Consider the following 137,075-nt stretch of genomic DNA (forward strand, 5'->3'; position numbering starts at 1 on the left):
TTACATGTTTGCAGAGAAAGGTATTCTACTGGCCTATGAGTATATATTTTGAGAAAATGAGTCTGCCCTCTTGTGTGCATGGTGTGATAGGTGTGTTTTTCTGTGTGTAGGGGAGGGGGTGGGGGTGTGCCCTTGTGTGGGGATGAGGGAGGGAAGAGCCTGTGGTGGGGATGGCTTTATCTATTACATCTGCCCCTTTAAAGATAGTAAATCAATGTAAAGTCTCAAAGGAAACAAAGCTTCCTTGCTTTGTCTGTATGCTTTAGCGACTGCAAAAAATACTGTACATCTTTTTTTGGTGGACCTTTCAGGAATGCTTTTTGGAGGAAAGATATTTAGATTTCTAACAGTTTAGAGTTATAACTGATTAAAAATTTATGTAATTCTCCAAATATACAGCAAATCAAAATGCATCTAACAGTTTAAAAACCCCTCAAATCCCAGCAAAAAAAAAAAAAAAAGGTCAAAAGTTAGTTATGTTCTAATCTGCTGTTTATTCAGAATCCAATCAAGGCTGAGTATCTTAAAAACTTTCTTGCCTTCAAGGAATACTAGGGTTTTCATTATACTGTGATCAGCATTTTGCTCTTGTGTAGGAGATAAACCTTTGCAGCATCCAGGAAGTTAGTATTTTTGTGTTTTATAAATCTAGTCACAGTTTTTAAATGTTCAAAGTTTTTAAAGGAACTCTTACAGGACATTTTCCTGAAATCATAACCTTTTGCATCCTGATTTATCAATTTTGACATATATGACATCCACATGCTTCTCAGCTTACTGTAGAGTCAAGTCCTGATACCCCATCTAATTCAAAATAATGCAACTCAGAATGCACTTAATATACCTCACTTACTATGTATCACGTTCCTGTGATACATTAGAGGTATCAGCTGTGTACCCTCATGGTTGCATCGCTATATGTTTAATATGTAACCATCTAGATTCCATCATGTTTCTAACTGAAATGTCAAGATTAGTCAGTTTTTATCATGTTATGCTAGAGTGAGCTCAACACTCTATGTAAGCTGCTTTGATGTAGATAAAACTATATGACAATGGTTCTAAATGCTTGTATTTAGTAAATCAGCAACAGTCAAAAATACCTATTTCCAGTCATCTACTTGGATAACCTGAAAGTGATCTGCTTTATTTTATATCTCAAAAAAAAAAAAAAGACTAGGGCAGAATTAGAATAGTTTTTCTTGATCAAAAATCAAGGAAGAAAGAATATTGGTTTTATGAATGAAGGGCTCTAATTTTTCTACTTGAAAACTTAACACATTTCTTATGATGTCAACTTTTTCTTCTGTGACAAAAAAATGTACCCAGCTCTTACTATTTTACAATTTATTTATGAATATTAAAACTTCAATAAAACATTGGTTATTGTGCTTTGGTTTCAGTATTTCTAATGGTATGGATAATTTTGGTAGGAAAGAGGGATTTGATGGTACTTGTACAAGAAATAATTTTTAGAGACCTATTGAGGACTCTAAAACAATTACTTTTAAAATAACCTCATTTTGCCAGGTGCTCAAGCCCTAATCTTAGCTACTCAGGAAACAAGGTCTGAAGATCATGGTTCGAAGCCAGCCCAAGCAGGAAAGTCCTTGAAACTCTTTATCTCCAATTAACCACCAAAATTCCACAAGTGGTAAAGTGCTAGTCCTGAGTGCAAAAGCTATGGTCAGTGCCCTGAGTTCAAGCCCCAGGACCTGAACAAAAACAATGGTGGGACAAAGGGTGAACCAATTAACAGTGATTCTCACTAGACACTATGTTGGAGATGAACTATACAACTTGGGGGGACAGGGTCAGGAGGGGAAAAGCTGGGGGGAAAAAAAAATGAGGGAGGCCTGGAAGCTTAGGTGCATAAGGTGTTCATTTACAGTGATTGGTTATTCCATTTCCACCCCTCCACGCAGTCTTTTGCTTTAAAAAGGGCATACTCTGTGTTAATAAACGAGTTCCTGCTTGACATAAAATAAAAATAAAAATTAATTAATTTTAAAAAATGAGGGAGGGTGACACTGTTTAAAAAGGAATGTACTGCCGGGCACCAGTGGCTCTCGCCTGTAGGAAAGAGGGATTTGATGGTACTTGTACAAGAAATAATTTTTAGAGACCTATTGAGACTCTAAAACAATTACTTTTAAAATAACCTCATTTTGCCTGGTGCTCAAGCCGTAATCTTAGCTACTCAGGAAGCTGAGGTCTGAAGATCATGGTTCGAAGCCAGCCCAAGCAGGAAAGTCCTTTAGACTCTTTATCTCCAATTAACCACCAAAATTCCAACTACTCAGGAGGCTGAGATCTGAGGATCTCGGTTCAAAGCCAGCCCGGGCAAGAAAGTCCGTGAAACTCTTATCTCCAATAAACCACTAGAAAACTGGAAGTGGCGCTGTGGCTCAAGTGGTAGAGAGCTTGCCTTGAGCTGAAGAGCTGAGGGACAAAGCTCAGGCCCAGAGTTCAAGCCCCACGACTGACAAAAAAAAAAAAAAAAAAAGGAATGTACTCATTACCTGACTTATGTAACTGTAACCCCTCTGTACATCACTTTACAATAAAGTTTTTAAAAAAAACAAAGAAATAACATAGTCAAGAAGTCTAACTGAAGCTTACCAAAATTCTAAAACCCAATTTTTAAAATGAAAACAGTAACTTTCTCTATAAAGCCAATTCTGGACTTTCTAAATTATGGGTACATTTTTCTGTTTTACTGGCTGCTATTTTTCACTATATATTAAAATCACCAATTCTTACCTTGAAATCAGCCCAATGGCAAAGCAAAATATAGCAAATGGGTTTTTTGTTTTTTATTGTAAAAACACTGTACAGAGAGGTTACAATTACATGAGTAAGGTAATGAGTACATTTCACATCAAACACTGTTACCCCCTCCTTTGTTTTCCCCTACTATCCCTTACCTCCCCACCTCCCCAACGCCCCCCTCCCTACAAGTTGTAAAGTTCGTCTTCAACATGGTGTCTTGTACATCTGATTGTTACAATGGGTCAACCTGTATCCTTGTTTCAGCATTGTTATTTCCCTTCCCCGCCCCAAATTAGAAAAATGTATATACAAAATGCAGGGCACATGAATCAAATACAGTGAAAACAGGGGTTATACCATGGGGGAAGAACATACAAAGAAACAAAAAAAAATCACATAGTACATTATAAATGCATTAAAAACAACAGCAAGAAAGATAAAACCTCTTGTGTCCCCATCTTGGGGTTCATTTCACTTAGCATCATCTTATATGGTCATATGTACATTGCCAAATGTTTCTTTTGTAATAACCCGTGGGGCCCCGATAATCATCAGGGCCCAATAGTCACAGCTTGGCCCCGTGGTCCAGCCTGCTGGAGGGGGTGGGGCATCAAGCAGCGAGCCTCACAGCTCCACAGCTCCACAGCCCAGGCCACCAGACACCAGACAGAGCAGGGCACTGACAGGTCGACCTCACTGCCCCAGGCGGTGTGCCACCGGCGCTGAGCGGGAGGGGGTGGGGCATCAAGCCCCACAGGGCAAGCTGCCTATTGGGATTGGACAGGGGCAGCTTGCGGGAGGGGCATGAATGGCAGTTGAAACCATTAGTGGGGGAGGGGTGCAGCTTATCTGGGTGTATATAGAGTTCCGAGGGTGGGGGGGAGATTAGGGGAAACATTGTCGGGTTGGGGAGAGGGGAGTCCAGAGAGGAGGAGAGTAAGGGAAAAACCGGGAGTCTTGAGGAAGGGAGAGCAACAAGGAAAGTGGTCGGAGTGGAGGGAAGGATTGCAAGAGGGGAAAGCCTGCAGGTGCAGAGCAGAGCAGGTCTGTGGAGGGCAGGGCAAGCCTCAAGAGGCCATTCCCCCAAATGGCCTCCTCTGGAGAGGCCTGTGGAGAGGAGTCTCCCGAGCAGAGCAGGCAGGCCTGTGGAGAGTGGAGGCCTGCAGAGAAGGAGGAAGGGAAGAAAGAGAAAAACCTTCCCCTTTGGAGCTCTGGAGCTTTGGAGGTCTGAGGTTTGGAGTTTTGCGACCGACTTATTTGGTGGTTTGCAGGGCAACTTATAAAGGTCAGGGGGGTCAGGGCTGCCTATTGGAGGCTTGGAGGCTGCTCTTGGTTCTGGATATCTGGCCCAGGACATGGTAGTCTCAGGACCCCTTTCTGGTGTAAATAATGTAAATAAACTTTTGTTCACCTTCCACTGCGCCTCGATGGATTGTCTCGCTCTTTGAAGGTCATAAGTCTTTGACTTTAAAAAGGCTTATTATACCTCGAAGTAAAAGCAGATACCCTGAAAACATTACAGGAAGGAATAGGAGAAACTTTAGGGCTCCTTGGCACAAGCTGAAATTTTCTTAATAAAGACCCAGAAACACAACAAATCAAAGAAAGGTTGGACAAATGGTATTACATGAAACTGCAGAGAGTCTGTACCGCAAAGGACATTGCAAGACCAATAGAAAGCCCACAGATTGAGAGATCTTCACTAGCCATACAACAAACAAGGGCCTCATATCTAAAATATACTTAGAACTCAAAAAATTAAATCCCTCAACAAATCCTCAAATAACAGCCCCATTAAAGACTTAAAGAGAGACTTTCTCTGAAGAGGAAATAAGAATGGCCAATAAACACATAAAAGAAATGCAAATCAAAACAGTGAGATTCTCACCACAGTTAGAATGGCTATAATCAAGAACTCTAATAAGAGATGCTGGAGGTATGGGCTGGGAAGGTGGCTCAGTGGTAAAGCGCTTGCCTTGCATGCATGAGGCCCTGGGTTCGATTCCTCAGCACCACATAAGCAAAAAGAAAAAAGCCGGAAGTGGTGCTGTGGCTCAAGTGGTAGAGTGTTAGCCTTGAGCTGAAGAGCTGAGGGACAGCACCCAAGCCCAGAGTTCAGGCCCCACAACCAGACCCAAAAAAAAAAAAAAAAAGAGAGATGCTGGAGGAGATGTGGCCAAAAGGGAACCCTATTGCAGTTGGTGAGAGTGTAAACTTGTTCAACCACTTTAGAAAGCAGTATGGAGGTTCCTCAAGAGACTACACATAGTCCCCTATGACCCAGCAATCCCACTTCTGGGCATTTACCCAAATATCACAAGCAAGGCCATACTAAAGCTACCAGCACAACTATGTTTATCACAGCAATATTCACCATAGCTAAGATGGAACCAACCCAGATGCCCCTCAGTAGTGAACAGATCAAGAAAATGTGGTGTGTGTGTGTCACACACACACACACACACACACACACACACACACACACAAATGGAACTCTATGCCTCCATCAGAAAAAATGACATTGCCCCATTTGTTAGGAAATGGAAAGATTTAGAAAAAAAATTATATTAAGTGAAGTAAGCCAGACCCAAAGAAACACAGGTCCCATGGTTTCCCTTATGTGCAATAACTAGAATACGTCTAGGATACTCTTACCTGACAAGAAGAAAACGTCAAAAGCTATGTCCATATAAGATGATGCTACACAAAATGAACCCCAAGATAGGGACACGAGGTTTTTTGTCGCTGTTGTTTTTAATGTACTATGGATTTTTTGGTTTCTTTTGTATGATCTTTCCCCATGGTATAACCCATTTTCACTGTATTTGATGTTGGTGTCCTGCACCTTGTATACGCATTTTTCTAATTTAGGGAGGGGAAGGGAAATATCAAAATGCTGAAACAAGGATACAGCTTGACCCATTGTAACAATGAGACATCCAAGACACTATGATGAAAATGAACTTTACAATTTGGGAGGGGAAGGGAGTAGTTGGGGAGATGAGGAGGGAAGGGATAGTAGGGGAAAAACAAAGGAGGAGGTAACAATGCTCAATAGGAAATAAACTCATTACCTTACTCATGTAATGTAACCCCTCTGTACAGTATCTTTACAATAAAAAATGTTTTTTAAAAAAGGTTTATTATTCAACATGACAAGGGGAACTACTGGAATAAATTATTTTAACCTCACAAGTAAATTAGGAAGCAAAGTTTTTGTATACAATTAAGTCAAGAATTATTTGATCTTCTTCCCTAGGCAGATGAAAGGATAAAATGAGATGTAGATGCTCACCCAGCGAGCACAGACCTAAAATATACAGTCCAAGCAAGCACTTACTATATAAAACCTTTAAATAGAAATTGACTAAACCTTTAAATAGGAATAGAGTAAAAGCCACTTAACATACATTATAACAAATTTTTTCTGCCTAATCTATTAAATACCACCTCTTACAGTAAAGAGAAAAGAGATCTGAAAGAAAGTATACATTTTGAAATTATTTATTTTGTTGCAAGGTGGTTAATATCAAATTTATACAAACAGGATTTCAACTAAAGGAAGTGTTTTCATTTGCAAGCCTATGGTGCTTAATTGTATGTCATGTAGCGTGGAGTGGCGCTGAATTTCGCATACGACTTAATGACCTTATTTACAGCTTCCAAGAAATCCTTCTCAGTTGCAATTTTTCTCCGTGCTCGGATTGCAAACATACCAGCTTCTGTGCAGACACTTCTAATCTCAGCTCCTATCAAACAGATACCAAATAGCCTTAGGTAAAGCAACCCAAATAGAGAGACCAGCAAAATAAGAAGTACCTCTTCACTTACCAGTGCTATTTGGACACAGTCGTGCTAACAATTCAAATCTGATATCTCTCTCAACACTCATTGAACGAGCATGAATCTTAAAGATGTGAGTCCGACCCTAAAAATATAGGAATCAACAAGTATTAAAATAAATCAGAGGAAAAAATACTTCATTCTTTTTCTAAAATGAAATTCTTTTTCACCTCTAAATCAGGTAGGCTAAATTCAATCTTTCTATCCAGTCTCCCTGGCCTCATCAGTGCTGGATCCAAAGTATCAGGTCTGTTAGTGGCCATCAGCACTTTAATGTTGCCTCGAGGATCAAAACCATCCAGCTGATTGATCAGCTCCAACATTGTCCTCTGTACTTCATTGTCTCCTCCAGCACCATCATCAAATCGAGCCCCTAAGAATACAAAAAAGATGTGCATGTACACTCTCACTAGTGCTGCTCCTGGCTGGAAATAGAGACTCTGGTAAAGTGCACATCCTACTTTGAAGCAAATCCTGTAATACCCTATTCTACATAAAACTAGAGGAGGAATCTTTGCTTTAGGAATTCCCTATAGATTTATTTAACATAATTCCTTTAAAGTATAAATTTTACTCTTTAAATCACTTAGGACTCCTACTATTTACTATAATATACACCTGGGCAAGGCAACATAGTCACACACACATTAGCACTGTAATGATGCTAGATCATATGTGGGAAAATGACATACTATCTTAAAGTTCTTAAAAAAAAAATTGAATATGAAGCTGGGCACCAGTGGCTGACGTCTGTAATCCTAGCTACTCAGGAAGCTGAGATCTAAGGATCACAGTTCAAAGCCAGCCTGGGCAGGAAAGTCTGTGAAACTCTTATCTCCAATAAACCGCAAGAAAACTGGAAGTGGCGCTGTAGCTCAAGTGGCAGAGTGCTAGCCTTGAGCTAAAGAGTTGAGGGACAGCACCCAGGCCCAGAGTTCAAGTCCCATGACCAACCAAAAAAAAAAAATTTTTTTTTAATATGGCTAAATCCACAAGATAGTAGAATCACAGCAGCTTATTATCTAGTTGCCTTGAATTTACTAAAGGCTCATGTCAGTCTGTTTCATTCAAACCAATGAAATGTATGTATGTATGTATGTGATGGCTGGATTGATGTATATACACGTATGTGTATATATGTATATAAATACACTAAGTATATAAATTCATACTGTTTCATTAATGATTATGTATAATATAAACATACAAAAAATAGTGGCTGTAATTACAGCATTTAGAAGACTGAGGAAGATCAAAAGTTCTAGAACTTTCGATTAAAAAGAGAGATTAAAATGAAAAAATACGGGAAAATGCTAGAAGAGTAACATTGATAAAGATGCATTTCTGAGTGCCAGTGCCTCCTATCTCTGTAATCCAAGTTACCTAGATAGCTGAGATCTGAGAATTGCAATCATCAATTCAAAGCTAGTATGAGCAGAAAAATCCATGAGATTCTTATCTAATTAACCACCAAAAAGCCAGAAGTAGAGCTGTGGCTCAAGTGGCAGAGCACTAGGCTTGAGCAAAAAAATTGCTTAAGGACAGCATCCATGCCCTGAGTTCAAACTCCACAACTAGCACACACAAAGAAAGGAAGTTACAATATTACCTTCTTATACTCTAAAAAGCTACCTTATACATAATTCACTTTGTGAAACACAATAATTACTTCAGAGTCACAACACTAAGTCATATTGTGACCAAAGATGGTCTCTGAAAATAACAGTATTAAACAATGCCCAAATAGTCTAAAATCAAGACTCCAGATACCTAGCCATGTTACCCAAGGCGTGCCAAGGGGCTATTACGTGTTCAAGTCATTTCTACAATTTCTAACTGGAGATACAACACTTCTACAGATACTATATACTAAGGATCACTACTCTGTAACAAAAACATTATTTTTAAGACTTTAATCTTTACAAAAAAAAAAGAAAAAAAGCTAAAGCTTTGGAGGAACGGGAAACAAAGGGTTGAATTTGTAAGTGTATTATAAGCATGTATAAAAATACCACAATGAAACTTGTTTGTACAATATATGCTAATTAAAAAAAACTCAGATTCACTACCTTTATCTCAAGTTGATTTTCCAATTATTTCTACTAATTAGCATTAATTTTAAGACCCAAAGAGTTATTAAATAAGTATTGTTAAATAAAATAAACCCATCATTCTATTCAGCAAATTTTAAGAAAAAATATCTGATATATCAGTATTTTTTAATTATCTTTATGTATTTTTACAAAGGCGTTTGAATTCAACATGTCTGTTTACAAGTACAATGCATTTATCAGACTGTTAAAAGTGTTGCTGGAATGAAATTTGTACACAAAGGCTTTGAAACATCAATTCTGTATAGTAATTCTTTTTCCTTTCTAGTGTAGCCCTACTGTTTATAAAATCTGTGGTTTTCAATATGCCAAAGTTGGTAAGAATTGGAAGTAAAATTGTATATAAGATTAACATATTAGGAAGTGGAGGAATGGATTAGTAGCAGCATGCCAGCCTTGAATGAAAAAGAGGCTACTCGAGAGCTTGAGGCCCTGAGTTTAAGACCTAGAATCAGCCAAAAAAAAAAAAAGGCATATTAAAAGTCTAACACATCACTTCATAGCTTTCATGAAACCTAATCCTGAACTAATTCATTAAAATATCATTCATACCTCCAATGGCATCAATTTCATCAAAGAAGATAAGACAGGCTTTTTTTGTTCTGGCCATTTCAAAGAGCTCACGAACCATTCGAGCCCCCTAATGAGAAAAATTGACGTATTATTCAGAGTTTGTTATAAATTACAATAAACAGTATTTTTCACATTTTTTTATTATTTAATCCTACAGGATGCTCAAGCATTATTATCTAAAATTTTAAATACTAAGGGAAAAAGAGAAATAAAAAGTTTAAAAAATTGTAAATTTGATTGAAGTATATTGTAGCTGAGTGCCAGTGGCTCATGCATATAATCTTAGCTACTATGGAAGATGAGATCTGAGGATTATGGTTCAAAGCCAGTCTGGACAGGAAAGAGTTTCCCTGAGACTCTTATCTCCAATTAGCCACCAAAAACGGATCAGAAGCCTGGCGCTGGTGGCTCACACCTGTAATCTTAGCTACTCAAAGCCAGTTTGGGCAGGAAAGTCTGTAAGACTTTTATCTCCAATCAACCACCAGAAAACCAGAAGTGGAGCTGTGGCTCAAGTGGTAAAGCACTAGCCTTGAGCTGAATTGCTGAGGGACAGTGCTCAGGCCCAGAGTTCAAGTCCCATGACAGACAAAAAAAAGGATCAGAAGTGGAGCTGGGGCTCAAGTGGTAAGCACCAATCTTGAGCAAAAAAGCTTAAGAGACAGCACCCAGGCCCCAAGTTTAAGTCTCAGTACTGGCACAAAAGAATGTATATAATATATACATGAAAATATCACAATGAAACTCCTTTGTACAATTAATATATGTTAATTTAAAAGACTGATGGTTTGCTACCTATACCATTAAATTGGTCTTATTAACCTCAGTATTAAATCTTTCCATAATTATCTATTAAAGGGCACTGATTTAAAGACCTGAAGAATTCTTAAGTTAGACAAACAATAGCATCATTCTAGTCAGAAAAACTTGAATAACAGCATCTGATCTGTCATGTGGAATTGTTCATCATTAAATCTGATTTCTAAGTTTTTATGAGAAAATCAAAGTTCATCTAACCAACTCATACAGCTCCCTTTCTAATGTTTATTTAAGTATGCTAATCATTAAGATTTCAGATACACTATATATAGCCCTAGACTTACTCCCTAAAAGATAACCATCAACATTCACACAGACAACCTGTTCTGTATTTCTCAGCAAACCATAAAAAAAACTGTCCCCAAAATGAGATTTCACTATAAGGTATTTCTGTGGTCTAACTTCACAAACCAAATATGAAGTTTCATCCTTATTTCCAAATGATCACTGGCAGAGGGTGCTGACTTCCTGGCTTCTAAACTAATTTCACTCCACATATTTCAAGACTTACTTCCTCAATACGAAATGAACATTTAAATTTTATTTATACCTTATAAACCTTCTACAGAGCTACACATTCTTTTATTTTGGTAAATGTACTTTACCTCACCAACGTATTTCTGTACAAGTTCGGATCCAATCACTCGAATGAAGCAAGCATCAGTCCTATTAGCCACTGCCCTAGCACACAGTGTCTTGCCTGTGCCTGGGGGGCCAAACAGCAGCACACCCTTCGGAGGCTCAATACCAAGGTTAACAAACCTCTCTGGCTGTGATAAAGACACAATATTTACACTTACCATTTCTGTATCATAAAAATAAGAGATCAAAAAACTATTAGGCCTAAACTTATAAGCATGACCTAAATAAGAAAATCACCTTATTCTAAGATATAAAAGCTAAACAGGAAAGAAATAACCAGATCACAAAAACTAAACTCTATTCATATCAACATCTAAGGCTATCTTTTACTATTAAGTCTTTTTTTTGGGGGGGGGGACCAGTTGTGGGGCCTGAACTCTGGGCCTGGGCGCTGTCCCTCAGCTCTTCAGCTCAAGGCTAGCGCTCTACCACTTGAGCCACAGCACCACTTCCAGCTTTTTTCTTTTTGCTTATGTTGTGCTAAGGAATTGAACCCAGGGCATCATGCATGCAAGGCAAGCGCTCTACCACTGAGCCACCTTCCCAGCCCTACTATCAAGTCCTAACAAAATATTTTCCTCATTTTCAAAAGCAAAGGAAGGGGTGACACTGCACTTATTAGCTGATGTGTATAACACCTTGATAATAATAAAATTATATTTAAAAAAAATTAATTTTACCAGGTGCCAGTGGCTCACGCCTACAATCCTAGCTACTCAGGTGGCTGAGATCCAAAGATCACAGTTCAAAGCCAGCTCAGGCAGGAAAGTCCGTGCGACTCTTATCTCAAATTAACCACCAGAAAACCAGAAATGGCGCTATGGCTCAAGTGGTAGAATACCTACCTTCGTCTATACCTGTAACATATCTAACATATTGCTAGAGGTTCTCTCAATTTCCTTTGATAATGTAATCAGATCTTTTCTTTGTAAAAATACACTCAACCACTTAATTTGTTTTTGTTTTTCTCTTCTGAAACTTTCCACCTTTCCATACCTCTATCTCTCAAAAAATTTTCATTATGGAAACTATTAAATCCAAAAACTAATATATAATTAATTGTAGTGATTTATACACAATTAACTATTATGTGTTTACACAAAGAAATTTAAATGCAACACTTACATGAAGCAGTGGGGTTTCAACTACTTCACGCAATTTCTCAATCTGCTCCTTACAGCCACCAACATCACTGTATGTAACATCAGGTTTTTCCTCCACCTGAGAGGGATAAAATTACAGCAGTAACAGGCTTCTGACTCATTAAGAAAATTCAGACCATAACAAGAATTTTAATAATAACCAACTTACATACACTGCCCTATGTTCTAGAAGGAAGCTCAACAAAATACTACTAAAGACTTTTATATTTGAGGAATTTTTTTTTTAATTTTGGTAACTCTTTAGCACATACCCATGTACTAACAGTTTATACTAACAGTTTGAGTTAAAATTTTTATTAACTTTTTTGGGCATAGAAATAACTATATTACAAATCAAGACAACTGTTCGCCCACTTAAGTCTTACCTGCATCATGGTCACTGTTGGGTCAATCTTAGGAGGCAGTGGAATATGAATTTGATACTTATTTCTGTCCACACTAAGGAAGTAAAAAAATACAATGATGTTCTTTACATTTTTCACAAGGTTTTTATATTTAGTTGTTTATCCTCAAAACCTTATTTTAAACAAGCAACAGAGACAGACCTCCACAAGTTATATAAAGAGAAACAGTGTGAAAACTCAGGACACTAAAGCCACCCTAAAATGGCAAATGATTCATAGGACAGCAATGAATCCGACAAAAAGTGAAAAAGATTTTTTAAAATTACTGAATGATTATGGCCATTAAATCATGTAATCCTTAATCATCATAAATGTCCTCAAAGCAAGTATTTCCTCTATTTGTACCATCCTAAATGGACTGGTAAACTCATCTCTAAAACTCTGCCCTTAATTATGGCATTTGAAGCCATTCATAAGCAGTAGTAGTGAGGATGAGAAGGGGAAGCCAGTGGAAATTGTAATTGCATTACATTACTCCATTGCACATTAGTATTCTCTGGTAGTCCATTAATGGATTCATAATGAAATCAAGGACATGAATGTCTCATGTTATCTTTAATGAAAGAAGCACACTACAAATAGAAATCTTACCCAACTCTCATCCCTTCTTCAATGTCAGTAGGTGCCACCTGATCACTGAGGTCCACCACAAACTTGGCAAACTGCTTCACATTGATAATGTATTTTGGGTCCTCCGAATCAGCATTGATTATCTTTGTACACCTACCATAGCAAAAAGCTTGATTAGAGTAAGGAATCTAAACTACCAATAACAAATTCAAGTAACCAGACTCTCCCCAGGGAAGGTGGTGTACTACTGAGCCAGTGTAATCTAGAACTGTAGAAACTGGGTCACTTTTCTACTACATTCCTTTGCTATCACAGATTGTTATCTTTTTAAAATTTTCCCTGTAAGATGACAACCAAGTTGTTTTTATCATCAAATTCAGTAATATATATGCTTTTTTTTTTGAGTTTATACTTTAGGTTCACTTTTATTATTAGTACTTTTGACTTACATTCTGCATGACTTGGCAAATATAAATTTGTAATACCATGTGTATTATAGTATCTATGTACTGAAGATAAAAAACAGAACATAGAAGTGGTACATAACCTTATCAACAAATGCAGAGATGCTCCCTTGTCACAGCTTGTGTTTATGTGACCTGACTCCGAGATCTTTCTGTATGAACTGCTTTACCAGAAGGGAAACTGTTGAAATTAACTAGCCAAATTACTTAAAATTGAAAAATATCACTGACAATAACAAACATTAGGAAAAATCTGTTCTTCAGTTAATACCACACCAGTTTCAGCTGAATGCTGGTGGCTCATGCCTATAATCCTAGCTACTCAGGAGGCTATCTGAGGACTGTGGTTTGAAGCGAAGAAAAGTATATGAGACTCTTATCTCCAATCAACTAGCAAAACCTGGATGTGAAGCTGGGTGTGATTCAAGTGGTAGAGTGCCAACCTTGAATGAGACCCTGAGTTCAAGCCTCAGCACCAGAACCAAAAAGTAAAAATAATTAATTAGCTAATTAATTTAAAAGAAATAAATTACTAGTTTCAGTTTTTGAAGAATTGTCATATATCTAAAGAAACAGGAGGGATAACTCAAGCAGAAGCAGTACAGTGCCTATCAAGTGTGAAGCCCTGTGTTGAAATACCAGTAATGCCAAGAAAAAAAAGAACAAACATGAAATAATACATAAGCCATAAGACAGCCAACTGGAACTTGCCCTGGGGAAGTTCTGCTGTTAGTCTTAACAAAAATTTAACATCAGTATCAAAGAACTAAAGAAAGGTGTGTCTATACAATTAATACAAAGTATAGGAACAATGTTATACCAAATGCAGAATATCAATTAAGAAAAAGAAGAGACTGAATTATTATTTGGCCATAAAAATAAATGAAGCTTTGATACATGCTACAATATAGAAACTGCTTGTTTTCACAGATTTCAAAATTATATTTTTTATTTCATAATCACTTTAGTAAGCTACTATACAGAAGTGTATACACAGAGAAACATTTAAATTGAATGTTTACTATAGCTTTGTGTATGATAGATTGCAAGCACCTTCAATCTATGGATTTTATATATATATATTTTTTTGTTTTGTTTTGTTTTGTTTTTGCCGGTCGGTCATGGGGCCTGAACTCTGGGCCTGGGCACTGTCCCTCAGCTCTTCAGCTCAAGGCTAGCACTCTACCACTGGAGCCACAGTGCCACTTCCGGCTTTTTCTGTTTATGTGGTGCTGAGGAATTGAACCCAGGGCCTCATGCTTGCAAGGCATGCACTCTACCGCTAAGCTACCTTCCCAGCCCCTGGATTATATATTTTTTTAAAAAGAGAAAATAAAGCAGAGATACAACAAATTACATCTGAAAAATAACTTCAAGATCTGCTTCTTTATATGTAGACATGTACTTGAAGATATCCAGAAAGAAGACTGCAGGACCAACCATTTTCTGTAATTATGTTTGAGGAAGAGGTCATGGGAGAATAAGGGTAAGAAGAGAGGTATTCATACTTAGTTCTGTATCTTTCTTATCCTACGAACCATCTACATGATTATGTATTTCTTGAAAAAACATAAATTTTTAAATGTAGATACTCATATAGAGGTCTCTATTTACGTGGAATTTGAAGTAAAAACAAATTTCCAGAGCCCTGTGCTGCATACCTTGCAACCTGCAAAGGTTGTTCACTCTGTAGAGTTTGCTTATCAGCAGCCAAATCCCAGAGTGCTGGTGGTGCCAGGCCAGTGTCAGACTCTTTAATACCTACAAGAGAAAAATCACTAAGTTCACTGAAATGCAGTGTTTTTCCTAAAACAAGCATTCTCTCCAGCACCACTGACCCTTTGGATGGAGTAACTTGTAGGGAGGACCCTGTGCATTTGTAGGAAGCTTAGCAGCCTCTGGCCTCTAGCCACTAGATGTCACTAATTCCATGTTCCATCCAGTCATGAGAATCAAGATCCTTCCAAACTTTGCCAATTAGGGGTTGAGAGGGTAAGGTAACCTCAATCCAGGTGAAAACTACTGACCCTAAAGTAATTATCAAACAGAAAAATTAAAAATAAATCAATACTGCAGGAGTTGGTGGCTCAGGGGCTGAATCTTAGCTACTGAGAAGGCTCAGGTCAAAGCCAGTCCAAAGAGTAAAATCTATAAGACTTTTATCTCCAATTAACCACCAAAAAAGCTGAAAGTGGTAGAGTGCTGGCCTTGAGAAAAAAGGTCAGGGACAGTGCTCTGGCCTTGAGGTCAAACCGCAGGACTGACACACACAATCAATGCCATATTTGATAGTTTTCATGTAGGTCAGAAACTTCTCCATTTTAGTTCCCAAAATGAAAATTTCTATCAAGCAGTAATGGCCCACTCACTTTAGCAATACTTCTCTGTGAAATCACATCATCATATCTTTATTAAAAAAAAAAAAGATTGTGGCTTATTGGAGTTGACTGAACTAGTCTTTGACTAATAGAAACATTGCTTGTTTAGAGAATGTTTCTCAATTCCATTAGCACTAAACCTGTCTGTAAATAACCCCTGCTTTCACTGTATTTGATGGTATAATTTGTGGAGGGAAGGGAAAAAAACAAATCGTTTAAATAGTGATACAGGTGAACCCATTGCAACAATGAGATGAACAAGTTGTTATGCCCAAAAACGAACTTTACAACTTTTTTTTTTTTTTTGGGGGGGGGAAGGGGATGGGAAGGGATGGGAAGAGGAAACAAAGGAGGAGGCAACAATGCTTGATAATAACTCATTATCTTGTCCATGTAATTGTAATCCCTCTATTCGGTATTTTCACAATAAAATAAATAAATAAAAATTTAAAAAATCAATGAAAAAGATTTGTTAGAAGCTGGGAATGTGGCTTAGTGGTAGACTGTTTGTCTAGCATGCATAAAGCCCTGTGTTTAGATTCCTCAGTAATATATAAACAGAAAATGCTGAAAGTGGTGCTGTGGCTCAAGTGATAGAGTGCTAACCTTGAGCAAAAGATGCTCAGGGCCAGAGGCCAGGACCTGAGTTCAGTTCTCAGGACTAACAAAAAAAAAGATTTTCAGGACTGACGAAAAAAAAGATTTGTTAAAATGATCTCAACGGATACAAAAGGTGATGTTTATTTAAATATTCATGGGGAAATATAATAACAAAATGCTGAAACAAGGACAGAGGAAGACCCATTACAACAATGACACCCACAGATAGCATATTGGAAATTAACTTTACAACTTCAGGCTGAGGGAGGGGGTAGGGTAAAGGAGGGAAGGGAAGGGATAGTGGGAGAACAACAAGGGAAGGGGTAACAATGCTGGACAAGAAATGTCCACTGCCTTACTCATGTAACTGTAACTCCTCTGTACAGCATCTTTATAATAAAATAAAACTTGAAAGAAAAAGCTATGGGACAGTGCCTAAGCCCTAACTTCAAGTCTTAGTTCCATCACTATAAATAAATAAATAACAAAAAAATTTGTTTTCAAGCTTTTAATTAGCATATTCTTTAAAGAGAGGAAACAGGAAAGAAGTACATACCAGTGAGCTCATTAATTTTCTTAAGGAGTTGTTGGATATCATCCTCAACTTGCTTTATCTGCCTAGAGTAAGTGCTCTGCCCCTGAGTGATGAAGATCAATTTAGTTAGAACATCAACAAACCAACAACTAAACAAGATTAAAAAGATTTTTAAGGGGCTGGGAAGGTGGCTCAGTGGTAGAGTGCTTGCCTTGCATGCCTGAGGCCCTGGGTTCGATTCCTCAGCACCACATAAGCAAAAAGAAAAAAGCCAGAAGTGGCGCTGTGGCTCAAGTGGTAGAGCGCTAGCCTTGAGCTGAAGAGCTGAGGGACAGTGCCCAGGCCCAGAGTTCAGGCCCCACGACTGGACCAAAAAAAAAAAAAAGATTTTTAAGTTGCAATCTTAACAGATTTTGTTTTGTTTGTTTTTATTGGTGGTCATGGAGCTTGAACTCAGGCACTTAGCATTGACCCTGAGCTTTCTTCCTCAAGGCTAGAGCTCTATGACTTGAGCCACCGCCACTTGTGGCTTTTTCTGAGTAGTTTTTCCTTGGAGATGAGTCTCACTGACTTTGCTGCCTGAGCTGGCTTTGAATTGCAATACTCAGAGCTTAACCTCCTAAGTAGCTAGGATTATAGTCACTTAGCTTAATGCGTTTAATTAAATGATAAAAAAAAATTAGTTACAATCTTTACAGTTTTTTATTGTCACAAAGCTTGTGAAGCAAAAACAAAATTTCCTAAACCCAAAATTTCCCCCTAATACACGAGTAAACAAGGTACCAAATGAAAATACACCATTTGCATGCATTTAAACTTCCCAATTCAGAGCTAACTCAGTAACATATATTGTGAAGTCAACATCTGTGTGATTATTTCAAATGTTTTCCATATAGTACCAGACTTACATTAGAAACAGTACAAATGTATAAAACTATATCTACATTTTGTAGACATTTAAAGGACTTACGTAAGTTTTCAACAAGGCGATATCTCCCTCATCCAGTGCTTAAAAAAAAAGAAGAGGTAAGACATGAGATTCAACAATAGGAGCTGATAACTTTTCTGTTCAATTCAAATTGTTTTTAGATCCAAATATTCAATAAGATAATCATATAATCATGTTTATATGATTACTATATGATAAGCAGTGCTTATAAACCTAATATTTATAAACATAAGTAATCAAGGATGCATAGATTTAAGGAGCTTTTACCTAATTGGGGAAAGGAAGATTTACATCGGGCAGATAACCACATACTTTATATAGTGCATATACAAAACACATCTATTAGGGATCATGGCCAAATCCACTATATTACATTCAGACAATTAAATACAATGCAGTCACTAAAAATGATAACACAGAACACCACTTATAAATACAGGATACTACCCCAAAAATATAATTAAGTAAAACTGATGGGTTAAAAATGAAAACCAGAGGGGCTGGGAAGGTGGCTCAGTGGTAGAGTGCTTGCCTTGCATGCTCGAGGCCCTGGGTTCGATTCCTCAGCACCACATAAGCAAAAAGAAAAAAGCCGGAAGTGGCGCTGTGGCTCAAGTGGTAGAGCGCTAGCCTTGAGCTGAAGAGCTGAGGGACAGTGCCCAGGCCCAGAGTTCAGGCCCCACGACCGGACCCAAAAAAATAAATAAATAAATAAAATAAAATAAAAACCAGAATGTAGGGGTGGGAATGTGGCTCAGTGGTAGAGTACTAGCCTTGAGCAAAAAATCAGCTCAGGGACAGTGCCCAGGCAGGCCCTGAGTTCAAGCCCCAGGACTGACAAAACAAAACAAAACAAACAAACAAAAACCCAGGATGTACTTACTTTTATCCCAAAAAAATTTAACATAAATGTGTAAAGTTGCCTTAATATTCACCTAAATGTGAACAATTGGTATCTTGTACTTCAAGTGACTTTTGTCAATTCTTGTGAATCTGCCTCATAACTGAAAGTTAATTGTAATCTCCAAACCATGCACTTGTGTAGTCATCTGTGAACACCCAGAGTGCGCTGTTTCACCTTTTATACAAAGATGACTAGAGGAAGGATATGTTGGGAAGCAATGTAGCATAGTCCATGAAGCTCAGCCACCAGTTAGAAAGGCTTGAATACCAACTCCAGAATTTGTTAGTCATTCAGTACTTCTAAACTGTTTCATTCATTCATTCATTAAAAAAAAAAACCTGGGGCTGGGAAGGTGGCTCAGTGGTAGAGCACTTGCCTTGTATGCATGAGGCTCTGGGTTCGATTCCTCAGCACCACATAAGCAAAAAAGAAAAAGGCTGGAAGTGGCGCTGTGACTCAAGTGGTAGAGTGCTAGTCTTGAGCTGGAGAACTGAGGGACAGCGCCCAGGCCCAGAGTTCAGGCCCCATGACCAGACCAAAAAAAATAAAACAAAACAAAAAAAAACCTATCTAACTAGAATGAGTTGTTTCTGGAATCTACAATTAGGATCTATGTTTGAGATTTGTATATGTATACATATATACATATTAGCATGTATTTTCTCCCACTTAGAATCAACCATTCCATTCAATGAGTAAAAGAATCAGTTAATAAGAGTCATACCACATCTTGACATTAAAGGAAGTGTGCTTTAGGAAGAAAAGGTAAGGGTTAAGAAAAAGTTCTTCATAAAAACCTTACTGAAAAAAAAAAAAAGAAGAAGTTCTTCAAGGAATAATCTGCAGCACATGGCAATTGACTGTAAGGAGCCACAGAAGAAAAGAATGAAACATGATGCCCAGGCTCTGTGCCAAAGAACCTCTATGGAAAGTAGCATCTTTTACAGAAGTCACAAGAGAAATGTGTTGACAGAGGAAGATAGCCAATTCCATCTCAACTTTCTGAACTCCATGATATTACTACCAGTTTGGAAGAATTAACTTAACATGCCTGAGCCTACTAACCCTTGAAAGACCTGCTTTCAAGGCTGGACCTTGGCTGGTGTCTGAAAACATGAATTTAGGGAAGGCTCCTACCATTCCTACAATGAATAAAAAGCAGTTCCTTGTGTTGTACAAACAATGTGGTTTGTGCAAAATAGCTACTTTCCTTCTAAGAGTCTAGAATTTTGGTACATACCAGGCAGTCCCTAATAAATACATTGAGCACTGAGTAACAACGTTGCTAGTATAGGTAATATTATACACTGTTGTTACAACTTGTTGCTGCATCCTGTGTCATCAGCTAGGAGGATGAGGACTAAACTAAGGACTTGAGAAAAACAAGGTAAAAAGCTTCAAACAATATCCTGGCACAAAAAGTGAAGTTAACAGAGATTCACAAAACAGAATTAGAAGTGGTGCCTTAGCTCAAGTGGTAGAGCACTAGCCTTGAGCACAAAGAGGCTCAGGGACAGAACCTAGGCCCTGAGTTCAAGCCCCACAACTGGAAAAAAAAAAATCCATAACAAAACAGAATTAGAAGCGAAATCCAGTTGAAATCTGAAAGCCTGAACTTGAAGGAATTGAATCAACACGGTCTGTGTGATAATACTGGCAGCCTTAAGCAGAAAAAAACAAGATGCTTAGAATTTGAAGATAGTATTATGAGTATGCTGTAACGGTGTGATTTGGTATATTGGAAATAAAGCTTCCTTCAACAAAAATTCTAATAATGATCATCTTCTAAGGCACAGTGAAGATGAGAAGCGCCAGAATTGATAAAGAAACTCAACTGATAAAGACTCAAAACGATGGGCTTAATAATTAAACAAGTTGTGCAATGGGGAGGGGGAAGGAGATGGTCATGTATTTACTAGGTAGTATCAGAAGAAAAGAAAAACATTTAATCTCCCTGAGCATTAATTTCATCATCTGAAAACTAGCTTAATCTTCAATATTTCTGAAAAGATCAAAAGAAAATCAGATGAAGAAATATATAAAATTCTCCATGCATAGGAAGTGGCGCTATAGCTCAAGTGGTAGAGCGCTCGCCTTGAGCTGAAGAGCTGAGGGACAGCGCCCAGGCCCAGAGTTCAAGCCCCACGACCAACAAAAAAAAAAAATTCTCCATGCATAGTAGCCATAAATGTGTCTGAGAAATAAGTCTGAGAAATAAATTAAGCCTTTTACAGAATAACAACCCAGAAAACACAGATATTGATATAAACAGAAAAAATTTTAAATTTCTGTAACTCAGCTGTGACGCAGGTACTGGAATAGGTAGACCAACAGTGTCATAAAATACAGAGATGGGCTGGGAATGTGGCTTAGTGGTATAGTGCTTGCCTAGCATGCATGAAGCCCTGGGTTCAATTCCTCAGTATCACATAAACAGCAAGAGCCAGAAATGGCGCTGTGGCACAAGTGGTAGAGTGCTAGCCTTGAGTGAAAGAAGCTTAGGAACAGTGCCCAGGTAGGCCCTGAGTTCAAGCCCCAGGACTGGCCAAAAAAAAAAAAAAAAAAAGCCCCCCAAAATAGAAAGCTGGGCTCCAGTGGCTCAAACATGTAATGCTAGCTACTCAGAAAGCTGAGATTTGAGGAATGTAGTTCAAGCCAGAGAAGGCAAGAAAGTCTGTGAGATTCTAATTCACACACACACACACATACACACACACACACACAAAATGTTAAAGAGAAATGTAGAATGGAAGAAAGAAAACACTCTTTCATTGGAATGAAGTCAGGATAATGAAGAAAGTATGCTAGAAGAGATTGAAGATGTTAAGAAAGGGAAGAGTTAAACCACACACACAAAACCCATAACATTTTTAATAGCTTATAAGAAAAAAAAAGAGAAGAAAATGGCACAAAGATGAAACTACAAAAACAGCTACTGGGGAAAAGAAAATTTCCAAAATGGTGGGTATATCTCATCCTCAGAGTGAAAACATGTCAACTGGCACAGTCTCTGTAGAGGGCGAGTTGGTACTATCAAAATTATAGCTCTACTTTTAAAATCCCCCTTGTAACAGGTATGTCATCATTTATATGAACAAGATACAACTGTAACAGATTAGAAAAGTCTAAATGTCCATTATTATTTCATTGTACACCCATATAACGGGGCACCATGCACATACAAAGAAACACTGAATGGTCTAAGATTCAGAATTTAAAAGCACGATGTGGAGGAGAAAGATGGAAGGGGTAACACTGATCAAAATGCATCGTACTTTCAAACTGGTTTGTTGAATTGAAACCCCTTTGTACAACTACCTAAAAATAATAAATAAGGGCTGGGAAGGTGGCTCAGTGGTAGAGCGCTTGCCTTGCATGCATGAGGCCCTGGGTTCCATTCCTCAGCACCACATAAACAAAAAGAAAAAAAGCCGGAAGTGGCGCTGTGGCTCAAGTGGTAGAGCGCCTAGCCTTGAGCTGAAGAGCTGAGGGACAGTGCCCAGGCCCAGAGTTCAGGCCCCATGACCAGACCCCTTCCCCCCCCCCCCAAAAAAAATAAAAATAAGCATGATGTTCAATATTTCAGTATGCTACATTTATATACAAGCAGACAAAACGCAGACGCAGCCTTGTCTTGTGAAGATACAGAAATTGTCTAGAAAGATAGGCGAAATGGTATATAGCCAGGAAGTTGAGGCTGGGGCCACGGCTTTTCAAGCATGACTTCTAGCTCTTGAATTTTGAACCTTGTGAAGACATTATTATCTAGTCAAATACATGATGATGCCTTCGGGAAAATTGTGTCTGAGGATTCTGGCACCTCGTAGTCACGAAACCAACACCACCAGGAAGGGGAAACTTTGGTGTGGGTCCTAGGGCCTGAACTCAGGACCTGGGCGCTGTCCCTCGCGTTTTTGCCCCGGGCTAGTGCTCTAGCACGTGAGCCGCAGCTGCGCTCTGGCTCTGGGTGCTCATCGCAGCTGAGTCTCACGGATTTACCAGCCTGTGAAGTCAGATCTCAGCCTCCTGCGAGGCTGGGGTCACAGGCGTGAGCCACCGGCTCCCGTCAGGGGAACTCTGGAAGGCCCAACCAAGAGCGTAGCTTCTGCCACAAATGCCCCGGAGCGGAGAACGAACACAAAGTTCGACCTCGGGGGTTCACTACAAAGCTTGGGGTGAGAGCGAAGGCGACTGGGCCACCATGGTCAAGCAGGGACGCAGCCGCTCCGCCCGCAGCAGGGCCCCGCGCCCGCGCCCGCGCCCGCCCCCCGCTGCCGCGAGCTCAGCTACGTCCGCTAACCTCGGATGGGCTTGTCGTCCTTTTCGTCCTCCTTGGTTTTCCGCTGGTCGGCACCCAGATAATCTGGCATTTTGGGAAATGCAAGAGCCTCGGTGACTTAGTTATTACACAGCACCTTCACCACTTCCGGCGGTGTCCTCCTTTCACCTTCCCCACCGGAAGTAGAGCCGGGCTCCGGAACTCATCTACACCGCGTCTGACGGGCGGAAGGACATCCGGAAGGAGATGGGTGCGCGCACGCACAGACTGGAATGTTGGAAGAAATACATCCCTCGCCAGCTCGAGATTCTTTTTTCTTCTTCTTCCTCTTTTTAAGATTCCTGAGTAATGAACTCCAAGACCAACTCTGGCTCAGTCTGTGACTCTGTGTGTGCCTGTACTGGGGCTTGAACTCAGGTCCGAAGGGTTATTTGATGTCATAATGAATCTACAGTTGGTAGTGATTTAATTCCTAGTTGGTAGTTGCCTTCCTCCTCCCCTAGCTAATTATTTACCCCTGTTCTCATGTGTAGAGAAGCCCTCACTAAGTGAGACTTTCTCACCGTGTCACTGCATTCACTCTGGAAGAAGATTATCGGGCTTCTTCAAGTCTATAGGACAGAAGTAAACACACCCCAGATGGTGTGGAGCAAGAGGATTTTGTACACAGCTATTTCAAACCTCCATTGGTTAAAAGTTGGAGGAAAGCTCTCTCCGTTTTTCAAGGACATAGCTTGGAGATGCACGGAGAAGGGTGATGGGTGCACTGTGGGGTAATGGGAAAGCCACGGTCTGCTCTGAGCACAGTGAGTTAAGCTAGGTGGGCTGTGAGCTGCCTGGTTGTGCTGAAAGGAATTTGTTCAGTACTGTGACCCGTGCAGTAACGATGTGGCTGTGCCTGGTGTGCTGAAACCCGTACCCTACACACATAGCTGAGCACCTCATTAGAAATGCTTCTGCTGCCTGAAAACTATATTCCTTTTAGCACTTGTTCATAGAAATGCATCCTGTGAAGACATCAGATCATAAAGTTATTGCCATTAGAGTCTCCTTAACTACTGAGTATGATGATTTGACCTATTACACCTACAGATCATCTTTCCCAGATTCAGACCCCTTTTCTTTAAGAGAATTACAATAACAAAATGCTTAAATAAGGATACACATTGACCCATTGTAACAATGAGATGTACAAGACACTATGTTGAAAAGGAACTTTACAATTTCCGGGGGCGGGAGTTGTTGGGAAGGTGGGGAGGGAAGGGATAGTAGGGGAAAAACAAAGGAGGAGGTAACAATGTTTAATAGGAAATGTACCCATTACCATATTCATGTAACTGTAACCCCATCTACAGTATTTTTACAATAAAAAATATATATGGGAAAAAAGAATTTTGATATTTTCATTACTTTTATTGTTTTAATTATTTAGTAAAATGACTGAATCTGGTATAGACTTTCTCGGGGTATATGCGTGACATTTTTTTTTTAAAGAAAAACCTTAATATTTGAAAATGGAATGTCTTGTAATAAGAATGTTAATATGATGTGTAAAGGAGGATCAAAAGTTTGAATAAGTATCCCCCCCAAAAAAAGATTCCTGAGAAATGACTTTCTGGACCAACTCTGGCTCAATCTATAACTCTGGAGAGGGGTGGGAGGGGGAGGGGGTGTCATGTGCTGGGGCTTGAACTGAGGTCCTGACACTGACCCTGAGCTGCTTTTGCTAAGGTTATTGACACACTACCACTTGAGCCACAGCTCCACTTCTGGTGGTTAATTGGAGAAAAAAGTCTCATGGAATTTCCTGCTCTGACAGGCTTTAAACTGATCCTCTGATGTCAGTGTCTGAGTAGCTAGGATTACAGGGATGAGCCACCAGAGTTGGCAGTCCATAACTTTTTAGATCCTGATATAATCATTTCCTATGCAGGCTACTGTAACATATTTAATCTCTTGAATTTTCTTTTTTACCTCACCAGATTGGAAGGCATTGAATAAAATGCCAGGAATTTTGGACAAAATATGCATAGAACAAAGAACATAATAATCTGATGTTTAAAGTGGGCAAGGGAGAAAATAGGTTTTTTCCCCCACTCCATGGGTAAGGGAGAAAATAGGTTCCCCCCCTCCCCATGGGCAAGGGAGAAAGTAGTTTTTTTCCTCAAAGAAAATAGGCCCAAGCCCAGTGCTGGTAGCTCAGGCTTGTAATCCTTGCTACTCAGGAGGCTGAGATTTGAGGATCACAGTTCAAAGCCAGTCTGGGCAGGAAAGTCCGTAAAACTCTTATCGCCAAAAACTGGAAGTGGTGCTGTAGCTCAAGTGGTAGAGCACTAGCCTTGAGCTGAAGAGCAGAGTTCAAGCCCCACAACTGACCAAAAAAAAAGAAAAAGAAAAGAAAATAGGCCCCCCAAAATCAAGTATTTTATCACAGTAGCCAACCAACACATGAAACATTCAACATTATTACTAGGGAAATGCAAATTAAAAGCATCTTTTTTTGTTTGTTTTTTTTTTGGGGGGGGGTCCGGTCATGGGGCCTGAACTCTGGGCCTGGGCGCTGTCCCTCAGCTCTTCAGCTCAAGGCTAGCGCTCTACCACTTGAGCCACAGTGCCACATCCGGCTTTTTTCTTTTTGCTTATGTGGTGCTGAGGAATGGAACCCAGGGCCTCTGGCATGCAAGGCATGCGCTCTACCACTGAGCCACCTTCCCAGCCCCCTCAAAAGCATCTTATACTGATTGAGGTTATAAAAAGAAAGATATATGAGTTTGGTGAAGATGTAGGGGGATGGAACTTTCGTGCCCCTGTGATTCCCACCAAAGAGTGAGAAAATGTCTGTGAGGAAAAAATGTGGTGTTTCCTTAAAAATATAAAAAATGAAGTCACTGTATGATATAGCAATTGCACTTCTGGGTATATGATAGGTAGCAGCCATGAGTGATGGGAATTTACAAAGAAAACTTACAATGGAGGATGAGAAAAAAAAAAGTACAATTATAAAAAGTTGTCTGAGCCGGGTGCCGGTGGCTCACGCCTGTAATCCTAGCTACTCAGGAGGCTGAGATCTGAGGATCATGGTTCAAAGCCAGCTGGGCAGGAAAGTCCATGAGACTCTTATCTCCAATAAACCACTAAAAAACTGGAGGTGGCCCTGTGGCTCAAGCAATAGAGTGATCGCCTTGCGCTGAAGAGCTGAGGGACAGCACCCAAGCCCAGAGTTCAAGGCCCATGACCAACCAAAAAAAAAAAAAAAAGTTGCTTGGTGCTGGTGGCTCAAGCTTGTAATCCCAGCTACTCAGGAGACTGAGATCTGAGGATAGTGGTTCAAAGCCAGCCTGGACAGGAGAGTCCATGAGACTCTTATTTCCAGTAAACCACTAGAAAGCCAGAAGTGGAGCTGTGGCTCAAGCTCAAGCAGTAGAGCCCTTGCCTTGAGCTGAAGGATACAGGGACAGTGCCCAAGCCCAGAGTACAAGCCCCACTACCACCACCACCAACAAAACAAAAATAATTAAAAGTTTCTGATTCATAGTTGACTAGAGCCCTGTAGTCTGGACGTAGAGACAGGGATTTCTTACAGACAATCTCAATAATTGCTCAGCCCCCAAGGCTAATGCTGTTCTTCACAGACAATCTGCTTTTGGTCTCATGAAAATGTAGCAGATGCTTAAACTATTTTTGCTCCATGAATTAACTGAAAGCTAGAAACAAGCTTGATATATTTGTTTTTGCTCTCCAAGCCATTCACCCCACAATCACTTTGCAATCACCTTGGGTCTTAGGAATGACAAGAATTATTGATATCTTTATATGAATAACAAGACACTGAAACTACCCATAGGAATATCAGAGGCCTAAACACAAATTATCGTGTTCCCCCCCTCCCCTTCCCCCCCCCTCCCCCCGCCCCAAGCACAATTACCTCTCATAATCAAGCTGGGAATCATCCTTGGTGAATAAGATTGCTTTCCTAAGGTGATGATAGCAATAATGTCTGTGAAAAACACTGGGGGGCAGAAGAACTGAGATAATGAACCAGCCAGGCCTGTAACTGGAAGTCTTAAACTGCATTGTCCCTAATTCTTTCTGTATTTAAACTTAGTGTTACTGTGCCTTCTTTTTGTGCCACATAAAAATCTCTTCTCTGCCACATTTCTCTCCTAACAAAACTTTCTTGTCACTTTCACTATGGCATGTTTCTTGAAATCTCTTGCTTTAAGAAAGAACCAATATGGATAAATGCACTGACGTTCCAATAACAATTTATACTCTATAGGTGAGAACAAACTCCCAGAGAGATACTTGTATACCCATGCCCAGAGCAGCCAAAGATGGCAAAGAATGTTCCTCTACAGGTAAATACTTGGACAAAATATAACTATGATAAAAGTGACAAGTACCTTTGGCATGAGGTACTATAGGGATAGACCTTGAGGATATTATACTAGTGAATAAACCAGACACAAATGCTATATGCTTCCCTTTATCTCATATACCTACAATAGTCAAATTTATAGAGACAAGAAAGTAGAATGGTGTGACTGGGAGAAGGGAATTTCAGGGTTGTTACTCAAATGAAACAGACTTTCCATTTTGCAAGAATAATTCTGGAGACTGGTTGCATGGAAATATGAATATATACCACCACTGAACTATACTCTGAAAATGAATTCTTTTTTAAAAAATGTTAAGTAGTTATACAAAGAGGTTACAGTTTTATAGATTATGGAAGTTAGGTTAATGCATGTTGATCAGTGTTACCCCTTCCATTATTCTTTCCTCCTTAGTCCCCCTCCCTGAAGGAAATTTCTTGATGAGTTATCACAAAACAAAAAGTCTTAGGACTTTTAGCCATGGCAGTAGGAATGGATGTGAGAAAGTGAGAGGAAAAAGTACATTAATATTAAGAAAATTGAGTCAAGTTTTCACCTTGGGGCATGTTTTAATAGTGGCTATAATTAATAAAGGGTCAAGAGAGGTTTGGGAAGTGATCAAGTCATTTTTTTATAATGTCAAATTTGAAGCAACAGCTGGCTGCCGGTGGCTCAAGCCTGTAATCCTAGCTACTCAGGAGGCTGAGATCTGAGGATCACAGCTCAAAGCCAGCCGGGGCAGAAAAGTCTGTGAGACTCTTATGCCAATTAACCATCAGAAAACCAGGAGTGGCTCTGTGGTTCAAGTGGTGGAGTGCTAGTCTTGAGCTGAAGAGCTCAGGGACAGCACCAGGCCCAAAGTTCAAGGCCCATGACTGACAAAAATAAATAAATAAAAATTTAAAAAAATTGAAGTGACAGTTTTGATATGCAGTAGACATAGACAAATTAAATGTATTTAACAGTGGATGTGTAACTCCTAGAAAATGATTATCTAATTTCCAGTGTTCCTTGCTAAACAGTGACACATCAAGTCCATTTTGCCCAGACTGATCAAGATAGGAGAGAGCCTTTACACACTGATTTTCTTTGGCTAGATGTTCCTTTTTACTTCAGTTCTAGAGTGAAGCTTAATAGTAGGAATACAGTTAAATTTGCTATATAATAAACAAGTCTAGAGTGTTGTTACTGGAAATATCTTGAAAGAAAACATGCTGGGGCATAACATAACACAAGTATTTCTGGTTTATAATAGAGAATGTTTTCTTATCCAACTGAACATTAAAAGAGATCATGCATGTAATGCCCAACAAATGTTAGCTATCATTAGTATTAGAACAATCAAAAATGCAACAAAGTTACACAAAAATAATTATAGGTGCATATGCTATAGTATTATTAATACTAGTCCCTACAGAACTATTAAAAATATTATACTAGTAGAAGTACCAGAAGTACCAGTGTTTTAAACTGTTACCTTGGCTATTCTGACATCAGGAGGATTTATGAGGGGAGGGAGGGAGATGTAGGATTTGGCTCATGTTTTCCTTAAAATTACACAACATTAAACCAAAAATTAAGCAAAAATGTAAAAGGAGCTGACTTCCTGTGTGTGCAAACGCACTGACTATGGAAGACCTCCCAAGCTAGCCGCGACCTGAGGTTAGAGAGGAACCGGCGAGCCTAGGTACCGTTCCTTCAAATGCCCTGGCGACGCAGCCGGTCAGTCCGGGGTGAAACCAGTGCCTCTCACGTCGGCGGGCGGGTAGGGGTGGGATTAGTGCGCGCACCGGAAAGACCCAACCCGGAAGTGCTTAGCGGTCGTCTCCACGCGCCGGTTCCTCGGCGTCGCGGAGCCTGGGCGCGAGGCTCCGCCGGAGCGCTGGGGCACGGAGGCCGCCGCTGGGGGCTTCGCTCGGTCCGTGAGCCGCGATCTCCACGGGGCCAGCGCCGTCATGCTGCTCCTGCCGGGCGCCGAGGGCGGCCAGTGCACCGCCGTCGCTCACGCCTTGACCTCCGGTAAGTGCCACCGACCCCGGCTTTGAGCCCCGGTCGCGTCCCCCGCCCCGGGCCTCGCTCGCCACCTCAGGACCCTTCCACCCCGGGCTGCAGCCTCCGGCGCCGGGGCCTGCGAGGCCGTGGCGTGGGCCGTCCGCCGCGTACCGTGGCTGGGGAGAGGGGCGGGCCGCCGACAGCCGTGCCTTCTGTCCGGGCTGCTGACTCACGGTCGGGCCGAGCGGTGTGGGACAGACCCCCCTCCCGAGTCCCCCACCCGGAGCCCCAGAAAGTCCCCGTTCGTCCCGCGTCCGTCCCCTCCCGCGGCCCGGAGACGAGCAGCTGCCGGGTGCACGTGCCGGGGTCGCACAAAGCCGCGGCGTGTACTCGCGCTCCACACACTTGCTTGGCCGCAGTGCCTGCTCTTCCTCGTGTCAGAGTCCAGACCTTGGCCGTCACAGCCAAGCCGTAAAAGGTCCTTGTCCTGTGCTACTGGAAGGGATGGCAGGTTACTTCCAAAGGCTGGACCCTGCGAGGGAAACTCTCCTTTCCGCTGTTCTTAGATGGATGCTTAGATTGAGTCTTCCGGACAGCCGTGGGTATTTCGAATTTAGAGCCTCCCGTTTGGGAAATCTGCTGTAATTCCCATAATCCTAATCATATAGGCGCTTCGTTGAATGTCAGTTTAAATGTGTACCGTGGCCTGCATGGCGATTGTTTGTTTCTGTGGAATCTTACCAAAAAAGTGTTGTTTTTTTTTAAAAGCCACACCCAAACCACAAAGGTGGTACTTCTCCGTGTTTTGAATCCTTTCCTGTGTAAAGTTGTAGAAATCGTAATCTCTCCAAACAAAACATGAGGAGTCTTTTTTTTTTTTTTTGTAGAAACTGTAACCCTGAAGTATAAAAGTATAAGAAAGCTTTACTTTGAGTTTCTCATTACTGGATTTTCAAAGATGTTTCTCTCTCTCTCCCTCCGTGTGTGTGTGTGTGTGTGTGTATGTGTGTGTGTGTGTGTGTGTGTGTGTAGGTATAGGTATGTAATGGGACTTGAACTCAGGGCCTAGGCACTGCCCCTGAGCTCTATTTGCTCAAGGCTAGTGCTCTACCACTTTGAGCCACAGTGCCACTTCCAGTTTCCTAGTGGTTAATTGGAGGTGAAAGTCTCACAGACTCCTATGGGGGCTGACTTTGAACAGCCATCCTCACATCTCAGCCTCCTGAGTACCTAGGAGGTTTGTGCCACCAGCGTCTTGCCAATGCCCAGCAAAAATATTTCCCCCTCTTTAGTGAGGCTGTAGGGTTTGAACTCAGGGCCTGGGCGCTGTCCCTGAGCTCTTTTCTCAAGGCTAGCAGTCTATCACTGAGCCACAGCTCTTTCTTTGCTTTTTTATGGAATATGACATATCACATTTCCCCCCCCCCCCCCCCATCCTAGTGACTGTTTTTGAATTGCTGATATGTTTAGCTCTACAGTAATTGGTAATTGACCCTCACCTCCCAGAAACAGGTAAAGAGGTAAAGCCTTTCCTTTCTACAACAGTTTGTAGTTTTCAAAGTGATTTTATGCTTTTTTTTTTTTTGCCAGTCCTGGAGTTTGAACTCAGGGTCTGGGCAGTGTCCCTCACACTCTAACACTTGAACCATAGTACCACTTCCAGAGTTTTCTGTTCATGTGGTACTGAGGAATAGAACCCAGGGCTTCATGTACTCTGCCACTAAGCCACATTCCCACCCCAGCTTTTATGCTTTCTTGCTTACTCTTAGAACTGAAAGAGATAGATATTATTCACATTTTGCCCAACTTTCTGGTGATTAATTGGAGAAGAGTCTCATGGACTTTCTTGCCTAAGAAATAGTTGTTCAGATCTCAGCCTTCTGAATAACTAGGATTACAGGCATGAGCCACTGGTGCCTGTCTGATTTTTTTTTTAATTATTTTGAAGCTGCTCTTAGTGACACTGTTACTGCTTTATTACCATTATTAGTTTAAAAGGAAAGCAGTTTGCAACATTTCTTCCTATTCCTTAACTTCTTCACATGTGACTTTTTTTTTTTTTTGGTTGGTCTCAGGGCCTGAACTCTGGGCCTAGGCGCTGTCCCTGAGCTCTTCAGCTCAAGGCTAGCACTCTACACTTGAACCACAGCACCACTTTTGGCCTTTTCTGCTTATGTGGTACTGAGGAATCGAACCTAGGGCCTCAAGGCAAGGCAAGTACTGCATGCAAGGCAAGTACTTTACCATTGAGCTACTTTCCCAGCCCACATGTGATTTTTGAATGTTTTACTTTGTCTGTTAACTGGAAGAGGTTGAAGTAATCTGTAAATCTTAGAAATTATAATTTCTTGCTAATATTCATGTAAACTGGGTGACCACAATTGTTTTTATAGTTGAAGGTTTTAAAATTTTATTCTGATGATATCATTGCCTTGATCTTACATTCTTAGGAAGCTTTTCATTTTGAAATAAATGTGTTCCACACAATATATTGAAGTTTCTCTTTAATATTTTCAATCGCAGCCTCTGCCCTCTGTCGAGTTGAACCTGTGGGAAGATGGTTTGAAGCTTTTGTTAAGAGGAGAAACAGAAATGCTTCTGCCTCTTTTCAGGAACTAGAGGATAAGAAAGAGTTGTCAGAGGAATCAGAAGATGAAGAATTGCAGCTAGAAGAGTTTCCTATGCTGAAAACACTTGATCCCAAAGACTGGAAGGTATTTGCTATCCAAATGCTTTGCTGAGTCAAAACATTTAGACAGAAAACAGTATTCACATTGATATACGATTAATAAATCTTGTCTTATGGTGGCTCCTAGCCACCCAGATAGTACTTTAGCTGGTCTTAAAAGGGTGACTGGCAATTAGTTTAGCAGAGAAGGGAGACCAGGCATTCTGGGCAGAAGGATTAGATAGAAGTGACACAAAGAAGTAAGAATACTGACTCTTGGAGGATTAAAGGTGAATAGAGTATATTAGAGATAGTTGTGAGAAATTAGACCTGAAATAGACTCTAGATGGAACTGTTACATCTTTTTTTTTTTTTTGGTCAGTCGTGGGGCTTGAACTCTGGGCCTGGGCGCTGTCCCTCAGCTCTTCAGCTCAAGGCGAGCGCTCTACCACTTGAGCTACAGCGCCACTTCCGGTTTTCTGGTGGTTTATTGGAGATAGGAGTCTCACAGTCTTTCCTGCCCGAGCTGGCTTTGAACCGCGATCCTCAGATCTCAGCCTCCTGAGTAGCTAGGATTACAGGCGTGAACCACCAGCGCCCGGCTTGTTACATCTTTTTTTATGGTTTAAGGAATTAAGTTTTACTTTAAGGACAATAGGAAGTCAATCAAATGTTTCTAAGCTAATTTTAGAAAAATAATTCTCTTGGCAGTACAAAAAATTGCTTAAAAGTGGGAGGCACAGTTAGAGGGGAAATAGTTTTCTATTTATAGGTCACACCTATAAATCCAGGACTTTGGAGACTTGAATCAAATTGGTAGTTGGTTTTTGAGGGAAAGGGGACAGATGTTGGGTTGGAAAGGGTAGACCAGCAGAATCAACAGGCAGTATTCTGGTTTTAGTGACCTGTGGATGATATGTACTGTCAGTAACCAGCACTGAGATGCAGGATAAGGAATTTTGCCGGGAGTGTTGTTTGTGTCCAAGTTTGACTATGTCAAAATTGTTCTAATACTGTACTGGTAACACTGTCTAATAGATAGTTAGAAAGAAGTCTGTGACTTCATAAAGAGATTAAAGCCAAAGACATTTTGAAGTCATTGGCATATAGGTCGTAGTAGTTGAGGTTGGGAGAAATGAATGAGATAAGCCACTGAGAATAGTGTAGACAAACAGATACTTTGTGTGGGGGTTCTGGAATTAAGAGTGCATTACATCAAATCTACCTCTATAGTTTAGTACAGTGTAACTTCGGGAAAGTTATTGGACATCTTAGTATCATGTTTTTCTTGTAAATTCAGTGAGATTGTCAACAATTCAAAGAGTTTTGGTGAGGCTAACAAAAAGATACATAGATCTGGGGACAGGTATGTCACACCTGTAATCAGCCACTCAGGAGGCTGGATCTGAGGATCACAGTTCAAAGCCAACCCTAGCAGGAATGTCCATAAGACTCTTTATCTCTTTCAAGCCCTAGTACTGGCACATACAAAAAAGAAAAAATTTACAAAGCACTTTAGTGGGCTAATTGTGGCAGTGCATGACTGTAATCCCAGATGCTATGTAGGTGTAAGTTGGATCACAATCCAAAACTGCATCAAGGCATAAAATCTTGTCAAAAAAGAACTCATGTATAAAAGGGCTGGGGACATGGGTCAAATGATAGGATGTGCCTAGCCAGCTGGGAGCTCTGAATCAAAGCCCAGTGACAACTAAAAAAGCTTGAAAAGCATTTTAGTGCTTGGTGCTTGGTAAATGCTAAACAAATAGTGAGTAAGAAGAATTCCTGGGGCAGGCATAGTAGTGTTAGTGGTAGTAGTAATTGTCATCGTCATTGTCCTTGTTGTCCCAGCACTCAGTAGTAGTGTCAGCACTTGGAGGCTGAAGCAGTTGGATCATGAGTTCAAGGCCAGCCTGGGCTGTATAGTGAAACCTTGTTAAAAAACAGAAATGAGAAGCTGGGTGCTGGGTACTGCCTGTAATCCTAGCTACTCAGGAGGCTGAGATCTGAGGATCACGGTTCAAAGCCAGCCCAGACAGGAAAGTCTGTGAGACTCATCTCCAATTAACCACCAGAAAATTAGAAGTGGCTCTGTGGCTCAAGTGGTAAAGCACTCACCTTGAGCTGAAGAGCTCAGGGACAGCACCCAGGCCCAGAGTTCAAGCCCCACGACTGACAAACCCCCAAAACCAGAAATGAAGTTTTTTTTTCTTTGTTAAAAATTTTTTAAATTGGTGTTATCATAAACATTTTACCTGGTTTCATTTGGGAAAGTAAGAAAAAAAAGCCCCTTATTTTGAATATTTAATGAAGTAGGGCATCTGAGTAGAAAAACAAATAAGTACTTGAAATGTTTGCTGATTATCTGATTTGAAAGAAAAGAATTCATACTTTGAGGATAAAGAAAGAGCAGAGGATAGCACGGTTTAAAGAAATGAAAGTAAAATGAATTTGTTAGTTTGACAGTAGTTTACTTCGGCACTTTCCTGTTCCAGCAGCTGAGGAGGAGGAAGTCTCAAGGAAGCAGCTGCTTTAAAGAGGTGTGAGTATGGTGTGAGAATGAAAAATGATAAAGCCAGTGAATTTGGCAAGCCAGAAAATTTTTTTTTTTTTGGTCGGTCGTGGGGCTTGAACTCTGGCCCTGGGTGCTGTCCCTGAGCTCTTCAGCTCAAGGCAAGCGTTCTACCACTTGAGCACCACTTCCGGTTTTCTGGTGGTTTATTGGCGATAAGAGTTTCACGGACTTTCCTGCCCCGTCTGGCTTTGAACGGAGATCCTCAGATCTCAGCCTCCTATGTAGCTAGGATTACAGGCGTGAGCCACTGGTGCCCAGCTGGCAAGTCAGAAATTTTAGTTACCTTATTGAACACTTTCAGTAAAACTATCAGTGGTTTGAGAAGTAATTAGGATATTATGAAGTAGAGACATAAATGTAAAATATTCTTTCATAACTGGATTGTAAATAAAATGATAGAAGGTAGTAACTAATATAAAAGTAGAAGATGGAATTGGAGACTTTAGAGATTTATGAGTGAGAAGAAAGTGTGGGACAGTAGGTACAGGAAGGAGTACATGACATCACAGCAAGGTAACAGGATTCACTCACTTGAGGAGCTCATAAGTGGATCAAGCACCTGCTATGGGCCAAATACTATTCTAGGTGTTAAAAATACTGTGCTGAACAAGTCAGTATTTCTGCTTCTATATAGCTTGTATTCCAGTGAACAGATGGCCAATAAATGCTGAGCAAAGTTTTAGAATAAGAGGAGATGTGATCAGGTGTCTAGGTGACTACTTTAGATTAGATATGAAAATAAGAAGTTTAACATTAAAAGATAAAAGCTGATAGGCAGTGATCAAGAAGAAAAGCCTTTTTTGGGAATTTGTTATTAGGGATTTAAGTTTTTGAGCTCTAGGTATATTTTTGATATGAGACCCTTGTTTGTTGTAGAGCTAGAGAAGATCTTTTCCCAATCTGTGGGCTTTCATTTGATCTTGCTAGCTATGTCCTTTGCTATTTAGAAGCTCTGCAGTTTAATTCAGTCTCATTTATCCAGCCTTTCTTGATTTGTCGTGTTTCTGGATCTTTATTAGGAAGTTTTGACCTGTGCCAAGGAGAGCCCTAGTATATCCCTTATCCCTTCCTGTAATATTTTCAGGGTTTCTGCTTTTACTTTGAGGTCTTTGATACATTTGTAGTTGATTCTGGTGCAGGGTGATATATAAGGATCTAACTTTAATTTTCTACATGTGTATAGCCAATTCTGTCAGCACCATTTGCTGAAGAGGCTGTCTTCCATCTCATAATTTTGGCTCTCTTATCGAAGATACAGGTCTGTGGGAACATGTCTGGGTCTTCAGTTCTATTCCATTGATCCTCAGCCCTATTCCTGTGCCAGTACCAAGCTGTTTTTATAACTACAGCTTTATAATAGAGTTTGAAGTTTGATATTGATATTCCTCTAGCACTGTTCTTCTGCTAAGGATTGTTTTTGCTATTCAGGGTCTTCTATTGTTCCATATGAATGTTTGCTTCTTCTATTTCATAAAAGATTGTTGTTGGGATATTGATAGGTATTGAGTTTGTAGATAGCTTTGGGCAGTATTGTCATTTTCACGATGTTAATTCTCCCAATCTAGGAGCATGGGAGGTTTTTCTACCTCCTTAAATCTGCTTTAATTTCCAGCAGATCTTTTTTTTTGGTTGTTGACCTTGTTGTCATCGATGTACTGTATCTTGTTCTTTCTTACTTCATTTTTCTTTTTCCATTGGTTTATCCCTGGCAGTCTCTGTCTTTTATTCTGGTACCTGAATCTTGTATATACGTTTATCTGATTTGCGGAAGGGAAGGGGAATAACAAAATGCTGAACAAGGACAAAGGATGAGCCATTGCAACAAAGATACTCACAAGACACTTTGTCGGAAATAAACTTTCCAACTTAGAGGGGGTGAGTTGGGGAGGAGAGGGATATTGGGAGAAAAAAGGAGTGAACAACAATGTTCAACAAGAAATGTGCTCTTTGTCTTATGTAACTATAACCCCTCTGTACAGCATCTTTACAATAAAATTAAAAAAAAATAGCCTTCTAGATAGAGAGCTTATGCAGAGGCAGAGAAAAAAAGAAGGCAAGTAGGAGAGTAAATGAGAAAATCAAAGAGCAGTAGTCAGTGGTAAGCATTAGAGTTTTAAGCATTTTGGATTTTTCAGTTTAATTTTTGGCAATACTGGGATTTTAATTCAGGGCCTGTGTTTGGTAAGCAGGTACTCTATCACTGAACCATGGCTCCTGCCCATAGTAAAGTAGAGACACAGAAGTATCATCACCTTATTTAAGATGGCCTTGAAGGATAAGAGGGTTACTACATAAAGGGGATAAAAAGCAGAGGAGGCCCCAAAATGGGAGAGTACAGTGTTGTGTGTAGAAGTAGGAAAGCAAGAGAGAAGATGATAATCTGGGAAGTTAGACAAAGGGTGATGCTGTGTCTCTGCCTGGAGAAGAGAGGCTAGAGTTAGTTGCTTGGGTTCTGGAGTTGGTTAGGTGAAAACTTCTCAGCATGTACAGAGTACTATATATTCGATCCTCCTTGGATGAGTTATGATCCCCTAGGATCAAAGCATAGAGTGAGAGAAAAAGAACCCCAAAGCTGGCCATCAAGGAGCTGGTCATCAAGAAGGCCATTAAGAAGCCAGTAAAGATGACTGAAAATGACCATATGAAGTTGGGAATGGATTCAGAGAAACTTCAGGAAACCAGGCACTAGTGGCTCACAACTATATATCCTACCTACTAAAGAGACAGATCAAAGGATCAGATTTGAATATAGCTCAGTCAGAAAAGTTTGTAAGAATTTTCTTTAATTAGCCAACAAAAAAGCTTAATTGGTGGTATGGCTCAAATAATAACTTGCCTACCTATAGCATGAAGTACTGAATTGAAGCCTTTGCACTGGCAAAACAAGCAAAAAATTCTTTTTCAAGAAGATAATGTTTCAAAGATGGAGTGTGCTGTTTTGAGTCAAGTAAAAGCCACAATTGATAATGATTAAAAAAAAAAAAAGGCTCAGGACTAGGAATGTAGTTCATTGGCAAATCACTTGCCTACCATGTGTAAGATTCTGGGTGCGATCCGACACAACACCAGGAAAAAAAAAAGAAAAGAAATTGAACATGGATATGGTGGTGTATATTCTAATCACAGCACTCAGAGGTTGAAGCAAGAGAATTGAAATTCAAGGTTAGCTAGTGTACATAATACATTTGAGTCCAGCCAAGCATTACACTTCAGGTAGGAATGGACAGAAGAGTGATTGAGAATAGATGTCAGGTATGGACAGGCAAAGCTGTGAGGCAGTGACCAGAAGAGTAGTCTTGGGATGGTTTTCTTGAGTCATGACAGCATCTTTTATCAAGTTGAAAGGTAGAATCCAAAAGATGCTAATCTTTGAGAAGACTGCAGGTAGGTTTTCAATGTAGAAGAAGGACTGTAGTAATTAGTAATTCCTTGTAATGGTGCAGACTCACTTGTAAAAGGAGGAAGAGATTATGTACTGGTACCGTGAGGCAGGTAGAAAGAGTCTAGGATAGATGATTTTGGCTGTTTTCACAATGCCATTGATATGCAAAAATGCTACATGTGTTTAATGCTTCTTTTTTTTTTTAAACAAGAAGTTTATTTAAACAACAAGACGCTTGACTTGAAGGGAAAACTGTCTAGGATTCTTTTTTTTTTTTTAAGAGTAATTTACCCCTACTTAAAGACAGATTGCCCTACATGTAACAGCTACGTACAAAAAAGTTATAAAATTGTCCTTGGTTTTACAATGATAAATGAAAACATTAAAATTCTCCAATCAAACAAGGTATGCAAGGATTTTTGTTGTTTTTTTTCTTTTTTTTTGTTAAAACAGTGAGAGCAAAATAACTTACTGAAATATAAAGATAAAAGCTGAATGAGCATGCCACGAATGGAGAAGGGGGATATTTTCACAGGACAGTATTTTTCCCCATCCCATCTCCATTTGATGTCAATCAAAATATACCATTGGCCATTTAGTTTAAAAGAAAAAAAAGAAAAGCAATATGCTTGTGCACATACACCAGTTACTTTATGTACAATAAAGGAATGGGGAAGGGGAAAATGAAAGAATAGAGAAAACTATACTGTAGTAGTCAGGATGTGGTGGAACCAAATTGCAGTTTTCTAATTAAGAATGTATTCTTGGTCTATAAGAACAAAGTTCTGGAGCAAAGTAGCAGGTTCCCTTTTTTAGCAGACACCTGTCTGCTGCTGGAACACATCAATTGTATCTCCATCCTCCATTTCCAACTGTGCAGGTGTGTCTGTGTCATTGATTGGCTGCCCATCAAATCGGAATCTGACCTGCCTCATTGACAAACCCTGTCGTTCACAATAGGCTTTCATTAGTTTACTAAGTGTTGTATGCCTCTTCATCTTAAACTGCCCCACAGAACCATCCTGCCCCGCCACCTTCAAATTAATATGATCGTTGTTCTCAGTCTTGACTCCTTCCTTGGGCTTTTCGTCGGCCATCGTGAGCGCCGCAGTCTCCTCAGATGCCGCTTCACAAAAGAGGTCCCCGGTCCGCACCGAACGAGCACACAGGCAGCACCACAGCCTGTTTAATGCTTCTAACTTGATGAAACCACTGTAGTTTTAACTGGTGAAGCTGGAGGCAGGGCTGAAAGCTATTGGGTGGGGAAGGGTGTAGGAGGTATGAGGAAGCTTTGGAGAGATTAGGGAGTGGAAAAGCAAACAGTGGAACAAACAGTGATTGCCTTACTTATAAAGAAAGCCCTTCCGTTTGATGCTTGTAATCTTTTTTTTTTAATTTTAATTTTTATTTTTTGTGAACATACTGTACAGAGGGGTTACAATTACATGGGCAAGATAATGATGCTTGTAATCTTGAACTTAATGAAAACCTATGATGGCTGGCTTCCTTCTCTAAAATAAAGTGCCCAGTTTGCCACCTTTATGGAGCTCAGCCTTACTTGGTACCTCCACTTATAAATCCACTAGGATGTTAAAGCAGAAACGAAAGCAGTACTTCTTTTTTTTGTCTTTTCTTTTTTTTGGTACTGGGGATCGATGAAAGCAGTACTTCTATCCAGAGAAGCCTCCTCCCTCACATTTTAAAGTTTCTTCCCAATCTACCTCCTTTTGACTCCACATGGTTAGTTCTACACTCATTGTTAGTGGCTTATTCTGCTGGGGCTATTGTAATGTACATCTCTCAGTTTTGGGATGTTCCAGGATTTACATTGATTGAAGGTAAGTACTGTCTGTTTTTAGAGAGACTCCTTTAGTCAGGTAAATATAGACAATGCTGGGTTTTTACAAATTTCTGTTAGCTTGGGTTTTTTGTTTTGTCCTCCCTGGAATTACAAGTCTTTTCAGAGTCTTTATTAGGCTTATGTGTATACAAATCATCAGAATGTATTTTATATAAAATTTCTCACTGGACTCTTATGGAAGTGTCACTTGAGTAAACAGGGAGGAGATACATTGCTTCAATAATCTTTTGTTTGTTTATCAGAACCAAGATCATTATGCAGTTCTTGGACTTGGCCATGTCCGATACAAAGCTACACAGAGACAGATCAAAGCAGCTCGTAAGTACTTATTATTTTGGAATAATTTGAGTAGTATAGGAAATTTATTCTTTTGAATATCGTAGTCTGTAGCCATAATTTTCCTCTTAGTAGCATCTTCTACAGTGCCAACATTATAAGCCAGATTCCTTTGCCTTCAGAAACAGAAAGCAATGTGTGAAATTTCTTATGAGAAGGAATCTTTGAATGTGTGTGTGCATTGGGGAGGGAGCAGGGGGGAGAGAGAGAAAGAGAGAGAGAGAGCAGATAGAATAAAGAAGACTTTACCAATGACAAACTACCTTTAGTAGAAGATGGACAGTTCTCCTTAGTAGAAGCCCTACTTTGTTACTTTAGTGTTTTGATACTAATTTATGGTCTAAGGTAACATCTTCGTTGATGACACCATTTCTTTAAAGCTTCCTTGTTTTCATTAACAAGGTTAAAAATTGGGAGAGAAAAATGTTGGGAATCTAGTCTTCATATGCCTTTTAAAGCATAAGCCTTAATATGCCTTAATGTCCTGTTTGTATTCTTATGGACGTACTTCTGTACACATTCAGATCACCTACTTAGTGAAGTTTAATGAAAAAGGTGAAGGTGATTAGTTTTCTGTGTTTTATCTTAGGAGAATGTTCTGCCTTCCACTGTAGAGAATGGATATTGAGGTCAGAGGAGGTAAGATTGTGGCCATCTGGAAAAGGAATTAGGGAGTCCCCAGGCCAGTCAAGAAGAGAAAGTGTTACACCTGAATGAACATGGCTAAATAAGAAATGGTGTTGAAAACTACTAGTGGAGACTTCTAGGCTGCATGGTTTTAGTAAAACATGTTAATGTATCAGTAATCATTGTGATACATGTAAATGCCAGAAAAATTCAATTTCATTAAAAAAGTATATGCTGTTGTACTATAAGGAAGAATAGCAAATAAATATCAAACATGTCATGAGGCATATAGATTTTTGAAAGAAACAGACCCATGCTTACTGAAATTCAATTTTGAGTATTCTATGCAAACAGCTTTGCAGCATCTGTGCAGACTGTTAACTGTCAGGAGTTACTCCTTATTGTTTACTACCCTTGTTAAGTATTTTGTCAGTATTAACTGAAGGAAATTGTCATTCTTTTACCTTTGACTCTAAAAACTGGGTAGTTGCTACTTACAGCTTTTTGAAAGTCTAATCCAAACTAGAGATGTAAAATTAGTGTTTTTAACACAAATATAATAAAAATAAGTCTCACAAGCCACAACAACATAGATACTTGCACATCCATGTTCATTATTACATTATTTGCATAGCCAACCTATGATGCTTTACAATAGTTGGATGAATTCTAAAAATGTACCTATATGTTAGAATGAATATTATGTCATTTGCAGGGAAATGGATGAACCTAGAACAAATCATGTTAAATGAGGTAAGCCAGGTTTATAGAGACAGATAGGACATGTTTTCTTTCATATGTGAAAGTTAGATCTAAAATACACTGAGATGTCATAAATTATACAAGTCTCTAAGCATTTACACCAACTAAGACCAAAGGAAGATACTGTTAGGAGGGAAAAGAAAGGTACAATGCCTATTTATGTCTGACCAGATAAAATGATATTGCTGGAAATGAACACCAAGAAATGGAAAAAAGAAAAGTAAAAAATAAATCTGATAGCAGATGAGGTCCCTTGAGTTTTTACATCCTATTAAAAGGTTTTATTAATATACTTGAGCAAGTTTATAGAAAATTATGAAATCAATTAAAGATTAAGTTTTTTTCTTATTATCTAAGGGAAATTACCAGAAGTTATATAATGAATTCAGAGAAAGTACTTGAACACTATAATGATATTTAAATTTATATGGTTTTGGTATTGAAATATACTTGGTCAGAGAAGATATAGTGTGATAATTTGAAATTTCTAGATAATTTTAGCCTATATATTTTAACTGAAAACTTCCATATCAAGATTTTAAAAGTTCAAAAGAGATTTATGTGTGTGTTCATGGTCTGGGGGATTGGACAATGGGCATTGAATATGCTAGCCAAGTGCTCAAACAGTGGTCTACTTCCCTAGACCTTTATTTTTCATATTTGAGACAGAGGCTTATACTAAGTTGTCCAGGTTGGCCTTGAACTTGGGATCCTCTTGCCTCACCTCCCAAAGTAATTGGGATTACAGGTGTAATGTACAGGTGAATGTACAATGTAATGTACAATAAAAGCCCCTTTTGCATTGGGGTAGAAGGAAAAGCCTGAAGTTTTAATAAACAGCTATTCCTACATTGCCTTTGCTTTATTATTTGAATTTACATTGTTCATTGGCCCTTTTTTCCATATTAGTTAAAAAAGATAACATTGTTTCCTTTGCCCCACCTCTAACATATAAATTAAGACAGTACAATCCTATAATATGATATGAAGGGATTAGTATATAAGGTCCCAATAACAGTGATTAGGAAGAAATATAAATGTAGGACAAAAATAGTAGTACAGCGTCAGAGGAAAGTGAAACAGAGCTTCTTTTCAGCAAAAGATTAAGAAGTCCCTTGTCGACTTTAAGATTCCAAAAACAGGAAGTGGCGCTGTAGCTCAAGTGGTAGAGCACTAGCCTTGAGCTGAAGAGCTGAGGGACAGCGTTTAGGCCCAGAGTTCAAGCCCCACGACCAACAAAAAAAAAAAAAAAAAAAAAGATTCCAAAAACAGTGTATCTACTACATGTTGTCAGTGAGATTTTTTTTTTTTTTTTTTGCGTCCGGTCGTGGGGCCTGAACTCTGGGCCTGGGCACTGTCCCTCAGCTCTTCAGCTCCAGGCTAGCACTCTACCACTTGAGCCACAGCGCCACTTCTGGCTTTTTTCTTTTTGCTTATGTGGTGCTGAGGAAGCGAACCAGGGCCTCATGCATTCAAGGCAAGCGCTCTACCACTGAGCCACCTTCTCAGCCTGTCAGTGAGATATTAAGAAGCTGTTAGAGTGAGATAGGCATTGTGGAAGAATTAAGTAGAGATTGTATGAAATAAAAACATGGGAACAATTTAAAATAACAAAGGCTGATGTACAAATAGAAAATACACTAAAGAATGCTTTTAAGGTTTAGATAGAATGAATAGGGAGACACTAAAATTTCCTTAAGCAATTAGCATAATTTTAACAGAAACAAGAATTGAAAATAGAAAACTTGATTTTTAAAAATTTTTTATTGTTATTATAAAATGTAAAGCCGGGCGCCAGTGGCTCATGTTTATAATCCTAGCTACTCAGGAGGCTGACATCTGAGGATCGTGGTTCAAAGCCAGCCAGAAAAGTCCCATGAGACTCTTATTGTCAATAAACCACCAGAAAACCAGAAGTGGCACTGTGGCTCAAGTGGTAAAGCACTCACCTTGAGCTGAAGAGCTCAGTGACAGCCCCCAGGCCCAGAGTTCAAGCCCCACGACCGACAAAAATAAAATACAAATAAAAAATGATGTACAAAGGGATTATAGTTACATAAACACCACCTGTTTTAAAAAAAATACTTCTGTCTTGATGAGCTTCTCTGTAGGCATGTGACTTGGGTATCACAAATAAGCTCATACTTCACATTCAGGAGAACAATGTGAGTTATGCTGTGCTACAGCATAACTTGCTGGCAAATGGGAAGAGCGCTTTGGAGAGAAATGAGCCATTCACTAGCTACACAGCATAGGTCCTAGGTGGTGCTCAGTATTAGCAGTAGGGTACAGTGGTTGGGCCCAACGTGGTAGGATCCTCTTGCTACTAAACTAATATAATTTGATTCTTGACCTTTCAAAGCTGATAATTTGACTCACAGAAATCCCAAATTCCTTTTCTACTTGAACTAGTTAGAATTTGAGAATGCCTCTTTAGTACAGGTAGAGAATGGCTCCCATACCTAATTCTTAGGTCTTGGAAACAAATTTTATTTGCAGAATTTGTAGAAATGATGAGGTATAATGTACCCATAAAAAGATTTATACATAGAAACCTTGTTCAATATATGCATAAACAGAAACTACCCAAAAGTTCACTAACAGAAGAGTGTATATACAAACTATTGTATTTTATTTTTTATTTTATTTTATTTTATTTTGGTCCAATCGTGGGGCCTGAACTCTGGGCCTGGGCGCTGTCCCTCAGCTCTTCAGCTCAAGGCTAGCGCTCTACCACTTGAGCCACAGCGCCACTTCCGGCTTTTTTCTTTTTGCTTATGTGGTACTGAGGAATCGAACCTAGGGCCTCGAGCATGCAAGGCAAGTGCTCTACCACTGAGCCACCTTCCCAGCCGAAACTATTGTATTTTAGTGGAATCTTATTCAGCAATAGAAAAAAATAAATTGCCTGTGTACCCAGAAATGTGGATGAACCTCAAAATATGTTGATCAAAAGAAGGCAGACACAAAGACATACTTTAGGTGTTATCTATATAAATTTTGAAAATATGCAAAGGCAACCTATGATGACTTAAAGTGGTTGGTTAGGTTCAAGTGATAGAGCACTTGCCAAGTACAAGACTTGTTCAAGCATTAGTACCATATTAATGATTTGTTTTTCAAAAATAGGATCATTGCCTATCCAAACTTAAATGGGTGGTAACTAGAGTTGTAGCATAAGCAAGTTAATTTCCTTAATCAATTTATTTAATTTTATTTTTGTCCGTTGTGGGGCTTGAACTTTGGGCCTGGGCGCTGTCCCTCAGCTCTTCAGCTCAAGGCGAGCACTCTACTGCTTGAGCCACAGCACCACTTCTGGCTTTCTAAAGTGGTTTATTGGAGATAGGAGTCTCATGGTCTTACCTGCCTGGGCTGGCTTTGAACTGCAATCCTCAGATCTCAGCCTCCTGAATAGCTAGGATTATAGGCATGAGCCACTGGCACTTGGCCTTAATGTATATTTTTTAAAATGAAAAAAATATAGTCATTTCAAATGTTTCAAATAATAACACTAATGAAGATGGAAAATGGAAGAGACAAGATGGTATCCTGAAATAAATTTCATAACAAATAGTGAAATACATAAAGGTCAGAAACTATTGGAGAAGATGTTTTTAATTGAAACTATTATATATAGTGAGAAGGAAATTTTAGTCAGTAAAGAATTACTTCATAAAAACATTTAGGCCCAGGTAATTTTTCAGGTGAATTATTTCAAATGTTAAAGGAATTTAAAATGTTCATGCTAATCATAAACTTTTGGAAAATTCATTTTATAAAGTTATTATAATTAGTTTCATTAAGAAATAATTATTGGCAAGATGGGAAGATATATGCTATTTGTAGTTAATGTAAATCTACCTATAAAACCAAAAGTGCCTATATGCCGGGAAAAAATGCAAAAATGATTACCATTTTTACAAGTTAGCAACAAGTACATTAGAAAATAAAGTCATTGTAAATGTAACCCTTGGAATACCCAGAAAGAATAACCATTGAATAAAACATTATAAAACTTACTGTGATAAAGGAGCCATTTATCAGTGGAAAAGGGAAAGAAGATAATAGATAATAGTAGGATTTTGAGAAATAATAAGTTTGAAAACATCCTTGTCTATATTTCAGAAAATATTTAAAGAAAAAATTTAAACAAAATATTTATTAATTTATTTTTGGGTCTGGTCGTGGGGCCTGAGCTCTGGGCCTGGGCGCTGTCCCTCAGCTCTTCAGCTCAAGGCTAGTGATCTACCACTCTTGAGCCACACCACCACTTCTGGCTTTTTACTTTTTGCTTATGTGTTGCTGAGGAATCGAACCCAGGGCCTCATGCATGCAAGGCAAGTACTCTACCACTGAGCCATCTTCCCAGCCCTTAAAATATTTATGAAACTAAAAATATTGTAAGTACTAGAAGAAACCATAAAGGAAACAAATCAGTAAATGCAAATAAACATTTAAAAAAATGTAGACCTAGCTGGGCACTAGTGGCTCATACCTGTAATACTAGATACTCAGAAGGCTGAGAGCTGAGAATTGAGGTTCAAAGCCATTCTGGGCAGCAAAATCTGTGAGACTCATCCCCAATTAACCACCAAAAAACTGGAAGTGTTGCTGTGGCTCAAAGTGACACTAGCCTAGAGTAGAAAAAGCTCAGGGACAGACAACACCTAGGCCTTAAGTTCAAGCCTCACAATCACAATCTAGGAGTGAGGGAGATAAAGTATAAACCTAACCTTTGGAAAGGAAAGATTAGCAATGGACATCACATGTAATGAGAGGCAGAGGAGTGAGACTGCCTGGACCAGAGCTCAACTTGGTCAGAAATGAAACAGGTTGCTATGCCTCCTTTTCCTTTTCTGTGAAATAAAGAAAATAATAGTGCTTTCTTCATAGGGTTATTGAGGTAAGAGGCCTGCCACGTATTAATGCTTAGTATATTAATAGCCAGTTACTTTATTTAAAGTTATTCACACAGAAAGAAAATCAAGACAATCACTCTTCTTCTATTGATAAAGGATGAAAGATAGATACAAAAAATGGTAATCCTAGCTACTGAGGAGGCTGAGATTTGAGAATCAAGGTTCGAAGCCAGTCTGGGCAGGAAAGTCAGGCTCCATCTCCACCAAACCAACAAAGAGGCTGGAAGTGGAGCTATTGCTCAAGTGGTAGAGCAAAAGAACTCAGGCACAGTGGAAAAGCCCTGAGATCAAGCCCCAGGACCTGCATAAAAATAAAAAAATTGTTGAGTACCATTAATAATTGCTAGTGAAGCTGGGATGAAAGGGATGTTTACTTAGGAGAATGAAGTAGTGTAATGTTTGAAATGGAAGCTGTTCCTGTATTTATTCATTGCAACTCTATGCTTTATCCTGAGAAGAAAGTACTTCTATTCAAAATAATTCAGTATTATTTCTAATACAATCCAATTGTATAATAGAAATGTTTATAATCAAATATATTTGAGATCCTCTACTAAGTACTCACATTTTTTTAATGTTTACTCAGAAAAATAAAACATGATATAATGTTTTAAAAAAAGCAGACTATAAGCCAGGACCAGTGGCTTACACCTGTAATCCTATCTACGCAGAAGCCTGAGATTTGAGGATCCCAGTTTGAAGAAATGGAGGTGTGGCTTAAGTGATAGAGTACCAGCCTTAACCAAAAATCTAAGAAATAGCATCCAGGCTCTGAGTCCACGCCCTAGTATTTATATTTATAATATAAATAACATACATTTTACATAGGAAATTATTGCACATTTTGTGGTCTGAAGGTCAGTCCTACAACTTCAAGCCTGTTAGGCAAGTACTCTGCCACTGAACTCTGCCAGAAACACAACTGAATGTTTAATTTGTATATTTAAGGAAGAAAATGCCTACATCAAAATAGGTCAGAATATCAAGTAATTGTCTTTGGAAACTCACTTTTGGCTAATTCTTAAGATAATTATTTTATTTTGCAATTTCCACAATAAATATGCATAGCCTTTACCTCAGAGAAAGATGTTAAAATTAGCATTATAGGGGCTGGGAATGTGGCTTCGTGGTACAGTGGTAGATTCTCAAATCTCAGCCTCCTGCATAGCTAGGACTCTTTACCCTCAATAACCCTGTGAAGCATGTATGAAGCCCTGGGTTCAATTCCTCACAGTGCCAGAAGTGGCACTGTGGCTCAAGTGATAGAGTGATAGCCTTGAGCTGAAGAAGCTCAGGGACCATGCCAGACCCTGAGTTCAAGCCCCAGGACTGGCAAAAAAAATCAGCATTATGGCACTCATAGGAATAGGCAGAAAGTTTTTGAAGAGACCCAGGGACACAGCACAAAGGAGAATGACTTGACAAATGGGATTACATCAAACTAAAAAGTTTGTGCACAGCAGTGGACATAGTTACTAAACTAGAAAGTCAGCCAACAGAGTAGAAGATTGCCAGCAATACGACAGAGGCCTAATATCCAAAATAAGCATAAGAATGGCAAAGAAAATGCTCATCATCCCTAGCCATAAAGGAAATGTAAATTAAAACAGCTCTGAGATTCCATCTCACCCAGTTAGATTGGCTAATATTGTAAATTCAAACAACAAATTTTGGTGGGGACTTGGGGAAAACGGAACTCTATTGCACTGTTGGTGGGAATATAAACAGGTACAACCACTCTGAACAGCAGTCTGGAAGTTCCTCAGAAACCTAAACATAGATCTTCCTTCTGACCCAGCCATACCATTCCTAGGCATCTACCTAGAGCATCACAAACAAGGATACCATAAAGATACTTGCATATCCCCGTTCATTGTTGGCACTATTTTTTGTTGTTGTTGTTTGTGGGGCTTGAACTCTGGGCCTGGGTGCTGTCCCTGCTCTCTTCAGCTCAAGGTGAACACTACAGCTGGAGCCATAGCGCTACTTAACGGTTTTCTGCCCAGGCTGGCTTTGAACTGCGATCCTCAGATCTCAGCCTCCTGAGTAGCTAGGATTACAGGCGCGAGTTACCAGCGCCCAGCTTGTTGCACTATTTATATTAGCCAAGTTGTAGAAACAGTCCAGATACCCTAGGATAGATGAGTAGATTAAAAAAAAGTATTTATACATAGTAGAATTAGAGAGACTAATAGGTCATTTGCAGGGAAATGGATGGACCTAGAACAAGTTATCTTAAATGAGATAAGCCAAGCTCAGAGAGACAAACAGCACATGTTTTCTCTTAGAAGTGGCTTCATATGTATTTTTTAAATGTATCTATTTTTAAATATATATTTTTTTATTGTAAAGATACTGTACAGAGGGGGTTACAGTTACATGAGCAAGGTAATGCGTCCATTTCCTATCAAGCATTATCTCCTTTGTTTTTCCCTTTCCTTCCCATCTCCCTTCATTTGTATTTTTTTTTTTTTTTTTGGTCCGGTCGTGGGGCCTGAACTCTGGGCCTGGGCGCTGTCCCTCAGCAGCTCTTCAGCTCAAGGCTAGCGCCCTACCACTTGAGCCACAGCGCCACTTCCGGCTTTTTTTTTCTTATGTGGTGCTGAGGAATAGAACCCAGGGCCTCAGGCATGCAAGGCAAGCACTCTACCACTGAGCCACCTTCCCAGCCCCTTCATTTGTATTTTTAACTTACATTGTTATTGTAGATATAAAAAGTATCAAAACTGTCCAAAAATACTTTGAAACTGTGGCTACATAGACTGTTCTTTTAAAGGATCTGCATTTTGATTTACATTGCCTGATTAAATACTACCAAATGTTAGCTATTTCATTAAAAAACTCTCAAAATGTGAATCTTGAACTTCAACAGTAACTAATATGATCATTATAATTATATATAATAACTATAATGATTATCTATTTTGTGTGTGTCTGTCAGTTCTGGGACTTGAACTCAGGGCCTGTGTATTGTCCATGAGCTTATTTTTTTTGCTCAAAGCTGGCACTTTACCATTTGATCCACAGCTCCACTTCTGGCTTTTTGGTGATTAATTGGAAGATAAGAGTCTCTCTTTCATGCCTTTGAACCTTGATTCTCAGATCTCAGCCTCCTGATGAGTAGGTAGGACTATAGGCATGAGTAACCAGTGCCCTGCTCCTTTTGCTTATTTTAATATCCAGGTTTGAATATAAAAATGTTTGCTAAGATGACTAATGTTCTTTATTATTTAAGAAATAAGATATCTTAAACTTTTAGTTTGTAGTATAATAGTACGAATTTAGAGGTAGTCTATATTTAGCTCATCCTTATTTTTAATTTTGATGCCTAAAGTGACAAATCTGATTCATTTTGTAGATAAAGCAATGGTTTTAAAACATCATCCAGACAAAAGGAAAGCAGCTGGGGAACCAATAAAAGAAGGAGATAATGACTACTTCACTTGTATAACTAAAGGTAAGAAAATATAGTCAGGAATTTCTCATGCCTAAATTGGGTTTCCTATATGTAGATGTAGTTCAGTTCATTTACCTATCCCATGACTTTGTAGGTGTGTGTGTGAGTGTGTGAGTGTGTTAATGAGTTTGAACTCAGGGCCTCAACCAGCAGCATCAACACTTAGAGTTTGTTAGAAGTGTAGAATCTTGGATTTTGTTCCAGAACTATTTATTATTGGGAATTGAATCCAGGGCTTTGGGCCCTTGCTAAATAAGCAAGTAGCGTTCCTTCAATCCTTTCCTTTGTGTTTTGTTTTTGAGATAAAATCCTTTTGACTAAATAGGCTAGCCAGACATCTTCCTGTCTGTGCTGCCCAAGTAGTTGGCATTACAAGCATTTACTATCACACCCAGGTCCTAGATGGTCCTTTTTTTTTTTTACGTTGTGTCTTACTGTGTTATTCAGTTTGGTAACCTGCTTCAGGCTCCCAAGTGCACTGGTATTCTTAGAAGTGATATATTACTATAGATAACTCATTAAGTGTCTTTATTGATTGAACTACTATATATAGACTACCATATAGACTACCAAGAACTTTTGCCACTTCAGATTCTTTATGGAATTAACTATTCCTCAGCTGTGCTAGTTTAAGGTGGTTGAGTTTGGGGGTGTAGTTTAGTGTCTGAGACCCTGGGTTCACTCCCCAGCATTGTAAAGACAATATGATTATGTCATAGTATAGGCTCCACAATTTATTGGTACTTACATTGTCGTAACATCATTAAGTAGATTAATACAGTCAATCACCACTTCTGAGTATTTCCATAAGTGTGATCTTACATTTTATACTATTTTTGTGTGTAGTGAAGGGTGAGGATGGGGATTGGGGATTCATGACTTGTAATAGTGTCTTGTTATGTAGACCAGGCTGGCCTAAAACTTGGAGTCCTTCCTGCCTCAGGCATCTAAGTGCTAGGATTATACATGTGTGATACCATGCTTGGCTTGATGTTGTTTCTTAAACCTTATATATACACCCTTCAAGTGTAGTCTTCAGCCCACTGTTATACAATGCTTAAGGAGTGTAAGGTTTTTACATCTTTTACAGTATTGAGATCTTGGAATTTTTTAGGTTCTTCCTTCCCAGAGTCTGCTTTCTTGAGTAGTTAATATTTAAAACTTATCACTTATGTACCAGTAGTACTTAAAGGAGCTAAATACACACAGTTATATCCAGAAGTACCAGCAGAACTGTTGTTACTAAATTTAATTCTCCCTCAAAACACAAAAATAATTTCAACTGTAAAAATTAGTAAATTTTTTAAGTTTAGTGGTGTTTGACTCGTGGTGGTGTAATCTGACCTTTTTTTTCTCAGCTTATGAAATGTTATCTGATCCAGTGAAAAGACGAGCATTTAACAGTGTAGATCCTACTTTTGATAACTCAGTTCCCTCTAAAAGTGAAGCAAAGGACAATTTCTTTGAAGTGTTTTCCCCAGTGTTTGAAAGGAATTCCAGGTGAGTTAAAGCACCCTTTCTGATCATAATGCTGTATTGGCTTACTTTTTATATTGAGATTTCTATTATTTTCCACTGACAATAGTTTTGTTTCTAATATGTTAGCATAAGCTCTCATTTAAACAAAAGTTCTGCATTTCCATAACGAAATAATGAGATGTTTTTCTTATACATTTTCTTTGGGGAAGCCAAGAGTGGTGGTTCATGCCTGTAATCCTAGTATTGCAGAGACTGAGGAAGTAGTGAATGTTATCCTGGGCTACATAGCAAGACCCAAATATAAATAAATAAATAGAATATTTTAAAAATATTTTATTATATTTATTTTTTAAATGTTTCATTAAATAGTGTGAAACTGTTTAGATGACAGGACTTAATCTCTTTCTTTGTTTCCCTTTTATTAGTGGCTACATTGTATGGCTCATTGTCAATTGAGAAAAGCTTTGAATTCTTTAAGATTAAAGTATGCAGAATTTGTTGCATTAAAATGTGTTTTAAAATAGTATACAGTACCAATATTCTAGTCTTTTTTTGTTGTTGTTCCATCAAAAATATCCCTTAAAATTTATGTATTAGCTTAGTTGGAAACTGGAGAGCTTGAAAACCCTTTGATGCCTCTTCCACGGAAGAGATTCTGAGTTTGAATACTTTCAGTTTGTTTTTGGTTGGTCATGGGACTTGAACTCAGGGCTTGGGTCCTGTCCCTGAGTTTTTTTTTGCTCAAGGCTAGCACTGTACCACTTTGAGCCACAGCTCTGCTTCCAGTTTTCTGGTCATTAATTGGAGGTAAAGTCTCAGACTTTCCTGGTGGCTTTGAACCTCCATCCTCAGTTTTCAGCCTCTTGAGTAGATTACAGGTGTGAGCCACTAACTCCTGGCTTACTTTTAGGGATTGCACTGTGCTGCGAAATTTGCAAACTACTTTGATGTGAGCAGTTTAGATCCATAGAATATTTTTCTTACCCTTCCTGATATTTATTGTGCAACAGGATGATATAAAGGTTTAGTGGTGTGTGTGTGTGTGTGTGTGTGTGTGTGTGTGTGTGTGTGTGTGTGATAGACTAGATAGCATGAGTGAGTAGCAGTGTAAGGATCTTTTCAGAAGTAATGAGTGAAGTGCTAAGCCTAAAAGACTGGCGCTAAGGTGGTTGGTGTTGTAGAATTGGAAACCCATCTGTAAATATTAACATGATTCGTGGGCATTGGTGGCTCACGCCTATAATCCTAGCTACTCAGGGAGGCTGAGATCTGAGGATCATGGTTCAAAGCCAGCCTGGGCAGGAAAGTCCGTGAGACTCCTATCTCCAATAAACCACTCAAAAAACTGGAAGTGGTGTTGTAGCTTGTGGTAGAGCGCTTGTCTTGAGCTGAAGTGCTGAGGGACAGTGCCTAGGCCCAGAGTTCAAGCCCCAGGACCACCAAAAAAAAAAAAAAAACTAACCTGATTGGGAAGGCTAGGCCTACAGCTTGCTGCCTACAGCTTACAAAAGGAGCCTGAGAAAAAACATGATTTGCTATTTTGTTCTAGCCTGTGGCAGCTGCTACATTGTATTTTGTGGAATTAAAAGTAACTAATGGGTAGAAGACCATTTGTCTTTTGCCCTTCCCCCCACCCTTCCATCCTACCCTCAGTCTCTTTTTTTTGGGTCCCGTCATGGGGCCTGAACTCTGGGCTTGGGCGCTGTCCCTCAGCTCTTCAGCTCAAGGCTAGCACTCTACCACTTGAGCCACAGCGCCACTTTTGGCTTTTTTTCTTTTTGCTTATGTGGTGCTGAGGAATCGAACCCAGGGCCTCAGGCATGCAAGGCAAGTGCTCTACCACTGAGCCACCTTTCCAGCCCTCCCCCTCCCCCCCCCCCCCCCCCCCCCGCCCCCCCAGTCTCTTTTTTTAACACCTGTATTTATTTAGCACATCACTGCTGCTGGCTGGCCATCCCCATCTTTTGCTTGGATGTTATAGGTGAGGGAAGTTAGAGGGATTGGAAAAAGCCTAGTTTTTAATACATTAAGTTGTAGGTTGATTACATAGTTTTGAGTCAGATTATTCTTATTAATATTTCAGGTGGTCAAATAAAAAAAATGTCCCTAAACTTGGTGATATGAATTCATCCTTTGAAGATGTAGATGCATTTTATTCTTTCTGGTAAGTAGATTCACTACTGTTATTACTTTACTTTTTAAAATAAATTTACTGTAGAATCTTTACTGAACAAAAAGCACACTGTTCAGAAATGAATAAAGGTTTTCATGAATGTATTGTGTATTTTCAATGTGATATTTAGGCTTCTGTGATTTTTAGTCTAATTAATGTGATGTAGATATCAAGCATTTATTAAAAAATAATTAAAAACGAGTGATCACTTGAATTCAATAAAACAACACATTTCCATTTAGTTATCTTCCTACTTAAGAGTACTTGACATAGGTAGTGTTTTTTGGGTAACTAAATCTTGTGTGTGTGTGTGAGAGAGAGAGACAGACTAGAGATTGTACTTGGTGTCTCAAGTTTGCTAAACAGGCTTTCTACTATGTGAACCACTCAGCTTTTTTTGCATTGTTTGTATTCAAAAGAGGTCTCAAGCCTATAATCCTAGCTACTCAGGAGGCTGAGGTCTGTGGATCAAGTTTCAAAGCCAGCCTGGGCAGGAAAGTCTGAGACTTAACCTCCACTAAACTACCAAAGAAGCTAGAAGTGGAGGAGCTAGTGGTAGAGCGCTAGCCTTGAGCTTTTGCTCAAGCACTAAGGCCCTGAGTTCAAGCCCCAGGTCTGGCACCAAAAAAATAATAGGGTCTTGCTTTATGCCCAGAGTATACTGGACTTAGATCCGTCTACTTGTACTTCGCCTCATCACTGGGGATAATGAGCACATCGCTTTATCCAGCCATGTGCTTCCACTGTGACTGGGATAATAGGAGTGAAGGGAGTTCCTAAAACTTTTGCTTTTTGGTTGGGCTTGATCTTGAGCTGCTATCCTCCAGTCTCCATCTCTCACATAGCTAGGATTAAAAGCTTGAGTTCCTGCACCTGACTCTTAATAGGAACAAGTTTAGCAAAATTCTTCTTGTGTCAGTACTAGGCTTGAACTCAGGGCCTGGGCATTGTCCCTTAGCTTTTTCACTCAGGTTGGTGCTCTGCCTCTTGAGCCACAGCTACACTTTGAGCTTTTTGGTTGTTAGTTGAAGATAAGAGTCTTATAGACTTTCCTATCTGACTAGCTTTGAACCTCAGTGCTCAGATCTGAGTCTTCTGAGTGTTGGGATTGCATATATGTCACCACGGCAGATCCAAAATATTTACTGTGTACTATACTTTCTTATTAAGTATTTAGTGAGTATGGAAATATAAAATTGCTACAGAAAACAATGACAAGATTCAGTTTTTGTGTTTCTTTTTTCTTTTTTTTTTTTGTCAATTGTGGGGCTTCAACTCTGGGCCTGGGCGCTGTCCCTCAGTTCTTCAGCTCCAAGCTAGCGCTCTATCATTTGAGCCACAGTGTCACTTCCAGTTTTCTGGGGGTTTATTGGATATAAAAGTGTCATGGGCTTTCCTGCCGGGGCTGGCTTTGAACTGAGATTCTCAGATCTAAGCCTCCTAAGTAGCTAGGATTACAGGTGTAAGCCACCGGCGCCCAGTGCCCAGCTAAGATTTAGTTTTATCAGTTGCAGTTGTTTTTACATTCCAAGGACAAACTAGATATAAAATAACTATGACTAGCCTTGATAGCAAAGAGATGTCATTTTTGACTGAGGGGCGCTTAGTATACTGTACATTTTCATACCAAAAGCCATGTCATTTATAAAAGAAGATGACACTGAGGAATTGAGCATACTGTTTGTTCAATACCAGAAGGGAGAGAAGGGAACCTATTTATACAACTTCATCTACTCTTGATTACCATTCTTTAAAATTGCAGGTTTCTGACTTTGTATTATAAGGATATTTTTCTTGTTTTTTTAAAAATGTTTTTCAATTGTGTATTTCTGTCTATATTAGGTATAATTTCGATTCTTGGAGAGAATTTTCTTATTTAGATGAAGAAGAAAAAGAAAAAGCCGAATGGTATGTATGCAAATCATGGTATCAGCAGGAGAACATTTGTTTGGTTCTTTTGTTTGGTTCATTTTTTTTTTCTTTTTTTTTGGCTAGTTCTGGGGCTTGACTGAACTCAGGGCTTAGGTGCTGTCTCTGAGCTTCTTTTGCTCAAGGCTAGCACTGTACCATTTTAGCCCACAGCACCACTTCCAGCTTTTTCTGTTTATATGATGCTAAGGAACCATATCCAGGGCTTCATGCATGCTAGACAAGCACTCTACCACTAAGCCACATTCCCAGCCACATTTTATATTTTTTAAATAGTTGTGTTTCTGTCATTTTATTTTGTCTCAATAAGTAGCCCATGCTGGCCTAGAATGATATTCCTGCTTCAGCCTCCCAAGTGCTGGGAATACAGATAAGTACACTATGCCTGGTCAAAATAAGTTTTTTAATACAATATTTTGAAATTCCTTCTCACAAGTTAAGCTACATAGCTAAATCAGTAATTGAATAGGATATGCCTATGATATTGCCTAGGGATGTAATTGTCAGAGTAGTTCAACCTAGCAAATTATTCTTTTCTTGGTTGTTTAGCCTAGAACTTACTTTTTCTGCAATGTGTAAGAAAATTCTTTTGGACATGAATGTCCCTCAAAAAATCAAAATTAATACTAAATAAAATCACTCTTTAACTTTATAACCTTCCAAGATGTTATTTATATATTTTATTTATAACATAGTTTGTTTACAATATTTTGTTTTGTAGTCGTGATGAGCGAAAATGGATTGAAAAGCAGAACAGAGCAACAAGAGCACAAAGGAAAAAAGAAGAAATGAACAGAATAAGAACATTAGTTGGTAAGTATAATTAGTGTTGTTTATACAACTGTTTTCAATGCTCTTTTGCTATTTGCTAGTTTCAGTTCAACAAATCAGTTTATAAATACAATGCATCTTAATCATTATTACCCCTTCCTTCATTTTTCCCCATGTCTTCTAACGCTACCCATCCCCTCAGGTCATGTGGTTCCATTTTCACATCTGTACATTGTATATAATAACTGTATTCACTTCCTCTCTCCACTTGTCCCTCTTCGCCTTAACACTCTTCCTCCTGTAATAAAATATAAGAAATTCAAAGGATTATTATCTTGCCCATGTAATTGTAACCCCTCTACACGCTATTTTCACAATAAAAAAAAAAAAACAAAAAAAAAAAAAGAAATTCAAAGAATTGATTTATTTTTGGTAGACAATGCTTATAGCTGTGATCCCAGGATAAAAAAATTTAAGGAAGAAGAAAAAGCCAAGAAAGAAGCAGAAAAGAAAGCAAAAGCTGAAGCAAAACGGAAGGAGCAAGAAGCTAGAGAAAAAGTAAGATGACATTTGGTAAAGTTGGACTGTAAATGTTCTTCTTTTTTTTTTTTTTTTTTCCTTTGTTTTTGTTAGTCATGAGACTTGAACTCAGAGCGTAGGCACAAAGCTCTTTTTGCTTAAGGCTAGTTAGTGCTCTACCACTTTGAGCCACAATGCTACTTCTGGTTTTTTGGTGGTTCATTGACAATAGAATTCTCATGGACTTTCCTGCCCAGGCTGGCTTTGAACTGCAGTCCTTAGATCTCAGCCTCCTGAGTAGGATTATAGGTGTGAGCCACGGTTCTGGGCTTGTTTTTCTTTTTTGTCAGTCGTGGGGCTTGAACTCTGGGTCTGGGTGCTGTTCCTCACTCAAGGCAAGCTTTCTACCACTTGAGCCACAGTGCCACTTCTGGTTTTCTGGTGGTTAGTTGGAGATAAGAGTCTCAGGGACTTTCCTGCCCTGTCTGGGCTGGTTTTGAACCATGATTCTCAGATGTCAGCCTCCTGTGAGTAGCTAGGATTACAGGTGTGAGCCAACAGCGCCCAGCTTTTTTTTTTTTTTTTTTTAACAAAAATGAAAACAAAACCCCAGTGATCTGGAAGCAGAGAATTGGGTATTACTCAATCTGGACAGGTTAGTATAATTTATAGTTTAGATGTACCTTACCAGCAGGTTTTGAGTAAAAACATATTGTATAAAGTCCTTTAATTCTATACTTACTTTTAAATGTCTATTACAATTTTCTAATAAATGTAGAACTCTACCAACTGTTTTCCTCAGATTATCCTTTAGACTTCATTCACTTGATGTATCATCTTTTTTCTAATTTGTTAATATTGAGTTTTAAAAATAAGATTATAGAACATTTAGAAATTCTAATTTTCCTATTAAAGTGATTTTACTTATCAATTTCAAAGCAAAGACAAGCTGAATTAGAAGCTGCTCGGTTGGCTAAGGAGAAAGAAGAAGAGCAAGTTAGACAGCAAGCATTACTGGCAAAGAAGGAAAAAGATATCCAGAAAAAAGCCATTAAGAAGGAAAGGCAAAAACTTCGAAATTCATGCAAGGTATGTCAGATTGGTCAGACAGACCCTGGGGATAAGTAAACCAGGTTCTCAATTAAGCTTGAAAAGTTTTCTTCTTATACTATACAACTATAATTAAACAGGTATACATTGTATCCTGAAATATTTAATTATGACATTACTGAAATGATTAATATTCTGATATTCACATCTCCTTGATTATCTCAATAATGTCCTTTTACAGTTGGTTTAAGCAAATTTGAATTTAAATAAGGTCAATGCAAAATCTTCAGTTGTTGTGACCTGCTTAGACAAACTAATCGAAAACTGGCCCTATCAGCAGGCTTTGGAACAGATTCAATAAAAATGCAAGTGTTGGTTATCTCTTCAGGCATTTTAGTTTGTTTTTTTGTTTTTTTGGGTCCGGTCATGGGGCCTGAACTCTGGGCCTGGGCACTGTCTCTTAGCTCTTCAGCTCAAGGCTAGTGCTCTACCACTTGAGCCACAGCGCCACTTCCGGCTTTTTTCTTTTTGCTTATGTGGTGCTGAGGAATCGAACCCAGGGCCTCTGGCATGCAAGGCAAGCGCTCTACCACTGAGCCACCTTCCCAGCCCCTTCAGGCATTTTAGTATCACATAATACTTCCTAGGTAGAAGATTCATTTTAGAAGGATGTAGTGTATAAAAGCAATAAAAGCATGGGCTCATGGGAGGTTGTGTGGCTTGAAGTCATTTGCATACTACTTGCTAGCTGTTGGGCCTTTGGGAGGTTACCTCATCACTATGATGCCTCACTTTCCATGCCTATACTATAACTGAAGTAATACCTAGTTATACATTTGAGAGAGAATTCCCATGTACTCCTTGTCACATTCGGCATATAATGAAAACCTGATAAAATGTCAGAAGGCCAATTAGGAACTAGCAAAGTTGCATAGTACTCAAGATTATGCATAAATGGGATAAAAATTCTAGCATTTGGTAACCTTGTTCTATTGCTTCTTTCCAGCATGAATTAATTTATTTATTAAATAACTTGATGAGGGCCTTGGAAGGTGGCTCAGTGGTAGAACGCTTGCCTTGCATGCCTGAGGCCCTGGGTTCGAGTCCTCAGCACCACATAAGCAAAAAGAAAACAGCCGGAAGTGGCGCTGTGGCTCAAGTGGTAGAGTGCTAGCCTTGAGCTGAAGAGCTGAGGGACAGCACTCAGGTCCAGAGTTCAGGCCCCACGACCGGACCCAAAAAAAAAAACCAACCAACTTGATGAGCATTTACTCTATGCTTAGTTATTATAAATATGTATATGACATAGTCCTTGCCTTCAGAAGTTCACTGATTTATTAATAGAAAATTACAAGAAATATATAAACAATTCAAACACTTAAAGATGAGTGCTAGAATATGATACCAAAAAGACAGTCAAGGAGGGCTTTATGCTGAGCAAGAGCCAGAGGCCAGGAGTTCAAGCCCTAATACCAGCATAAATACACAAAAGGAAATCTTTGTTTCTAGTATGATTTAACTAGTACAGCAATATGTACCTTGGATTCGAGATGAGAGATGAAAGTGTAAGAGAATGCAGAAACACAGAGAAATAAGATTTAGTGTGTTAGAGGTACCTGAAGAGATGAGGAGCCAGGTCCTAAGTAGGGCTTCACAGGTCTTTTCAAAGGTAATTTTTCCTAATGCCTTCTATTCCTATTAAAATTCTTTTTTGTAGTTTCATGCTTAATGGATTTGTTCAGCACAGTAGGCAGGCAAAGTTAAAAGAGGATGTTATATAGACTTTCTTGGATCCTTAGTTGCTTTTTTTTTTTTTGTTGGTCGTGGGGCCTGAACTCTGGGCCTGGTTGCTATCCCTCAGCTCTTCAGCTCAAGGCTAACACTCTTAGCACTTGAGCCACAGCGCCAGCCACTTCTGGCTTTTTCTGCTTATGTGGTGCTGAGGAATCGAACCCAGGGCCTCATGTATGCGAGGCAAGCACTCTACCACTGAGCCACCTGCACAGTCCCAGTTCCTTAACTTTTATGATATCGTCTTTATTTTTTTTAATAGTGTTTTTGTTTTATTAGCCTACATTAGTTGTACAAGAATATTCAGTCATTTTGAGTCATCTTCTTTTCTTGTTCTCCTCGCACTTGGTATAATGCCCTTTATCACTAGCCGATCAGGAGGACAGCTGGTGACACACAGGACATTGTGTAAGAATTTACACAATGAAGTTTACATCTGAAGTCTTTCATAGGCTCATGCTTCATAATTGAGTAGCTAATACATGTGGATATATTTCTGAATATCAGTAGATACAAGATTAAAGTGTTTACATTTTGTGTTTCTAGACCTGGAATCACTTTTCAGACAATGAGGCAGAACGGGTTAAAATGATGGAAGAAGTGGAAAAACTTTGTGATCGGCTTGAATTAGCAAGGTATATATGTGGAACTATTATTGAGGTCTGAGTTCAGGATTTAATTTATTTATTGTGATGCTTGGGAGTCAAACCAAGGGCTTCGTGAATGCTAGACAAGTGTTCTGCCACTGAACTATACCCTCTATCGCTCATCTGTTTTTTTTTTTTTTTTCTTTAGCTTACAGTGCTTGAATGAAACACTCACGTCTTCTACAAAAGAAGTAGGAAAGGCTGCTCTGGAAAAACAGGTAATAGACACAGAATTTCTACTTATATTAAGCATTTAAATATTTTATCCTTTTTTACCTTATAGGTTACTAAAGGCAAAACAATGTTTTTATCTTGCATTGCTTATATTCAGTGCTGTTTATTTAAATTTGGTTAAACTTACTTTTTAAATCACAAATAGTGTTTGATATGTGATATTATAGTTTCTACAGTCATTATTTTTTTTTTATTTAATTTTATTTTATTTGTGAACATACTGTACAGAGGGGTTACAATTACATGGGCAGGATAATGCGTACATTTCTTACCAAGCATTGCAGCCTCCTCCTTTGTTTACCCTTCACATCCCTTCCCAGCCTCCCCCCTAATGATGCTCATTTAAAGTCACAAGTTCATTCTAACTTTCCTGGAGCAAATTGTCTATCACAGTCTGTAATATATAACGGTGTTCACATGTTATATACCATATATGTGATCAGCAGCATGGGGATATTTAGTAGTGGTTCAACCAGATGAGTGGGAGTTCTTTGTTTCTTAAGTCCTGTTAGTTTTGTCATATCACCTAACATTTTGGATTTAGCATCCACTTATCAGGCAGACCATGTACCATTTGTCTCTTCGTTCTTGGCTAACCTCGCTCAACATGATTCCCTCTAGCTCCATCCATTTCCCTGCAAATGCCATTATTTTGTCATTTCTAATGGCTGCATAATATTCCATTGTGTATAGATACCACAATTTTTGGATCCATTCATCTGTGGTGGGGCATCTAGGTTGTTTCCATATCCTAGCTATTGTGAACAGTGCTGCAATAAACATGGAGGTGCACGTGTCCTTGTGTATTGATTCCTGTTGTTCAGGGTAGATGCCTAGAAGTGGTATGACTGGGTCATAAGGGAGGTCAATCTTTAGCTTTCTAAGGACCCTCCAGACTGCTTTCCAAAGTGGTTGTATAAGTGTACATTCCCACCAGCAGTGTAATAGGGTTCCTCTTTCTCCACATCCCCTCCAGCATTTGTCGTTGGCTGATTTGTGGATGTGGGACATTCTGACTGGGGTAAGGTGGTATCTCAGGGTTGTCTTTATTTGCATTTCCTTCACCACCAGGGATGATGAACATTTCCTCATGTGTTTCTTTGCCATTTTTATTTCTTCATTTGAGAAGTCCCTCTTAAGTTCCCTTGCCCATTTAGTAATTGGTTTGTTAGGTTTGGGAGGGATTAGTTTCTTGAGTTCCCTGTATATACAGGATGTTAACCCCTTGTCTGATATATTGCTGGTAAATATTTTTCCCAATTAGTTGGTTGTCTTTCTAGCTTAGTTGCGATAGATTTAGCTGTGCAGAAGCTTTTTATTTTAAGGTAGTCCCATTTGTCGAGTATCTCTCCAACTTGTTGTGACCCTGGGACTCTGTTCAGGAAGTTCCTTCCTGTGCCTATTAGTTCAAGTGTCTCTCCTACTCTGTCCTGCAGTAGTTTCAGAGATTCAGGTTTAATGTTAAGGTCTTTAATCCATTTTGAGTTGATGTTGGTGCATGGTGATAGGCTGGGGTCCACTTTTAGTTTTCTGCATGTGGCTGCCCAGTTTTCCCAGCACCAGCGGTTGAAGAGGCTGTGTTTCTTCCATTGTATGTCTTTGGCTCCTTTGTCGAATATCAGCTGGCTGTAGGCCTGTGGATTTATATCTGGATCTTCTATTCTGTTCCATTGGTCTTCGGGTCTGTTTTTGTGCCAGTACCATGCTGTCTTTGTTATTATAGCTCTGTAGTAGTTTGAAGTTCGGCATGGATAGCCCTCCCATGTTGTCTTTATCCCCTAGAATTGTTTTGGCTATTCTAGGTCTTTTGTTGTTCCATATAAATTTTTGGACTGTTTTCTGTATTTCAGTGATGTACGTCATTGGGATTTTAATAGGAATTGCATTGAATTTGTATATTAGTTTTGGAAGTATTACCATCTTTACTATATTAAGTCAGCCTATCCAGGAGCATGGGAGGTCTTTCCATTTCCTAGTGTCTTCTGCAATTTCTTTCTTTAACTTTTTATATTTCTCATTAAATAGTTCTTTTACATCTTTGGTTAGGTTAATTCCTAAATATTTTATTTTTTGTGAGGTTATTGTGAATGGGGTTGCTCCCTTTATTTCCCTCTCTTCCTGTACATTATCAGTGTATAGGAAGCAACTGATTTTTGTGGGTTTATTTTGTATCCTGCTATTTTGCCGAAGTGACTTATGATTTCTAAAAGTTTAGGGATGGAGTTTTTGGGATCGTGGAGGTATAGTATCATGTCGTCTGCAAAAAGGGATAGTTTAACTTCTTCTTTCCCTATGCGGATCCCTTTAATGTCTTTTTCTTGCCTTATTGCCCTGGCTAAGGGTTCTAGGACTATATTGAAGAGGAGTGGAGACAGTGGGCATCCTTGCCTTGTTCCTAATTTTAGGAGAGTTGGTTGTAGCTTTTCCCCATTAAGTATAATATTGGCTATTGGTCTGTCATAAATGGCTTTTATTGTTTTTAGAAATGTTCCTTCTATTCCTATTTTCTCCAGAGCTTTTAGCATGAATGAATGTTGAATTTTATCAAAGGCCTTTTCTGCATCTGTGGCGATAATCATGTGATTCTTGACCTTGGCTCTGTTGATATGTTGGATTACATTTATTGACTTACGTATGTTAAACCATCCCTGTGTCTCTGGGATGAAGCCTACCTGGTCATAGTGTATTATTTTTTTTATGTGTTTCTGGATTCTGTTAGCTAGAATCTTGTTAAGGATCTTTGCATCTGTGTTCATCAAGGAAATTGGCCTGTAATTCTCCTTTTTGGTTGGGTCTTTGCCTGGTTTGGGGATGAGTGTGATATTGGCTTCGTAGAATGAGTTTGGGATAGCTCCCTCCTTCTCTGTTTCTCTAAAGAGCTTGAGGAGTATGGGTATTAGTTCTTCTTTAAAGGTCTTATAGAATTCTGCTGTGAATCCATCTGGTCCTGGGCTTTTTTTTGTTGGAAGACTTTTAATAGCTTCCTGTATCTCATTATAGGATATTGGCTTATTTAATTGGTTAACTTCTTCTTTGCTCAGTTTGGGCAACTTGTATTTCTCTAAAAATGCATCCATTTCTGCCAGATTTTCTTCCTTTAGAGAGTATAGCTTTTGAAAGTAGTCTGTTAGAATTGTTTGGATATCTTGGGTACGTGTTGTGATGTTTCCCGTGGCATCCCTAATCTTATTAATATGGGTTTCCTCTCTTCTTTTTTAAATTAATCTTGCCAACGGGCCATCAATTTTGTTTATTTTTTCAAAGAACCAGCTTTTTGTTTGGTTTATTTTGGTTATGGTTTTCTGATTTTCTAATTGGTTAATCTCTGCTCTTAATTTGGTTATCTGGCTTCGTCTAGTAGCTTTAGGTCCCATTTTTTCTTGTTTTTCTAGCTGTTTTAATTGCAACATGAGATTATTTACTTGGTCTGTCTCCATTCTCTTGATGTGGGCACTGAAGGCAATAAATTTGCCCCTCGGGACTGCTTTTGCTGTGTCCCACAAGTTTCTTTGTGAGGTGTTTTCATTTTCATTGAGTTGTAGGAAATGCTTTATTTCTTCTCTGATCTCTTCTGTTACCCAGGCATTGTTAAGGAGTGTGCTGTTCAATTTGCATGTATTAGAGAAATTTCTGCGGTATGCTTTGTTATTGAGAGCTAGCTTGATTCCACTGTGGTCAGATAGGATACAGGGGATTATGTCGATCCCTTTGTATTTGCTTAAGTTCCTTGCATGAACTATGATATGGTCTATTTTGGAGAAAGTTCCATGAGCTGCTGAGAAGAATGTGTACTGTGTTGTTTTAGGGTGAAATACTCGGTAGATGTCAGTTAATTCCGCTTGAAGTATGGCCTCACTTAATTCGGTAGCTTCTTTGCCAATCCTCTGGTTGGTAGACCTGTCCTTTGGTGAGAGTGGTGTGTTAAAGTCTCCTAGTATTATCGTATTGGGATCTATTTTATTCTGTAAGTTTGAGAGTATTTGTTTGACATATCTGGGTGCACCAATATTTGGGGCATATAAGTTGATGATGGTTATATCCTCCTCTTGGATTGTTCCCTTTATTAATATGTAGTGTCTGTCCTTGTCTTTCTGTACTGATTTTAATGAAAAGTTTATTTTATCAGATATCAGGATAGCTACGCCTGCTTTCTTACTGGGGGCATTTGATTGGTAGATCCTTTTCCACCCCTTCACTCTGAGTTTGTTTGTATGTTTGTCTGAGAGGTGGGTCTCCTGAAGGCAACAGATGGATGAGTCTTGTTTTCTGATCCAGTCCTCAGTTCGTTTTCTTTTAATTGGTGAATTCAGCCCATTTATATTAAGAGAAAGTATAGAGAGATGCATTGTTGTCCCTGCCATTCCGTTTTCCTAAGTTTTTCTTCTTTCCTTTCCTCCTGTGCTTGCTCAGTTAGACTTTGAGTAACGCCTGTTTGGGGCAGGTCCCAGTTCCAGGTTGCTTTCTTCATGTTGTGTCCCCCCTCTTAGAATTCTTTGTAATGCTGGCTTAATGTTTATGTATTCATTTAGTTTTTCTTTGCTATTAAAAGTTTTCAGTTCTCCATCGAATGTGAATCCTAGCTTTGCCGGGTATATCAGTCTGGGTTGGCAGTTATTGGCTTTTGAGGTGAGCTTGCTGTCCTGGGTGGTGGTAAACCTTGTGATTTTTCTCTGTGATTTTCGCATGGGGGTTCAGGAGACTGCTCTTCAATTTTGTTTTGGTGTGTCTGTCTTTGCTTGGTTGCTGATTCTGTATTGGTAGAGAGAGTCTGTGCCTGATCTGGGTTCTGTTGGGAGCCTATTTCCAGCTGCTATTCTGACTTACTTAGGATTCTCAGCTCTCTGCTGTAGATTGCTGGCAATTCCCGCCTTTGGAAGGGTTGAGCAGCCTAGACTGCTTGTGTTTGCTCCTACGGGTGCTCTTGGGAAGATCAGATGCTCTGGATGCACTCTCCCAAATACTGGAGTCTGCTATGGGCTCCTGATGTGTTTTTGTTTGTTTGTTTTGGGCTGGTTGTGGGCTTGAACTCTAGGTTTGGGTGCTGTCCCTCAGCTCTTCAGCTCAAGGCTGGCACCCTACCATTTGAGCCATAGCACCACTTCTGACCCTTTTTGCTTTTGTGATGCTGAGGAATCAGATCCAGGGCCTCATACATCCAAGACTATCACTCTATTGCTGAGCCGCCTTATCAGCCTGAGCTCCTGCTTACTATCAGGTGCTGGCAGCCTGTGTTGCCCAATTCCAGCCTAGGGTATATGGGTGGAGTTTTGGTGGGGTTTGGGCTTCTCTTGTCCTGAGCCTCCAGGTCTTTTGTTGTCACAGGCGTGCTTCCCGGGGAGTGTTGTTTCCTGATTTTCTCCCCTCTGTTGAGGCGTATGCTCAGCTTTTTACTTCAGTTGGGAGGAGTTGGTTGTGTTGTTCAGGCGCCGGATCCCCGGGCCTGGTTCCGGCCCCAGCCTGGAGCGCGCTCGTTAGGCCTATGCTGATGTGTATACCACCTAGGTTATGCAGCCTGGAAGACACAGTTCAAATTTCTTCTACTGTTGGTAGTCTTGACCCAGGGGCGCTGTTCCTGGCTTGGGCATTTAAGCTCCCTTCCAGGGGCACTCTTGCTCTGGCCTGGCCAGCAGAGTGTGCTCCACGGGCTGGTGGAGCTCTCGGACAGTTCCCAGTTTTAGTGGGTCCTGTGGTCCAGGTGTTGGGGTAGGGAGTCTAGGTCAGGGTCTGGGGATTCCCTCCAGCTCTGGTCTCCCTTGAGGGATACACTGTCCCCTGTGGGGTACTCACCCTGGAGCTGGTTGTTTCTGTGTGGTGTAGGTCGTCAGTTGTTGTTGCAATCCGAGTTCAGTTGGGGTGGTTGTGGGCTGGGTTGGGCGGTGGTGGCTCTGTGTGATTCTTTTCTGTCTCTGCCTCTATTGAAGCTGTCGGGTCAACAGTGTCCACGCTCAGGCGGCTTCTTCGCGGGTTGTAGAGATCCGGTGGGTCTGAGTGCGTGGGTGATCTGCAGGCAGCCCCCTGTCTCTGGGACCCGGGTTGTTGCGATCGCGATTGGGCGGGTGTTCTGCTGACAGGTCCCTTTGTCGTGCTGCTGGTGCCGGGTGGCTTTGGCGGGATGGAGCCTCTCTGCTCCGGTGGAAAGTGAGGGGTGGGGGTGGGATCCTCGTGGAGACTCCCGGCTGGTAGGTTTCTCTGTTCCTGGCGATCCGCTGTTCTGCAAACCGGTACCTGGTGATCTGCAAGCGGCCCCCTGTGTCTCTGTGGCTCCGGCAGCCCCCGCCGGGCTGGCTGGCCGGCGGCTTGGCGCACTGCCGCGCGGCCAGTAAAGGTTGGGGGAGGGGTCTTCGCTCTTCTCTGTTCTGAAATTCTTCTTTTCCTCTCTTTCTTTTTTTGTTATTTTCCACCTCTGGTTTTTCTCTGAGTGTTCATCTTTTTGTTGTTGTCGGTCTCTTGGGGAGATTAAGCGTTGGAACTTGAACTCTCTTTTTGGTTGGAGAGAGCTGTGGCATTTCCCTACTGCCCCGTCGCCATCTTGGTCCCCCCCCTTCTTTTACAGTCATTATTTGAACAACTAATTCCTCTAGTATATTCATAGGATAACATTTAAATCCAAATCTTTGTTCTATCTAGTCTGTACCTTTATTTGAAAATGAGGAATCAGGCTGACCCAGGAATTGAATTGATCTCAACAAGTATTGCACTGTATATGTGTGTACATACATATAAATATATGCACATGCCTAGGTGCTTTTGGAGAAATCCCCAGTGCTAGTGCTACTACGGAGGAGCTTGAGTAAAAAAAAAAAGCTTGAATAAAAAAATGGAGGGCCGGTGGCTTAGTGGTTGCGTGCTTGCCTTGCATGCATGAGGCCCTGGGTTCAATTCCTCAGCACCGTGTAAACAGAAAAAGCTGCAAGTGGCTCTGTGGCTCAAATGGTAGAGCACTAGCCTTGAGCTGAAGAGCTGAGGGACAGTGCCCAGGCTCAGAGTTTAGGCCCCACAACAGACAAAAAAATAAAATAAAAAATGGAGGGCCCACAGTAAATGCTGCAAGACAGGGAGGACCACGTCATAGGGCCAGGATAGGCTCAGGGAAACCCTTGGGGAAAAGTCATTGCTAAAATGAAGGTCAAGTCATTACATGAACTAAAAAGTAGAAGATTATCGTGAGTATAACTAGGAAATGAAGTTGTTTAAGAAAAATAGAAAAAAATTAAGTAGGTTTCTACTACTAGTAGGGTAGTTTCCATTACTGAAAGATCTTCTAACAGAAGGGTCTGTACTGTATTTATTATGTCACTAGTGAGAAAGGTGCAATAGGTCGATTTCAAGTAGTTCTAACAATGTCATTGTAAGGTTCTGGATTATGAGGGACGAGAATTCAACTTTAAAATTATAGGAATTGATGACTAGTTCTAAGAAATTGAAGAAGATAAATGAGACAAAGACAACAATTGACAGAAGCATTAAGGTCATTCAAAAGTTTTCTTATGAGTAGCTGTGGTTTACAGGTATGAGCTACTGTCTTGGAAACTTTTTTTGCAGATATCCTTTTAATGCCCTTAATTTAATATCCTTTTAGTGCCCAGCTATGTTCATAAGCTACAAGTAAAGGATAGCACTTATATAATAGCAGTCACTGTCCTATATTATTTTTTCCTCTTGTAGAGAATCTCTTGAGTATTGGTCAATTTGTAGATAGCACGTGAATATGGGAAAACAGGGTGAAAAGCTGATACAAGTGTGAGTTCAGCTAAGGAAGAGTATAGGGTTAGAGTGAGGATAACATTGAGCTGAAACTACAAAGTCTCAACAATAAATGAAGTACAGAGTAGCAAGATCCTTGAATACCCTGACGTACCTGTACTATTTATGTAGATAGAAGAAATAAACGAACAAATTAGAAAAGAGAAAGAAGAAGCTGAGGCACGGATGCGACAAGCATGTAAGAACGCAGAGAAGTCAACTAGCGGAAGTGGGAGTGGCAGTAAAAACTGGTCGGAAGATGATCTACAATTACTAATTAAAGCTGTGAATCTCTTCCCTGCTGGAACAAATTCAAGGTATTGGCTTTTATGAAACTTTTCAACACATACTGGAGCCTGGAGATGATGTAGCCAGAACTCTCAAGTGTTAGATATTGTACAAACTTAAAAGATAAAGCTTCTGCCTAGAAAGGCCACTAAATTATGTGTAGTAACGGAAAATATAAATCTGCTTGTCTTATCCATTATATCAACACATACTTGATAGCAAGATGCTTCATCCATTTCTCTGGAAACTGAAGATCATGAAACTTAAGTGTTGACGGCTGGTGTTGGCTTATGCCATCATTATGTGCCAGAAACTGGGCTTTATGTCCTGTGGTTTCCTTTGCTAGTTTGTCCTTTGGTGCTTTCCACCTTTACCAGAGCTTACTTTATAGTCTAGTTTAGAAACTACTCACAAAAAAGACTCAGATCCAACCCATCAGCATTCTGTGGATGAGAAAAGGCAGTGTTTATATAGTTTCCTTAAGAAGTATGTGGTGGCATACACAAATGTGTATGGATTTTTTTCCCTTAATAATATTGAGCTTTTATACCATTTGCTCTAGGTGGGAGGTTATTGCAAATTATATGAACATACATTCTTCGTCTGGTGTCAAAAGAACTGCCAAAGATGTGATTATCAAAGCAAAGAGTCTCCAAAAACTTGGTGAGTTACATTTTTTAAAAAAAGGATGCAATCTTTTTAATAATTTGTGTGAAAGATTAAATGTTAAAATTTTTCATTTCTCAGATCCTCATCAAAAAGATGACATAAACAAAAAGGCTTTTGATAAATTTAAAAAAGAACATGGAGTAGTACCCCAGGCAGATAATGCAGCACCTTCAGAACGATTTGAAGGTAAAATTTTGTGTTTCTTTAAGTTGTTAGCCATGGTTTGCAGGCTATTTGAAGATACACAAGACCTGGGATATAAGTTAAGAATAAAAGTTTAGAGGCTTGGAAGATGAAATCTTTGTTTTGGGGAGGGTTGGGTGGGAGGTGTTGAGTTTTGTTTTTTAAAAGAAAGTCACAGATTGACTAGCCACTACTTGAATTGTAGTTTTCTATTCAGATTCCATACTGTGCTTTTTCAATAGTTGCTATAAAAATCCCATTAAGATAGCTGAACAAATTATAATACCTTATCTAGTTATTTTCCTAATTTTGAAAGATGTACTATAGTTGTTGACTGAAACTTATACTGTGCTGATGAACCAGTCCTCAACATTGCTACTGCTAGGCAAGCACTCATTACTGAGTGCCATCTCTTACAGGAATTTTGTAACATTGCTTTATTTTGACATTGTGAAATTACTGGAGAACAAAAAACAATTGGATGTCACTTTTTTTCCCACTAGTACCAGGGCTTGAACTTGTTTTCACTCTGTTTGCTTCGTACTGCTGTTCTTTGATCCTAGCCTCCTGGGTAATTAGTATTACTGTTGTGATCCACTGGCACCTGGCATGCTTCTACCTTTTTTAAAGAGGAATCTAGCAAGGCATGTTTTAGACCACTAAAATGACATCCATCTAAGGTCTTCATGGAATTAAAAGGATATCCTCAAAAAAGCTTCAAAGGCAGTAGCTTGTACCTGTAAACCACAGCTAATCAGCCGATAGAAATCAGGAGAGACCAGTCCTGACAAACCTCACGAAGTGGGATCTAGTAGTCATTACTTTAATCCCACCTGTTCAGAATACATTTGGGCAGGATCCTGGCCAAGAGTCAGCAAGCCTTAGTACTTTAACAAAAAAAAAAAAGTCTTTATCTGCCTTGAATACAGATAATATGTTCTCTGCCTTGCCATGTGTGCTATTTTTCTTTTTCAACTAGGAGATCAAAACCCAGTTTCACAGAACATGATTTTAAGCAGTAATCAGAATGTTAGTTGTATAAGATGCTACTGCTTTTGTTGTATGAGCTGCCACTAGTGCATTATGTTATAGTAATCAAGATAGCTTTTCAACATTTAATACTGCATTTTACCCTCAGAGGTGGGTTAATATTTAGTAACTTTATTAAATACATTTATTCCTGACATGTTTTCTCAAGTGTAAGAAGTTTATTTGAAGACCTGCTTTAATGGCTACTAGAAGTACTCAACATTGGCTCTACAGATTTTAGCAAATATATTGAAAAGATAAATTACAACACTGACTAATTGCAGCTTACCTCAATAGCACTCTGTAGTACTCAAGTTTTGGGTACTTGGCAAAAGGTACTTGGGTACTGTGAAAGAACTTCCTCTAACCTGTAATGAATAATCAGAAATCTTGACTTACCTCAGAACTCACAGGGTTAAGTAATTCTCAGCTTTCCATGTAGCTTGGACTACAGGTATGCATCACTCAGCCCAGCTTTTAAGTAATGACTTTGTATTTCTGAGCACAAAAGTTCAGCTTTAAATGTAATTTTAAAAAAAGATCTGGTGAACATATTAGGTCTGAAGAGACTAGCAGATATTTTCTATTATACTGTGTTTAAATGGCCCTCAAGAAGATTAATTTCTATACCACTGCTCCATTTGTTCACCCTTTGTCTCTCCATTTCTGTGCTGCACTCCCACCCTTACCAAAATAGATAAATGAATAAACAAGACAAACAGAAAATAAAACAAAAATAACAAAGGGGGGAAAAAAGATTAATTTCTGGGGAGCGAATTGGTTTTCTTCTCTTCATCACGTTTATATGTATTTCTTACCTGTTTGCTCAAAACTACACATGCCAGACTAGAATGGGTAGCAAGATACCTATGTACCAAAAGACTCACCTGGGGAAGTGTTCAAAGACAGCTCTTCCTACCTACCAAATTTTTAAATAAATATTTTTACTAAACAGGTCCATGCACAGATTTCACACCTTGGACAACAGAAGAGCAGAAGCTTCTAGAACAAGCTTTGAAAACATACCCAGTAAATACCCCTGAAAGATGGGAAAAAATTGCAGAAGCAGTTCCTGGCAGAACAAAAAAGGATTGCATGAAACGATACAAGGTTTTTAGCATTTATAGATTACTTGATCATTTAAATTGTAACTTATGAAATAGTTACCATTTTAATTTTGCATGCTAATTGAGTGGTTAACGTAGTTAATGGGTTTAAGTTACTATAGAGAAATGACTGGTAATGACAAAACTTATTAATGTTACAATACTATTATACTTTTTAAAATTATTAACATAATAATTATAAATGCTTAGACAGGCGCTGGTGGCTCACACCTGTAATCCTAGCTACTCAGGAGGCTGAGATCTGAGGATTGCAGTTCAAAGACAGCCCAGGAAGGAAAAGTCTGTGAGACATTTGTCTCCAATTAAACCACTCAGAAAACCGGAGGTGGCACTGTGGCTCAAGTGGTAGAGCACTAGCCTTGAGTTGAAGAGTTAAGGGACAGCGCCCAGGCCAAGAGTTCATGTCCCATGACCGACAAAAACAAACAAAAAAACAACAAACGAATTATGTCCATTTTAAAATGACAGCTTCTAATGTAAACCTTTCTCTCTCTTAGGAACTTGTTGAAATGGTAAAAGCAAAGAAAGCTGCTCAAGAACAAGTGCTAAATGCAAGTAGAGCTAAGAAATGATGTAATGACAATCTTTATTATGTGTTCATTTTTATAATAAAACTGAAAATACTGTAGAGGGATGTGTGCTGCTTCCCAACAAGTTTCCTCACACAAATACCAATCATTACACAAAATGGTTATCAGGGTGGCAATCAGGGTGGCAGTCCAGTCCTTTGAAAATATGACTCAATAAGTTACTCAAAATTCCAAGTACATTTTTATTTCTCCCTGTAGGGACTGATTGACATGTAAAACCTGCAAGTCTCATAGTTATTGTTGGGAATATTTGATTATACTGGCGTTTTAATTTTGAGGCCAACACATGTTACTGCAAATCTGGTTAAAGTCTGGTAGTTGCTCAATGGGACCTGCAAATGAAAAGTAATATAATTAAAACTGAATTAACAGAAAAATACATGACCAACTTTGTGCACAAGAGAAAAGGAACTTGGCTTACCAACAGCAGCGATAGCTGGACTTTTGCCATAAATATATTTGGTACATATTTCTCGAACTGTCTCAGCATTCACAGCCTGAAACAGAAAAGCTGTCATTAACATTCTATATTTGGAATTTTTAGGATACTGGGATTTAGACTGTATTTTTTAGCTTCTCTAACAAACACATTTTAACACAAGACCCAACAGTATATAAAGGCTACTTACATCAATTCTTGCTTCAAGTTCAGGGATTGGAATTCTTCTATTATAACACAACATCTGTCTACCAATATCTTCACAAATTGGAGTTGAGCCTGTTAAAGAAAGTGGTAAACTAAATACTGGAATATAGATCAACCATGTACGATGATGGTTAAGTTAAGCTTTTTTGTTGTTATAGTGCTAGGTACACTAGGCAACTACCTAAGTCTTTATTCTTACCATCAAGCTGTAACAACATGTTTGTTTTTAGAAGATTTTTCGCTCGTGCAACTTCATTCTCAGTGACACTTGTACAGAGTCGCATCCTAAAAAGCAGTTAAAAACTAGCATTGTAAAGTAGTCGGAAAATGTCCTGCAATCTGTAAGTTTATGACTTAAACAGAAATGACACTCTATATATTATACCACAACATAAGAGATTATTATAGTTAATGCCAGATGTCATTTTTTTACATGATAGTCTAACCTCATAATAGTGGAAGAACCAGACACTGGTGACTTAACACCTGTAATTCTAGCTACTCAGAGGCTGACGTGAGGATCACAATTCAAAGCCAGCCTGGGGAAAAAAAATCTGCAAGAGTTATCTTCAATTAACTATCAAAAAGTTGAAAGTGGTGCTGTGAATGTATGGTAGAGCGTTAACCTTGGGCAAAAAAGCCTCAAGGATAGGGCCCAGGCCCTGAGATCCCGCCACAGGATCCTGGCAAAAGAACAGTGGAGGAAAGAATTAAAAGTTACATTGTTAGGCCTTTTGCCTCAGACTACTGACTGAAACACTCATATTTGAAATACCATTTTTTTTTTTATTTTAATTTTTTATTTTTTGCTGGTCCTAGGGCTTGAACTAAAGGCCTGGGCGCTTTCCCTGAGCCTCTTTGTGCTCAAGGCTAGTGCTCTACCTCTTGAGCCACAGTGACACTTCTATTTTTTGTTTTTTTTTTGTTTTTTTTTTTCAGTTTTGGGACTTGAACTCAAGGCTTGGGCACTGTCCCTGAACTTCTTTTGCTAAAGGCTAGCACTCTACCACTTGAGCCACAGCACTACTTCTGGCCTTTTCTGTTTATGTGTTATTGAGGAATCAAACCCAGGGCTTCATGCATGCTAGGCAAGCACTCTTAACACGAAGCCACATTCCCAGTCCATCACTTCCATTTTGAGTAGTTCATTGGAGATCAGAATTTCATGGGGATGATCCTCCTCAGATCTCAGCCTCCTGAATAGCTAGGATTAAGGTGTGAGCCACTGGCGCCAGCTAAAACACAACATTTTTCTTTTGACAATGACAACTTTAGATTCACTTTTATAATCTTAGATTCCCAAGGCAAATAAATTTTAGAGGTATTTTCTTTTAAACATTTTGGTTCTTTATCTTCCAAAAGATGAACTTTCTGCAGTACATAACAGCTTCACACATAATTTAAAAGAAATGTCTTTAAAAACACTGGTAACCACTGGTACTGCTTTGAAGACTAAAGTTATGAGAAAACTGCCATAAGATTTAAACTACATATTTCTCACCATTCTTTTTGAACAACATGTAGCATGTCTGCAACCGTTGCTGGTTCACAAACCATATAGAGCCCCCATAGTCCTGTATCAGTGTAGGAAGTATTGAAAGACTGGAAGCTGTGGCAGAGATTGCCATGACAAGTGAGCTGGGCCAGCTTGCTAGATAAATTCTGCAAGAAAACAAGACTTGTAGGTATATACATTCAAATCGCAATGAACAAGGAGATACATGGCAAGTAGAGAACTCCCTAGAAGGCTAAATAAATTACATCTCAATTGTAAATTTAAAATTCAACAAAACAACTATTGATGATCTAGTCCAATGTATAATGTAAAAGCAATGAATCCTTATATGTATGTAATGTAACAGCTATACCTACTTAAAAAAATCCATTGCAGCTATCAACCCATTAGAACTTTTAGTTACAAATGCTTAAGGGCTTAAAATTATGCTGGATATAAAGCTTAAGATACTCTCATGACATATAGTTTCATGACATCCTTCATACAAGTCAATACTCTTGGAATTTCACTTACAGAAGAGCTATAAAAATAGCACAGTACAAAGAATCTCTTCATTTACATTTTCCTATAATTTACTGTTGGCTTTATTTTTACTTTATATGTTTTTCAAGTTATAAGATCCTGCTAAACTTTGAACCTAGGGCCTCACCCATTCTAGGGTAGCCCTTTACCTCATGAAATACATCTCTCCAACCCTTTGTATTTTGTTTGAGTTTCACTATCTTTGGACTGGCCTTAAATTCAGTGACCTTTCTACCTCCCTCTCCAGTAGGCATGTGCTAACATCACTGGCTGCATCCCTAAACACTGTGCTCTAATGAAAAACATTCATGTTTTCAGTAATACACTGAATTCAGAGTATTAACATTGATAGAGTATTATTAACTACCATATTAATAACTACTATTAACTGCTACTATGACAGCAACTTAACTAATTCTATCCTTATATTGTCAAACTTTGTGGCAAAGATACATGTTTTTCTTACATACCAATCCAGGATCAGTTTATAAAACACACATGCCCGTGCTCACACACACTAGTCTTGGGGCTCTTGAACTCAAGGCATAGGTGCTGGGCTTTCTTGTTAAAGGTTGTGTTCTAGCCCTTGAGCCATAGCTCCATATCTGGCTTTTTGGAGGTTAACTGGATATGTGTCTCATTGACTTTTCTGCCTGGGCTGGTTTTAAAAATACAATCCTTAGATCTTAGCCTCCTGAGTAGCTAGGATTAGTGTGAGCTACTGGCACTGGACTCAGTTTATATTTTTAAGTACAACATAAAAGTATAAGCCCAGCACCGGTGACTCATACCTGTTATCCTAGCTACTCAAGAGGCTGAGCTCGGAGGATCTTGATTCAAAACCAGGGGGGGCTGGGAAGGTGGCTCAGTGGTAGAGTGCTTGCCTTGCATGCCTGAGGCCCTGGGTTCGATTCCTCAGCACCACATAAGCAAAAAGAAGAAAGCTGGAAGTGGCTCTGTGGCTCAAATGGTAGAACGCTCTCCTTGAGCTGAAGAGCTGAGGGACAGTGCCCAGGCCCAGAGTTCAGGTCCCACAACCGGACCACCCCCCCCCCCAAAAAAAAAAAAAAAAAAAAAAAAAACCAGGGCAGGAAAGTCTGTGGGACTCTTATCTTTAGTTAGCCATAAGAAAACAAAGTGACTCTGTGGCTCAAGGTGGTAGAGATAGCTTTGAGGGCAAAAGCTCAGGGACAATGCCCAGGCCCTTAGTTCAAACACCATGACCAGCCCCCCTAAAAAGCCAAAGTCATAGTACAAATCTCTGTTTTGTCATTTCAAAAAATAGCATATAAACATTCTATGAAATATAAAAACATTTCAGAAAACTAACTTTTGCAGGGTTCTGGTGGCTCATGCCTATCTATAAGCCTAGCTACTCAGAAGAATGAGATCATGGTTTGAAGCCACTTGGGGCAGGAGACAATCTACAATTAACTACCAAAAAGCTGGAAGTGGAGCTGTAGATCAAGTGGTAGAGCAGTAGCTTTGAACAAAATTGCTCAAGGAACAGTGCTCAGGCCCTGAGTTCAAGATCCTGGACTGGCGCATGCACTCACTCATGCACATGTACAACACACACACACACAAAAGTTATTTTTAAAATCAATCACCATTCCTCCACCAAAAGAGCGATCCCAGTTGCCAATCAATGTGTTTGCAACCATGAGACAGATTGTATCTGGATGTGCCCAACCAACAGCTTCAACAGCTATTGCTAGATGCGCCAGAGGCATCTTGTCATCCCTCACTCGAATCTGGTTAAGAAAAAAAAAACAGTAGTTAAGTGCAACTGTATAACATGCTTATTAACAAACAAAAAGATTGATCAGTGCTATGCAATGTTAAAATGCTCATGACACTTTTTTCTATCTAAACTGAATTTATTTTTGTACTGCCATTGCTATTAGAGTTCTTTGTAGCTGCCAGCATCAGATCTCCTTCCATGGAAAACTACGCTTGGGTCTTAATGCTACAGCTGGTATGTAGTAAATCTGCAAGTTCTGGCTCTAACAGCTACCCTCACAAACGTACTGTGAGAAGAACTCAGCCAAGAGCAAACTCAATGTGAAAGCCAAAATTTCTAGTTATTATAAGGTTACTTTTATGCTTTTCCATATATAAATAAAAGAGTGCCAAAGAAAAAGCACAGAAGCACCAAATTATAACACTGCTAGAAACTCCTATTAGAAATACACATTTTGTATACTCATTTGTAAATGTAACACAATATATCTATCTAGAAGGCTTACTTCTAACTAGGAGGCTTGCCCTACCTCACTTCCTGTGAACTTGCAGGGAGGCAGAGCTGGTATATTTCCTTTCTGTGTGCACAAGGAATCACCAAAATGAAACTTTGCTAACTCAAGCAGTTCATCATGGGAAACACCTAAATTGAAGGAAAACATTTTCATATGTATGAATACCACCTAAATAAAACAATTAGCTGTTGTAAACTGCTTTAAAATAAGCTCTAGTAGGTACAAAATGTACATTACATAAACTACTTTCTCTAAGAGCATACTTATTTTCTTGATATTAAGATCTGGGTTGCATAACTCATTCTATAAAAATACATCAATATACCAGTGTATTCACAGCTAAAGATAAGCAATCACTATACAAAACCATAACTATAACAAACCTAGTAAAAAGCAAATTTCAATAAGTTATTTTTCAAAGTAGGAAAGAATAAAATGGGGTCCACCTCACTCAAAAAAGCTGTACATACATGTATGCTTCATTCTTTCAGTTCTGTTGGCAGAATTCAGGAACAAATACTTTCATCTAAATTTTCTTAATACGTCCATAGTAATCTACATGTTCATTATTTGACATCCAACTCTTAACAGGAATTAATCTAAGATTAGATTAAGAAATTCTTAGATTCTATATTCTTTTTGTTTTTTGTTAGTCATGGGGCTTGAACTCTGGGCGTGGGCGCTGTCCCTCAGCTCTTCAGCTCAAGGCTAGTGCTCTATCACTTGAACCACAGCACCACTTCTGGTTTTCTAGTGGTTTATTTGAGATAAAGAGTTTCACGGACTTTCCTGCCTGGGCTGGCTTTGAAAAGCAGTCCAGGAGCTCAGCCTCCTGAGTAGCTAGGATTACAGACATGAGTCACCAGCGCCAGCTTTCTATATTCTTTACTATTCAAATGTAGGACACAGAATTCAGCCAGTGAAGGATCCTTCCCTTCATTGGGGATTGGGGGGGGGGGGGGGGGGAGGGGAGGGAGAAAGTGCTAGATTTTTTTAACTTCCTGAAACAAAAACTTATCTCAGGTAAATAAAACTAATTGTCACTACAGTTACTTTTAAGATAAGAAAGAGTGGGGCTGGGAAGGTGGCTCAGTGGTAGAGTGCTTCCCTTGCATGCCTGAGGCCCTGGGTTTGATTCCTCAGCACCACATAAGCAAAAAGAAAAAAAGCCGGAAGTGGCGCTGTGGCTCAAGGGGTAGAACGCTAGTCTTGAGCTGAAGAGCTGAGGGACAGCGCCCAGACCCAGAGTTCAGGCCCTACGACCGGACCCCCCCCCCCCAAAAAAAAAAAAAGTCAGCTGAAGCAACAACAGGGGCTGGGGGCTAAGGAACGCCACTGCGCTTAGGCACAGGACTAGTGGGGTTAGTGGCTGGCTTGGCTGTGGGCAGTGCTGGTCTACTAGGCCTTCTCTAGGAAGGCCCTGCAGCACCGGAGACACTGCTGGTACACCAGCTCGAAGTCGGAGTCATTTCCATAATAGGGATCTTCAATAATGAGTTGTTTGTGTGGATCATAGCTCCCAAGCACTTTGATTTTAGCTTGGCAGTTTTTAACTTGATTACTTTTTCTATTCAAATCTCTCAGATTGCTTTCATCTACACACAGTATGTAATCAAATGTAGCAAAGTCTTCTTTGGTAACCTGCCGGGCAGTGTGACTCATGGGGATGCCATGCTTCCTCATGCAGCTCTGCCCTCCATAGTCAGGGGGATTTCCCACTTCATATGTGGATGTGGCCACCCTGTCCATCCTCCAATCACCTGAAACATTTTGGTCAGCTACACGTTTTCTGAAAACTGCTTCTGCAATGGGTGACCGGCAAATGTTACCCAGACACACGACTAGCACGGACTTGTGACTGCGTTCCGCCATCTTCCCAGGTGCTCCAGTACTGGATTTTGAACTCAGGGCCTCATGCTTGCTAGGCAAGCTACGCCTCCAACTACTCCTTTTCTGTGTGTGTTTTTGTTTGTGTGTGTGTGTGTTTTTAAAGTTTTTGTGTCACTCCTGGGGTTTGAATTCTGGACCTGGTTGCTGATCTTGAGTTTTTATTTATTTATTTCTTTTCTTTTTGTCGGTCCTGGGGCCTAAGCTTTGGGCCTGGGCGCTTCCCCTCAGCTCAAGGCTAGAACTTTACCACAGCAGCACTTCTGGCTTTTTCTGCTTATGTGGTGCTGAGGAATCGAACCCAGGGCCTCATGCATGCAAGGTAAGCACTCTACCACTGAGCCACCTTCCCAGCCTCATTCTTGAGCTTTTTTGCTCAAAGCTAGAAGCCACACAGCTTCACTTCTGGCTTTTTACTGGTTAACTGGAACTAAAACTAACTTCCAGGCAGCAGGCTGGCTTCTAACTGCAATCCTCAGATTTCAGCCTCCTGAGTAGGATTATAGGAATGAGCCACCAGCACTGGCATGTGTTGATTACTTTTTTAAGATAGGGTTTTGTTTTATGCCTAGGCAAACCTGCACTATGATCCTCCTGTGACCCTTGTGTCACTGGGATTATAGATGTACATATTATACCCAGCTTGATCAAGTGCCTTTTTTTGTTGGTGGTGGTGATGGGGCTTGAACTCTGGTACTGGGCACTGTACCTGCACTCTTCAGCTCAAGGCGAGCACTCTACCTCTAGAGCCACAGCGCCACTTCTGGTTTTCTAGTGGTTTATTGGAGATCAGAGTCTCATGGACTTTTCTGCCCTGGCTGGCTTTGAACTGTGATCCTCAGATCTCAGCCTTCTAAGCAGCTAGAATTACATGTGTGAGCCACCGGCGCCCAGCTCAAGTGCCTTTAAAAAACACTGAACTAAGATTTCTGTAAATGAAATAAAATATTACACAGCTTACATCGTATTTTCCAAATAAATCATACGATTCAGTGAATGACAAATTATTTTTGGGATCACTACATAGAGATCAATCTTAGATACCAATCTAGATATTATCTTCTGTTTGGCAGCACAAACAGAAGACCATTGCATGACAAGGATGTCAGATGCACACTTGCACCGTAGTATTACCATCATCTATTAATCCTCTTTGTTAGATGTGCACGATATTTAGCTAGTATTCTAACCACTACCTCCACTTACCCCAAACAAAGAGCAAGGGAACTTGGAGTGGTAACTACAGCCTTAAATTGCCTATTCCATTGAATTTAAGATGCCATCGTTTATAACATATGTCAACATTTATGTTCCAACAATATAATTAAACACACCATTAACTAGCCAAAGCTCTTACATCAACAATGCCAAAATAAAACTCAAAAGGGCAGAGAAGTCCCAGGGAGCATGGTTGCTGGGGCTTCATTTAACCAAGGCAATTTAAAATGTTTGTCTCAATCAGTATCAGATATTTTAGAAACTTTGGCACATTTCAGAGTATCATGTCTATCACACAAGGACAAGTTAATGTTGCCAGGAGCCACAATAAATAAGAGACATTCAACCTTCACTTTCATTACTTTCTCTACCCCTAGGTAATTAACTCAGAAATATAGTTAGAACTATTTAAAAATTTACAAATAAGCTAGGAGCCAGTGGCTCATGCTTGTAATCCCAGCTACTCAGGAGGCTGAGATCTGAGGATCGTGGTTCAAAGCTAGCCAGGGCAGGAAAGTCCATGAGACTCTTATCTCCAATAAACTATTTAGAAAACCGGAAGTGGCACTGTGGCTCAAGTGGTAGAGTGCTAGCCTTGAGCTGAAGAGCTGAGGGACAGTGCCCGGGCCCAGAGTATACTGCATCTATCCACATTGCTCTAATACTAAATGACAAAAAGAAAACTGGAAATCAATTAAAAGATACTGTTGCCTAAATTTAGGCTGCTAGGAAACTGGCAGAATCTGGTTCACAATACATTCTCATAGCTTCCTGTGTATTTTCTGTGGTTAGTAGATCTAGTGATTACATGACTGAGCTCATGAAAGAATGAATGTTTCTCAAGAAATAATTTAAAATCTTAAGAGATTCTCTAATTATAGAACAGTAACTTCTCAATATAACCACCTATAGTTCAATTAGGCCTTGTCTTATAAGTCAATTCCACTATGTATGTATACTGAGGTGTTGAATGGTTCATTAAGTTTTTCTATAAATGAAAATTACTAAAAGAAAACAAGAGTCTGGTTCCAGGCCTTCTGTTCATTCCTTCAACAGTTTGCTCTGGAAATAAAAAATTCTTTGAGAAGCATATAATCACCACTGTGTTTAAACACTTATAAAAATTTAAATTGACTAACCTCCAGCAGCAGCAAGTACTATTCTCGGTCCCTTATAATGTGTAGTTATATAATCCACTAAGTCCTTACGATTTATAGATCTGTAAAAGTAAAGCAATTTTAAGGATATCAGAAAGCATGCATCTTTACATAATACACCTAAAGCAAACAAGATCTTAAAAAGTATAACAAAAAGAAATAGGGTACAGACAGTATGTATCAAAGAGCTTCATCTTATTTATATTCAGGAAGACAGATTTGACACTTTTTTTTATTCCAGAAGAGTCCAGACAGCTGGGAATTGCATAACTTCAACTGCAGCCAACTACAATTCCATGCATATTTTTAGGAGGAAAATAATTTTTTAAAACACACTTTTTGAAAATTTGTAAGTCATTTTTTACTGTGAAAATTAAACCTACTTGATATTTTCAGTTGGTCCCAAAATTGTCCGTCCAAGTGCAGTATTTTGATAAGCTGTGGCATGAAGATAATCAAAAACAACTTCTTGCAAATTGGTTTCAACTTCTTGCATCTCTCTAAGAATTACTCCACGCTCACGTTCAATCTCTGCTTCTCCCAATGTGCTATTTTGTATTATATCAGCAAGAATTTCTACAGCTAATTAGAATGAAAGCATAAGGAACACTAAGAATCTTAACTTTTCTATTAAAATTTTCTTAAATCAACATTAGAACTATGATACTATTATTCACTATTGACTAAATGATTAGCTTAGGAAGAAAAGATTTTCATATTTGACATAACTAAAAAGACAGCATTGAAATAAAAATGTGAAACAGCCAGGTGCTGGTGGCTCATGCTTGTAAATCCTAGCTATTTAGGATGAGATCTGCAGACTGGTTCAAAGCCAGCTCAGGCAGGCCATTCTGTGAAACTATCAGAGCCGAAAATGGCGCGGTGGTATTCTATGGCATGCCACATTTCATAATTCTGGATTTGTACTTGCTGTTTTTGTCCTCTGACTGCTACTTAACTGTTCATACCAATCGCCCCTGGATCTACTTGCTGTTTACATAATCAGAGGTAGACCAAAATTCTCTTCACCAGGAAAGCCTTTCCAGGTATTCCCAGTTTAGGTTCAGTTTAGTCATGAAATCCTCTACTTGTACTTCAAAGCAATTTTTTCATTTTTGTTTTGCCAATTCTGGGGCTTGAACTCAGGGCCTGGGCACTGTCCCTGAGCTTCTTTTGCTCAAGGCTAGCACTCTTCCAACTTGAGCCATAGCACCACATCCGTCTTTTTCTGTTTATGTGGTACTGAGGAATTGAACCCAGGGCTTCATGCATGTTAGGCAAACACTCTACCACTAAGCCACATTCTCAGCCCTGTAATTATAGTTTACTTAAAAATATTAGCATGGGGGGGGCTGGGAAATTGGCTCAGTGGTAGAGCGCTTGCCTTGCATGCCTGAGGCCCTGAGTTCGATTCCTCAGCACCACATAAGCAAAAAGAAAAAAGCCGGAAGTGGCGCTGTGACTCAAGTGGTAGAGCGCTAGCCTTGAGCTGGAGAGCTGAGGGACAGTGCCCAGCCCAGAGTTCAGGCCCCATGACCGGACCAAAAAAAAAAAAAAAAATTAGCATAGGGAAGTGGCGCTGTGGCTCAAGTGGTAGAGCGCTCACCTTGAGTTGAAGAGTGCAGGGATAGCACCCAAACCTAGAGTTCAAGCCCCATGACCAACCAAAAAAAAAAATTAGCATAGGCCGGTGCTGGTGGTTCACGCCTGTAATCCTAACTACTCAGGAGGCTGAGATCTGAGGATCACGGTTCAAAGCCAGCCCGGGCAGGAAAGTCCGTGAGACTCTTATCGCCACTAGAAAACCGGAAGTTGCTCTGTGGCTCAGGTGGTAGAGCATGCACCTTGAGCTGAAGAGCACAGGGACAGCTCCCAAGCCCAGAGTTCAAGCCCCACGACTGACCCCCCCCCACACAAAAAAATTAACATAAATTCACTGTGCACCACACTTTCATTGTAATATTTACAACTTGCACATAATGTACCTTAATTGAATTTATATTTAATTGAATGAATCTTTCCAGTAACATGTTTTTTTGCATATGCTCCATGAAGGCAGATATTGTGTCTGTTTTGCAGACACTGCATGCTTAGCAACTACTTAGAGGCAGTCAACACAAAAGAGGAATGAACAAAAATTAGTTTCAGACAGGTACTGTTGGCTCATGCCTGTTATTCTGGCTACTCGGGAGGCTGAGATCTGAGGATCATGCTCAAAGGCAGCCAGGCAGAAAAGTCTATGAGACTCTTTCCTCCTAATTAATCACAAAAAAAAGCCAGAAGTGCCACAGTGGCTCAAGTGTAGAATGCTAGTTAGGGATAGTGCCTGGGCCCAGAGTTCAAACCCCAGGACTGGCAAAAAAAAACTAGTTTAAAAATCCTGGAGTATCAGGTGCCAGTGGTTCACACCAGGAACTCCTAGCAACTCAGGATCACTGTTAAAAGCCAGCTCAGGCAGTAAAGTAGATGAGACTTATCTCCAATAAATTACCAAAAAGCTGGAAGTGGATCTGTGGCTCAACTTGTAGAACACTAGTCTTGAGCAAAAGAAGCTCAATGACAGCACCTCATTCCCTGAGTTCAAGCCCCAGGACAAGGGGTGGTGGGTACTGTAGTGATATGAATCTCTCCACATACTTACATATTTTCTAATGTAATTTTCTACTTTGTAATTTACATGTAGGGCAATCTATTATTAAGTAGATTTCCCTGGCATTTTCTAAATACAGTAGGTATAAAAATGGTGACAAATTCAGGATTTTCCTCCAAACTCTTCTGCATCATAGAGATTAGTATTCCACTTTTTTTTTTCTTTCCTTATACCAGTTCTGGGGCTTGAACTCGGGGACTGGATACTGTTCCTGAGTTTTTTTTAGCTCAAAGCTAGTGCTCTATCACCTGAGCAACAACTATATTTTTGGCTTTTTGGTGGTTAACCAAAAAGATAAGAGATAAGCGTCTCATAGACTTTCCTGTCTGGACTGAATTTGAACCATGATCCTCAGATTTCAGCCTCCAGAGTAGCTAGGATTACAGGTGTAAAACAATAGTGCATGGTTGTTTTACTTACACTAGGACAATGCTTTGTGTAAACTGGAGGTATAGCTCAAGTTGTACAGCACCTGCCTAGTGAAAACAAAGACTTGAGGTCGAACTCTGGCACTCTGTCACTGTTGAGAAACAGAAATAAGAACAGCTCCCCCTCACTCAGAACTTGGTTCATTTTTTTCACATTTCTAGGCCACTGTTTTACAATAGGCATAACAATAGTACAAAATTATTTCTGAAAAGTACATTATGTGTAGTATAATAATACCTCTTGGTAAATCTTTAGAGAATGCTTTAGCATAATATACAGTTTGCTCGCGGGAGGTATAGGCGTTAAGATGAGCACCCATGTTTTCAATCTCAAGCTCCAGGTCTAATTGGGATCTCTTTTTAGTGCCCTTGAAATAAAAGAGAAAAACAAATTATGATACCTTACCCTTTGTCTATTCCAAACACTTCAGATAATGAATATGGAAGACTGAAGCCAATGTGAGTTTGGTGGCATGGACAAGTTTGGTTTATAAAACATATTAAGGTTCAATATACTAAACTGCTTTTACAAAGCAGCTAGCAGTAATGATACCAGATATTGTTGTAGGAAAATAAAACATGTCATACTAATGAAGTAGTTCTTGCCTTTAAAGCACTTTTGTGCTTACTACCTCTTAAAGAGAATGCATTTTTTTTTGTAAAAATAAGTCTTGCAATCTACCTTGAAAGCCATATGCTCCAGAAAATGAGCTGTTCCATTATTCTTCTCATTTTCATATCGACTTCCAGCATCAATCCACAGTCCAACCTTAATGCAATCAAAGAATAATTTAAAATTTTTTAATTTTTTTCTTTTTGGGGGAAGATAAGGGGTAATTTCCAGTAGTCTCTTTTCCTGACAAATGCTTTCTGTCTTACCACTAAAGTTTCCTTGACCAGAGAGAATTGACAGTTCATTCCCATGAACTGAGACATAAAACTTTTGACTATCAGGCTAGAAATAGGTGTAGAATACATACTTATGAGTTTCAATAATGACTTAGATCCTTGCACGCGCGCATATGTGTGTGTATGTGTATTGGTGTTTGAACTCAGGTCCTGGGTGATCTCCCTTAGCTTTTCTGCTGAAGGCTGGTGCTTGGGGCTCTACCACTTAAGCCACTTCTTTTTTCTCTTTTGTCCTGGTGGTTAACTGGAGAAAGATTTTTACAGATTTTCCTGCCTGGGTTGGCTATGAACTAGATCTTCAGATCTCAGCCTCCTAAGTAGCTAGGATTATAGGCATCAGCCATCAGCACCCACCTTATAACTCAGATTCTTAACCTAACTCATTACTACAATCATTTAACTGTGGTATAAAGAACATTAGAGAAACTGTCAGAAAACTGTGGCCCAAAGCTTCATATTACCTGCATAATCTTGTACAAAACCATTTAACTTCCCTGAATCTGCTTCCTCATCTATAAAAAAGGTGAGATGCTTACTAAAAAAGAATTTTTAAAAACAAGACAAAAGATGTAAAACATCTGGCACAGAATATCCCAGCAAAAATACCTCTTTATCATCACTACTACTAGCAATAAATTTAATAGTATATGAGAAACACATAGATGGTGAAAGTGGATTCACTTCCACTTGATATAAAAGTTTAACCAGGTTCAGAGAAATTGCTCAAGTCAAAATAATCACCACTGGCCAACTAAAGAGCTGAAGGTTGAGTTTACTTTCTCCTAAATGAAGTGGCATCATTCAGATCACTTACTGTGCATGTTGACAGCCCAGAATCTTCAGAGGCCACTCTAAGTCCATTTTCCAAGCATGTTACTCGTGTTTCAGGAACATTAAGAACAACTTGTGTAGCAGCCTGTGTACTTCTTAGTCTGTTTCCTCCAAAATACAATGGCTGGTTGAGGTAGAAGAAAAGCAAACCTTACTATTCTGGTATTTAATGTCAAAAAATCAAATCTATCTGAAATAGACTCTATAAAATCCTCTTTCCTAGGCTGTCCACCTTAGTGGACAACAGCTAAAGACTCCCATCTCCACCAACAACCACAAGCGGGAAAACATACAAAACACAAACAAAAACTTCCGCCTCTTCCTCAACTTCTGTTCCACTGGGATCTAGCTCTTGCCCAGTCTAAGACATCTTTTTCTTAACTCATCAGTATCTTAAAGCAACATGTCTATAAGCAGTAATTTATCTTTACTCTGAGAGAAACAAACCTCTCAGAAAGATTTCATATGGAGGAGAAGGCAGGCAGCTGGGGTGGAAGCTTGGGTCGGAGAAATAACCGTTAGGTGTTTAGTTCCCCTGATCTGCAGCCACTACGCTAGCACGGTAGATAGGACCTCTTGAGAGAGACACCCACCGCCTGGGAGTGACACCGAAGAAGGAAGCTTCCCTCAGCCTGAGAACGACCCCCTGCTCGCTCCCCCTCCCCCTCCCCCCTTCCCTCCCTCCCCCCCCCCCCCACTGCGCGGCGGCCCGGCCCGTTGCGCGGCGCGAGGCCGCAGCGCCCGCGAAGGGACCTGCCTGCCTCGCCGAGCACCGCCCGGCACGGCGCTCAGACCAGAGGGACGAAGCTCACCTGCCCGGCGGCACCTCCGACCACGAACTTCTCGGCGAAACCCCACAGACGCCGCCTCGCCGCTGGTAATAACAGGGTTCGGGCTGCGGCCGCCGCCATGACAGTTAAGGACCACACGGGAAAGATGTGCTTCCGGGGTCGTGACCCGAGGTTCCGGAAAAGAAGGCGGGCCCCATCTAGTGACGGCAACGGGATAACGCAGCGCAACGCAGCGCAGTGTTATATAACCCGGATTAGGCAATCTGTGCACACGTGTGTGTGTGTGTGTGTGTGTGTGTGTGTGTGTGTGTGTGTGTCTGTGTGTCTGTCTGTTTGTGTCTGTGTGTCTGTCTGTGTCTGTGTGTCTGTGTCTGTGTGTCTGTCTGTGTCGGTGTGTGTCTGTGTGTTCCTGGGCACTATCCCTGAGCTCTTCTGGTCAAGGCGAGCGCTCTACCACTTGAGCCACTTCCGGTTTTCTGGTGGTTTATTGGAGATCCGAGTCTCGCGGAGTTTTCTGCCCGGGCTGGCTTTGAACCGCGATCCTCAGCTCTCAGCCTCCTGAGTAGCCAGGATTGCGGGCGTGAGCCCCCGGCGCCCGGCAGTGTGAGTGCCTCTTGCTAGACAGACACTGTATCACTTGGGCAGTATCCGCAATCGTGATTAGTTACCTTTATTGATCCGCTCCAAAATGCAGTATAGAAGTGTGGCAAAACTAAAAGTAACTTCAAACAAGGTACAGTTTTCCTTGATGGATGTGACTGATTGGAAAAAGCAGAATAAGAGAATTAGATCATCACTCACTTGTTTTTAATTTAATTTTATTGCTGAGGTGATGCACCAGAGGGGTTAGTTACATTCCTAAGGTAGTGAGTACATTTCTTGTCGAATATAGTTACCCCTCCCTCGTTTTTCTTCCACTATTCCGACCCCCCCACCATCCTCAAGTTGCAAAGTTCATTTCCAGCATGTTGTCTTGTGAGTATTGTTGTTGCATTGGTTCGCCTTAAAAGTAACATTTATTGAGAGAGACAGACTTGGTGAGGAGAGGAAGAACTGGGCCTGTCCTATTCTACAGACATACTCTTGATCAGGTCACTAATTACTGAAAGATGAACATTTTACAGACCTTATCTTAGAGTCCTATTGACAGACTTTCACATTGGTCTCTGAAATTCTCTTTTCTCATTACATCTTAAAGCCTGACACCTGAACATAGTTTTCCACTTCTCCTTCACATTGGTTATTTAACCATAGACCCCTTAAGAAAACTAAAAACAAAGTTTTGAGGCAAGTACTATGATCTGGGTGTGTGTGCATGCATGCCTGTGCAGATCCTGGGGCTTGAATTTAGTGCCTGAGTGCTCTCCTGAGCCATTCCCACAGTTTGTTTTGTTTTGTTTTGTTTTGCGGGGGGGAGGGGAGTTTATTGGAGATAAGAGTCTCTGAGTTCAAACCCCAGTACCCTATACCCCACACCTCCATACACACTCCTAACACTCTAAAACCAAGCTGAAAATAATAGCAGTGCCAGTCAACCAAACAGGACAGAAGACAGCATGAGTTCCTTCAAAGCCAGAGAACTAAAATTATTAAGCCTTATTCTGAGAGTGTTACTCAAAAACATTCAGAGTTGGGAGTGAAAAACTGGGAGAGAGTGAGGGAAGGGGTGATACTGTCCAAAAAGAAATGTACTCTTTACTTAATCTATTTTACTGTAACCCCTCAGTGTATGACTTTTATAATACTATTTTTAAAAATTAAAAGAAAATATTTAGAGGTAGTTCTATATCTTTGTGGATTTCTCTGGTAATGGATAAAGTAGAGACAAGCTAGACTACCCAAAAAACTTAAAAAGAAAAGCTAGCATGTGAAATGTCAAGATTTGAAAAACTTGTACATATTCCTGGAAACCTAAAAGGAAATACACATCTGTATGACTGAGTGTATGGCTAGTCCTGTTTACATGCCCAGGGAAGATAGGAGAAAGCCCAAAGATTTCACTTCTTGCTGACCTTGAGCTTGTGTGCAAGCGGGAAATAAAGGCTAATACGTAATTGTCACCTGCCTGGATAAGAGTTGAAGGCACACCACAGGTTGGGAGGATATTTGAATCATGTATTTAATAAATGATTTTTATCTAAAATGTACAAACAACTTTTGAAACCCCATAATAAAAAAGTACCTAGCCTTATTTTTAAAATGGATTGAAGCAGACATTTCCACAAAGAAGGTATGCAATTGTCAATAAGCCTATGAAAAAAAAATGTTAATATCATTAGTCGTTGGAAAATAAAAATTAAAACCAAAATGAGATACCACTCATAAGGGTTGGCCTTAAAAAAAAAAAAAAAGGTATTGCCTGGTAAGCCAGTAGCTCATGCCTGTAATTCCAGCTACTCAGGAGGATGAGATCTGAGAATCATGGTTCAAAGCCAGCCCGGGCAGGAAAGTCTGTGATCTCTTATATCCTATAAGCCACCAGAAAACTGGAACTACTGCTGTGCCTAAAGTGGTAGAGAGCTAGCCTTGAGCTGAAGAGCTGAGGGACAGCGCCCCATACCAGAATTCAACCCCCATGACCAACCAAAAAAAAAAAGCCAATTTTATTTTTTTTAATTTTTATTTATTTTTTATTGTGAAATACTGTACAGGGGGTTACAATTACATGGGCAAGATACTGAGTACATTTCTTATCAAGCATTGTTGCCTCCTCCTTTGTTTCCCCTTCCCATCCCTTCCCATCCTCCCACCGCCCCACCCAAACCTCCCTTTCCCCCCCCCCCACCAAAGTTGTAAAGTTCGTTTTTGACATAACAACTTGTACTTCTCATTGTTGCAAAGGGTAAAAGCTGGTGCATGGGGTAGAGTTAAAGGCAAGTTTGAATCTGGAGATAGCTATACAAAATGTATCATACTATGTTATAAAAGACTTTCTCTAAGCCATTTTGTGCCAGATATCATGCCTTTAACATGGGGTAAGTGCAAAAGGTCATGTTGCAAACACTATAACAAAACCCTTCACTATTTTTTCACTAACAGATACTGATGGCTCACAGAATAGAAGCAGTAGGTCCAAGGCCAAGGCCTGAGCCATGCTTTCTGGATCAGAGACAGCAACTCTTTAGTGTCCTTGCATGGCCAGGAAGTTGCCTGGGTCAAAAGTGCTCTAATTTCATCCCAGAGTACCCACTCTGGTGGTGTAAAGTATAGCAAAGACCTCGCTCCTGATGCTTTGACAATCATGATGGGGTTTCCACAGGTGAATGAATCTCAGGGACAAAGACATGCTGAGCAGTAGTCTAGCTTCTGATAGGAAGCCACAGGAACAAAGCATTCTTCCTTTCCTCAGTCTCTGGGAAGGTCACAGGACCAAGCCTCATTCCTCAAACTCACCACCATCCTCTAAGGTCAATTCTAAGTCAAGATCCTACCTCAACTAGGGAAATTATAGTCCCGTAGGTCCCACCAAAGACCAAATCACCACCCCCAAACTAGAGTCTAGTGTCTATTTTCAGGAAAGCCTCTACTTAGGACTTGTGAGCTATAGTCAGTCAGAACCCACACAGGACCAAGCCATTCCCTGCAGCCTATTCTCTCTACCTAAGGACCCTGTTCCACGTAGGAGAGCTAGAGACTACCAGCACCCACAAAGACTAAGCCACATCCTCTCTCCAGAGCCCTTTCTCTGCCTGGGCTCTCTCTCCTCTCAGTCCAGACACTGCATCCTAATCACAGTGGAGATGATCTCCACATGAAAGTGGTTGTCAGGTAACCTCAGCTGGACTTGATGTGACTAGCAGGAGGGGTTCCTTTCAGTTACCTGACATTCTGAGATGCCTTGGTTTTGTGTGACTTGGAGAGACAGGGAAGGACCACAGAGGGCTGTTGTCCTGTGTTTGGACTCAGTGTTTTCATCTTTTAGTGTCAGCTCCCCCTTCTGCCTCTTTCATAGGGAACATAGAAATCAGGATGAAAAAGCATTTTAGGTGAGGTCTTGCAGGGGCTTGTTCAAGGTCTGTTTCACATGGTGAAGATGCTACTTTCATCCTTATGTCTGAAGTCACAGGCTGCCACTTACAGGTAATGAGTATCTTAATACACTACTGTTTAGGGACTTGGAATGCATGAGTTGCTTTTGGCATGTAAAAAGAAGAGGTCTAGTTTGTACAAACATCCATAACCATATCTTTTCAGAGTTTCTCTTCATCTTTCTAAGGAATAATTCTAAGGAAGTTGAACTTGACCATGAAAAAAACACTTTTTCAGGGAAGATCTGTAGGTAAATTAAATTCCTCAAGCTTCATGTCTGAAAGTTTTGTCACCATTCATTTCTGAAGGACTCATATGCCAGACAGGTTACTGTTGACAAACATTGGGGTTTGGTAATTAGTTTGTTCAAGGCTGAATATATTCAGCTACATCTCTCTGGCCTCCCTTGTTTTTGATGAAGAAATTAATAATAAGCTTGTATGAAATCCTGAAGGTCATCTTTGGGTCAGCTAGGTAGATAAATGTTCATAATGAACTTGTATGTTCTAAATGTCATATCAAACTGGTGTTTGATCCCCATCTGAATTGAATGAAAAAATAATGTGTTCAGAGTAGCCTTCCTGTGGTCATTCTAAATAAAGGTAATGGTAATATTGAAGCAGAAACAAAAAGGGTGATGAAGAATAGGACAGGTTTGTGTTTTGGTGAAGTAGCTGACTTTAGACTGACCTTCTGACACTGAATCCAGCTTCTAGACATTTAAATCTGTGCTGGTGAGTTTTGAGAAAAGGACTTGCTTTTCTTGCAGGCAGAGCCTGAATCCCATCCCCTTGTCCATTTGCCACCTTAGCTGGGATGAGGCATGCACCACGATGCCAGCTTCTTCCCTTGCCATGAACTCTCATGGACTATTTTGCCAGGCTGATTTCAAACTGCAGTCTTCCCAATTCTAACTCTACAAGGAGCCAGGGTTATACACATGAGCAACCATACTCTGACTAGATTGCAATTGAGAGAAATATTATCAATCTAAATAACCATCTAAGAAAACTTGTGCTGTACTTATATTATGATTAACTCAAAGCGTCTTGCAACCTAAGATTAATAATGCCTGTCATTTTAGCTAAGCAGGAGGCTGGCATGCGAGGACGCCAATTCAAAGGCAACCTGGACTGGACATCCCTGAGTCCATAATCTCCCAGGAACCACCAAGAAGATAGAATGTGGGCTGTGGCCCAACTAGAAGGGCACCAGCTTTGAGTGTAAAAGCCAAGAGACAGTGCCCAGGTCCTGAGGGCAAAGCCAGTGCAGGCACACACATCTAAGAAGCATCCTGAAGGCCAGGAACTGGGATGATCACAGGGGGAGACCCCCAGATGGACGGGGCCCTTGGCAACTCTGACATCATAGAGGACATTGTGAGGTAACTGTTACTTAACTATATATAGAGGGTGGTGATTGATGGACTCTTGTAGGTAGTGGGGAGGTTGGAGTTCAGTTGGTTTGTTGTGTGGTGTTTTGTTGGGTTTCTGGATTTTGTGTGTTGATTTGGCTTTGATTTTCAGGTTTGGGCATTTGGATTGTGATTTGGCTTTGACATTTGGACTTTGGGTTTGTTGTTTTGCCTTTTTTATTTTCCTTTTTGTTGTTTTAGTTGTAATTATTTTCTTTATATATCATTTCCTTTAATTTTCATTTTTTTACTTTCTTTTACTGTTATTTTAGTTTATTTCAGTTTTTCTTTTTAGTTTATTTTTTCCGTTGACTTAACAATTTTGCTTCTATTTTCTTTTATTTTCCTTGTTTTAAATTAACATTAAGGCATTTTTGTTCATTATTATTATTCATTTATTCCTTCTATATTTACTTATTAGGTTTTGTTTTCTTATCTATTTGCTAGATAAAAGTTACATTTTATTCATTTATTTACATTTTATTGTTTCTTAGTTATTATAGATTGTTTACATCTTAGTCCTTTATTATATATTATATATTTAATTCCATTTCATTTTATTTTATTATATTTTGTATAATATAATACAGCATCGCTAGGGTGCTGTGTAGGATGACTAGCCAGAGTAAAGAGGTGAGGTCACGGCAGAGCCTTGAGGCCAGTTCCTCAGACAGGAGCTCTTCAGGGCTCACTACCGGCTGCTGAGGACCATCGGTGAGAGGGGCTAGGCCACCATGAAGTTGGCCCAGCACCTGCCCACTGACACCCTGGTGGTTGTTAAAGTCTTTGACAGGTATGACAGCCTCTTTTTCACCACTGAATTGGACATTTTGAAGGCTGTGGAACACCCAAACATCGTGAAGCTCTACGAGGTGGTAGAAACAGAGGAGCCATTGTACTTGGTGATGGAGTACTCCTCCTGGACCACCTGCAAAAGGTGGACAGGCTGGGGGAGGAGGAGGCCAGGCCTGTGTTCAGGCAGATCTTGAGGGCGATGAAATACTGCCATGACAATGGCATTGCGCACAGAGACATCAAGGCAGAGAACGTCCTTCTGGAACGCAAGGGCACAGCCAAGTTATGTGACTTTGGCATGAGTACATGGTTCCTGCCCAGGCAGCAGCTGGACGAGGAGTGTGGGACTCTGGCCTACTGAGCCCCTGAGATGATCAAGCAGCAGAGTTACCAGGGCCCCAAGGTGGACATTTGGAGCCTGGGGTGCTGCTGTACTTTATGGTCATGGGCAACATGCCCTATAAAGGGGCTTGACCTTCGCTGCCTGGTGAAATGCCTGCTTCCTGGGCGTCCGCCTTGCTCCTGGCCTACACACCCCTCCTGCCTAAATGTGCAAGTCAAGAGAGCCAGTGCGCCTGTGCACCATCCTGCTGAGCAGCAGCAGGAGGAGGGTGGCAGGAAAGGCACTGTATCTGTGTGCCTCCCCTGCCTCCTCTGCAGCCCCTACATAACCAGCACAGAGGGAGAGACTGAGGGCAGCAAGCCTCCCCATGCTCCAGCAGCAGCAGCAGCAGCAACAGCAGCAGTAGCAATAACACCTCCCCTCCCCATAGGCCACCTCAGGGAACTGACCTGCCCAGCGCCTGAGCAGGAGAGGCAGGTGGGCAGCAGGGCTGATTCTCTCCCCCCATCCTATGTAATATGTGGACAGGGGCCACACAGGGGGAGAGGGACCTCAGCTTGGCTGCCAGGTCCAGAAGCATCTGATGCAAACTGCAAGGGCCCAAGGGAGGCAGAGGAGAGCAACAAGTTCCCCTCAGGATCACCACCAGCAGAAATGTCCACCAGGGCCACGGAGGCAGAGCTGGAGGCAGCAGCGCCTTTCCTGCCCCCGGTCCTGCAGCAAATGGGAGAGGCACAATCTGGAAGAGACTCAAGAGGAATGTTTTAAATGGCTTTGAACGAGTGTGCTGCTGCTGCCTGCCTTGTTAGGACATCCCCAAAGGTCATGCTTCCTCCTGTGCGTGGAGAACAGCATGGACTGCCTGCAAACAAGCAGGTGGGCCCTGAGCTGTGCTCTGTGTTTTGTGGATGCTTCAAGGAAATCCTTTTAGCTCATCACCTCTGACTGGTTATCTGTCTGGGAGTGGGGTGGGGAGGTTAAGAGAAAGGAGGGTATGGGGTTGGGGGGGGGGGAGATGGAGTGTTGTGCAGTTGTGTAAAGGGATAGAGTTTCAGAAGGAAGGGATGGTGACTTGTCAAGTGTTGTTCTGTGCAATTCAGTCTCTGAGTTTCCTTTCCTCCCGCAGCTCAAGTGGAGAGGCAGAAAACCATCACCATGCTACTCGCCTTGAAGACATGCTCAACACGCCTGCAGACAAGCTTCCCTCTGATGCCACCTCCAACAACGTTCACACACTTCACACACCTCTTTTTCTTTTTGTCTTTTTTCCTACATTGGATACAATTTCTAATGTCATTCCTGTGGTGCTCATCAACTTAATAAATTGATATTCCTGTGAAAAGATCACATGTATTCTAAGTTTGTCTCACTCATTTTGCCCATGAGGGCTGATGTTTGACTGGGAGTTAATTGAAGAGTGTAATGGAGCAACAACTAGTCTTGCCTGTAGTCCTAACTATTCAGAGGACTGAGTTCTTAGAGGATTGACTTTCCAAGGGAACCAACACACAAGTCCTTTCTCCAATATTATCATCATACAGCAGGGAGGAGGAGATCAAGCAGTAGATGGTTAACCTATTAAGCACAGCAAGTGCAAAATCCTGAGTTCTAAACACTAAGGAAGGGACATGGTGACGCCATCTCCATTAGCAGTAAGCAATGGACAGTGTTTCTCAAAAATAGGAGGTCTTGAGGAAAATACGGCTCCAAACTCTTGTTCTGTTTTATGGTTGATTTTTTTCTTTTATGAAGTCCCGGAGCTTGGATTCAGGGCTTGTGGACTGTTCTTGAGCTTGTTTTCTAAAGGCTAGTGATTTATGATAGCATGGCTCCACTTCTGGCTTTATTGGGGGTTATTTCCAGATAAAAGTCTGCCACTAGGCTGGCTCAGAAGCAATATCCTCAGATCTTAGCTTCCTGAGTAGCCAGGATTACAAGTTACAAGGATTACCAGCACCCAGCTATGTTTGTCCTTTTTAGATGGACAAAGAGGCTATTAGGTAGACATAGCTATCTAAGTCTGCCTGTAAGTGTGCAGTCCCATGGTAAACTCCAGTACCAGGAACAGAGAGCAGCGGCGGTGCAGCCGCAGCATGAATGGGCTCCCGAGGGGCAAGGGGATTGATGATGGAGATGGAGAGAAGGTTGAAGGCATAACTCTGTTTATTCCAGCAAAAGCCTCAGCTATATACCTTTTCAATATTTGTCAAATGCTTGCATCACATTGTTCTCAGACCCACTCTGCCAACAAGTACAGACAGTCCAGCATCCTCCTCCTATTTCAAACAATATTGGTTACCATACTCCCCCAAATAAGCCCCAGGCCCAGAAGCTGAGAGGAACACTTCCTCAAACAAAAGGGCAAGTACTTGCAGCCCCGAGGCTTGTAGTCAATGGCCTGGAGCCTTTGCTCACCATTGCCAGCTCCTGGCACCTCAGGGTCTGCAACAAGGACTAAGTATGCTCACAACTCAGGGGCTCTGCTGAGCTACAGCCTTTCAATTTACCATCTTTCCAGAAGCAGGAACTCAAGAGGGTCTTTAGAGCTCCAGGAAATGGAATATGTCTAGGAACAGACAGATGCTGCTCTCTCACACTTGAAAATCTAGCTACTTGAGAGACACATCTGAGGATTGATTCAAAGGCAAAGCAAGCAGAAAAGTTTGAACACTCCTATCTCCAATTCTTCTGCAAAATGACTGGAATTGGGGATGTGGTTCAAATGATAAGTGGCATTGAGCAGCCAAAGCAAAGAGAAAGCACAAGACCCTAAGTTCATGCTCCACTCCTGGCACAAACAAAAGGAAAATACGATGCCACAGAGCTACCTTCTCAGCCCCCTTCTGAGTATTTCAAAAAAGGGTCTCAGAAAGTTGGCCCACATGGAGGATGTATTTCACCAAGACATACGCTTAGAAGATGAAAGAGAAACTCTTCAGAGAGCCGAAAAGAAGGGAAGCTTGCAGAGGTTTATGGGAAAGAATGTTAAAAATGTAGATGAAAGCAATTATGTAACAGACAAGCTGTGCTCTTCTGACCCCAGAGGTAAGCATAGGCAAGGTAGCCTCAGACCTGCAGAGCCTGCTTCTGTCTTGGGACTGGTGAGCACAGGATACAGTTTGATGATGGGTGATTCTTCCCTGCACCTCAGCTTCTATGATTTAAGGACTGTTTTCTTTAAGAAGATTAGCATTTGTATCTTTTGTGTATCCCACTGAATTTGTACATTATCTTTGGGCTTTACCTAATATTAATTCTGTCAAAGCAGAAATATAGGAGGTTTCTACCTTTGGTGTTTTCTTTCATTTCTTTCTCCATTTTTTTCTTGTTCTGGTCCCAGAGCACATGGTCCTAGGACACAAGACCTGGGTCCTGTCCCTGAGCTTTTTCTGCTCAGGACTCTACCACTTGAACCACAGCTCCACTATCAGCTTCTTGCTGATTAACTGGGGATAAGAATCTCAGAATTTCTTGCCCAGGCTGGCTGGAAAAACTGGGTTTCTCCAGTCTCAGCCTAGCATTACAAGCATGAGCCACTGGTGCCTGTCTCTCCATATTTTTATAACTTTCATGGTCTAAAGCCTTTATCTGTTTGGTGAGTTTTCTCACTAGGTCCCTCATTTCATTGAAATTAACCAGCTTGATGTGGCTCTTTTCACAACATTGTTCCAACAAAGGAGCATGTGATCAGCTAATTTGATGAAGGACTTGGAGTCATCAAGGTGCAGCAGAGAGTATAATTCAGGTTTGTATTCCAGATGCAATCAACCACCTGTCTACATTTGTGAGACAAGAGATGGCATGAGAATCAGCATTTTTCTTAGCCTCCGGCTGAATCTGACATGCCCCATCGCCCTTTAAACTGATAGTTAAGAGGCTACAAACATCTGTTTGCAACCTTAAGGAAGCATAAGATATTGAAATGCCTTAAAAAAATCAAGAGGGTGCCAGGTGCCCATGGCTCACACCTGTAATCCTAGCTTTTCAGGAGGCTGAGTTCTGAGGATCATGGTTCAAAGCCAGCACGGGCAGGAAAAGCCCGTGAGACTCTTATCTCCAATAAACCACCTGAAAACCAGAAGTGGTGCTGTAGCTCAAGTGGTAGAGTGTTAGCCTTGACCTGAAGAGTTCAGCTACAGCATCCAGGCCGAGTTCAAGCCCTACGACTGACAGGAAAAAAAAATTAAGTATTGGTGAGGATGTAGAGAAACTGAAAACTGATTCACTGCTGGTGGCCATTTTATTTTATTTTTTTTAATTTAATTTTATTTGTGAACATACTGTACAGAGGGGTTACAATTACATGGGCAGGATAATGCGTACATTTCTTACCAAGCATTGCAGCCTCCTCCTTTGTTTACCCTTCACATCCCTTCCCAGCCTCCCCCCTCCCCCCCAATCCCAATCCTTCTCCTTCCCCCCCCCTTCCCTCCCCCCCACACCGACGTTGTAAAGCTCGTTTTGGACATGTCAACTTGTACTTCTCATTGTTGCAACAGGTTGGTGGCCATTTTAAATGCTAGTCTCTTTAGAAAACAGTCTACTGTTTCCTCAATAAGTAATTGTCAATTCCATTTAACTCTGAAGTTACATTTCCACAAAGCAAGGAAATAGTAGAGAAGGTATACTGCTTTTCATTTGTTGATCATTAGGTATTACAGTAACACATGTAAATAGACACACACACACACACACACACACACATACCAGTCACAGGGCTTCTTAGACAAATAGAAGTAGGAAGAGAATTTCAGGATTGTTCATCTAGCCATAACTAATGAGGTAATAAAGTAAACTGCAAATCAACTGGAGCAAAAAAATCTTTGCATGTTTCATAAATCCTTCCTGATCCAGCTTTTTTCTGCAATGGCCCCCTGGTGATGAGGTAGCGATTAGTGTGTTGTGAGATGTGTAATGTGACTGTCTGAGCAGTTCTCTGCATCTGGCTGTGTAATGTGACTGTCTGAGCAGTTCTCTGCATCTGGCTGTGGTGCTGGCAAGCTATTGTGCAGCCTGGGCTCACTGATGTGCTCCGGCTTTATTCCCTTTTGTGGCTTGCCTCCTAATGGAGAGTGTGTTGAGAAGGAAGCAGGCCATGAGTTGAATGTATAATAACCATGGGAACTGAGGTTCCAATTAATCCCTGGGAATGTGGCCCAGGGTCCCATAGGTCCATTGTGAAAGTCCTTCGTGTATACTTTTCTATGTTCTGAATGGTTGGGTTTGAATGAGTGTCCACAAGAGTCTCAGTGCATGTATATGCTTATAGAGTAGAGGGCTTGTCCTTGAGGATAGAAACAAAAGAAAACGTGAAGCACTTTATACAGCAACTTCACACTTCCCATGTTTCTAACTTGTGCCTATTAACTAGGAACCAAGTATAATCAAGTAAAGCAGAACATATGTGTGTGTGTGTGTGTGTGTGTGTGTGTGTGTGTGTGTGTGTGTGTAAAACTCCCTTATTCAAAGCAAGTCAACATATGTTTTCCACAGAAAACTCAGACTAGTATTGTCTTCATTTTTTTTTGGCCAGACCTGAAGCTTGAACTCAAGGCCTGGGCACTCTCCCTGAGCTCCTTTTGCTAAAAAAAAAAAAAAAAAAGTCTAGTATTCTATTGATAGACAGTTGACTAATGTGGATGGGGACAGAATTCACATCTTAACTTACTCTGGGGAAGACTTGATAAATACCTCAATTTAAAATTTTCGGAAATACCAAATCACCTCAGTGCCAAGAAGTTTTTCTTGAGATATGGTTGTTAGGTTCTCACAGAAATATCTTGACCTGATTTTTAACAGCTCCCAAGTTAAGTATCTGAGAAAAGAATGGGAGATCCAGACAGTGTGGGGATGGTGACTTTCCAAGTCACTAATTCAATGAGAGAAAAAAACTAGTGAAAAACACGTTGATTAACAATCTGCCTGGATCAATTAGGTACATCTCTTCTTTCCTTCCCTGGCTGATATCACTATATCTGTGTAGAAAACTGTAACCCAGAAGCATAAATTTCATAGTAAAGACATTTTTCACAAATTCATCAAACTTTTATATTGTTTATCTTTTATAGTTTTCAGTTTGTGATAGGCAGACTCTTTTTTGAATGGGTGCTGTCCCAGAGCTCTTGTGCTCAAGGCTAGTGCTCTACCACTTGAGCCATACCTCTGCTTACTGCTTTTTTTAAGTAGATAACTGGAGGTAAGATTTTTACAGTCTTTCTAGCCAAGGCTAGCTTCAAACCATATCTTCAGATCTCAGCCTTCTGAATAGCTAGGATTACAGGTGTGAACCACTGGTGCCAGGAAAAGCAGAATTTTTTTTTAATGAACCTGATGACCTTTAAGACATTTCCCATGGAATCAAACTCTTGTGATGAACTCACAAAGATGAAGGCTGCAAAGGTGAAGGTTTTTTTAAAAATGTTTATACAGCCCATAATCATTTACTTTAAGTTAATAATCAGGAGATTATCCTGTGTTGTACTTAGTCAGATAAGCTGTTGGAGAGAAGGTCTACAAGGAAAGATTCCCAAGCTAGTTTTACAGAACTAGTTTTCTTCCCAAATACTTTATTTTGCAGAACTAGTTTTGCATGCTAGTTTTGCAAGACTCTGAGAGTTCTGCAGCTGCAGAAAGAGGACTGAAGCCTTAGATGAACCCCAGCCCAGCTGACATATTGATTGCAGCGTTGTGAACCTGTGAGACTAGGACCAAGCACAGATTCCTGACCTAGTTTTCTGCTCATTTGTAGTGGTACCAAACTAATATAAACTTTGATAGCTAGAAGATTGGCTGGAAGTAGCTGGGTTTTTTGCCTTGTTTTATTATCAGTATCTTTCAATGTGCCCTACCAACTACCAGGGACAGACAAGGGAAAAAAATCCACCAGTAACACCAGGAAATAATAGAAATAAAAATTCTTCCCTTTATCTCCTATACCCTGCTGAAAATACAAATTGTCCTCATCACAGGCAATTCATTACCAAACCTTATTAATTTCATATCTAAACATATTCTAAGTTTATCTTTTTCATTAAATCTCCATTCTACCCTAATGTAAACCATTCCTTTCCCTCGTCTAACTCCTTTCTGACTAACCCACCATAACATTAAAATACTAGAAGGATTTTATGTAATTCCCATTCAATAGATAGTGTGATTTTACAATCCCAGAACTGAGAAGTTGTGGCAGGAGGATCATGAATTCTAGGCTAGCCTAAGATAGATAGTGAGACTCTGTCCCCAAACTAACTAACTAAACCAACAAAGTACCTTTCAATGTGTTCTTAATGTTCTTTAGATAATATTTAAAGTGTTTTGGATCTTCCACCAAATGTTTTTGACCCATTTTTCTCTACCTCACATTTTTCTAGCTCTGCTGATTTTTTGTTTATCTTAAAGTCTTTGCAAGTGTTGGTTCTTGGATTTTGCTTTATTGTGTTCTAAAGAAGAACCTTTTCTTTGCCTGATTCTTACTCATCTTTCAGGTGTCATCTTGGCATCATTTCTTCAGAGAATCCTCTGTACACACTTGGTAGGGATTCCATTGACTGCTATCTGTGTCCAGCTAGTAATCCAACCTTAGGGCTGCTGCTTACTGTTTACAGGTGCATCTATAAAGTATTGCCTTTCCACCATGGTAACTGCCTTTTGGAAAGATGCCTGGAAGGTTAGTCTCAGAAGGTCACCTGAGCCAGTCATCAATGGATAGGGAAAACAGTTCAATCCTCTACCCTGTGAGTGGGACAAACTCCTGACCTGTAATTCATGCTCCAAAGTTTATGGAGGGATTCTGCTGGATTTAGAGTTTTCTTTTTTTTTTTTTGTCAGTCGTGGGGCTTGAACTCTGGGCCTGGGCGCTGTCCCTCAGCTCTTCAGCTCAAGGCAAACGCTCTACCACTTGAGCTACAGTGCCACTTCCGGTTTTCTGGTGGTTTATTGGAGATAGGAGTCTCATGGTCTCTCTTGCCCGGGCTGGCTTTGAACCGCCATCCTCAGATCTCAGCCTCCTGAGTAGCTAGGATTACAGGCATGAGCCACCAGTGCCCGGCGGATTTAGAGTTTTCTTCTGAAGCCACAGCTTTGCCCAATCATATCACACTCATTCCCTTAAAAGTTCTTGTACCCACTTGCTCAATAAGGCACTTGCAAAAATATCCCTTCAGACTCTGATTTTAGAAGACCTGTCCTAAAATGTCCCCAATAAATGACAGTTTCTCTCACTGCACTTTTTAAAATAGCAATTTTAAATCTGCCTGTGTATTCATTTGTTTGCTATCTATTCCCATAGCCATGAGGCTGATGAGCTGTGAGCTCTTGAGGATGGAAATATACTCATTGACCTGTATCCCCAACACTAAAAATTAGTCCCATGAGAAAGCTCACAAGCTGTTGAATGGATGAATAACTGAATTTAGCAATTTGTTTAGGATGACTATAGCTGCAGTGAATATAAGAATTACATAATTTCTATTGAGCCATGACTTGTGTGACGCCCAGATGGCCTTGGCTGAGGTTCAGTCTTCCAGCAGAATGTACGCCCTGTCCACTTTCAGTTGCCATCCTTTGGAAACAAGTTAGGGGGTTTCTTGACTCTTGAAGTGAGAAGCAAACCAAAACAAAAACCTAAGGTGTTAACAGTAACACCTTCTGCAATTCCAATAAATTAATGTTAGTCTGAGTTTTGCAAAATATGAAGACTTTCTGTTCTTTGTTTACATACACACACACACACACACACACACACACACACACACACACACACACACACACACACACATTTTGCTCCTACTGGGTACCAGCACTGTTTTGTGGCTAAGGCTGTAGCACCCAACATGGACAAGATCTTTACCCTCATGATACTCAGAGTCCACATGGGAGAGATGATCAATTGGCTTAGAAACAAACAGAAAGTGGCAGGTAGTGATGAGAAGCAAAAGGTAAAGGGTGAAGACATACTGTTAGGTAAAGTGGCAGGAAGCCCTTTTAACTAAGCCTTATTTCAGCTCAGTGGCTGAAAAATTATTACCCAACATAGAGTAATATAAAAATAATATAGTAATAGTATTTCTTTACATGCTTCTAAGTGGAAATACTTAGAAAGCTGAGCCTTTTTTTTTAGGTCATGGGGCTTGAACTCTGGGCTTGGGTGCTGTCCCTCAGCTCTTCAGCTCAAGGTGAGCACTCTACCGCTTGAGCCACAGTGACACTTCCAGTTTTCTAGTGGTTTATTGGAGATAAGAGTCTTACTGACTTTCCTGCCCTGGCTGGCTTTGAACCAAGATCCTCAGATCTCAGCCTCCTGAATAGCTAGGATTATAGGTGCCCAGCTAAAACAGAGCCTTTTTACTTATATTTTTGTTTCCTGAGATATGAGGAGGTAGAAAAGGAAAATAGTTATCAAAAAGTGGTAGCATTTCTTTGTTGTTTTCGTGTGTGTGTGTGTGTGTTCTGGTCTTGAGGCTTGAACTCAGAGCCTGGACACTGTTCCTGATTTTTTTTTACCCAAGGTTAGCATTTATCACTTGAGTCACAACTTCACTTCTGGTTTTCTGGTGGTTAATTAGAGGTAAGAATCTCACAGACTTTTCTGCCTGTGCTAGCTTTGAACTGTGATCCTCAGATCTCAGCCTCTTGAGTACTTAAGATTATAGGCATGAGATACTGGTGCCTGGTGCTAATATTTCTTTAAAACCAAGAAAAACCAAGTGTCAGGAAAATTTGGTCCTTTCCCAAAGCACAAAATAAGTACTCTGAACATCACTGAGGGCTTTCTAACTCTGAAGTATGTGTTTTACTTCCATTACATTTTATTCTACTTCCTTTTGGATTGAACTGCAGGGATCATGCTTGCAAGGCAGTTATTCTACCACTTGAATCACACCTCCAGCTTCTTTTTTACATTGGTTATTTTTGAGGTGGTGTCTCACTTTATGTCTGAGCTGGCTTGGGTTGTGATCCTCCTGCTTGGGCTTTCTTGAGTCACTAAGAATGACAGGAACATGCTCCTATACCCAGCCATTGGTTGAGATTGAGTTTCATAAACTTATCCCTTCCACAGAGCTGGCCTCAAAGCACAATTTACCAATCTTTGTCTCAAGTGGTCAGGATTATAGGCTTGAACCACTGAACCCAACTTCTTTTTCTCACAAGCTACTAACTGACTTAATTACCTTTCACTAAATATTTACAAGTAGAATTTTTAATATTGAAATTTCGGTGCTTGAATAAGTGTCATAACTAGTAATAAACTTTAATATTATGCTAGTCTCTTTTGCCATGGCATTGTTAGGCATTGGCAGTATGTTGAACATTTCTAATGTGTTGAACATTGACCTTTCATGTATTAAGGAAATGAATTAGAGATGTTTTCTTTCTTTCTTTTTATGTATTTGCTTTCATCAGCATGTTTTATCTTTACATGGATATTTATTTTCCTTTTGGTAATAATTACAAATTTATTCCATATTTTCTTTTGCAGTAGATTACTTATTATTTAAAGAGGCTGCAGCCACTTCTGGGTTCTACCTCTCTGATTCTATTTCTGGTTTCCTACTTTGTTACTTTTAAAACAATTCACCTTTATCATCAGTTTCTTCTTGCAATGTATCTTTTCACATAGCTAAAATTTTTTTTAGGAGCTGGGAAGGTGGCTCAGTGGTAGAGCGCTTGCCTTGCATGCATGAGGCCCTGGGTTTGATTCCTCAGCACCACATAAGCAAAAAGAAAAAAGCCGGAAGTGGCACTGTGGCTCAAGTGGTAGAGCGCTAGCCTTGAGCTGAAATGCTGAGGGACAGTGCCCAGGCCCTGAGTTCAGGCCCCACGACCGGACAGCCCCCCCAAAAAAATTTTTATAGAAGTATGTAAAGTGAGACAGTAACTGCTTGTCAATTCATGTAATTGGTACAGGAGGAATACAAGATAAAAAGCTGAAGTCATAAATCTAAATGCTGTGAGCCCTCACTGCCTCTGTCTTTCAATAAGGGAGAAAAAGTGACATAGCCTAAAATATGGAAGGTTTGTTATGGAACCAGATGACCTCTTCTCTAGCAGCTCTTGAGTCAGAACAGAGTTAGTGGCATAAGAATGTGTGTTGGGCAAGATCTGTGGTCCTGACCCTGTGTCATTCAGAAGAGTACAAACATCTTTCCCAATCCCAATATGAACTAATTAAGAGAAAGTTTCTCTAGGCACTCTATTCTAAAATATGTCAAATGGATGAACCAATAGTAAGCAAATTTGATTAGATTAATAATTTGAAATATTAACAAATATTATTAGGAAGTTTCCCTTCATGTTTGCCAACTTGTGTCAAACAACTGGCTTTCTTTCTGGTCCAACTCTCCCAGATTCACTGCATGTATTTCTGTTTTCTGCTAAGACCCTTGCTGATGTAGAGTCCCTTCCAAACCAGAGAGTCTACCATTCTAAGTCTCACTAGGGCATTTCCCAAATGAATATTGGCATATAACAAAAGGTGACTATACAAGCAGTCAAGCCCTAACTGATCTCTAAAGCTTTAAACAGTAGTCATCAAGACTTTGCAAAGACAACCTAAAATCCCCCCTTGTTCTACTTTTGACTATTTTGCCAGTATCAGCATTCATGATGCTGGCCTGGAGTGCTTACTAAAAATATAGCACAGGGCTTGAGAGTGCTTCAGTGACTCTGCCTAGAGGTTCTTTTCACTCAGTGAAGCAGCAGATAGGAACTGAAAAGAGAGAACAAACAAATAAGAGATGAGAGGTTTTGTGTGAAGTAAACAGCATTCTGCATTATTATGTTCCTTATAATATACATAAATAGCATTTTCAATGTGTGCTTTTTTATATAGCTGTTCATTAGTGGTCAAAAATTGCATTTTTTTAAAAATCTATAGGATACTCTCCAACTAATTAAGTTGAAAATAGGGGACTATTTTTTACTCCATGAGTAGTTTTAGAGCAATAGCCTAAAGAGTCTCCAGGGCATTGAGACTGATTTTTTTTTGTACTTTTAGGTTGTAAGGAAATGTGATTTAAGCTAAAAGGTAATGGTTGCAGATTGTGACACTGCTCATTAGCCAAGCTTGTGCTTTTGAAATTGGTGATTAGGATTTTCCTTCAGGGAGGATCAGGCTGCAAGGTCTGCACAGTTTTTGTTTCTCTACATTAGCTACCATGAATACAGAAAACACAAAAAGTAGGTCTGTCAATTTGTCTCAAATCATTCAGCGTCTAAAATAAACAGAATTTTCTCAGGCATAAAAAGAGGTTTTGAATGATTCATGAAATTCTTTCTCCTTATAAAAAAGGGATGAAAGGAATGTCAAGCAAAATGATTCATTTAATGGAACGTCCTTTGGGAAAATATATGCAAAAGAGAGAGAAAGAAAGAGAGAAAGAAAGAAAAAGGGAGAGAGAAAAGGAGAAAGGGAAAAAGAAAGGGAGAGAGAGAATGCAGAAGAATTCTTCTTTTTTAATTTAATTTTATTGTCAAGGTGATGTACAGAGGGATTACAGTTACTTATTGAAGGTAATGAGTACATTTCTTGTTGAACTTTGTTACCCCCTCCCTCGTTTTTCTCCCACTTTCCCTTCACAGAAGCTTTCTTATTTACAACTCTAGAGACTTTCCTCTAAAATCAGCTTGGGATAAACTTAGTAACAAGTTTGCTTAGTTGTAGATAATCTACTTGTGCTTCTTATTGCACAGTAAATCTTGTGTATGTATGTGTATTTTTCTTTAAAATGTATTTCATTTGGGAATGCATTGACACAGACATAATATGGTATTTTTGGTTTGACTTAAGTAGGGACATCACATTCACACACTACACTTTCTGGTTGATAAGATGAAATTATCTTTTGAAGTATGCCAGTATTTGGCTTCAAACATTTTTTTTTTTTTGGGTCGGTCGTGGGGCTTGAACTCTGGGCCTGGGCGCTGTCCCTCAGCTCTTCAGCTCAAGGCAAACACTCTACCACTTGAGCTACAGCGCCACTTCCGGTTTTCTGGTGGTTTATCGGAGATAAGAGTCTCCCGGTCTCTCCTGCCCGGGCTGGCTTTGAACCATGATCCTCAGATCTCAGCCTCCTGAGTAGCTAGGATTACAGGCGTGAGCCACCAGCGCCCGGCCTTGGCTTTAAACTTTATAGTGACCATTTGATCACGTTTTACTGTTGTGTTTTGGTTCCCATACACCTTGAGCCTTACATACTTATGACCAACTTACAATGAAAAAAGTAGGTTAATATTCAATTTCTATGGAGAATTAGAACATCAAAATTATCAGAATTGTTATTGTTATATCATTATTATATATAGCTGTTATTATTTATTTATACAATTGTACCTATAAAAATACATTGTTCAAAAAGATATGTACTCATTACCTGACTTATATAATATTATAATATCACCTTTATAAGAACCATAAAAAAATAAAATAAATAAAAGAGTACCTTGGTGTTAAAATGATCTCTTTTTGCCATCTGTGATTGGACATACCATCTGGTTTCAGCCAATCTGGAAACATATTCAACTTTGATTTGTAAACTTAGCTTTAAAGCCCTGTGTCACCTCCATCCTAGGACACTTCATCCCAGAGTTGAGCCCTTCCCTGTTACATCACTTTTCTGTTCTCTGTTGGACAATTAGGTCAGCTTAGTGTTTCCCCCATCTCATAGGCTGTTTGTTTTTTTTTTTAATGTCGTTGATACTATCATATCCATCATAGCAACTTTTTTTTGCCAGTCCTGAGGTCTGAACTCAGGACACTGTCTCTGAGTTTCTTTTTGCTCAAGGCTTGCACTCTACTACTTGAGCCACAGAGCCACTTCCAGCTTTTTCTGTTAATGTGGTACTGAGGAATCTAACCCAGAACTTCATGCATGCATACCACTAAGCCACCTTCCCAGCCCCACAACTTATTTACCAGCAACTGGTAAACTTTCCAGGAAATATTTATTTGATTCTTTTACTAAGGATTCTTTCACAATTTAGTTAATTTACTTACTCTTTGGTGCCTTTTCTGTGCCAGGTAACAGACCTTGAGCATCTAACGTGGTGACATGGAACTCCTTCTTATGGGGTTTAGTCTAGTCAGAGAGACAGATGTTTAATATCAATATATAATGATTAATTTTTGTTGTTGTTGTTGGTCGTGGGACTTGAACTCTGGGCCTGAGTGCTGTCCCTGAGCTCTTCAATAAAAGGCAAGCACTCTACTACTTGAGCCAAAGTGCCACTTCCAGTTTTGTGATGGTTAATTGGAGATAAGAAGCTCATGGAATTTCCTGCCTGGGCTGGCTTTGAACTGTGATCGCAGATCTCAGCCACCTGAGTAGCTTGGATTAGAGGCATGAGCTACCAGCACCTGGTGACTAATGTTTCTTAATGCATTGCTTAATCTCCTTGAACTACATTAATATATTTTTGGTGCTTCTTAAATGCAACATGTTATGTTAATAGTGGTTAAGTCATGAGATTATGAACTTTGTTGTCTTCTTTATGTAGTATGTTATGTCAGAGCCAGGTTCTTGACAGCTGCCTAGTTTGAATCTGGCTTTATTTTCTCACCAGTCTGCCTGCTGAGGCTTTTGGGAGAATTATGGTTGTTCTGGCAAGCAGTTAAAGGCCTGTTTTATTTTAGTGATCACTCATCAAGACCACTATGTACAGATTTGAGAAGGGGAGCTTTATTTCTTAGTTGTTTCCCCCTGGAGTGTGTTAATCTGTTTGGTTCCTGGAGAGCTAGGAAATTTACAGCTTCCTAGGTCTCAGACTTGTGGCCTCAGCAGTCTCAGCCAGGAGCTTTCTGTGAGCCATGGGTGACTTCAGTTTATAGATGTGTTCCATCAGAATCTGCCAGTTTTTAAACGTGCTCCCCTTCAACTTCATGTGTACACATTCTTCTTAGACTCACTGTACCTTCTTAGCAGCCTGTGCAGAGTTTACAACCTCCTCCCTAGGCTACAGGCCAGATATTCTCATTGGCTAATCTCTTCCACTTACCTATCCCATTTACCTGCCTTTCTAGACTTCGAAGGTGTTTTGCTGGCAATGAATCCTGGGAATAGGCAGTCTTAGACTTGCTGATGATCAGCCCATCTTTCATAGGTTTCCACATCTTCTGATGAAAGTTGATGTTGGTAATTTCAATGATCTCACCCTGGTCCATGCAGACCTTCCTTCTGGCATAGAGAAGAGTGGAGGTCAGTGTCTTCTGAAATTTCAGTATAGTCCGAAGGTTAATACATATTAAGGTTCTTAGTCCAGGAGCTGGCATATGATAAGTGTTCAATAAATGATGATCATTACTTTTATCATTAATTTCCTCATAAATGTTATTTGTAATAAACATGTCATATACATGGCCCCTCCCTCCAGATTCCCTTCTGGTACCAGGGTTTGAACTTAGAGCTTCATGCTTATTCAGCTCTCTTTCTTGGATGGTACACTACCACTTGATCCATGTCTCCAGTCTATACAAAGTTATTTTTAGCTGGATGCTGGTGATTCATACCTGCAATCCAAGCTATTCAGGGAGGCTGAGATCTGAGGCCTGAAGTTCAAAGCTAGCCTAGGCTGGAAAAATCTATGAGACTCTTATCTTCAGTTAACCACCAAAAAGCCAGAAGTAGAGGTGTGACTCATCTGGGAGAATGCCAGCCTTGAACAGAAAAAGCTGAGATGGCACCCAAGCCCTGAGTTCAAGCCCCAGGACTAGGACACATACAAAAAAAGTTATTTGTGGGCTGGGAAGGTGGCTCAGTGGTAGAGCGCTTGCCTTGCATGCATGAGGCCCTTGGTTTGATTCCTCAGCACCACATAAGCAAAAAGAAAAAAGCCGGAAGTGGTGCTGTGGCTCAAGTGGTAGAGTGCTAGCCTTGAGCTGAAGAGCTGAGGGACAGCGCCCAGGCCCAGAGTTTAGGCCACACGACCGGAACCCGCCCCCCCCCCAAAAAAAGTTATTTTTAAACCACAAGTATAATCAACATAATGTTAGTAATGCTAATCTCTAGATTCTGGACGGATGGATAGTGGTTTCATCTACATCTTTATATTTAAATGTATTTTTATAAGTTTTTTACAGTAAACATGCATTATTTTACAATATAAAATGTTATTTTCCAGTTGTCTTCTTCACTATTTAGACTATTGTCACAGGGCAGGTAGAAGAATTAGGAAAGTGACAACACTTGAAAGTTTGCCAGATGTGTCAGCAGGAAGAAAGGATGATTGAATCCAATTACTGAGTCTGAGTTGGACTTAACTCTGAGACAGTGTTGACAAAACAGTACTAGCTATGGCTGCATCTGCCTCGTTAGCTCTCTGTAAGTCAACAAAACAAGCCAACAGCTGTGTTTTCTGAGAAATAGCTATATTATAAACACTCATCTGTGATATAACTGAAACTCTGTCTTCTGTGACCTGTTTAAGGCGAGGAGCAGCTGAACTCACAGCTATTCAATATATGAGCATTCTAGATTAATTTAAAGCTCCACAGAAGCAGCGACAGCCTGCAACCTGAGAGTACTTTAATTTGTACTTGCAGCCTTTATTATCATTTACAAGGTCAGACAAATCAAAGACTAACAAGACTTTATACTCCTTAACCTCTCAATTATATGCTTTTATGTGATAGTTTTAGTCTTCTGATACTTCCACCAATATGAATAACTGGATTAGAAGATATTCAGGTATCAGGAGAAAGGTGCAGGCAGGGAGACAGGACACTTTAACAAGCTACATGAGGGGAAAATCTAATTTGAAGTGGGAGATCACAATGGGTGAGGAACAAGGCTTAGAAGTCCACTTAGAGTGGGTGTCATTTGTAAATCCAGAGAGTAGAATCAGGGTTTTTTGAGCTGGTGGTAGGACTACATTATGGAATTGAATTCATGATCAGAACTGTCACCCTTGATCTTGTCAATTCTTTCCAGGGAGACTGGGAGATTTAGTATGAGGACCACATGAGAAAGACTTGATTCTGCATCCAGTGCTAATATGTACGCCTATGGAAAAAGGACAATGGTTCAATTTTCAAAGGATAAATAGATGGGCAGGAAAACCAGAAGCCAGATGGCTTGACATCTTGGTCAAGACTAGGCTACATACTGGCTTAGAATCGATCTACCTGTGGGGGATCAGGACTGGAGTACATATAAAGTAGCATCAGACTGATAAGCACAAAAGCCCTCACCACATGCTGGCACCATGCTCTTGGACTTTCCAGCCTCTAGTATTATGAGCCTAATACATTACTTTTTATATGTAAATTACTTTTTGTGATCTTATACCTCCATACTTGATTCTTGTATTTGTATTGTGTGTGTGTGTGTGTGTGTGTGTGTGTGTGTGTGTGTGTGTGTGTGTGCCAGTCTTGGGGCCTGAACTCAGGCTGGGTACTGTCCCTTAGCTTTTTTCACTCAAGGCTGGTGTTATACATACTTGAGCCACAGCTCCATTTGTGGATTTTTGTGAATTGAAGATAAAAGTCTCACAAATTTCTAGTCTGTCCTGGCTTTGAAGCATGCCCCTCAGATCTTAGCTTCCTGAATAGCTAGGATTATAGGTGTGAACCCCTAGTACCAAGCCATACCTGATTCTTTTTATTTTATTGTAAAATGCTGTACAGAGGGGTTAGTTACATGAGTAACATAATGAGTACATTTCTTGTCGAACACTGTTACCCCCTTCTTTGTTTTTCTTCTACTATCCCTTCCCTCTCCCACCTACCAAACTCCTCCCCCCATACCTGATTCTTATAGAGAGAAGATGGGACAAAAAGAGTTAAAACAGAAGTTTCAACAAAAAGCCTTGGAGTATGCATAACATGTTCTTGATATGTGTGGCAAAAAACAACAAACCATCATGTATGTGTAAATAGAAGCAGTCTTCTGCCTTTGACATAAACTCAACCCTTCTTGGATTCTGTTGTACAAGTAATAGTTCCCAGAGGAGGAAATGTATTCTGCTATTGGCTACAGAGCTGCAAGTAAAGATGGTGCCATTGGACAGACTTGGAGCAGAAAGGCAGCTGACCAGACTGAGTGTTCCTAGTAGTTCAGGAAAGTTATCTGGACTAATTGGGAGGTGGAATGAATAAAGCACACCTGTAATTACACCTTCATTGGTTAACACCATGATAGATGTTCCTCCCCTTCCTACCTCATTTGATTGCCCTAGTTGTTCTCCCATTTTTTACAAATAGAAAAGTAAGGCTTTTGAGAGTTTAAAGAATATATGAGAATATGTTCTTTAATGGCTAATAATAAATATGTAGCTAAAGTGAGGATTATGCCACAAATACAGTGGCATGACGATACCAGTTACCATCATGACCAGGAGAAATGAAGCCTTGATTTGTAATGTTTGATACTGAACTAATTTCAAGCTCCCAATATGACATCATTAAACACAGGTTGGGAAGAGATGCACATAAACAACTCTTACAAGTCAGAATGAGCCACCTGAGGTGGCCAACGGCCAAACCTAGGTGACTGTCAGGTAAGAAAAGGAGATTTATATATCATATGAGTGTTATCAGGGTTCCCAAACATCACTACCCATGAAAATCATGTGCAAAACTTGTTACAGAAAATAGGAAGCATAGCACAGCGCTAAGAGTGCAGATTCTGAAGACAGGCAGTTTAAGTTCAAGTCCTGCTTCTGACTGGCATTGGGATATTGGACAAATTCTTTAACATCTGTCAGTTTCCTTATTAGCACATGGTGATGGCAGTTATACTGCTGAGAAGTTTAAGTAAGTAAATGTTAATAAAGTACTTAGAAGAGTGTAAGCATATAGTGAACACACTCTAAGTATTAGTATTAGTATTATTATGGCTGGTCTTACTAAGACTTCTGGAGTGAGGTCCAGCTGTTTGTATTTTGAATATATGCCAATGACTTTTCATGCAAGCAGCTGGGGTTACCTACAGACATCTAGGGAAACCCCCAAAGTCCATAGTTCTTGCTCTTTGGAGAACTGAGTGCCTCCACCTCCCCTCCTCCTCCTGTATTAGTATTGTTATTATTATGGCTGGTCTTACTAAGACTTCTGGAGTGAGGTCCTACAGACATCTAGAGAACCCCCCAAAGTCCATGGTTCTTGCTCTTTGGAGAACTGAGTAGCTGCCGCCGCCACTGCAGCCTCCCTCCCCCTCCCCCTCCCCTCCCCCTCCCTACTCCTCCTCCTACTTCGGGTCTTGGGGCTTGAACTCTGGGCGCTGTCCCTCAGCTCTTCAGCTCAAGGCTAGCATTCTACCACTTGAGAAATGGTGCCACTTCTGGTTTTCTAGTGCTTTATTGGAGATAAGAGTCTCATGGACTTTCCTGCCTGAGCTGGCTTTGAACTGCAATCCTCAAATCTCAGTCTCCTGAGTAGCTAGGATTATAGGCATGAGCCACCAGTGTGTGGCCTGAGTAGGAACCAAAACTAATTAAGAGTGAATCCCGGAACTGTCCTCAAGAATTCTAGTATATTCTGAAAACCCTAAATTCATTATGGGTGCCTTGTGAAACCAAGAAGGAAAATTGTATGTACATAGTTTTATGAAGTATTACTCAGAAAGATCTATAACGACAGAGTTGTTAAGTAGCTACTATAAAATTCTAAAGTTGCCAGCCTCTGCCTAGAGCCATTCAGGGAAACAGTGATGACAAATCATGTGTGGCTGTCTGCCATCCACCCCAGTTAAGAGTTTCTAATCAGCAGATTGCTCTGTGAGGTAGCACATACTGTTCACTCCACTTAGAAACTGACTTTGAAGCAAGGTCAAAGAGAAATGCTAAATTGAATATGCAATGAGCATCTGAGGATAGCCTTGAATTAAATCATCATGCAAACCAGTCTGCCTTTTCTCCAGGGCTCTGTATGTCTTGCTGAACCATGAATTTCCTGTCCTTTTGTCCTTTATGTGCATCCCACCCTGCTTTCTATTCTTGACCACCTCTAGGTAGGCTCTTCAGAGTCCAAGGAATTCCTCTATTTATTCAGACCACAGACATGAGTGTCTGCACCAATCACAGAAGTAGGTGCTAAAAGTATAAATAGGGAGTGTTTGCATAACATTCTGGTTTGAGAAACAAAAAAATGAAAATAGCCACACTATAACTTGACAACTGCTTTAAAAGATCTATGAACAGGGATGACCATTTTATTTGGGGAAGGTAAAAAATTACCTTGAAGGCAACTATTCTGAAGTGTTAAAAAATGAAGGCTGGGAAGAAAACTGAAGCATAAGTGACTAACTCAGACCTGAGTGTGGTTTATAGATAAGCTTCATGGTAGACAGGGAGGGTGGAGACACTGATAATAAAGTGTGGATATGAAATTCAAAGGTAAACCTTTTTTTGCCACATGTCTGAATTTTAGATCTGGAAGTGATCTTAGAGATCCTGTGAATTAACCTCATTATTTTACAAGATAAAGAATAAAGGTTTAGGGCAGTTGGTGACTTATTTAGAACAAGACCAGAAGCAGCCTAAGTCTTCTGCTCCTTTCCCTGTAGCTTACAGACATGCTTTGTAGTGTCCAAGGACAAAACCAGTCCTATGAAGCCTAGAAATTATGTCCTGTCTGTGTTAATTTAACAATTGTAAGTATAAACATATGGACATTTATTATATATAATATATATTATATAAATACACACATACATTTGGGTGGGTTGTTGGAATCAAACCCAGGGCTTTGAACATATTATCAAGGTCTGTACCACTGAGCTATACTCTAGACCAGAATTTGACCAGTGTCTTTCCTGCTGCTCCACTGCGTCGTGCCCCTCCCTTCTCTCATTCTCTCATGTGTTTTCTTTTCTTCTCTCTCTCTCTCTCTTTTTTGGTACAAGCCCTGAGGCTTGAATTCAGGGCCTGGACACTGTCCTTGAGCTTTTCTCCTCAAGGCTAGCTCTCTAGCACTTAAGCCAAAGACCCATTTCTGGCTTTTTTAGTTCTTTTTTTGGGGGTGTAGGGGGTCTGGTTGTGGGGCCTGAACTCTGGGCCTGGGTGCTGTCCCTCAGCTCTTCAGCTCAAGGCTAGTGCTCTACCACTTGAGCCACAGCGCCACTTCCATTTTTTTTTTTTCTGCTTATGCGGTGCTGAGGAATTGAACCCAGGGCCTCATGCATGCAAGGCAAATGCTCTACCACTGAGCTGCCTTCCCAGCCCCTTTTAGTTCTTAATTGGAGATAAAAGTCACAAACTTTCTTCCTGGGCTGGCTGTGAACCATGCTTCTCAGATCTCAGCTTCCTGAGTAGCTACAATTGCAGGTATGAGCCACTGGCATCCAGCTTTTAAGTGACTTCTTAAGGGAGGATATATTGAGCATTCACTGCTGCTCACACAAGTTACTATATACCATTTGACTTAAAACAACACAAATAGAGACCAAACACGAGATCAGTTTCTCTAGGCTACAGTGAAGGTGTTAAGTCTCCTAGTTCCTTTTAGAAGCTCTGGAGAGAATTCCTTGTCTATTCCAGCTGCTCAGGGTTTCCTTTGCTGTGTCTTCATCACTCCAATGTCTGGGCTGTTGCCACTTTGGTTCCTCCTCCATTGACTTTTCAAGGTATCCTTGTAATTACATTTAGGACCCATCTAGATGAGTAGGCATCTTGGTTAGTGCTGATAATGGAGCTTATTCAGCCTTCTTTGTTCTCCAAGTGGAAGCATAGATACCCGTTTGTGGCTGGGGAATGAGGAATCAAGGGGAGATAGGAAGGGTCAAGTTAAGTAACTATCTTTAATGACTCAGTCTGTAGAGAATCAGATGTAGCTAAGGGGTCTGGTTGGATCTTTGCAGGGAAGAAGACAAAAGTCTATTCTTCCTGTGCCTGTAATAAATGTCATTCTTGCTGACTAGAAATGCTGAAATTAGTGTTGTCTGATCACTAATGGTGGAACTCTGTGACTCTTTCATATTTCCTTGTCTCTGGAATGGTTGTGTGTATAATTCAGAACAGAACTTCCCTTAGATCCAAGTACAAGGGCACCCTGCTCCAGGCCCTGCACTTGAGAACTCACTCTGGCCTCTTTTGGCTGTGCCTCCACCCAAGTATGCCAGAAAAACAGGCTCACTTGGAGCCTAAAGTCCTTCCCCAACCATTTTTCAGATAGCCAGAAGTTTGGACGCTGTGTCAGGAGTCCCAAGGACTCACATCAACCTCTTTGCCATGTCTATCCACTTAATACCAAGCTGTACCAAGCTGCGTATACTGTGCCCAGAGGTGGCTACAGGGGCAACTCATTGTTGGGGATAGATGGTGTCATGATCTGAATGTTTGTTTCAGGTTCACATGTTGAAATTCTAACTTACTAGATGATAATATTAAGAAGGCCTTTGAGAGGTGATTAGAGAGTGGTGTCCTTATAAAAGCAGCCCCCAAAAGATCCTTTACCTCTTCCATTATGTGAAGTTAAAGTAAGAAAGTGCCATCTATGAACAAGACACTGAATCTGCTAGTGCCTTGATTGTGGACTTCGAAGCCTCCAGAACTATGAGAAAAATTCTTTTGGTGAGTTGCATAAGTTATGATATTCTGTTATAGCAGCTCTAATGTACCAAGACAAAATAATTTGGACAATGGGCAGGATACACATGGGTAAGCTCCAGGATGGGAGAGAACAGGACAAAGCCTTGGGGCTAATGTCATAGACCAGAGGTCAGCTCTGAATGACCTCTAAGGTCTGGCTGACAGAGAAGGTTGATTTTGTCAGATCAGAACAAATCCCTCATATGAATTCTGTGTGAGAATCCAGCTCATCTTTATGAAGGTATTTATCAAGCAAGGATGACTAAATGTCTTCTACTTTACAATCTCTAGCCTTATTTACAGCTTTTAAATTACTAGATATGTGGAATGTGGACTTTCTTATTACTCTTGCCTTGGGCCTTGTATATGAGAAACAAGACTGTCTAGAGCAACTCTAATTGTCATGTATAGGAACATTTAGGTCGGAGTTGGCCATAGGCACAAGGCAGATCAAATGATCAAAGTGGAAAGAAATCAAGTTAAGTATGTAAAAAAGTTCAGTGATGCCTTGCCTGTAAAGCTACCTACTCAAGAAGCTGAGACCTGAAGGTTGAGGATCACAACCAACCCAGGCAGGAAAGTCCATGAGACTCATTTCCAATTAACCACCAAAAAGTCAGAAGTTGCATTGTGGCTCAAATAGAGTCAACCTTGAGTGGAAAAAGCTGAGGGACTGCACCCAGGCCCTTAGTTGAAACCCCTGTACCAACACACATACATATACACACAGAGTTCAATTAGCCCTACAAGCTATTAGAAAAGTAATACCTATTTAGGGCCTCAACTTTCCTAAAACAGGGTGGCTAGTTGGGATAAGGGAAATAACACAAACTACATTATTGCTGAACTTAATATATTACCAAGTTCAATATTAAAACTCAATCTCTAGGTTTTGAAAAACATCTGATGCTGTTTTTAAAATTATTTTTTTACTTATCTTCAAATATCTGTAAATAACCTTTAAATCTTTAAATATCTTTGTACAAATGGGTTTCAATTCAGTTTATAATACAATGATGTTTTATTCTAACCTTATTATAGTTGTAGAACTATATAACTACATGATAACTAAAAATATTGGCAAAATCTCAGAGAACAAAATGAGTGATTAAAAAATGGCATACTTCTATGAAGATTTACTCATTATGTTCTTTGAACCAAGAAAGTGTAGGAGTCATTTGAAAAAATAAGAAAAAAATTCCTACAATTTCCTGGCTAACTTATCAATGTATTTCACTTGATAATCTAATGATTAGAACTAAAGTCTAATAATTTGTAATCATAAATATATATGGACTAATACATTTTCCCCATTCACTATTTTTGTTATTGTTATATTTTAAAATGTCTAAAATTCCATTGCTGATTAAAATTAGTATACCAGTGCTGCAATGAACATGGTTGTGCTAATGGCTTTGCTGTCATCTTGTGTTCTATGGGCTACATGCCCAGCAGTGGGATTGCTGGGTCATAAGGTAGTTCTATATTCAGTTTTTTGAGGAACCTCCATACTGCTTCCCAGAGTAGATGAACAAGCTCACATTCCCACCAAGAGAGTAAGAGTTCTATTGTGGTTGGATCTTCACTAATATTTGTTGTTGTTTTCTTGATGTTAGCCATTCTAACTATTCATCATAGCCAACATATGGAATCAGCCTAGATGCCCCTCAATGGAGAAATGAATCAAGAAAATGTGGTATATATACACAATGGAATATTACTCATGTATTAAAAAGAATATTGTACCATGATAAGGAAAGGAAAAGACTTGGGGGGGAAAAAGTTTGCAGTTTTCCTTCATATGTGGTAGCTAGCTATAAATCTCTAAATAATTACATTGATGGTATGTGAGTGGTTATAAGTGATTTAATTGAGTCTATTATAATAGGCTCTATGGAGAACTCAAATAGTATTTTAGGAAGACTAGGACAAAACCCAACAAAATCAACATCAGGAAATGGGTACTTCTAAGAAGGAGGTGGGGTCAGGGGGAGAGGGGAAGAATAATGAAGGGGAGGAAGAGAGAATGCTGTAAGAATTGTATATACCACAAAACTAAAAGGGAAGGGGTGGTTGAATGGGGGTGCAAATGTGAAGGGGTAACACTGATCAAGATGCATTGTATTCATAAACTGATTTGTTATATAGCACCTCTACTTAGAAGGTGAAGACAGGAGGTTCATAGTTCAAGGCACAACACCGTGTTAAGTTACTGGTTGAGAAGGAAGTCTCATAAACTTTTCTCCTAGGCTGGCCTGGAACTACAATCTTCTTGGTCACAGCCTCCTAAGTGGCTATGATTACAGGCATGTAATTTACCTGTTCTAGACTTCTATAGATTCTTCATAATAAGCGATTTTTTCATTTGACTGGGTATTAATGTGGTATTTAACTGAATTCTATGGGTAGCATTTTAAATGTGTCCCTAGACTCTAGGGACACATATGCTCTAGGCTAGGGCTCAACCACTTTGAGCCACAGGGCCACTTCCAATTTTCTGGTGGTTAATTGGAGATAAAAGAGTCTGAAGGACTTTTCTGCCTGGGCTGGCTTTGAACTGAGATCCTCAGATCTCAGCCTTTTGAGTAGTTAGGAGTACAGATGTGAGCCACCAGCACTGAACTTGAATATGCTCTGATTTGTATCTTTGAGTTTTAATGCTAAGACCTAAAATAAATTCTATGCTTAATAGATCCTTTGTGATGGTAATATGTACAGAAAATAGCCAAACCTTCAAGTTGATTTTTATTATTAAAAAAAATAAAGGCAATACATGAGCTTAAATACTATCCTACTTCAGAAACAAATGAACAAAAAATAGTTATAAGACTTTCTGGGGAAGCGGGAGGGGGAAATAGGGGAATTGTATTCATTACCTTACTGATGTAACTGTAACTTCTCTGTACAGCATCTTTACAAGAAAAAAAAAAAAGACTTTCTGAGTCCAATCATGGAAATTTGATATGGTATGAATGGCTAGGAATCATTTCTTAAGGTGTGACAATGATACTGTAGTTATGAAATATTTCAGGAGAACCAGCTGAACTATGTTGTCTGCAGCTTATTGGAATGGCATTGTAAAAACAAGTATCTTTGTGTATTATTGCTTTTGTAATGAAGGATAAGAAAGGGAGAAATGGCATCTTTCAAGTTTCCTAAATACAATGAAGAACTTCTGAGTAGTAACTTTAATTTTCATTTTGGTTCAGTTTGTAGTACTGTTTTTTAACTTTGCTGGGCAGTCTCTGCCCCACCCAAGTGCAAGTAGCTTTTAATTACACTTTTTAAAACAGCCACAGAAATGGAGGGACAAAGGGTGAACAAATGCAGCAGTGGTACACACTAGGTGCTGAAAATGAACTATACAACTTCTAGGTGGGGATGGAAGAGAGGAAAGGGGTAATATTGTCCAAAAAGAAATGCACTCTTTACCTGACTTACGTAGCTGTAACTTCTCTGTGTACCTTTATAACAATAACAAAACAACTATTTTTATAATTATCCATATTGATATATAATGTAAAATTCATGTACCAATATAAATATGTATTATACATATGTGAATATTTATAATTACTATTAAATAAATTTAAAGGATTGAGGAAAAAGGCAACAACTGCAAATCAGTTTGAAGAGATAAGGCCCATAGTCACATGAAGTGCCTTCAGAATTACATGGATACATTTAACCCAAGATAACCCTGTTTCTGTTTCATGAACTCACCCTAGATTTTTCCCCCCCAATCATTCGTCATTGAATTCAGTTTGCTTATGTGCAAGTTAATTCCTGAAATGACTAATTGCAACTTGCAGTTTAAATCGGAAAGTCCGACTAAGAAATTTAAAAAGTCAGTTTTACCCTCTTTCGTTCTTATTCTGGGATTTTTTTTTAAGAGGATGAAGAACTGCAGGAGCACTGTATGGATGAGGAACTGCGGGAGCACCGTGTGGGTGAGGAGCCGCGGGAGCACCGTGTGGGTGAGGAGCCGCGGGAGCACCGTGTGGGTGAGGAGCCGCGGGAGCACCGTGTGGGTGAGGAGCCGCGGGAGCACCGTGTGGGTGAGGAGCCGCGGGAGCACCGTGTGGGTGAGGAGCTGCGGGAGCACCGTGTGGGTGAGGAACTGCGGGAGCACCGTGTGGGTGAGGAATTGCGGGAGCACCGTGTGAGTGAGGAGCCGCGGGAGCACCGTGTGGGTGAGGGGCCGCGGGAGCACCGTGTGGGTGAGGAGCCGCGGGAGCACCGTGTGGGTGAGGGGCCGCGGGAGCACCGTGTGAGTGAGGAACTGCGGGAGCACCGTGTGGGTGAGGGGATGCGGGAGCACCGTGTGGGTGAGGAGCCGCGGGAGCACCGTGTGGGTGAGGAGCCGCGGGAGCACCGTGTGGGTGAGGAGCCGCGGGAGCACCGTGTGGGTGAGGAGCCGCGGGAGCACCGTGTGGGTGAGGGGCCGCGGGAGCACCGTGTGGGTGAGGAGCCGCGGGAGCACCGTGTGAGGAACTGCGGGAGCACCGTGTGGGTGAGGAACCGCGGGAGCACCGTGTGGGTGAGGAGCCGCGGGAGCACCGTGTGGGTGAGGAGCTGCGGGAGCACCGTGTGGGTGAGGGGATGCGGGAGCACCGTGTGGGTGAGGAGCCGCGGGAGCACCGTGTGGGTGAGGGGCCGCGGGAGCACCGTGTGGGTGAGGAGCCGCGGGAGCACCGTGTGGGTGAGGAGCCGCGGGAGCACCGTGTGGGTGAGGAGCCGCGGGAGCACCGTGTGGGTGAGGAGCCGCGGGAGCACCGTGTGGGTGAGGGGCCGCGGGAGCACCGTGTGGGTGAGGAGCCGCGGGAGCACCGTGTGGGTGAGGGGCCGCGGGAGCATCGTGTGGGTGAGGACCGCACCGTGTGGGTGAGGGGCCGCAGGAGCACCGTGTGGGTGAGGAGCTGCGGGAGCACCGTGTGTACCAGCGGGCGCTGGCGTCACTAACCGTCCCTACTCCATACGCACGCTTACACACGTGCAATGCAGTTCAGCCGATCCCGGAGCTGAGGAACCAGGAGGTCTCAGCAGTGCTGTCCACGAGGACGTTCGTGTGATCCGGACACAAGCAGCCCGGTGAGGGCAGGGAGGTGAGGTCGGTCTCCGGCCGGCTCGGGGCCGAGACCCCGGGGTTTTCCTTTACCAACATGGCAACGGCGTCGCGGCCTATGGGGGCGGCCATCTTGGTAAAGGCCCGGGCAACGGCCCGCGCGGGCCTAACGCTGGCCAGACGGCCGGATTCCAAGGTCACCTCAGCGAGTGATCCGGCCGAGGGTGGCGCGGCGAACCCAGCTGCCATCTCTCGCGCAGCCCGAGGGGCCCGGCGGCCTTCGAGCGGCGGCGGCAACGGCTCACCTCCAGGATGGTGAGGCGTCGAGTGCTGAAGCGCTGCCTACAGCTGCTGGCTACCGGGACCCAGCCGGCGCGGCGAGGCCGAGGGCGGAGGAACGCGAGCGCGGGACGCCGAGGGCCCACCCGCAGCGTTGGGGCGGCGTGGCCTTCGGCGCTGTGGCCCACAGCGGGGGCGGCCAAGGACCAGCCACAGCAGCAGCAGCAGCAGCGGCGGCGGCGCACGCGCTTGGCAGCCCCTCGCGCAAGGTGAGCTCCGCCTCCTCCGCCCGTAGCCCCGCCCAGCCACCGTAGCCCCGCCCTCCACCGCGCGCCCACGCCCGCGCCAGCGGCCGGGGAAAGCACTGCGCGCGCTGCAGCCCGCGGGAGGAGATTCGTTCTCTCTGCAGTTCTCTCTGCTGTCTCTGCTGCTGCTTCGTCTTCCGTCTCGGTGAGGAGCGGTCGACTCTCTCCCGCCCGGGGCTGTGTGGGCTTCTCAAGCTAGTCTAGCGGGTGGCGAAAGGGTTTCCTGGTCCCCCCCCCCCCGACCTGCCTCCGCCTGCGGGTAGATGCTGCTGCACTTGTGAGCCGCCGGGCTGCGTTTGAATGTCTGCACCTGGAGGCTTGCGGAGCCTGCGTCTCCGGAGCCCGCTGGGCGAAGAGCGCTGGGCTGGCTTCCCTCCCTCCCTCCCTCCTTCCTCCCTCCCTCCCTCCCTCCCTCTCCCCCTCTCCCTTGCTCCCCCCCCCCCCCCCGCCCCGGACTTGGGGTGAGTAGCTGCGGTCTCTGGGAGTGAAGGTCCCCCCACCTTACCCGGCTGCCTCTCCACGGATTGGATTACAAGTGGGTGTATCTTCTTTGGGTTGTATGTCAATCAGCGGGGCCACAACTTTCTCAGCAACTTCTGTCGGTTTCATCTCTTACTCACCTTCTGGAAAGCCATTCCAAAAGGTTTCCTGGCTTTTATCTTGAAATAAGTGCGTTTATTAAAACACGGAAAGAGCCCAAACTTGAGGGCAAGGGGGGGAGGGGGTAGGAAGCCTGTGCTTTCTGAGTTTTCCCTTCTGTAGTTGTTTGCTTCTTAAATTGGGCATTACTGCAGGCTCTTCTGAACCTGAATTCAGATGCACCCCCCCCTTTTTTCCCCCTGGATGAAACTCAATATAGTCCTGATACTTGTCAATATGCTTCCATGGGCACCAGGGATCTGATGTATTACACTTCAGTTGAACTCGAAAAATACTAAGGACATAAGTTAACAGCCTTTTAAAAAGCCATTGAGTTCTTGCCTTTGCACTTCCAATAGGTTGTTCCATATATTTTATAATGTGACTTGCCTGGTTGATTTTAGCTTAGCATTCAGTGCTTGGTATCTGATGTCTGTTTCAGAAAGCAATTCCTCAGATACAAGTCTCTGTAAATGAAGAAATATTTTTCCATCATACTAGATGGAATTCCAGCAGTTCCTATTTTGCTTCATTGCCTATGATGTAGTAACACTGACATTTGGAAAGAAGTTATGTAATGAAAGAAAGAATACCTATATCCCACATTAGTCTGGTTTTGATACAGGAAAATAGTAGGTCTGCTAAGAAAGGAATTTTATTTACAGTAAGATTTAAGAGAGGGGCTGGGAAGGTGGCTCAGTGGTAGAGCTCTTGCCTTGCATGCATGAGGCCCTGGGTTCGATTCCTCAGCACCACATAAGCAAAAAAGAAAAAAGCCGAAGTGGAGCTGTGGCTCAAGTGATAGAGTGCTAGCTTGAGCTGAAGAGCCGAGGGACAGCGCCCAGGCCCAGAGTTCAGGCCCCACGACCGGACCCCCCCCCCCAAAAAAAAAAAAAAAGATTTTAAGAGAGAGATCGAAGAACTGGTTTAAGTCAACTTGAAATCCAAAGGTGATTTTCAGAGATTTTAGTTTGTGAGAATCCTAGTAAGTGTCCAAGAGATGAAAATATTTAGTGCATTTCTTTTATCCCTATTTTCACTCATTCCAAATTAAACTAGACAGATACTACATTGCAAAATCAAAGTTTAAGTTAGTCCAGTATATGAAAGACATTTTACCATAAGCATTCCACTGTAAGGTTTTGGTTATACTTTTTTTGGAAAGGAATAAAGGAATATTACATTATTTTGATGCTTGTGAATTTAGAAATCTAGTTTTTGTTTTTGTTTTTAGTTATGAGGCTTGAACTCAGGACCTGGGCACTGTTCCTGAGCTCTTGCTGAAGACTTGAGTTCTACCACTTTCAGCCACAGCACTATTTCCAGTTTTCTGGTGGTTAATTGGAAATAAAAGTCTCATGGACTTTTCCTACCCCTGTTGTCTTTGAACTGAGATCCTCAGATCTCAGCCTCTTGAGTAGTTAGGATTACAGGTGTGAACCACTGGTGCCCAGAGTAGAGGGATTTTTATGTACATTTACTTTGGATTTGGAAAAATATTTGCCTTTGATTTTGTTTTCTCTTTAGAGTGGGAAGTAGCTTTGTATACAGTGTGGTTTAACCATACCTTTCTACTCCATGTGAATAAGAATATGGCTGTACTTCGGGTCGTGTCGATCTTTTACGTTGAACTGTATATAAGTGAAAAAGCCTGTATTGAAATATTACTAGCGAAATGAGTTGTGCAATAAACTAATCATGAAAGAATATTTTTATCTTGAAAATCTGAGAAGGCATGCATAAAACTGGCATAGAAATCACTCAACTGATTGTTATAAAGTTCAAGTACTATTTTACTTTAACTCCTGTATTACTGGAGAATTCTACGTGTCTCCAGTTTATATTCTTTACTTGACTTAAATTTAATAACCATTAGTTGTGTGTTTATTTTATTAACAGGCTTTCATGGTAGAGGATGTGTTCTGGGATATCTTTGAAGGCAGATTGTCTTAGATACAGTTTTTTTGCCAACTAAAATGGTTAACTAATTTCTTATAAAAATACTTTAATATTTAATAGTTACAGTGCTCTTTCTGTATTTTTCAATGATTTTCTTTCTTTCTTTTTTCCCATCAGAGACTGGGACTTGAACTCATTGTCTGACCCTTTATGCTCATTAGCAGGCACCCTACCACCTGAGCCAACCCTCCAAGCCCTAGTGTTTTTATAAAAAGCAGAGATTATTAATCTAATGCTGTGGATGAAGAAAACAGTAATTTGAGAATCAGGAAGACTTTATTGATTTCAGTAGAAGTCTCTCAGCTCAACAGCTGTATCTTTTGTTAGACAAAGGTAACCAGTGAAGCCAAGATGTGGGTTACCAACACATCTGTAGACTGCTTCCATAAACCTCGGTAATGGGCTGGAAGCAGTCAGTACATTGACTGTGAAGGTCGCCATAGATGGATCAGCATAATTTAAAAGCTTCACTGAAAATTTCTGCCTACTACTTTGGACAATTTCTTTCCTCTTGAACACAGCAGATTTTCATGTTTACCCAATTTGGGAGCTTCCCAGAGTAAGGGATGCTGACACATTGAAAGTGAATACCTGTAGAATTCTGTGTGATTTTATAATCTCTCAGTTATAAGTCATCAGGATAAGGAAACACTAAACTCTCTCATTAACACTCTTTAAACTGGTCCCATACTCATTTGTTTTGTTTATAAAATCCTTAAGCAATGATGATTAGATGACAATTATCTATTTTGAAAGTTATTGTTTTGTATATTCTGAAGTTCCTAGATACTATATTCTTTCCCTTCCCTCATGAAAAAGACTTAAGTCCTCCCACCCTCAATTTGTGTGGTTAGAGTAGCTAATGGAAGATTAGAGAGTTTCTAGATTCCCTTCTTTAAATATTTGAGATTAAACTAAAATTAAAACTAAAATACTCTGCATGAGGTAAAATGTGTCATTTATCTTCCTATACTGATCATAAGCACATTTAAAGTGAGAACATGGCCAGTAGTCCAGACACCATCTGCAGCTGGAGCCCAGATCCCTGTAATATCATGTAACTCTGGCCTGACTTGCTTAATTATAAAGTGGTCACACAAATGGTGACTTATAGGACTGTTCATATGGGAAGAAATCCTAGAGGGCATGCGCTTGATCCAAGCCCTTTAATTTATAGCCCTCCTATTTCTTTTTCTAATACTGGGTACTGGAGTGTGAACCTAGGGCCTTGTGCCAGCAGGCACTTTACTGCTGAGCCATGCCGTCAGCCATTTTTGTGTTATTTTTATCATGAACTCTTGCTTTTTGCTGGGCAGGTCTAGACTGTGATCTTCTGTTTATTCTTTCCACCATAGCTAGGAGGACAGTCAGTGCTGCTGTGCCCAGATTTTTCTGTTAAGATAGGGTCCGTGGCTGGGAGCAGCAGTCTTCCTGATCTCAGCCTCCTGTATGGGATGACAAGCATGTACCATTCACACCAGCTGTTAGTTGAGATGAAGGCTCTCATACTTTTTGCTTGTTTTGGCCTTAAACTAGCCTACTGATCCCAACCTCCTAAGTAGTATTGGCGTGAACCACCAGTGCCCAACTGGGTCTCCTGTTTTGATCCTCGCAAATGTTTAGGCTGTAGGATACCTCAAAACTACTACCATATCAGAGTTGTGCTTTTTCACTGTTTCACAGAGAAGAGAGACTTAAAGTTCTCTCTCTCTTTTTTGATGGTTGTGGGGCCTGAACCCTGGGCCTGGGCACTGTCCCTCAGCTCTTCAGCTCAAACTAGCACTCTACTACTTGAGCCACAGCACCACTTCTGGCTTTTTTTCTACTTATGTGGTGCTGAGGAATCGAACCCAGGGCCTCATGCATGTAAGGCAAGCACTCTACCACTGAGCCACCTTCCCAGGCCCATAGACTTAAAATTCTTGAGTGATGGTTGATTTCCTTTCTCAATCTTGCCTTAACAGTGTCTCAATTTTCTGTGTGAACTCTATGTAAAGGAATGTGTGCTATTTGTAGCCTGTTTTTAAAAACTGCGTGAATGTTAATGTTGGCATACATACATTGAATATCATCATAGTGAAGGATTTGACCTAATAAACTTGATATTCTCAGCAACATTCTCTTGGTTAAGTGTGACTATGTAGTGCTTTGTAATTCTTTTGCATAGCCACCCAAATATTTTTAAAACATACTGGATAATAATACTTCATCTCCTTTTTTAGAATAAACTGCTCACACTTTCATTATTTTTTTAAGATATAATAGTACTCCGAGGTATAGAATGATCAACACTTTTGATGTGATTATTGGGAAATCCCTTGGTCCCTGTACCTAAAGGTGTCTCTTTATGGGACTTACTAGCAACTTTTCCCAGTTGGAAGGATAAAATACCAGGTGTTTCCATGCTTGCTGAACTCAGCCCTTCAAAGCAAGGAAAGTATCTTCAAGGCACTGTGCATATTTGTGTGAATGATATATAGAATCAATTTATTATTTGTTGATTACTTTTTGGTATTTAGATGAAAACAATTGAGTAATTGAATAAAGTAGTTTAATTGTTTGAAATCTTTCTCAAAATTAAAATGACATTTATTTGTACAGTAATTAGTAGTTATTGTCTACCAAGAGCTTTTTTTGGTTCTATTTTTTTTTTTTTTTGTCAGTCATGGAGCTTGAACTGTGGACCTGGGTGCTGTCCCTCAGCTCTTCAGCTCAAGGCTAGCACTCTACCACTTGAGCCACAGTACCACTTCTGGTTGTCTGAATGGTTTATTGGAGATAAGAGTCTCACGATCTTTCCTGCCTGGGCTGGCTTTGAACCTCGATCATATCTCAGCCTCCTGAGTAGCTAGGATTACAGGCGTGAGTCACTGGCGCCCGGCTACTAACAGCTTTTTACTTCAAAAAGGAAAAAGAACCCCAAAAACTTTGTTGGAAGCAAAAAAGGCTAGCCCACTCAGTGGGATCATAATTAATAAATGCTACTAACTATGAAATGTAGCTATCTGCTGTATCCTTAAAGGTTCAACCTGATTAACACATGGGCTTTGGCTTTTGATCGACGCCAGCTGTGTGTGTGTGTGTGTGTGTGTGTGTGTGTGTGTGTGTGTGTGTGTGTGTGTGTGTGTGTGTGTGTGTGTGTGTGTGTGTGTGTGTGTGTGTGTGTGTGTGTGTGTGTGTGTGTGTGTGTGTGTGTGTGTGTGTGTGTGTGTGTGTGTGTGTGTGTGTTTATTGGAGATAATAGTCTCTTGGCCTTTCTTGCCTTGGCTGGCTTCCAACCACAGTTCTCAGATCTCAGCCTCCTGTGTAGCTAGGATTACAGGCATGAGCTACCAGCTCCTGGCTCTGTTACCAACTTTTAATGTTTAAAAATTGTTATTATAAAGGTGATGTACAGAGGGGTTTCAGGTAGTGAGTACATTTCTTTTTGGACAGTGTCACCCCTTTACTCACTTTCTCTCAGTGTTCTCCCCACTCCCCCTACCCCAGCCTGTCCCTACCACAAGTTGTATCCACATAATGTCTAGTAAGTATCACTACTGCATTTGTTCACCCTTTGTCTCTGCATTTCTATGCCCCCCCCTCCTTACCGTCCCTCAAACAGATAAACAAGACTGTTACCATCTATTTTACTCTATGTAAGCTATTAATCTCTGTGAACTTCTACTTCTTATAAATCTTCTGTATTTGATGATGATAGTATCTACCTTATAAGATGTTGTGAGGATTAAGTTAGGTAATGAACATATATGTAAAGTGTTTCATAAACAGTAAGTGCTTAATCAATGATAAAGGATATAATTATGTATGTTGCTGAGTATACCCACATTTTGATTAGAAAAGCTGTATTTTGCAAATTTATTTTATGTAATTTACCACCACCCCTCTACTTCTTAGCTACATATCCAGCTTTTACTGTTTTTATAACTCATCCACATTTTCTAGTTATGGCAGTTGTATCAGGACATGAGACATTTTGAAAGATTGCTGAAATATATTTATCCTACAAATGGAAGAAGTTCAGGCTTGATGTTGGGCCCTGACGTCCTTCTAGTTCCTTTTTGCTAGTCCATTCCTAGGATGTGACTCCAGATGGCTTCAGACAGGTGTGCAAGAGGAATCTGCCTTCTTTTTCCTTAGGGAGACTCCTGAAGCACTATATAGGACTCATGCTTCTATCACTTTGGTCAGAGAGTGATCAAGCATGGCCTGCTGGAAGACTGAGAGACCTAGTTACTTAGCTGGTGCTCAGAATCAAAGTAGAATAGGGGCTCTGTTGCTGAGGAGAATAGACATCTTTTAGTCTTTACCACTATAACCCTATAGCATTCAACTACTCATCTTTTCCCCTTGATTTCAGTTTTCATTTTTATTAATTAGGAGTGTTAGGGGGATTCTCTTTGTGGAGTGTGTGTGTGTGTGTGTGTGTATGTGTGTGTGTGTGTGTGTGTGTGTGTGTCTGTCTGTCTGTGTGTTGTGTGTGTGTGCCTGTGTCTGTGTGTGCTGATACTTGGGCTGGAATTAGGGCATAGGTCCTGTCCTTTAGCTTTTTCATTCAAGGCTGGCAATCTACTACTTGAACTACTCCACTTCTGGCTTTTTGATGTTAATTGAAGATAAGGATTGCATGAACTTCGCTGCTGGAGCTGGCTTTGGGCTGTGATCCTCAGATATCTCAGCATCCCTAGTCGCTAGAATTATAGTCAAGAGCTACCAACTAGTTCCTTTGTTGACTTTCACCTCTGTACTTACTTTTGCTTCCTGTTCATTCTCAGCAGGTGATATTTTAAAAATTAATCATCTCTGAAGAGAAATTAAGTATTTAAACTCCTGTTCTTTATTCATTTTATAAATATTTACTGAACATATATGTTATAGGCTGCTATATGGTGTAGACAATGTGAATTATTACTGATATATTTCTTTCTTTTTTTGCCTTCTTGGGAGCACAGTCAAATTGGGACTCAGGTGGATTGATTTCAACTTTGTATCTAGCATAGTAGTCTTCTTAGTGCTAGTACTGAGGAAAGGACTCCAGCTTTCTCGATCATAGTGTGGGACAGGTAGGAAGAATTACCTTATGGTAGGCATATGCTAGGCTAGCATAAATTCTAGGTTACTAGAAAGTTACTTTGGACTTTCCTAAATGGCTGTTTCACCTTTGGGCTGTGAATAATGACTTAAAGTACTGTAGTGCTTCTCATTCTTGTCTATACATCAGAATGACCCGCAGAACTTAAAAAAAAGAAAAAAACATACCCACTTGGGGTACTACCCTCCAACAGCATTTTTATTCTCACATGTAATTTATAAGCTCCACAGATAAGTCTGACCTACAGCCAGCATTGAGTATCTTAGTAGATATAAGGCTTTGTAGTAAGACAAATACTGTTTATCACTCATATGGGAGATGAATCCCTTCTCTTCTTCCTCTTCCTCCTTTTCTCTTCCTCTCCCTCCTCTTCCTCCTCCTCCTCTATCATTTTCTCCCTTCCTCTCCTGCCCCCATCATCTCTCTCTTTCTCTCTGCACCTTCTCCCCCCCTTCTCCTGGGATTTGGAATAAGAGACATTGAACTGAACTATGACCCCTAGCCCTCAGAATCTTCCTCCCTCCCTCTCTCTCTCTCTCTCTTTCTTTCTTTCTCTCTCTTTCTCTCTTTTCTCTTTCTCTTTCTTTTTTCTTTCTTTTTCCTTCCTTCCCTCGCTTCCCTCCTCCCTCCCCCCCTTTCTCTCTTTCTTTCAGTCGTGGGGCTTGAACTATGGGCCTAGGCACTGTCCCTGAGGTTTTCAGGTCAAGGCTAGCCCTCTACCACTTGAGCTACAGCACCACTTCTGGTTTTCTTGTGGTTTATTGGAGATAAGAGTCTCAAAGACTTTCCTGCCTGGGTTGGCTTTGAACCATGATCCTCAGATCTCAGTCTCCTGAGTAGCTAGGATTACAGGCGTGAGCCACAAGGGCCTGGGTCCTCGAATCTTTCTTGACAACCTGTTTTGGCCAAAGAGAAGAGGAGAGAAACTGTTGCTGTGGGGAAAAGTGGAGTTATTTAGACTGGAGGCAAGAGACTGGAATGCATTAGGGGCAAACTTAAGTTTCTCATGATTTATCTGCAGCTGGTCTTGCCTGTTTGCCTTGTTCTTCTCATTGAAATTTCCTTTGCACAAAAGAAACTTTAAGTAGGACTTTCAGTTCTGGGAAAAATGGTGTATTTGGTTAACATTAGTATCTCGAGTTTGTAATTTTTGTTCCTGGAGTGTAATGATGAAGGAGGGTGGAGTATAAAGAAGGAGGGTGGAGTATAAAGGATTATATTTCAGAACCAGAAGATTCTCAAGGTGTAAGAACCTCCAGTGAACCCAGTAGGGTTGGTGAGGTCACAAGGAATGGGATCATGTAGGAATTTTTTTGAGAATTGTCAATAACTTGAGATTTGTGTGAATTAAGAAAAGAAGGCCTTCCCTTATTCAAATATCAGAAGGAAAACATATTCTATAGTTGATACTGTTTCAGTTTATTTGTGCCATTGCCTTTAAAAGCCCATTATCTGAGCATAAATTTAAAAGTGGCATATGTATGTGTATATATCACATTACCTTTTATTGATAACAAACACAATCACACAGTGGCTTACAGTTATTGAGTGCTTCCATGTGCTAGGCTAGGCATTATGAAACTAAAGCTTGAAAAAGGAAAGGTAAGTGTCAGAGTTGGGAAGTATTCATTTTAAAATATGAACTCTTTGGCACTTTTCTTGGTAATGTGGTTTTCCTGAGAACAAGTCATGTGCCTTATAAATATGTTCATAAAAATATGATTTCCTAATTTTCTACATACTTCCTGCTATTCTTAAACAGAGGATACTCAATTGAACTCAGGACCTCAAATTTCCTTTAAACTTCAAGCTTCTATTATTGTTGACCTTGTATGCCTGCCTTCAAGACTCTCTGAACCTTGCCCTCGGTGCTAAAGATATGGGAGATGGATGGGCAGGATCTGACCCGCAATTTACCTGAACCTTGTTTTCTTTGTATAAGTCCCACTGCTGGTTTTTTGTTTGTTTGTTTGTTTTTTATTTACCTTTTTCTCACAAAGGGATGTACTACATGTGATATCCAGGCCAAAACAACCAGTCTGCCCTTCTGCCAGTTTATTTGTACGTAAATCAGAGGCTCCAGTAACCTCTAGTAACTTGCTTTCCATCTGTTTCTTTGTTGACAGCAGGGCTCATTAACTTGTTGGCCACAGTCAGGAAGTTACGAGCCTTTTCAGTATCATCGACTGGGGTGAATCATGCAGGGCTTTCTCTGTTAGTGTAAGCCATTTGGTATGTATGGAGGAGGACTCCTCATTCTGAGAATTTAGGCTAGTAGCTTTTGGAAATGTCTTATCCTAAAGATTACTATTTTTATTTGGCAGAGATGACATTCTCAACATGATAGATAGTAAACCTTAATCTGTATGGCACTTTATAATTAAGGTCAGATACCTCTAGATACTCTCCCTTGTATCTGGAGTGTTAGAATGTAAGTAGACAATTGAACTGTTTTTTGTTTTTTTTCATAAGCCTTCAATTTTACTTGGGAAAGAAACTTTCTCTATGATCCAGATTCTTTTGCTATTTAAAAATGTCATAACCAATCAGGATGATATATCTTAAGTTCTTCTTTTCTATTTTAAAAAATTGCTTTATTATTATAAAGACGATATACAGAGGGGTTACAGGTACATAAGTCAGGTAAAGACATATTTCTTTTTGGACAACGTTACTCTTTCCCTCCATCTCTCCTAGTTTTTCTCCTCCATCTCCCACAAAGTTGTACAGTTCATTTTCAATGTAGTATCCAGAGAATACCACTGCTGCATTTGTTCCCTTTTCCCTTCACTTCTGTGCCTACCCTTAGACTTGCAAAGACATGTAAACAAACTTAAAGAACAAAAAAGAAAGAAAACAACAAAAGAAAACTTCATGTTTTCATTTATTGGAGTTCATTTTTATAAATATTATTTTGTATGATCAGATATTAAACTTATTTTTAACCATGACTTCATCAATGCTTTAAGCAGAGGCTCTTACCAGTAAGATCTGAAAGTGAAATGGCTGGCTGTATCAGATTTGTTGTGTGATCTCTTCTCAAATGTCATTTTTGCCCTGAAAACTTCCTGGTTAACTTGACCTGTAAAATTACAGTAACTTTCCTGTTCTTAGGTGAAAGCACTTTGCCTCTGCCTGTCAGTCAGCTTGGGGAGAGTGGCTGGATCTGAGCTACTGGTAGCTGGAAGCTTCCAGGGACTGAAAACGCATTGGCTCGGCCACTACCCAGAGGGAACAGGTGTTTGGTAGCATGAGCTGGCTCTTGGTACAGCCAGACTGTTAAAATTTTAGAGGCAAAAGAGACTTTAGAACTACAACCCAGGCCTCTCATTTTACAGGTGAATAAAAGTGACACTTAGCAATTTTAAATGGCTTTTCAAGGGCTACAGAATTCAGTATAATGGAAGTTGGAGCCAGAAATGAAGTAAAAAAGAATTAAACTGTGCACTGTTTTTCTCTTTTCCTTTCCTATCTAGTAGCTACAAAGACACATATCTCTCTATTGCTTTTCCTTATGGATTATGCTTTACCTAAGAAGCTCTGTGTGTGTGTGTGTGTGTGTGTGTGTGTGTGTGTGTGTGTGTGTGTGTGTGTGTGTGTGTGTGTGTGTGTGTGTGTGTGATTGCTTGGCATTGTAGAAGTGTATTTTTGTTAGAATATTGTCTTAAGGAATAACTAATGAATGTTTAAGGTCACATAGCATGTTGAGGACACAGTTTCAAGTTCTCTAGGTATCATCTAAGTCTTTTCATACTTCACTTTCAGTTTCTTAATTCTGATTATCATTTAGCTATTACTATTGATTGCATCAAAAATGAATCTGTGTTTAATGATTGGTATTTTTCAAAGGGGATCACTGTGTCATTTCAATAAACATACTTAATGTATGTTTTCTAAGTGTGTCATAACATGATCTTTTAATTTGATTACTCTGAGGATTTTGATTGTCTACCATAAGTGACATTTTACAATGGGCTTTTGTTCTTAACCTTATTGTTACTGTTTCCATTTGTAACTGAAGCTTTACTTTCTTATTTACAAATAGGAAAATAGTAAAAGCTATTGTAGAGGAACATCTACAGTGGTTATGTATTTTGATGACTTAAAATGTGTTAGTAGCTTGTGAAATGACTTTTATTCAATATATTCAATTTTGTCTAAAACTTGAGAATTTTCAAAATGGTTGGCAGTCTGCAGCCAAATATATTTGTTGGTTGTCCTTCACTACTTTCTGAAAGAAAGCATGTTCTCAAATTTATATCCCAAAGAGTCTGATTTTACTTTGCCTTATTCTTCTCAAAAGTCTTTTTTTTTTGGTCAGTTGTGGGGCTTAACTCTGGGCTTGAGCGCTATTCCTGAGTTCTTCAACTCAAGTCTAGCACTCTATCACTTGAGCCACAGCGCCACTTCCGGTTTTCTAGTGGTTTATCGGAGATAAGAGTCTCAAAGACTTTCCTGCCCCTGCTGGCTTTGAACTGTCATCCTCAGATCTCAGTCTCCTGAGTAGCTAGGATTACAGGCATGAGCCACTGACACCTGGGTCTCAAAAGTCATTACTTAAGGTTAGTTAGCATCCCTTTGTGAATTATTTGTGCAAGTAATTTTTTGTTTATAATTAGATGAGTGCTTTATGAGACAGATATAAAATTGATTTTTTTTGTAGGGACCTGGGCCTTGAACTCATGGCAATGGTCTCTAGTTTAGCTTTATCACTTAAGGCTAATACTCTACCACTTGAGCCACACCTCGAGCTCCACCTTTTTTTTTGGTTCAAAATAAGAGTCTCTCAGATTTGTCTACATAGGCTGGCTTTGAACCCTGATCCTCAGATCTTAGTCTCTTGAGTAGGTAGGATTACAGGTGTGAGCCATTGGAACCCAGTTTAAAGTATTTTTAAGCATAATAAATACTGATTTTGTTATATAAAATCATTAAAGAAGGAAAAGTAGAATTTGAGCAAGCTAAGCTTTTAAATCTGTCTGATATTCTGTCTGGACAATCTGAAAAACAACTCAATTGGATCAAAAGGTCCTGTGTATTATGTATTACTTAACCTTTCACTGAACCTAAATAATAGCAAATATAGCACATTGCAGTACTAAACCATGGTGTCAGTCACTCAATATGTAGAGGTTACTATCTTTAACAGGAGCCTAGGTTTGGGTACTTTGAGTTACTTCTGCCCTACATTTAGGTAACGGTCGAACTTGAGTTTTGTTTTTGTCTCCAACTTATGTTCTTTTCTCTTTTGTGGAGGTAAATGAGTGCAAATACATAGATTTATATTAGAAGTTCACATATCTATATATATATATATGTACACTAATTCTAATTTTTTACTCAATTTTCAAAAGTTGTCATAACTTAGGTCTAGTGTGCTTTTAGATACTGTATAATAAACTTTCTATATTCTTTGTTTTCCTTTAGCTTCTTAGCAGAACTGGTTAAGTCAATAAAGTAAGCTAAACATGAAATTCATTGATAAACAACACAGTACTTTCTTGGTTGATATAAGCTGTGAGTCTCTCCCACAGAACATTCCCCCTTTCATTCTCCAGCATCTGTACTTCCCTACTTGGATATGTCTTCCTCCCACCAGCCTCCTCAGTGTCTGCCAAGGTCTTGCCTGGCATCTTATTAAATGTGAAAGATGAGGCTTCTCTTCTCAAGCCTGTTCTGTGGATTCAGTGAGTTGAAATGGTTTCCTTAGCTGTTACCCGCATCATATTAAAAGGGTCCTTTAAAAAAAATGATAGGAGAGCAAATAGAAAATTAAAAATTTAATATTACTCAGTCAGATATCAAGAATACCGTTCTAAGGTATGCTCCAGACTTAATTTCAGCATTTTTTGTATTAACTAGGATTTTAATCACTTGAATATCACCTTCATAGTTAATAAAATATTTTGAATATTGAGATTTTATAATATAAAGATGTACAAGTTCTTGGCCTAGTCTTTTCACTACTATAGTTTATTTTTTCTTTCTTTTCTTTCTTTAATTTTTTTATTTAATTGATTTATTTTATTTTCTTTTTTTCTCAAGGTAACGTACAGAGGGGTTACAGTTACACAAAGTAATAAGTACATTTCTTGTCAAACTTGTTGCCCCTTCCTAATGTCAGCATTTTTATTGTCATATAATGGACAGTCACTCATTATTTAATAAATACCTACTGTAGAAATGCTGATTTGCTACATCATAATTTATGTTGAAACCCCAAATATATGTTATACCACTGTGATTCCCCCCTTCATTTTCTAAATAATAAAGCAGTACATTCAATTCTAGGGAGTTGGCAAATTCTAAATGTCAGAGAAAGAAAGCATGAAACATTTGCTTTTAAAATAGAGAATTTTTGCGTTGGAAAGCATTTTACCCATGTGTGCAGTTATTGAAGTAAAATATTTGTACTTGGCTGACTTGTCTTGTCTAAATGTCACAGCTCAGACCTCTCTTTGGTTTGAGAAATAGGGGCTAAGTTGTTCTGATATAAAATAGGCAATTGGTCTTCAAGAAAATGTAGAGAATGTGTGTGGTGATTTCTAGATGGAATTGATGTTGTCTTTTTTGGTAATGAATGGAATTGAAAAGTTCAAAGCTAGTTAGTTAGAAGGATACCTATATCTTCATTTCTGACCTTTATGTCATCTTGTCTTTGGTTTTTAAAGATGTCCTTTGTGAGATTGTTGTATCTACTACAAGAGTGGCCATCTGACTAACGTTGACAAGAAGCTTTCTTGTATGACCTGGCTTACAGCTGGGCTCCATGAGCTGCCAGCTCCATTCAGTTACTCAACCCAAACCCTGTTTTGATGTTGATTTGTGGTCTTTGAAAGAGTGTTTTGTTTTTCCTTTCTCCCTAATTGTTTAAAACCTTAAGTCCCAAAATTCATTTGGTACAATTAGGTGTGTGTGTGTGTGTGTATCTATCTGTCTATCTATCTATCTATATATACACATCCATCCATATACATATATGTGTGTATGTAAATATGCATGTCTTTGTATGTAGCAAATACATATATCTCATAATTTGGTTATCATCATAAAGGATAGTATATAAGATCAGCTCTAATGTTTGCAAATTAATTTAAACTAAACTTGCGTGTTTTCATCTGTTAAATGAAGGGCTTAATGGATGGTTATTGTATCCTACTATTGTAAAGTCCTCAGGCTGAACTTAAATACAATTCAATTTAAAAAATAACCATATGAGATCTGAGATACTCACCCAGATCATTTTAACTTCTAGTAGAGAGCTTAAAGAATTTAGATGTTTACTCAATTAGTAGGATTAGAGAAAAAGGAGTTAGCACTTGTGCTTGCCAAGCACTTTATGTGTATTTTATTACTTAATCCTTTGAAGCAATCATAAGGTAGCAGCTATTTTACTGGTGGGAAATGGAGGATTAGAAAAGGTTATGTTATAATAGCTGCTAGGTGCTCCAAGACAATGGTAGCAGAGAAACTGTGTCTATTTTAGGTTTTGTCGGTTGTGGCTTCTTTTCTTCAGTGATTAGTCTCCAGACAGGATTATTTACTCTAGCATTTGAGGAAAAAAATGTTGATTTAGTATTTATGTCCTTTCTGGGTTATGGTCTTTCCCTTATTCTCCTGGACAATCTTTCCATTGTAGCC

General features: G+C 40.2%; 5 protein-coding genes across 7 annotated transcripts; 1 reads left to right on the forward strand and 4 right to left on the reverse strand.

Moving 5' to 3' along the window:
• Positions 1-6,260: 6,260 nt before the first annotated feature.
• On the reverse strand, positions 6,261-23,200 carry Psmc2 (proteasome 26S subunit, ATPase 2). Its single transcript, XM_042684705.1, has 12 exons — positions 23,028-23,200; positions 17,845-17,882; positions 16,896-16,977; positions 15,023-15,122; positions 12,919-13,050; positions 12,289-12,361; positions 11,886-11,981; positions 10,724-10,888; positions 9,279-9,366; positions 6,786-6,988; positions 6,604-6,700; positions 6,261-6,521 (listed from the first exon to the last, which is right to left on the reverse strand). Exons 1-12 carry the CDS (start codon positions 23,095-23,097, stop codon positions 6,364-6,366), a joined length of 1,302 nt encoding a protein of 433 aa, XP_042540639.1. The 5' UTR covers positions 23,098-23,200; the 3' UTR covers positions 6,261-6,363.
• Positions 23,201-29,187: 5,987 nt separating this feature from the next.
• On the forward strand, positions 29,188-72,221 carry Dnajc2 (DnaJ heat shock protein family (Hsp40) member C2). Of its 3 annotated transcripts, none has more exons than XM_042684509.1 (17): positions 29,188-29,401; positions 31,898-32,088; positions 40,103-40,178; positions 49,863-49,961; positions 51,320-51,461; positions 53,524-53,604; positions 55,456-55,521; positions 56,264-56,355; positions 56,750-56,871; positions 57,772-57,921; positions 60,220-60,308; positions 60,469-60,538; positions 68,430-68,614; positions 69,148-69,248; positions 69,333-69,440; positions 71,422-71,576; positions 72,091-72,221. In XM_042684509.1, the coding sequence occupies exons 1-17, from the start codon at positions 29,338-29,340 to the stop codon at positions 72,163-72,165; spliced, it is 1,866 nt and encodes a 621-aa protein (XP_042540443.1). In that variant the 5' UTR covers positions 29,188-29,337; the 3' UTR covers positions 72,166-72,221. The 3 variants fall into 3 exon arrangements, with proteins under 3 accessions (XP_042540443.1, XP_042540444.1, XP_042540445.1); XM_042684510.1 differs by having other exon boundaries at positions 29,190-29,401; positions 31,987-32,088; XM_042684511.1 differs by lacking the exons at positions 29,188-29,401; positions 31,898-32,088 and adding an exon at positions 40,786-40,835 and having other exon boundaries at positions 40,113-40,178.
• Positions 38,540-39,174, reverse strand: LOC122111787 (small ubiquitin-related modifier 2-like). The gene has a single exon (XM_042684515.1). It carries the CDS (start codon positions 39,094-39,096, stop codon positions 38,812-38,814), a length of 285 nt encoding a protein of 94 aa, XP_042540449.1. The 5' UTR covers positions 39,097-39,174; the 3' UTR covers positions 38,540-38,811.
• Positions 72,222-72,345: 124 nt separating the features above from the next.
• Positions 72,346-87,145, reverse strand: Pmpcb (peptidase, mitochondrial processing subunit beta). The gene is made up of 13 exons (XM_042684513.1): positions 87,018-87,145; positions 86,189-86,329; positions 85,148-85,234; positions 84,704-84,833; positions 81,771-81,969; positions 81,370-81,449; positions 77,141-77,253; positions 76,478-76,621; positions 74,331-74,491; positions 73,029-73,114; positions 72,813-72,901; positions 72,605-72,680; positions 72,346-72,515 (listed from the first exon to the last, which is right to left on the reverse strand). The coding sequence occupies exons 1-13, from the start codon at positions 87,114-87,116 to the stop codon at positions 72,451-72,453; spliced, it is 1,470 nt and encodes a 489-aa protein (XP_042540447.1). The 5' UTR covers positions 87,117-87,145; the 3' UTR covers positions 72,346-72,450.
• Positions 78,496-79,009, reverse strand: LOC122111786 (low molecular weight phosphotyrosine protein phosphatase-like). The gene has a single exon (XM_042684514.1). The coding sequence runs from the start codon at positions 78,995-78,997 to the stop codon at positions 78,524-78,526; it is 474 nt and encodes a 157-aa protein (XP_042540448.1). The 5' UTR covers positions 78,998-79,009; the 3' UTR covers positions 78,496-78,523.
• Positions 87,146-137,075: the final 49,930 nt, after the last annotated feature.

The sequence above is a fragment of the Dipodomys spectabilis genome, unplaced genomic scaffold, assembly GCF_019054845.1.
Source record: "Dipodomys spectabilis isolate Male_0828 unplaced genomic scaffold, ASM1905484v1 ptg000089l, whole genome shotgun sequence".
NCBI lineage: Eukaryota > Metazoa > Chordata > Mammalia > Rodentia > Heteromyidae > Dipodomys > Dipodomys spectabilis.

Bases quoted from the DNA above. Each gene is read 5' to 3' on its own strand.
- LOC122111787 (XM_042684515.1), bottom strand. From the start codon at position 39,096: ATGGCCGACGAAAAGCCCAAGGAAGGAGTCAAGACTGAGAACAACGAT.
- LOC122111786 (XM_042684514.1), bottom strand. From the start codon at position 78,997: ATGGCGGAACGCAGTCACAAGTCCGTGCTAGTCGTGTGTCTGGGTAAC.
- Pmpcb (XM_042684513.1), bottom strand. From the start codon at position 87,116: ATGGCGGCGGCCGCAGCCCGAACCCTGTTATTACCAGCGGCGAGGCGG. The intron at 86,330-87,017 runs GTGAGCTTCGTC...TACCTCAACCAG, and splicing joins TCGGAGGTGCCGCCGGGCAG to CCATTGTATTTTGGAGGAAA. The intron at 76,622-77,140 runs GTAGGGCAAGCC...TTTCTTAACCAG, and splicing joins GCAAGTTCACAGGAAGTGAG to ATTCGAGTGAGGGATGACAA.
- Psmc2 (XM_042684705.1), bottom strand. From the start codon at position 23,097: ATGCCAGATTATCTGGGTGCCGACCAGCGGAAAACCAAGGAGGACGAA. The intron at 13,051-15,022 runs GTATGCAGCACA...TTGCTATGGTAG, and splicing joins CAACCTTTGCAGGTTGCAAG to GTGTACAAAGATAATCAATG. The intron at 9,367-10,723 runs GTAAAGTACATT...TTTTCTCATTAG, and splicing joins TACAGAAATACGTTGGTGAG to GGGGCTCGAATGGTTCGTGA.
- Dnajc2 (XM_042684509.1), top strand. From the start codon at position 29,338: ATGCTGCTCCTGCCGGGCGCCGAGGGCGGCCAGTGCACCGCCGTCGCT. The intron at 29,402-31,897 runs GTAAGTGCCACC...TTTCAATCGCAG, and splicing joins CGCTCACGCCTTGACCTCCG to CCTCTGCCCTCTGTCGAGTT. The intron at 53,605-55,455 runs GTAAGTAGATTC...TGTCTATATTAG, and splicing joins GATGCATTTTATTCTTTCTG to GTATAATTTCGATTCTTGGA.